General features: G+C 33.8%; 10 protein-coding genes across 14 annotated transcripts; 7 read left to right on the forward strand and 3 right to left on the reverse strand.

Annotated features, from left to right (window-relative positions):
- Positions 1-771: 771 nt before the first annotated feature.
- LOC117912933 (autophagy-related protein 13b) lies at positions 772-8,176 on the forward strand. 2 transcript variants are annotated; one of them, XM_034827746.1, is made up of 4 exons: positions 772-1,054; positions 1,862-3,310; positions 3,390-3,571; positions 3,801-5,049. In XM_034827746.1, the coding sequence occupies exons 2-4, from the start codon at positions 1,934-1,936 to the stop codon at positions 3,838-3,840; spliced, it is 1,599 nt and encodes a 532-aa protein (XP_034683637.1). In that variant the 5' UTR covers positions 772-1,054; positions 1,862-1,933; the 3' UTR covers positions 3,841-5,049. The 2 variants fall into 2 exon arrangements, with proteins under 2 accessions (XP_034683637.1, XP_034683636.1); XM_034827745.1 differs by lacking the exon at positions 3,801-5,049 and adding an exon at positions 7,483-8,176 and having other exon boundaries at positions 774-1,054.
- Positions 8,177-13,821: 5,645 nt separating this feature from the next.
- On the forward strand, positions 13,822-16,940 carry LOC117913339. The gene is made up of 7 exons (XM_034828278.1): positions 13,822-13,968; positions 14,064-14,150; positions 15,563-15,787; positions 15,915-16,082; positions 16,165-16,218; positions 16,321-16,470; positions 16,560-16,940. The coding sequence occupies exons 1-7, from the start codon at positions 13,822-13,824 to the stop codon at positions 16,938-16,940; spliced, it is 1,212 nt and encodes a 403-aa protein (XP_034684169.1).
- Positions 16,941-21,013: 4,073 nt separating this feature from the next.
- LOC117913340 lies at positions 21,014-28,756 on the forward strand. The gene is made up of 8 exons (XM_034828279.1): positions 21,014-21,164; positions 25,025-25,110; positions 25,213-25,299; positions 27,403-27,627; positions 27,728-27,895; positions 27,978-28,031; positions 28,134-28,283; positions 28,373-28,756. The coding sequence occupies exons 1-8, from the start codon at positions 21,014-21,016 to the stop codon at positions 28,754-28,756; spliced, it is 1,305 nt and encodes a 434-aa protein (XP_034684170.1).
- Positions 28,757-49,831: 21,075 nt separating this feature from the next.
- On the forward strand, positions 49,832-51,531 carry LOC117913477 (protein NODULATION SIGNALING PATHWAY 2-like). The gene has a single exon (XM_034828463.1). It carries the CDS (start codon positions 50,220-50,222, stop codon positions 51,339-51,341), a length of 1,122 nt encoding a protein of 373 aa, XP_034684354.1. The 5' UTR covers positions 49,832-50,219; the 3' UTR covers positions 51,342-51,531.
- A 965-nt stretch (positions 51,532-52,496) lies between these two features.
- LOC117913108 (serine/threonine-protein kinase ATG1t) lies at positions 52,497-65,827 on the forward strand. Of its 4 annotated transcripts, none has more exons than XM_034828031.1 (8): positions 52,497-52,888; positions 63,376-63,493; positions 63,593-63,651; positions 64,516-64,580; positions 64,686-64,779; positions 64,848-64,928; positions 65,012-65,123; positions 65,241-65,827. In XM_034828031.1, exons 1-8 carry the CDS (start codon positions 52,658-52,660, stop codon positions 65,306-65,308), a joined length of 828 nt encoding a protein of 275 aa, XP_034683922.1. In that variant the 5' UTR covers positions 52,497-52,657; the 3' UTR covers positions 65,309-65,827. The 4 variants fall into 4 exon arrangements, with proteins under 4 accessions (XP_034683922.1, XP_034683926.1, XP_034683924.1 ...); XM_034828035.1 differs by having other exon boundaries at positions 65,057-65,123; XM_034828033.1 differs by having other exon boundaries at positions 63,599-63,651.
- A 334-nt stretch (positions 65,828-66,161) lies between these two features.
- On the reverse strand, positions 66,162-68,723 carry LOC117913341 (G-type lectin S-receptor-like serine/threonine-protein kinase LECRK4). Its single transcript, XM_034828280.1, has one exon. The coding sequence runs from the start codon at positions 68,721-68,723 to the stop codon at positions 66,345-66,347; it is 2,379 nt and encodes a 792-aa protein (XP_034684171.1). The 3' UTR covers positions 66,162-66,344.
- Positions 68,724-103,122: 34,399 nt separating this feature from the next.
- On the forward strand, positions 103,123-105,544 carry LOC117913342 (G-type lectin S-receptor-like serine/threonine-protein kinase LECRK3). Its single transcript, XM_034828281.1, has one exon. It carries the CDS (start codon positions 103,123-103,125, stop codon positions 105,481-105,483), a length of 2,361 nt encoding a protein of 786 aa, XP_034684172.1. The 3' UTR covers positions 105,484-105,544.
- Positions 105,545-117,639: 12,095 nt separating this feature from the next.
- LOC117913343 (G-type lectin S-receptor-like serine/threonine-protein kinase LECRK4) lies at positions 117,640-120,000 on the reverse strand. The gene is made up of 2 exons (XM_034828282.1): positions 119,664-120,000; positions 117,640-119,528 (listed from the first exon to the last, which is right to left on the reverse strand). The coding sequence occupies exons 1-2, from the start codon at positions 119,998-120,000 to the stop codon at positions 117,712-117,714; spliced, it is 2,154 nt and encodes a 717-aa protein (XP_034684173.1). The 3' UTR covers positions 117,640-117,711.
- A 10,410-nt stretch (positions 120,001-130,410) lies between these two features.
- On the forward strand, positions 130,411-132,975 carry LOC117913344 (G-type lectin S-receptor-like serine/threonine-protein kinase LECRK1). The gene has a single exon (XM_034828284.1). The coding sequence runs from the start codon at positions 130,411-130,413 to the stop codon at positions 132,775-132,777; it is 2,367 nt and encodes a 788-aa protein (XP_034684175.1). The 3' UTR covers positions 132,778-132,975.
- Positions 132,976-143,298: 10,323 nt separating this feature from the next.
- On the reverse strand, positions 143,299-143,682 carry LOC117913345 (leucine-rich repeat extensin-like protein 3). Its single transcript, XM_034828285.1, has one exon. The coding sequence runs from the start codon at positions 143,680-143,682 to the stop codon at positions 143,299-143,301; it is 384 nt and encodes a 127-aa protein (XP_034684176.1).
- Positions 143,683-144,179: the final 497 nt, after the last annotated feature.

Genomic DNA, 144,179 nt, shown 5'->3' on the forward strand with positions numbered 1-144,179 from the left:
TTTGAGTGAAACGGACATTCCTGTAGATGGAAAAAACGTGTTTTCATACCCCATTTAAAAATAATCATAAAATAGTTTTTAAAATAATTCAAGTTTTATGTATTTAGTGATCAAATTTGATATTTAAGATGGTTAAAGATAGTAGAACTTGTATCATCAACAGATAAGAAGTATATCGGTACTCACCAACTAAGGATAATATTTAAAATGATTAAAAATAGTATGTATATCATCAAAATGTAGTAATTGAATGGTCAAAGACTCAAAGACAATATTTTTAATTAAAAATTATAAAAATACTAATTATTTTTAGATAATTGTTTGAAATTTATATTTTATAAATTCATATTTTTATATTTGTGGTATTTTTATTATGGGAAAACACACTTTTTCTAAAATTAAATATATTTAAATCTAATAAATATTATTGATAAAATCGTTAAAAGAATTTAATATAAATTGATAAATTAATTAAAGTATTAATTAATCTAACCAATGCTGGAAAAGCAAAAATTTGGGGAATCCGGAGGAGGCAACAGACTCAAAAGACAAGTGAGAGATCTAGTCACATCAGGATGGGCCCACAGCGTGAGATGACGTGGCGAGATCATGGCGCGGTACTTGGAACTCCATCAGTGGGCCCGAGGCCATCCCCCACTTGCCTAAGCTGACATGCATAACAGATAACCCCATCTTTTGAAAATGAAAAAATAAAAAAAATAAAAATGAAAAACGAGAAAGCCTTCTTTTATCGACTATCAAGTCTTCCTCTTCTCCACAGTAACTAACACCTCCGCTTTTTTCTCTCTCTTTCTATGCTCAGCAGAAGTTGGGATTTTCCGCTCTTCGATTTTCTCCCTCTCCCCCTTTTTTTTCTTTTCTTTTTTTCCTATCATCCAAACACGCCACTTATCCCCATGGTCTTTCAATTTTGAATATAGAGAAAAAAAAAAAAAACAATGGAAAAAATAAATTAAAAAAATAGACTTATAAGAACCCTTCAAAGCAAACGTGTTGCGTTCTGGGTTTCTTGCAGAGGAGGAACTGAAGAACTGTGAGTCCACGCTTATCCCTTCTCTTTTCTGTGTGTTTCCCTCTGTTTGGTTGCTGAGAAAACGAGAGACGAGAATAAAATTGATGATTTTTAGCCATCTTTGATTTTTGATTGTTTGGAATCCCACTTCACTGTGGTGGCTAAGTTGGGTGAAGTTGTTTAATACTCTCTTTTAAGCATGAAATTGATAAATTTATTTGCTTCTTTTTTCTTTTCTTCAGTTTTTGTCAGCATCCAAACTGTGCGGTTTTTCTTTTTTCTTTTTTCGATTTTTTTATTGGTCGTCGTGCTTTTCTTTACTAATTACTGCGAATGCAAGCCTCTAGTTTTATAGATTTGGAAAAATTATGCTTTATCTGCAATTCAAGTTCCTATTTTTTTTTTGCCTCCTAATTTAGTTTGATTTTCTCTTTTCTCTTTTCTTTTTATTTTCTGAGCAATCGACCAGTGGACAACTCTATTTCCTTTTGATCGTTATTTAAAATATAGCTGTGTTGATTAGTTTATAATAAAGCTCAAATTCTAGGGATTTCCTGCAATTCAAGTTCCCATTTTTTTTTTCCTTAATTTAGTTTTGATTTTCTCTTTCCTTTTTCCTTGGTTTTCACAGCAATCAAACAGCTGGTTGCTCTGTTTTGATTCGATTATTATGTCATTTTTCTGTGTAATTATTCTAAAATGATGCTCAAATTCTATGGATGTGCTCGCTATTCAAGTTGCTATATTTTCATTTTCTTCACTGCTTACTTAAGTTTCATATTCTCAGTGAAAAGCGTTTGAATTTTGTATTTCATATTTTTCTTGCAGTTAATTGCTCTGAACTGTAGAGCTAGAATTGGCCTTCTGAAGGGTTTTAACAGAAATCTAATAGTAAAGGGTATGGCATCTCTCGGAAACATGAACTCAGAACCACCAGAAATCGAACAAATAGTCACAGAATTCTTTGCGAAAAGTCTCCACATAATACTGGAGTCGAGGTCTCCTTATGTGTCCTCAAGGAATTACAGTGGAGACCCAACTATATCTCCTTCTTCTTCATCCTCCTCCTCCTCGAGTGTGAGGCCACGAGATAAGTGGTTTAGATTAGCATTGCGGGACTGCCCAGCGGCACTAGAGAATATTGATTTCTGGCGCCAAAGCAATCTTGAACCAATGGTGGTGGATGTGATTTTGGTTCAGCGACCACATGACTGGGACCCAATAAATTGTATTCCAAGGAGGGATCTTGTTAGGAATACTTCATTGAAGGAGCAGTCTCGAAATTCTTGGGGTTCTGAGCAGGAAGAGTTTGGGTGTGTGGCAAAGAGTGAAAAGATCATAGAGAGATGGGTAGTGCAATATGAGAGTCGAAAGAATAGTAGTTTGGGGAGTAAGAGATCGAGTAATTCAAATTCACACAATTTACTTAAGATACAGCACACATTATATAAGAAATCGATAATACTATTGAGGTCTTTGTATTTAACGGTTAGGCTTTTACCTGCATACAAACTATACCATGATCTCAATTCCTCTCAAATTCATGCATTTACTCTTGCTCATCGGGTGTCTTCTATTATCGAGCCTTTCACTGGTAGAGAAGAAGTAGAAATGCAGCGATTTTGCTTCACCCCTGTGGACACTTGTTGTGGTAGGCTCTGTCTTTCTGTATTGTATCGTGCCTCACTCTCGGATGTGAGTTCTGAACCATCGACCCCCATGTCCCCACAAGTTATAGCTGATTATGTTGGAAGTCCAATGGCGGATCCCCTTAAGAGATTTCCATCCCTTCCCACGACATGTTCTCCATCTTCGGCACCATTCTCAAGGCGGCATAGTTGGAGCTATGACCTTTATAGAGCTTCGCCTCCTTCAGTTTCTTTCTCACCTTCTCCTACACATTCAGAGTCTCGTGCTTCAGTTTCTAACCCTGCTTCCCGGCGTCTCCCGCCTATGAGCTTGCCTCCTCATCCGCCTGAAATGTCTGCAGCTCACCACAAGAATACAGGTTTTGACGAGTATTGGCCTTCCCCAACAATTTCTCCCCCCTCCTCTGCATCGCCACCAACAAATACTCTGGGTAGTCATCTGCCAAAATCACTTTTACGTTCTGAAAGTGCTCCTGTTAGCATACCTGCAACCAAGCCTGTTAATACTCCTGCTTTGCCCTACAAACATAATTTGCCTCCCTCTCCTCCTCTTAAAGGTACTGGTTGCAGTAATTCTAAGACTGATAGAAGGACATGTCAAATTCGAACTGGTACAACAGTTGATAAGGTATTGTGTACACTTCTTATGGTGAGCTTTTAGTTATCAAATTGTTTGTTTGATTTAGGACTCCTTTTTATCTCTGCAGAGCTCTATTGGGAAAGATGAAACTGGAAAAATTTCTGGGTTGAAGATATCATCTGGTAGCTCACAACCGGTTTCGGTTTCCCGAAGCTCCAGTAGGTTGTCTCTCCCAGATGATTTTGATGGTTCTGAATTTTCCTGCCCATTTATCACGGATGACGATGATGTGACAGACTCATACCGTAGGTAATTCGCTGCTTAGATTCTAGCTGTAATTTAGCTGGTCCACTATTTCCTGATTTTGCCAGTATTTTACATTTGTGATTCTATTTTCTTTTGTTTAAATATATATTATCTTACATACACATGTGGTTGGAAGTTACAAAGTATAATTTGAATTTGGGAAAATAATACCTGAGAGAATTAAACAGATTTCAAGCAAAACTTACTACATCATCTCTTGTTTGTCCAATAGATTTGTTGCCCTGCAAGAAATTAAGGGAACAGCAAATTGACATGCCCTGTTTCGAAGATACGTTACATAATGCTTGCAAGAAGTAACAGACCTCAATTTTGATGTAAGCCTTCAATATGATTTGAGAAATAGGCAGAGGGGAACCACTAAACTGATATATTTATTTATTTGTATTTTTACCCTTTTGAAATTCTGTTATCTTTTGAATAATTAGAATCTTTGGTATCAGTTAGATTATTACCTTTGGGTTGTGTACGGTGGTCTTGAATTTCTTAAGGTGGTAACTGTTACCATGCAATATATTTCCCAAGGTGATTCTGTGCCTCAATAGATTATAAATTTTGGTACTATTATATAATTCTTATTATTCAAGGATTACAACTTCATTTAGACAGTGTTAGCTTGCTATTTTAGCATTAGTGTGCTCTTTCTAATCTTTTCTAGCCTGTTGTTTTCTAATTGCTCAATGTGGTTTTGAAATCTCAGTAACCAGATGTGAGAATTCAGCATTGCTTGCCTGTCCTTTATGTCAAAGTGGGCACTTGAATTGCAATTGAAAATCATTCTATTCTTGGTTTAAACTTTAAATATAGAAAGTGAAAGTTTGAGTAGGAATTAAGGCTGAGGGAACTTTGGGAGTTTGGAATGTATTCATAGAAAATTTTGTTGTTGGCTTATTAATAATTTCTTACAGATTAATGGTACTGGCAAGCTAATGTTGTGCAGCCGAAAATAAAAAATTAAACAAATGTTTGGAGGTCAAAGTTCTGACTTATGCATCTATTTTTAATGAAATCAGCAGGACAATATGGTTGAAAATGAAAGTGAAAATTTTCTTTGGATACATGAGTTCAGCTGGTCCCTGAAAGTCATTTTAAGTATTGAATGGTTTACACATTTCCTTGTACAGAATTGGTGAACATCGCAAATATTTTTTTAACAATTCTTGTTTTGCAACTCTGCCTTTAAAAGGTTGCAGAATTTTGACACATGACTGTATTGTTTATTGAAATATCCTGGAGGCTCTATTTTATGGCATCCTTAGACATTGATGAATAAATTTTTTAATTGAAATCTTGTTGAAGCAGTGGAAGTGAATTGATGTTGGATGGAGAAGGATATTGAATCTGGAAAATCCATCTTCCCCCTGAATTATTATTATTTGGTTTTATTTTTTTTTCTTTCCTGCAGAAAACAATTTGGTTCTGATGTATTGGTTGAGTTCCTAATAAGCTGTTTTGGGGTATATTGTCTTTTATCTTTGTTGGGAATCTTTTGAGGGGGTGCATTTTTTTTATATCTTTGTTGGAATTTTGTTGAGATTTTATTTTATTACAAGAAGTTCAGTAATTGTATGAAGGCTTTAATTTCATGTTTTCAGAATTTAGCGTAACATTCAGTTCAGTTGAGATGTTTCAGCAGTCTTTTTGTCTTTGGAGTACAACCATTACTGATGGAAGGGACTCATGGGATTAAAGAGTAGGTGTGGTCCTTGGGTTAGTGGTTTGGATGCGAGTTTAGTCATTAGAAAGATCCATGGGAGTCTTAGAAGCCTCTTTCTTAGGGAAACTCAGATTTTCCCCTTATAATGTTTAAAATCAGTCCTTTAGGTGTAGAACGAACATGAGAGAACCATAATATAACCGTCAATTTTCACTTTTAGCAGATGATCCTGTAATGCCAGTAATATCTTTTCACATTTCAACATGTTTGTAGCCATGGGAGCTACGAGGACCATTTTGAATTCTCCACCTGCTACTCTCTGTTCAAATTTGAAATTCTATAGAGCCCTATCTACCTTTTCTCCATAAAAGAAAAGTAAATTTGGGGGGGATCAGATGAGTTCCATGTTAGTCCCGAGAAAGCTGTTTCTTTGGTGCACAGATTTTTCCTTTATAATAGCAATGTTATTGTGGCCGTCTCAACTGCTTAAATTTTTAATAGTGACTTCACTGTGTTTACAAGATACATTGTAAACATATAATTGTTGACATCCGCAATGGAATTAATGCCTTCACAAACCCCAACATGTAGCCATGAGATGAGGAGGATTTAGTAAATTTTTTATTTTTTTGATAGGTAAATTTTTGTCCCCATTGGGACTTGAGCCTAGAACCTTCCACACACCATTCCATCCCTTGACCACTTGAGCTAGGCCCAAGGGCAAGGATTTAGTAGAATTCTTCACCTGTCATACACATTGGAAATTCTATAAATCCCATCAAGAGCTAGCTTGGTTTTTATTTATTTATTTATTTTCCTTTTTTTTTTCCTGCAAAAGAAAATAAGAGTGGGCTGTTCTCATCATCATGGATATTTGGACCTTTTTTAGCTCTCTCAAGCCTTCAGAGACACCTTAAAGTTGGCATATTGACTTTAGCCATGTGTGGATTTGTAATTGGGAAGAGATGGTCCAATGGCCAATTCCTTGCATAATACTTGCCTCTATGGGAGCCTGCTATGCTATAATGTTATTTTTCACTATCATGACTTTTTTCAGTTTGCTTTCCTAGTGCTTAAAATTTTTCCAATGGGAGTGGTAGAAACATTATAATTAACTTATGTTGGCAAAACATATGGTTCATTGCATATTGTTTACTATGTTTTGAGATTTTAGTTTAAATATATGTCAAGCAAACCTTATTTTGCCCATACACCATATGTATCCTACTGAGAAAGTTGGCAACTAGTATCATCTTACTGCATTTTGCACATTCCTTTTTTCTATTTTTATTTCAAGTGTTGTTTTGGTAAATAACTTTTAATTTTTTCTGAAGGTTCCACTGAAAGGTTTTCTGGTTTTTGTAGTGCAAGTAAATCTTTCCCACAAGAGTGAAATGTTACTCCAGATTAAACTTCCAATCCTGCTGTCCTTTGTGTTGTCCATTTAGTGGTGCAATATTTCTGGTAAAGCATTTTAGGTACCTACTAAGTAGTGAAGACTGCCTTAAAAACTACAGCTTCTGCAGTAGCCAAGAGGATGCTGACTTCAGAAGCCACGATTTGAATGTTTGGTTGCTTCATTGGCTGGCTGCTGATATCTGAAGTCATGACTTGAAGTTGTGGTTGTTGCAATGGCTTCCTTGGTGTCAAACAGCCATTGTTATGGCTTAACGTCTCCCTTTATTTTTTAGTCTCCTAATCAAAATAGCTTTATCTACCTGCTATTAATGACATTCTTGGCCTGGATGTAGAGTAGGATCTAGTTCTCCATAGATCATTTCAAATTTCTATAGAAGTGTTATTCTGTGGAGAGAGACTTTTTTGTTGAAATTATCATCGCCATTATTATTAATCACAATAGACAAAACAAAAAAAAAAAAAGGAAAAAAAATAAAGACTGTTGAAATCTCCTACACTTCTCTGTTGATGTTCTAAAATCCCATCACCATACCCAGAGAAATATTTCTAAAGCTGGCCTCTTTAGAAAGCATGGACATTGTGATTTCTAATTCATATAGGAGTTTCTGTTTTCCATCTGAAAAAACAGTCACATTTGCCCTCAAGAAACATGTAGTTAAGTAGGGAAAAGATTTTGTTAAAGTAAAACTGTTTTGGAACTACAATTGATAACATTTTGGTTGCAATTTTATGTCTCAATTTTGAATGAATTTTCTACCTGTAGCATCTGACGATCTTCTTTAGCCCATGTTAAATATCCTGCTGTGTGTATATTTTTCAGACCTGAGTCTTATGATCATAAAAGATATAGACATGAGCCTGTTGAGCCAGGGGGAGTATTGCGAGTCCCAAAGTCCCAAGGTGCTGAAGTTGGTGCTCTCGTACTGATGTTGAAGACAGCTGCTCCTCTTTGCCAAGACTTGTCCAGTTCCACAAATTTTTCACAAGCCCCCAGGTCTGAAACATGGAACAACAGCGTCCAACCACCCGACCAGATATCTGAGGCACCAGCAGTTCAGGATGCTACTTCTTCAAGGGTAGCGTCTTCTGGGCTTGTTTTCTCAAAGACAACAGCTGATGCACTAGAGGAGCTCAAAGTTTACAAGGATATGAAAAATGGGTTGATCAAGCAAGGTCTTAGGTCCCAGACATCGACTAATTTGGCTTCAGCTGCAGAAGTTTCCAGCAGAGGTATGACCGGATGATGAGCTCAGATTGCCATTGATCCATTGCACAGATGTACAGCATTTTCACCTAAGGATCGGTGGGTTCATGCTATAAAACTGGGAGTGCATGTTCTTTTTCACCTATATCTTATATATCCTCTTGTATATATCGGTGAGCAAATTTATAACTTTACATAATCTAACAGAAAGGCTATTGGTTTACTTAAAAAATATTTCTATGTATAGAATACTCCTTTCTTATTGTTTATAATTGTATAAAAAATCCTGGGAAAGTTTGCGATTGGTTTATTGTTCCTACCATTTGTTCTACATGGGTGAAACTCTGCGGACTATTGATAGTCTCTGCATATCGGAAATGGTGATCTAATCCATCAACTGGTGTTGGTTTATATATTCAAACGAGTGAAAAATTGTTCATTGTTCCAACACTATTGCTTGGACTCTGTACCAGTATGTGCATATATGAGTTTTGCTAGTATTTGATTAGACATTGAAGAAAGCTTGCATATTGTAGTTTTCATTACCCTGTTTGGCCTCAAATTAGGGTTCTAAGCTTTTCCAAGCGTTCATGTTGGGAAAGGGTTTGGTGGTCTATAGTCAATACCCAGATGGAATTGAACCTTTTCTATCTTCTATTTTAGCTTGATTAGCATGAGCTGGTCCAGTATTTGAGAGTGTAAGTTATATTCACATTGTGATTATTGGGAGCTAGGCATTTTATGCCATCGTGCCAGTTCCAATGCTTCTTTAGAAAGTTGAGATGTCATACCATTAGTCAAGAGGTTTGAATGGGAAGGGAATATAAGTCTTTGTTAAGGCATTTCTGGATTGGCATGCTTATGGGTGATCAATAGCCAAAAACTGTCTGGTGAAACGAGGAAAAATTGTCAAGAGTACTGATTCATACAACTTGCAGCAACAAGACTCTAATACCATTATCCGTCTGAGGGCTTTTGCTTATTCCGAGTCTTATAGTGAAGTTTACACACCTTTGGGCCTTATACTCCGAAAGTCATTTCTTCGATCGTCATTTTCCTGAGGAATGACATTGTTGATTTTTTTTCTATGTAATGACTTAACCATTGGAGAAGGGCAGGTATCTTCATCATCTTTTTTGGCAAATGGAGGTAAATTTCATCTACGGGATCATGTGAAAGGTAGGCTCGAAGAGAGTATTTTTGGGCCTTACGCTTTGGACCATTTCACATGATCAAAGATGTTTTGGGAAGGAATGACATTTATAAACTAGTTAGTTTGGAAGATAATATTTAGCCACGAATTCTCATCTGGCTTACTAAAACAACAACTTAATTGTTTTATTTTATTTTTATTTTTATTTTTTTATAATCTAGCATTGATTTTACTTTTTCACTCTCATTAAGTTATGTACACATAGGAGAAAAATGAGATCGAAATAATATTGTTATTAACAATATTTTTGTTTTCCAAGTGACCTATGATATCATAAGAAATGATGAAGATCCCAAACCATGAAATATGGAAGGATGCCGATATAGAAATGATTGGCCAAAATGAAAAGAAGTTAGATAGGCAGAGTTAAACTTATTAACAAAACGAGAAGTTTTTGGACCTATAGTCCAAATACCTGAAGATGTAAAGCCTATTGGATACAAATGAGTATTTGTATGAAAGTGTAATGAAAATAATGAGATTATAAGATATAAAATGTGATTAGTAGCACAAGGTTTCTCGTAGAGACTTACTATTGACTATGACGAAACATACTCTCCCGTCATGGATGCAATCACATTTCATTTCTTAATTAGTTTGACAGTCTTAGAAGGACTGAATATGCGTCTCATGGATGTTATTACAACATATTTATATGGATCCATGGATAATGATATATACATGAAAATCCCTAAAGGATTTAAATTGTTTGAAGCAGATAGTATAAAGCCTCATAACACATACTCAATCAAGTTACAATGATCCTTGTATGAATTAAAGCAATCCGAATGCATGTGGTACAATTGCCTTAGCGAATATTTGCTAAAAAAAGGGTATGTGAATAACCCTATATGCCCATGCATCTTCATTAAGAAGCCAGAAGTTGGATTTGCAATTATTATAGTGTATGTTGATAACTTAAATCTTGTTGGAACTCCTGAAGAGCTCATAAGAATAACAAGTTACTTGAAAAAAGAATTTGAGATGAAAGATTTTGGAAAAACAAAATTTTGTCTCGCCTTGCATAACGAGCATGTTCCAAATGGAGTTTTAGTACATCAATCAACATACATTAAGAAAGTTTTGAAGCATTTTTATATGGATAAAGTGCATCTTTTAAATTCTCCAAGGGTTGTCTGATCACTTGATGTGAAAAAGGACTCATTTCGGCCTTGCGAAAAAGGTGAAGAACTACTTGGTCATGAAGTACCATATCTTAGTGCTATTGATACACTTATATATCTTGCCAATTGTACGTGTCCAAACATTGTTTTTTATGTTAATTTATTAATAAGATATAGTTCCGCTCTAACTCGAAGACATTGGAATGGTATCAAACATATTTTGCGCTATCTTTGCGGAACTACTGATATGAGTTTATTTTACTCAAGAGAATCAAAACAACAATTGCTTGGATATGCAGATGCAAGATACTTTTCAGATTCACATAAAGGTAGGTCACAAATAGGGTAAGTGTTTAATTGCAATGGTACTACTATTTCATGGAGATTTGTCAAACAAACAATGGTGGCTACATCATCAAATCATTCAGAAATACTTGTAATTCATGAAGCAATTTATGAATGTATATGACTAAGATCTATGATCCAACATATTTGGGAATCATGTGGACTTTCCTCTATCAAAGGTGACACGACAATATTATTTGAAGATAATACTGCATGCATTGCACATATAACAAGGGGTTATATTAAAGGAGATAGAACTAAACACATTTTATCAAAATTGTTTTATACACATGAACTTCAAAAGAGTAATGAAATTGATGTTCAACAAATACGCTTAAGTGATAATCTAGCAGATTTATTCACAAAGTCATTGCCAACCTCAACATTTAAGAAGTTAATACACAAGATTGGAATGTGTCAACTCAATGATATCGACATGAGGGGGAGTATGCTTGTAAAAAGGTGTTAGTATACTATGCTTTTTTTCATTTTGTCCATGTTTTGTCCCACTAGGTTTTACTGGCAAGGATTTAACGAGACAGTCTTAACATACCAAGAGCAACTTAAAGAATTATAAGAATATTGTACTCTTTTTCCTTTATTAAGTTTTTCACATAGAGTTTTTTTACTGACAAGATTTTAATGAGACATATTCTTCTAATGTGGTGGATATCCGATGGGAAGTGTTATAAATGAAGTAATGAATGCCACAACATTTATTATATTAAATTTTAATTAATATTATTGATGACTTCCATTAATATTATTTAATGAAAATATTAATGGAAGCCATTTGGAAAGTTTATAAAAAAAACTTCTCATCCCCCGTAATATATATCATGAGAAAAGAAGTTTTCTGTCATTTCTTTCTTTCTTAATATCTCTTTCTTTCATTCTCTCAATTCTCTCACTTCTTTTCCCTTATTTCTTCTTCCCCATTATATATTATTATCAAAATAATATATAATTATCTTTACTTTTATTTGAGTTGCATTTATCCTCATTTTACAACAATCTCAAACTATTTTTGGAAATTATTTTAAAATAGCATTTTTAGACGAGTGTTATATTCTCATTTTAAAATCAAAATTTTCAAAATTTTTTTATAGGGCTAATTTCACCACATCCTCTTAAGGTTTGATGTAAAAATACTTAATTATTATTAGTTTTAAATTTTGTCAGTACCCTTATATATTTATTCCATTTATTCAATTTATTTTTATAAAGAGATTTTAGATAATATGACTTTAGGTTAATTAAGTTACCAAAAACAATTTTATTTTTAAAAATAATAAAAAAACTACTTTTTGAAATTATTTTTGAGAATTGTTTTAAAACAACATTTTCAAATGGGTGTTAAATTCTCGTTTTAAAATTTTGGAAATCGAAAGTTTTTTTGGTAGGTTTATTTCACGCACTCTTTTGGTTTGGTATAAATATATTTAATTATTATTAATTTTAAATTTCATCTCAATTCTATAAATCCATTTGATTTATAAAATTTATTTTTTAGAGCGATTAAAATATTTAAGGTTAATTAAGGTCCCAAAATTATTTTATTTTTAAAAATAATAAAATCTATTTTTAAAAATGATTCTCTAAAATCAATTTTGAGAATTATTTTAAAACAATTGTCTTAAGCGGGTGTTAAATTGTCATTTTAAAATTAAATTGAAAATTTTGAAAATACAATTTTTTTTAGGGAGAATTATGTTTTAGGGGTAGATGGACCCCCAAATTAACAAAAGGTCCGTGTAACTCTTCAAATTGAGCCCAAGACTCAATGAAAGTATGAAAATTGAGTTGAAGGATATTATCCTTGAAAATTTCCAAAAATGCCCTTTGTTGATTTTGAGAAAAAAATTAATATTTTTGAAAAATACTTTTATTTAATTTAATATTTTTTAAAAATATTTTTGATTTAATTTAATATTTTTTAAAAAATACTTTTATGTAATTTAATATTTTTTAAAAATACTTTTATTTATTTTAATATTTTTTTAAAATAAATTTATTTAATTTAATATTTAAAATTTTTTTTAATTTAATATTTTTTAAAAATAGTTTTATTTAATTTAATATTTTTGAAAAAAAATTATTTAATTTAATATTTTTGAAAAAAATTTATTTAATTTAATATTTTTGAAAAAAAAAATTTTAATTTAATATTTTTGAAAACCACTTTTATTTAATTTAGTATTTTTGAAAAAAAAAATTATTGAAAAAAATTATTTAACTTAATTTTATAAAATATTTTATATGTGTTCTTAAAGGGTATATTTGTCCGTTACTATTTCATATCCTTCAACTCAATTTGAAGAGTTATATGGACCTTTTGTTAATTTGGGGCCCATCTACCCCTAAAACATAATTCTCCATTTTTTTTATAGGTTTAATTTCTCTCACATCTCCTTAAATTTTGTGTAAATATACTTAATTATCATTAATTTCATATTTCATTGATTTGCACACCTATAAATTTATTCCATTTATTCAGTTTATATTTTAAATAAATTTTAGATAAATTTTTTTTAAAATAATAAAAAAAATCATTTTTAAAAATGGTTCTTTGAAATTACTTTTGAGAATTATTTAAAATAACCTTTTTCAACTAGCCTTAAATTCTCATTTTAAAATTTTAGAAATCTAAATTTTTTTAATAGGATTAATTTCACCCACATCCTTGAGGTTTGATGTAAGTATACTTAATTATCATTAGTTTTTAATTTCTTCTATTAGAAATCCCTATAAATTTATTCCATTTATTTTTTAGAGAGATTTTAAACAAATTTTTTTGGTTAATTAAGTTTCCAAAAATAATTTTACTTTTAAAAATAGTACAAAAATTATTTTTAAGAAATGTTTTAAAGTAACCAATTCAATGGGATGTTAAATACCAAATCATGCATTTTTATTTTTATTTTTTTTTATAGATTATACTTAATATAAATTTTTTTTATAAAAAATATTAATTTTGTCTTTAAATTTTCTTTAAAAGGCATTAATTTATTATAAATATACCATCAGTTTTGCCTATTAAGTTTCATCAAGTGTACACTATTTATCTAGTTTTAAAGAAAATGTATTTATTTCCAAATTTCTAAAGAACGAATTCAACTTTCCATATAGGAGCACCCTTGTAATTAATAGCTTTAAATAAAGGGAGAGAGAGCTTTTCAATTTAGGATTCAATTTGGGAAAAAAGAAGGGGGGAGGAGGGGGAGAGAGAGAGAGGAGGGGGAGAGAGAGAGAGAGAGAGAGAGAGAGAGAGAGATGAGGGTCACAATCGTAGTTGGTCTTGTGACCATTTTTCTAGTTTTTTGTGGGTATGTAGTTGAAGGAAGAGATTTATGGGAAGAAGATTTGATATTGGAGACAGAATTGAAAACCATAAACAAGCCTGCTGTCAAGACCATCGAGGTACGTGACAGAAAAAAAGAATGGAATATTTTTCATATGTATGATTATAATATGTTGGAGTGACATACTTTTTTATTTCTTTAATGTTCTTACAGACTGAGTATGGAGAGATGTACGACTGCGTCGATGTTTACAAGCAACCAGCTCTTGATCATCCTTTGCTCAAGGATCATGTTGTTCAGGTTTATTACTTACTTTCAATTGCCTATGCATATCTATATTTTGATGAAATTGATGAAGAAAAAAAATCCAAATGATTTTTGTTTCTTTTTTTTTAAAAAAATAAGAAAAAAAAATATTAAGGTCAGTTTGATAATTGTTTTTAGAATGATTATGAAAAATAGATTTTAAAAACAGTTTTTGAAAATTATTTTCTAATTTTTATAACCTATTTTCAAGATTTTAAAAATATTTTTTATATTTAGTGTTTTATTTTTAATTATTCTACGTATTTATATAATTATTTTTTAAAACTTATTTTAGAGAACAAGTGAAAATAATATAAAATAATTAAAAATTATTTTTTGAAAACATCTTATTTTTTATTATTAAGAATAAAAAAAGAAAACAGAAAATTGTTTTTGATTATAAAATATTTTCTATGTTTTTTGTTTTAAAGAATAAAAAACTGATTTAAAAAATAATTCACAAAATAGTCCTTTAATTATATTTTTCAATAAAATTTTGTTTGGATGTCAAATACTGAAATTTCAAAGTTTCTAAAATATGTTTTATATTTTTAATTATTGCTTAAAATAATTCTAAAATAAATAATTGAAAATATTTTAAATTTATTTTAAAAACTGAGTATCAAATATTTTTTCAAAATTGTTAGTAAACTATTTTCTGGTTGGATGAGCTTCAAATCCGGCATAGATTTCTTGTTTATTCGTCATATTGAAATTTCTTCTATTTAAATTTGACTCTTGTTCTATGAAATCTTCAACTTTTATCAGTGCATTGACTAATATATTTTTCATTTGACATTTTCTTATATTTCTGAAAAACGCTATCAGTTTCACTTTCCATTATTTCTGATATTTTTTTTGTCAAAATAGATATTTTGAGAAAATTCCTTTTTTTTTTTTTTTTCAAAATACTTATTAAAATATAGAATAGTTTCAAAATTATTTATAAATGTAGTTATATTTTAAAAAGACTTCTCCCCAAGGTAAATTTTGAAATTACTTTTAAAATAGTCAATTTTTTTTTTTAAAAAGGACCGTTTGACCATATTTTATGAAACTTGTTTTTAAAAATTATTTTTAAGCTAAAGAATAAAAAGAAAAAACAGTTGTTAAAAAACAAGTTTAAAAAAATATGATCAATGCGTCTATGTTTTTATTTTGTTTTTAAAATCTGTTAAAACAACTCTTACTTGTTTTAAAAAAATTGTTTTTCACTTTACTTCATTTCTAAAAGTTATTTTTAGAGAACAAGGTTCAAACGATGTTAGAAAATTTTAAAAATATTATTTTCAGAATCCCATGGTTTACATGTATGTTTACATTGTTCACCTGCTCTATGAGAAACTTCATTCACATATTATATGAAATTGAGTTTCTGCGTTGTTTTCTGTGATTGCAATTGGCAGATGAGGCCCAGTGCAGCTCTACAGAAGACCCTAAAAGCTTCAAGGATGAGTTATCTCTCTTCAGTAGATTACAACACTATCAAAATTGGGTTGGAAGATGGGTGCCCACTTGGGACTGTCCCCATCAGAAGGACTACAAAGGGAGACCTCATAAGAGCCAAGTCCAGCTTCACGAAACACCATTTCAATGAGCTTGCAGTCGATGCAGGAGGTGGCAATTATGAAGTTAGTACCATTTCAATCACTTTTGTAGTAATATTCCAATATTCCTTAAAAATATGACTCTATTTTAATAAAAACATGGTCGTCTTGCTAGCTAATTGGAACTACTTTTTTTTCCTGGTCCTCATAGTATGCGGGAATTGTAACAAAAACCGGTTTAGGTAAGGCATATCATGGGGCTGGAGCACGCCTGGACATATACAACCCCAGGGCTGAAAATGAGCAACTAAGTGCGGCTATAATTATGGTCTTGGCCGGTCCCCTTGGTAAAAGGGGCGGCATCCGAACTGGATGGATGGTATGTTCTTCACACTGATCAATCCAGCATTTCCTCTCTTTTATGTTTCTATCCGAACATAAAATCACAATTTGTTTTGCAGGTCAATCCAGAATTGTATGGTGACAGTCGCACAAGATTCTTCACATCATGGACGGTATATTCCATTCCATCCTCCTTCCTTGGCACTTCTAGTTCTTATTTGTGGATATGGAAACCCCCAATACTAATTAAACCTTCTTTTCTTTTTCTTTACCAGCAAGAAAATAACGGCAGAACATCTGGCTGCTACGATTTGACTTGCCCAGGATTCATACAAACAAGTAGATTCATACCTCTAGGCGCGCCCTTCAGTAATGTCTCTCAAATCGGCGGTGTCCAGTATGATGCAAGCATGCTGATTAGTAAGGTAAAATTATGATTGTAATTTCCAGGAATGTGATTAATTCTTATATACATATAGCAGTTGTGAATGGATGGAAATGTCATGGCGTACAGGATCCAGTGAGTGGGGATTGGTGGCTGATGGTACTGGATGATGACAAGCCAATTGGGTACTGGCCGAAGACTTTGTTCGAGAGTTTAAGCCGGGATGCGGACGCAACACTGTGGGCGGGTTTAGTGTATAGCGGCTCATCCGACTCCCCTCCGATGGGCAGTGGGGTGTACCAAGGGGGCAGCTTTGATCACACTTGTTACATGGCACAAGTGGTTGTAGGAAAACCGGGAGAGGCTACCTTTCATCCTCCTGATGATGATGAGGTAGTAGTCCAACAATCTCGATGCTATCATGCTGGTGATAATTCTTATGTGGATGCAAACTGGCTCTACCGTTTCTTGTTTGGAGGACCTGGTGGTAGTCTGGAATCGTGCAAGTAATTGGTGAAGGAACCGGTCAATAAGATAGTTCAAAATTTTGTTCAGTATATAATTATCTTCCATCAGTTACTATAATTACATATTTTGTTTACTTTTATATTTGAAAAGTAAATATCTCATGCATAAATTTTTTAAATGTTTCAAAATTTTTTTTATCAAAATTAAAATATAAATCATTGTAAAATATAATATTATTTTTAATAGTGACTGTTAGAAAAGATATTGAAATTTTCATGCTTCAGCTCTTACACATCAACACTCAACCATGCCGCTTGTCACGGACTTAGTCGTTCACTAAGTTCGTGCGGCACTTAAGCAAGTCAAGACCCTTGATCTTATTAAGTCAGCCTTACTCCCAATGCTTAGCTTGCTAGGTTACGATGCTGACGACTTGAAAGTTTAAGAAGCTTAGTAGGCAACTCTTAAAGAATGGAAGTTCTTATTACTCAAGGAAGCCTTTACAAGTGCTTTGAAGACTCACTTGCTTGGTTAGGAAGTGATTTGGGTGGTGCCTTGGTTAAATGAGGGCCTCACCTACTTATAGGCACCAATGGAACTCTCTGGAACCTTGGAGGGTTCCTTACAAATAAAAAATATTCTAGAACTCCTTACACTAATCTATGTACAACCCTATGTACAAGAATATACAAGAGATCTCTAGAATTCTCTAGAAAGCCTTGGACTTCTCTCATGCCTTCCACCATAGTGTAGAGATGTATGGGCATCTCTAGGCATCTCTAGAACCTTCCACACTCTTCCCACCAATGTCTTAGTGTAGATGACTCCAGGAGTCTCCAGAAGCTTCCCTCTTCCTATATAAGCCCATGTGGAGGGTAATTTGAAGCATCTTGTGACACTCTCCCCCACCTATGCCATCGACGTCCTTGTCGTTGCCTCTTTCTGAAACATCTCGATGTGTTTCCAAAATCTTCTCAAGGAATCTACATGTTCCCAAATTACCTGCCTCTTAGGTAGTCCTTTCCATTGGACTAGATACTCTATCATAGGAGGGACCCCTTGTCTCCTAGTGACCTGTTCAGCCAGGATATTCTTCACCTCCTTCTCCTGTGAGGCTTCAGATGGATGCAGACCCATGCGCTTTTGATGCTTAGAGTGCTGCTTCCTCTTACCCATTGAGTTCACCTTTCCCTTGGTGACCTCTTCCATGTGTGTGCGGGCTACCTCAACTCGCTCCCCTTTTGCCTCATTTACTTGCACCGCTGATAGTAAGGAGGTCTTAGGCGTACTAGGCTTTGGGTTGAATTGGAGGGCACCTAGTAACTGCATCGAGCCCATATGTGCTTTGTCCTACTGTTCCCTCTCATTGACCATGGCATTGAGCGCCTTCCTCTTTGGACAATCCTGTGCCCAATGTGGACCGTCACATAGGAAGCATTTGATTTTAGGCGTGAACTCCTTCCTTTCCGTCTTACCTCTTCCTTCTCGGATGTTAGGCATCTTGCCTGATCCCTTTTAAGAGCATTGTGGTCCCTTGGAACCTCATCTCCTCCACCCATGGTGTGGCTATCCTCCAAAGACTCAATCTTGGAGGAGTATCCCCTCTTATAATCCGTTAAAGACTCTACTACTGCCATAGTAGTGGCTAAGTCTTGAACAGCTTGACGCCTTAATTCCTACTCGGCCCACCTTTGTAGGTTATCCATGAAGTTGAATAGCAACTCCTCCTCGGTCATGTTAGGAATCTCAAGCATGAGTGAAGAGAATTCATTGACATAGTTGCGTATCGAGCCTGTGTGCTTGAGACGCTTCATACTCTTCCTAGCTAGGTAAGCCACGTCCTCGGGGTAGAACTGCCTCTTAATCTCCATCTTGAAGTCCTCCCACGTTTTTATGGTGCAAATGCCTTTCTCCATATTGGCAAACCTCCGACGCCACCATAGAGTAGCTGTGTCAGTAAGGTAGAGGGTTACAGTTCTTACCTTAGTCGCCTCATCAATCAATGTGATAGCCTCGAAGTATCGCTCCATATGCCATAAGAAGTTATCCAGCTCCTTGGCATCCCGCTTGCCACTAAACCCATGTGGCTTCGTCACCTCCACCCTAGATGCCTCCTGTGTGGCCATGACCCGTGCCGACACAGTAGTCTTGTAAATGGCCAACTCCTGCCTAACTTCCTGGTCTTGGGACTCCATTCGAGTGGCCAAGGCCTCTATCCTTGACTCCATGCTAGCAAGCATGCTCAAGACCTTTCCTTGGAAGGACACAAACTCCTCGTACGACATTGGCTAAACTTGTGAGACTAGCATCCTCTCACGAAGGTCTTGGATCTACTTCCTTAGATTCTCTAAGCCCTTCTCCATGCCTTGCTCGATCAAGTCCAACCCCTCCCGAGTGTCCGCCATGGCTAGCTCCACATTGGCTAACCTTGCCTCCATGTTGGTAACGACATCACAAGATTTATCCTTCTTGCCCCTGCCCCATGCAGTAGGCTCAGTCTCCCTCCCACGGGTTTGCTCGCTACTCTCCTTCACGTTAGAGCCCGACATTCCTTTACTATGCCCGCTTCGTAGCCACGCTTTGATACCACTTGTCACAGACTTAGTCGTTTACTAAGCTTGTGCGACACTTAGGCAAGTCAAGATCCTTGATCTTGCTAAGTCAGCCTTACTCCCAATGCTTAGCTTACTAGGCTACGATGCTCACGACTCGAAAGCTTAAGAAGCTTAGTAGGCAATTCTTAGAGAATGGAAGCTCTTATTACTCAAGGAAGTTTTTACAAGTGCTTTGAAGACTCACTTGCTTGGTTAGGAAGTGATTTGGGTGGTGCCTTGGCCAAATGAGGGCCTCACCTACTTATAGGCACCAATGGAACTCTCTGGAACCTTGGAGGGTTCCTTACAAATCAAGAATATTCTAAAACTCCCTACACTAATCTATGTACAACCATATGTACAAGAATATACAAGAGATCTCTAGAATTCTCTAGAAAGCCTTGGACTCCTCTCATGTCTTCCACCATAGTGTAAAGATGTGTGGACATCTATAGGCATCTCTAAAACCTTCCACTCTCTTCCTACCAATGTCTTAGTGTAGATGACTCCAGAAGTCTCCAGAAGCTTCCCTTTTTCTATATAAGCCCATGAGGAGGGTCATTTGAAGCATCTTGTGACACACGTCCCTCCTACAATTAAGCCAAAAGTCTCTTACTATATAGTGTTGCTGTGGTGTAGAAACCCTTCCTTTGTGTATCTTCTTGGCCATATAAATTGTATGTTTTGGGGTGAGTCGTCGGTGTGCTGAACCACTTTCAAATACAGAATTCATTGCTATGTTTTTTCTCTTATTTTTAACTTGGTATCAGAGCAAGGTTCAAACAATATCAAATTAAATCATGGCTGATTCACCATCTTTGCCTACCTTTCCATTTGGGACAGCAGCAAATTCAATTCCATTAACTCTCAACATTGATCTCCCATAATCCTTCATTGCAGACAACAACTCTCTATTTGGGAATATCATGAGCTTTAGCTCTCCGTTAAAACTAGATTAGAATAACTTTCTTTTATGGAAATCAGTTATCGTTCTAGTTGTAAAAGGGCATGACCTAGGTGGTTATTTATTTGGAACACAACCCATTCCAGAGAAGATGATCTCTATAATGGAGAAGTATGGTGAAACCAAATTCATCCTCAACCCAACTTATGTGAAATGGGTTTGAACAAATCAAAGATTACTATGTTGGCTACTATCCTCCATTTCCGAGAGTGTGTTACCTAAGGTAGTGGGTCTCTCAACAACTCATGAGACGTGGAAGACACTAGAAATGGTGTATGCATCACAACCTCGTTCTAGAGTTTTACAATTAAAAACTCAGCTCCAAACAACTCGAAAAGGGTCATTGTCCATGGATGAATATCTTACCAAAATAAAGATGTCTGCTGATAATCTCAAAACCGTTGGATACTTAATAACAAACGATCATGCTCCATGTTTTATCCCGCCTCGGGTTAGAATATGACCTTGTAGTGGTTAACCTTAGCTTCAGAATTGTGCCTACTACTTAGCAAAAAGCTTAAGCTCTGCTACCGAACTAGGATAGTCGTATAGATTAAATGAATGTTGCAACAACCTTGGATCTCTCAAAGGCTTCTGCTAACCATGTCTCTAATCAAAAGGTTGGAGGTACCAATGGCCAAAACATAAGTGAAAGAGGCAGAGGTCCAAGATTGGACAAATTCAGAGGTTGGGGTGAACATGGACAAGGTGCTTGAGGAAATTCCAAGCCGACATGTCAAATTTGCAACAAAGTTGGGCACACTGCTCTTCATTACTACTATAGCTTTGACCATGCTTTCTAAGCTCCTCAAAACAGTCAAGCCTCTGTATTCATTGCCACACCTGAACTAGTCTCTGATCAGTCATGGTATGCTAATAGTGGAGCCACCAACAATGTCACTACTGAACTTGAGAACCTCTCGATGAAATCTGACTACCACAAATGAGTATTTGTATGAAAGCGTAATGAGAATAATGAGATCATAAGATATAAAACGTGATTAGTAACATAAGGTTTCTCATAGAGACCTACTATTGACTATGGCGAAACATACTCTCCCGTCATGGATGCAATCACATTTCATTTCTTAATTAGTTTGATAGAGTCTCAGAAGGACTGAATATGCGTCTCATGGATGTTATTACAACATATTTATATGGATCCATGGATAATGATATATACATGAAAATTCATGAAGGATTTAAATTGTTTGAAGCAGATAGTACAAAGCCTCATCACACATACTCAATCAAGTTACAATGATCCTTGTATGAATTAAAGCAATCCGAATGCATGTGGTACAATCGCCTTAGTGAATACTTGCTAAAAGAAGGGTATGTGAATAACCCCATATGCCCATGTATCTTCATTAGGAAGTCATAAATTGGATTTGCAATTATTATAATGTATGTTGATGACTTAAATCTTGTTGGAACTCCTCAAGAGCTCACAAGAATAACAATTTACTTGAAAAATGAAATTGAGATGATAGATTTTGGAAAACAAAATTTTGTCTTATCTTGCATATCGCACATGTTCCAAATGGAGATTTTAGTACATTAATCAACATCCATTAAGAAAGTTTTGAAGCGTTTTTATATGGATAAAGTGCATCCTTTAAGTTCTCCAATGGTTGTCTGGTTACTTGATGTGAAAAAGGACTTATGTTGGCCTTGCGAAAAAGGTGAAGAATTACTTGGTCCTGAAGTACCATATCTTAGTGCTATTGAAACACTTACATATCTTGCCAATTGTACGCGTCCAAACTTTGCTTTTTATGTTAATTTATTAGTAAGATATAGTTCCGCTCTAACTTGAAGACATTGGAATGGTATCAATCATATTTTGCGCTATCTTCGCGGAACTACTGATATGAGTTTATTTTACTCAAGAGAGTCAAAACAACAATTGCTTAGATATACAGATGCAGAATACCTTTTAGATTCACATAAAGGTAGGTCACAAACAGGGTATGTATTTAATTACAATGGTACTACTATTTCATGGAATATGTCAAACAAACAATGGTGGCCACATCATCAAACATTTATAAATACTTGCAATTCATGAAGCAATTTATGAATGTATATGACTAAGATCTATGATCTAGCATATTCGGGAATCATGTGGACTTTCTTCTATCAAAGGTGACACGACAATATTATTTGAAGATAATACTGCATACATTGCACATATAACAAGGGGTTATATTAAAGGAGATAGAACTAAACATATTTCACCAAAATTCTTTTATACACATGAACTCCAAAAGAGTAATGAAATTGATGTTTAACAAATACACTCAAGTGATAATCTAGCAGATTTATTCACAAAATCATTGTCAATCTCAACATTCAAGAAGTTAATATATGAGATTGGAATGTGTCAACTCAAGGATATCGACATGAGAGAGAGTATGCTTGTAAAAATGTGTTAGTATACTGTCCTCTTTTTCCCTTTGTCCATGTTTTGTCCCACTGAGTTTTATTGGCAAGGATTTTAACGAGACAGTCTTAACATATCAATAGCAACTTAAAGAATTATAAGAATATTGTACTATTTTTCCTTCATTAAGTTTTTCCCTTAAGGTTTTTTTACTGTCAAAGTTTTAATGAGACATATTCTTCTAATGTGGTGGACATCCAATGGGAAGTGTTATAAGTGAAGTAACGAACGCCACAACATTTATTATAAATGTTAATTAATATTATTTATGAATGTTAATTAATATTATTGATGACTTCCATTAATATTCTTTAATAAGAATATTAATGGAAACCATTTGAAAAACCTATAAAAAAGAATTTCCATCCCCCTTTAATATGTATCATAAGAAAAAAAGATTTCTCTCATTTCTTTCTTTCTCATTATCTCTTTCTTTCATTCTATCTCATTATCTCTTTCTTTCATTATCTCAACTCTCTCACTTCTCTTCCCTTATTCCTTCTTCTCTATTATATATTATTATCAAAATAATGTATAATTATTTTACTTTGATTTGAGTTGCATTTATCCTCATTTTACAACAATCTTAAACTATTTTTGGGAATTATTTTAAAATAGCATTTTTAGATGGGTGTTATATTCTCATTTTAAAATCAAAATTTTCAATTTTTTTTATAGGGCTAATTTCACCACATCCTCTAAGGTTTGGTGTAAAAATACTTAATTATTATTAGTTTTAAATTTTGTCGGTTAGTACCCTTATATATTTATTCCATTTATTTAATTTATTTTTATAAAGAAATTTTAAATAACAAGACTTTTGGTTAATTAAGTTACCAAAAACAATTTTATTTTTAAAAATAATAAAAAACTATTTTTTGAAATTATTTTTGAGAATTGTTTTAAAACGACATTTTCAAATGGGTGTTAAATTCTCATTTTAAAATTTTGGAAATCTAATTTTTTTTTTGTAGGTTCATTTCACGCACCCTATTGGTTTGGTATAAATATACTTAATTATTATTAATTTTAAATTTTGTCTTAACTCTATAAATCCATTCAATTTATAAAATTTATTTTTTAAAGCGATTTTAGATTAAAATATTTAAGGTTAATTAAGGTCCCAAAAATAATTTTATTTTAAAAAATAATAAAATCTATTTTTAAAAATGGTTGTCTAAAATTATTTTTGAGAATGATTTTAAAACAATAGTCTTAAAAGGGTGTTAAATTGTCATTTTAAAATTAACTTGAATTTTTTTTATAGGTTTAATTTCTCTCACACCTCCTTAAAATTTGTGTAAATACAATTAATTACCATTAATTTCATATTTCATTGATTTGCACACGTATAAATTTATTCCATTTATTTAGTTTATATTATAAATAAATTTTAGATAAAAAGATTTTAGGTTAATTAAGTTCCCAAAAGAATTTTATTTTTTAAAATAATAAAAAAACCATTTTTAAAAATGGTTCTTTGAAATTAATTTTGAGAATTATTTAAAATAACATTTTTCAACTAGTGTTAAATTCTCATTTTAAAATTTTAGAAATCTAATTTTTTTTGATAGAGTTAATTTCACCCACATCCCTTGAGGTTTGATGTAAATATAGTTAATTGTCATTAATTTTTAATTTCTTCTATTATAAATCCTTCTAAATTTATTCCATTTATTTTTTAGAGAGATTTAAATTTTTTTTTTTGGTTAATTAAGTTTCCAAAAATAATTTTATTTTTAAAAATAGTATAAAAATTATTTTTAAGAAATGTTTAAAAGTAACCAATTCAATGGGATGTTAAATACCAATTCATGCATTTTTTTTATAGATTATATTTAATATATTTTTTTTTATAGAAAATATTAATTTTGTCTTTAAATTTTCTCTAAAAGGCATTAATTTATTATAAATATTTCTTTCCAAATTTCTAAAGAACGAATTCAACTTTCCATATAGGAGCACCCTTGTAATAAATAGCTTTAAATAAAGGGAGAGAGAGCTTTTCAATTTAGGATTCAATTTGGGTGGGGGGGAGGAGGGAGAGAGAGAGAGAGAGATATGAGGGTCACAATCGTAGTTGGTCTTGTGACCATTTTTCTAGTTTTTTGTGGGTATGTAGTTGAAGGAAGAGATTTATGGGAAGAAGATTTGATATTGGAGACAGAATTGAAAACCATAAACAAGCCTGCTGTCAAGACCATCGAGGCACGTAACACAAAAGAAGAATGAAATATTTTTCATATGTATGATTATAATATGTTTGAGTGACAGACATCCTTTTTTATTTCTTTAATGTTCTTACTGCAGACTGAGTATGGAGAGATGTACGACTGTGTCGATGTTTACAAGCAACCTTCTCTTGATCATCCTTTGCTAAAGGATCATGTTGTTCAGGTTTATTACTTACTTTCAATTGTCTATGTATATCTATATTTTGATGAAATTGATGAAGAAAAAAAATTCAAATGATTTTTATTTCCTTTTTGAACTTAGTCTTATTGTGAAAGTCAAATTAACTCGTAAAAAGGTAAGTGTTATTATTTGAGCTTGATTTTTGGATATGATGGAGGATGTTTTGGACAAAAAAAATTGGGAAAAAAAAAGAGCTTAAGGTATGTTTGATAATTATTTTTAAAAATAATTTTGAAAAATGAATTTTAAAAACAATTTTTGAAAATTATTTTTTGATTTTTATAATCTATTTTTAATATATTTAAATATGTTTTTAAAATATTTTTTATATTTAATGTTTTATTTTTAATTATTTTACATATTTGTATAATTATTTTTTAAAACTTGTTTTAGAAAACAAGGGAAAATGATATAAAACAAAAAATATTTTTTGAACTTAGGTGAAAGTCAAATTAACTTGTAAAAAGGTAAGAGTTATTATTTGAGCTTGATTTTTTGATTTGGTGGAGGATGTTACAAAAAAAAAAAAATAAATAAGAAAAGAAAAAAAAAATCTTAGGTATGTTTGATAATTGTTTTTAAAAATAATTTTGAAAAATAGATTTTAAAAAAAAATTTTGAAATTTATTTTTTGATTTTTATAACTTATTTTTAATATTTTTAAATATGTTTTAAAAACATTTTTTATATTTAATGTTTTATTTTTAATTATTTTACATATTTGTATAATTATTTTTTAAAACTTGTTTTGGAAAACAAGTGAAAATGATATAAAACAAAAAATATTTTTTGAACTTAGTCTTATTGTGAAAGTCAAATTAACTTGTAAAAAGGTAAGTGTTATTTTTTGAGCTTGATTTTTGGATTTGGTGGAGGATGTTTTTGACAAAAAAAAAAAAAAAAAAAAAGGAAAGAAAAAGAAATCTTAGGGAATATTTGATAATTGTTTTTAAAAATATTTTTAAAAAATAGATTTAAAAAAAAATTTGAAAATTATTTTCCGATTTTTATAACTTATTTTTAATATTTTTAAATATGTTTTAAAAATATATTTTATATTTAGTGTTTTATTTTTAATTATTTTAAATATTTATATAATTATTTTTTAAAAAACAAGTGAAATTTTTTTTCTTCTGAAAATACCTTATTTTCTGTTTTTAAGAATAGAAAATAGAAAATAAAAAATAATTTTTAATTATCAAATATATTTTTTGTATTTTTTATTTTAGAGAATAGAATACTGTTCCCTTAATTATTTTTTTAAATAAATTTTTTTTGAAAATCAAATATGAAAAACAGTATTGAAGCATGCTATCCACTCACGTGGAATATCAAAGTTTCTAAACTATGTTTTATATTTTCAATTATTGCTTAAAATAATTCTAAAATAAATAATTGAAAATATTTTAAATTTATTTTAAAAACTGAGTATCAAATATTTTTTCAAAATTGTTGGTAAACTATTTTCTGGAATGATGAGCTTCAAACGGCATAGATTTCTTGTTTCTTCCTGGTATTGAAATTACTTCTATTTAAATTTGACTCTTGTTCTATGAAATCTTCAACTTTTATTAGTGCATTGTCTAATATATTTTAATCAAATTTATCTTTTCAAAAAGCAAAATTTTAATTAGATTTCTCCCCAAGGTAAATTTTGAAATTACTTTTAAAATTGTTAATTTTTTTTTTAAAAAGACCCGATTTGACCATATTTTTTAAAACTTGTTTTTAAAAATTATTCTTAAGCTAAAAAAAAAAACAATTATTAAAAACAAGTTTTTAGAAAATATGATAAAATATCTTTATATTTTTATTTTGTTTTTAAAATTGGTGAAACAACTCTTACTTATTTTCAAAAAATTATTTTTTATTTAATTTTATTTTTAAAAATTGTTTTTCGAGAACTAACGTTAAAACAATGTTAGAAAATTTTAAAAATATTATTTTCGAAATCCCATGGTTTACATGTATGTTTACATTGTTCACCTGCTCTATGAGAAACTTGATTCACATATTATATGAAATTGAGTTTCTGCATATTAACAAAATGAAAGCTGGGTTGTTTTTTGTGATTGCAATTGGCAGATGAGGCCCAGTGCAGCTCTACAGAAGACCCTAAAAGCTTCAAGGATGAGTTATCTCTTTTCAGTAGATCACAACCCTATCAAAATTGGGTTGGAAGATGGGTGCCCACTGGGGACCGTCCCCATCAGAAGGACTACAAAGGGAGACCTCATAAGAGCCAAGTCTAGCTTCACGAAACACCATTTTAATGACCTTGCAGTCGATGCAGGAGGTGACGGTTATGAAGTAATAGTCCAATATTCCTTGAAAATATGACTCTATTTTAATAAAAACATGGTCGTCTTGCTAGCTAATTGGAACTACTTTTTTTTCCTTGTCCTCATAGTATGCGGGAATTGTAACAAAAACCGGTTCAGGTAAGGTATATCATGGGGCTGCAGCACGCCTGGGCGTATACAACCCCAGGGCTGAAAATGAGCAACTGAGTGCGGCTGTAATTATGGTCCTGGCCGGTCCCCTTGGTAAAAGGGGCGGCATCCGAACTGGATGGATGGTATGTTCTTCACATTGATCAATCCAGCATTTCCTTTCTTTTATGTTTCTATCCGAACATAAAATCACAATTTGTTTTGCAGGTCAATCCATTATTGTATGGCGACAGTCGCACAAGATTCTTCACATCATGGACGGTATATTCCATTCCATCCTCCTTCCTTGGCACTTCTAGTTCTTATTTATGGACATGGAAACCCCCAATACTAATTAAACCTTCTTTTCTTTTTCTTTACCAGCAAGAAAATAACGGGAGTACATCCGGTTGCTACGATTTGACTTGCCCAGGATTCATACAAACAAGTAGGATCATACCTCTAGGCGCGCCCTTCAGTAATTTCTCTCGAATCGGCGGTGTCCAGTATGATGCAAGCATGCTGATTAGTAGGGTAAAATTATAATTATAATTTCCAGGAATGTGATTAATTCTTATATACATATAGCAGTTGTGAATGGATGGAAATGTCATGGCGTACAGGATCCAGGGAGCGGGGATTGGTGGCTGATGATAATGGATGAGTTCAAGCCAATTGGGTACTGGCCGAAGGCTTTGTTCGAGGGTTTAAGCCGGCATGCGGACGCAGCACTGTGGGCGGGTTTAGTGTATAGCGGCTCATCCGACTCCCCTCCGATGGGCAGTGGGGTGTACCAAGGGGGCAGCTTTGATCACACTTGTTACATGGCACAAGTGATTGTAGGAAAACCGGGACAGCCTGCCTTTAATCGTCCTGATGATGATGAGGTAGTAGTCCAACAATCTCGATGCTATCATGCTGGTGATAATTCCTATGTGGAGGATGCATACTGGCTCTACCGTTTCTTGTTTGGAGGACCTGGTGGTAGTCTGGAATCGTGCAAGTAACCATGAGATCAATTGGTGAACGAATCGGTTAATAAGATAATTGAAATTTTTGTTATCAGTAACTATAATTACATATTTGGTTTACTTTTATATTTAAAAGCATAAATCTTTTAAATGTTTCACAATTTTTTTTTTATTTTTTATTAAAATTATAATATAAATCATTGTAAAATATAATATTATTTTTAATAGTGATTGTTAGAAAAGATATTGAAATTTTCGTGCTTCAGCTCTTACACATCAACACTCAACCATGCCACGTCCTTCCTACAATTAAGCCAAAGGTTCCTTTGTGTTGCGTGTGACTTTCTCTCATATACAATACATAATGTATAGTGTTGTTGTGGTGTAGAAACCCTTCCTTTGTGTATCTTCTTAGCCATATAAATTGTATGTTTTGGGGTCAGCCGTCGGTGTGCTGAACCACTTTCAAATACAAAATTCATGGATTCTTGATAAATGTATTGCTATCAGGGAAAATAATTTTTAAAATGCCGTAGATTGGAAAATAATTCCAATTATACGAAACTTTTGAACATGTAGGATAACACGTAGGATGAGAAGTGGAAACCCATTTCCCCTCCACCCTGTTTTTCTTCTCTGCATCAAAACTCATTTTGTCCTCTGCCCGAAAACCCATATACCGCACGCTGATCATGGGGTGGAGATCCTTGCCTCAACACCAATAGGAAGGAAGTGAAGTGCAGATCTGAGAGACCATTTCCCTCGGTGTTTTCTGTAAGTTTTGTGGTTATATTTGGTGGTGTGGTTGTGTTTGGTCACCGAGAAAGTGTGGGAAAGTTGGAAAAAAAATAAAGTTTTCGTTTTTTTTACAATGAAACCGAGTAGACTAAAAATTATGGAGAGTTTTTTTTTTTTTTTTTTTTTTTGTGGTTCGGCTTGTTGTGATTCTGTTTGGTTGCCAAGAAAGAGTGGGAAAGTTGAAAAAAAATAAATTTCCCGATATTTCCTACTAGTCTAGCTCGTGCACATGATACAAAATCTGTCCAATTTTTTTTTTTTATATTTTATTTTATAAAAAAACATAAGATGCTATTTGGTAATCTGATCATGATTTGTGGGGAAATGTTGTGTTTTTTAGCTTGGCTAAAAAATCGTGGATTTAGGGTTCGTGAAATTTAAATCCAATGACACAAAAGCAAATAGACCCCTAGAACAGATCCAGAAAGCACATGGAGCAAAAAAAAAAGCATTTTGTTTTTGTTTTCATTGGGGGTTTTGCATGGATTTTTTCGGAAATCAAACGAGGATGAATATTCTCGGAAATCGAATGGGGGATGGATTTTCTTGGGAATCAAATGGGGGTTGCAAAAAAATAAAAAATAATAACATGATTAAATTAGTACCTGCGAGAATTGAAATTCAAATTTAAATTCAAATTCACAAGGACTTACGGTTAAAAATCAAGGACTTGCGGTTTGTTCTACTAACACATTGCTGAATGGGCTTTTCATTCAAGCAAAAACAAATGTGTTGGTTGTTTTGGATCAGCTACTGATTTTATAGTTTGAATTTGAATAACAGGTAGGTGGATACAAGACAAATAGAAGGGAAGAAGTATGTTAACTTTTTTATGCATACATCATTAAACATATGTAAATTTGATAGTTTATTTTGTTGACAATCTCTCTTGAACCCGTAACATCGAAGTCACTTTAGAGTCTTTGGGGAGTGTTTCATTGTTGATATTGTAGTTTGGAGCTGTATTATTACTATTCTACCAGAGTTTCATTGTTGATCTTACTGTTTCTAGGATATGCATATTCTTAGCAATTATTTTGTTTTGCAGGTTCAACACCAACAAGGACAACCTTCAAAAAAGCAAAGGCTGTAAAGATACAAGATCCAATTTTGTTTATTGCTAGTACAGACCCATGTAATCTTCATCAATGGCGTCCGATTTAGTCACCCAGATGGATTCCAGTGATTCGGGAAATTCCTCCAGCCAGGAACCTGCTACATGAGATGTTAGTTGTACATTAATCTGATCAAAACGTAGGGACTTGACATTGCATCAAGGATTTCTTTCAGTTAGGCTTTGGTAAGCTTGATCCTTGTGAATTGAGATGGATTGCTTGGCTTACCATAAGGTTATTGAACTCTCCAGCAGTGATATACTATCTTTTTATTTGTTAAAATTAAAAATAAATAAGAAATATTTTTATTTGTTTCATTGCTTTCAGCTGTTGCAAGAAGGTATGTTAGCAGGATTGTTTCATTCTGTGAGTGAATTATTTTCTATACGAATCCTTGGTTCTCTTGTTTAATAATTTATTCATTCTTGATCTTTAGTAGGCAATCCACATACATCAGTTGAAGGAATAAAGTAAATATGGTGTGGATATCTGTGATACGGTTTAGATTTGGATAAGATTGATTTTTTTTTCATTCAGCTAGATTGAATATAGTGAAAATTAGACTAAACTCCAAGGTAAACGGAATCAGAATGTAACCGTTACATGTTTGGAACCACATGCACCGATATTTTATTAGTTTTTCTTCCCAAAGAATAGAGGTTGTTTTTGATATGGTCAGTAGGACTTTTGCCTTCCCTAACTTTCTAAGAAATTTATCTTCCAACAAAGTAAGTGCAGAGAATAGGTCTTTAAAGGAAATTTTATACACCCTGAACATTTGCTTCATAGTTTATTTTGGAAAGTTCATAAATTGATATATATATATATATATATATATATATATATATATATATATAATATTGTACATGTTAATAAAAAAATATAAATTTGATAAGTGTACATTGATTATTAAATTATATAAAATATTATTTGATGATAATATTGTGATATGTGATTATAACATGTTTAAGTTTAAAATCTATTTAATATTAAAATTATGATATATTATAAAATAAATGATGATAAATGTATAAATTTTTAATATTTTAATAATATTAAAAACACTATGAATAAAATTATGATATATTTTTACTAATCAATTAAATGAAAAATTTTCATTCAATTATAAAATAGTTATAATTAATTTGTTATTTAAACCCATTTTTTTTTTTTTTTTTTTGTGGAAAGTGTCTCTTGAAGAGACACCTTTAGTATAATTCTATTTTTTGGGAATTGTAGAATGTCCCTTTTCATAATTTAAAATTTTCCACTGAAAAATTGTGGAAAGTGTCTCTTGAAGAGACACTTTCAGTATAAACCCATTTTTTTAAAAATTACGAAGGGCGTCCGAATATAATTCCATTTTTTTTGGTAATTATGGAATGTGTCACTTGAAGAGACACATTCAGCATAAATTCGAAAATTTCCACTGTTTGAATGGAAATTGTAGAAAGTGTCTTTGGAACAGACACGTTCAGTATAGACCCAATATTTTAAAAATTGTGGAAGGTGTCAAGAGACATTTTTTCACAATTCCCAAAAAATGGAATTATATTGAAAAGACACCTTCCATTATTTTAAAAATATTGGGTTTATACTGAAAGTGTCTCTTGAAGAGACACTTTCCACAATTTTCATACATTGAAGAGAGACATCTTTAGCTTTCATTTCCACAATTTTTAATACATATTGGATTTTGTGAAATTGTGGAAAATGTCTTTTCAAGAGACACCTTTAGTATAAATATAATTTTTTGGAATTCTAGAAGGTGCCTCTTGAAGAGACACCTTTGACATATTTTGTATAAATTAAAATTTTTAAGAATTGTAGAAGGTGTCTCTTCAAGATACATCTTTAGCTTTAAAATCAAATTCATGAGACATTCAAATTTGTCAAATTGTGGGAGGTGTCTCTTCAAGAGACACCTTTAATGCATATTGGATTTTTTGCCACGTGGAAAGTGTCTTTGCAAGAGACACCTTTTAATGCATATTGGATTTTTTGCCACATGGAAAGTGTCTTTTCAAGAGACACCTTTAATATAAATCCAATTTTCTGGAATTGTAGAAGGTGTCTCTTTAAGAGACACTTTTAGCTTAAATTCAATTCATTCATGTTGTGGAAGGTGTCTCTTCAAAAGACACCTTTCACGTGGCCAAAACTGCTATACATCTATCAATATTTTCACAACTACCATTTTTTAATAATTATTTTTCAAAATTGCCGCAAAAGTTAAAAAAGCCCCAAAATTCATTTCTATGTTTTTTCTCTTATTTTTTACTTGGTATCAAAGGAAGGTTCAAACAACATCAAATTAAATCATGGCTGATTCACCATCTTTGCCTCCCTCTCCATCTGTGATAGCTGCAGATTCAACTCCATTAGCTCTCAACATTGATCTCCCACAATCCTTCATTGCAGACAACGACTCTCTGTTTGGGAATGTCATGTGCTTTAGCTCTTCGTTAAAACTAGATCGGAATAACTTTGTTTTGTGGAAATCTGTTATCGTTCCGGCTGTGAAAGGGCATGACCTAGATGTTTATTTATTTGGAACACAACCCATTCTAGAGAAGATGATATCTACAATGGAGAAGTATGGTGAAACCAAATTCATTCTCAACCCAGTTTATGTGAAATGGGTTCGGACAGATCAGAGATTACTATGTTGGCTACTATCCTCCATTTCCGTGAGTGTGTTACCTAAGGTAGTGGGTCTCTCAACAACTCATGAGACGTGGAAGACACTAGAAATGGTGTATGCATTCCAAGCTCGTACTAGAGTTTTACAATTAAAAACTTAGCTCCAAACAACCTGGAAAAGGTCATTGTCCATAGATGAATATCTTACCAAAATGAAGATGTTTGTTGATAATCTCAGAACTATTGGATACTTAATAAAAAATGATGACCTCATGCTCCATGTTTTAGCTGGCTTCGGGTCAAAATATGGCCCTGTAGTGGTTAACCTTACCTCCATAGTTATGCTTGCTACTTGGTAAGAAGCTCAAGCTCTGCTATTAAACCAGGAGAGTCGTATAGATCAAATGAATGCTGTAGCAATCTTGGATTTCTCAAATGCTTCTGCTAACCATGTCTCTAATCAAAATGTTGGAGGTAACAATGGCCAAAACACAAGTGGAAGAGGCAGAGGTCTAGGATTGAACAAATTCAGAGGAGGCTGGGGTGGATGTGGACAAGGTGCTCGAGGAAATTCCAAGCTGACATGTCAAGTTTGCAACAAAGTTGGTCACATTGCTCTTCATTGCTACTATTGCATTGATCATGCTTTCTAGGCTCGTTAAAACAATCAGGCCTATGCATTCATTGCCACACCTGAACTAGTCTCTGACCAGTCATGGTATGTTATAGTGGAGCCACCAGCCATGTAACTACTAAACTTGAGAACCTCTCGATGAAATCTGACTACCATGGTAAGGACAAACTTGGAATTGACAATGGTAAGAAACTCTCTATTGCTCATGTTGGTCATACTGAAATACCTTCTCTATCTTCACAACTTCATTTGAGAAATATTTTATTGGTTCTCTAGATTAAAAAAAAATTTGTGAAGTATTTCTCGTTTAATAGCTGATAACAAAGTGTTTGTTGAATTTCATTCCAATGTTTGTTCGGTGAAGGATAAGGAAAACCATCAGGTGCTGTTGCAAGGGAAACTTGAAGATGGACTCTACAAAATGCATATTCCTAAGATTAAAAGCCATGCAAAGTCAGTTGTTAATTCCTTTGTGAATCCATCAGTCAATCCTATTGTTGGGCTAAATTTAGTTGAGTAAAAAAGAAGGGTTGATTCCCAATGTCATGTGTCTTCTATTTCAGTTAGTCCTGATGTCTTACATAGAAGGTTAGGTCATCCATCTAGTAGAGTCATGAGTCATGTCCAAAAATCTTGTAATTCAAATGCTTCAATCAATGGAAAACTCAACTTTTGTGATGCTTTCCAATTTGGAAAAATTCATGCTCTACCATACAACTCTTTTTTCTCTCAAGTTTTTTTCATCTCTTATGCTGATCCACACAGATATATGGGGCCCTGCTCCAATTGTTTCAAACTTAGGATACAAATATTACATATATTTCAGAGATGATTTTTCTAAGTACACTTGGGTCTACCCTCTTCGAAGTAGAGTTGAAGCTCTAAGCTCTTTTATCTTCTTCAAAAACCAAGTTGAGAAAACTTTGGACACTAAAATAAAGAAACTCTAATCAGATTGGGGTGGTGAGTATAAACCCTTTGAAAACTATCTTAAGGATAATGGATAGTTTTTCAACACCCTTGTCCACATGCTTATGAACAGAATGGAAAAGTCGAGAGAAAGCACATACACATTATAGAAATGGGTTTAACATTTTTTGCTCAAGCCTCTATGCCTTTGAGATTTTGGTGGAAAGCTTTCCAAACCTCTATTTACCCTATAAACCACTTGCCTACACCAGTTTTGTAGTTTTTATCCCCATTATCAAAGCTTTATAAAAAAAAACTAGATTACTCTTTTCTCAAAACATTCATATTTTCTTGCTTTCCTTACCTTAGGCCATTTCAATCCACCAAATTTCAATTTCACACAATCAAATATGTCTTCTTAGGCTATAGCAACTCTCACAAAGGGTATCTATGTCTTCATCCTAGTGGTAAATTTTATATCTCTCAACATGTTGTGTTTAATGAAAATGAATTTCCTTATTTTGGAGGTTTCCTAGAACTAAAAATTTGAGCCCCTTAGCACAATCATCTTTCTCTTTTCAATTTTTAGATAATTTAGAAGATGGCTCATAATTGGAACCTAAAGAAAAGTCAATTCAGGCTTAGGTATGCAATGAAGAGAGTACAAATGAGAGCCAACTTGCAGATGCAACTCCAATAAATGAGAACCAACCTTTAACCAGAGCTCCATTAACTGCATTCTCTTAAAATATGGAAGATGTGGCTTCTCCATTATTGTCCACACCAAATCAACCACTAGTTCTATCAAGCCCAACCATTTTTGAACAAATTGAAGCACCAAAATCTCAAAATTCATCAGTCCTGTAAAACCAACCTAGACATCCTATGCAAACACGGTAAAAAAGTGGTATATTTAAACCTAAAGTTTATGCAACCAGCCGCTTGAACTCTTCAAAACAACCACCGGATATTTTTCAAATTGCTAATGAACCAACTTGTGTGGAAAATGCTTTGGTATCCCTAATGTGGAAAAAAGCAATTGATGAATAATTTGGTGCCTTGATCCAAAATCATACTTGGGACCTTGTACCTTACTCACCATAGTACAATATAGTTGGAAACAAATGGGTGTTTAAGTTGAAAATCAATCCTAATAGAAGTGTGAAAAGATACAATGCTAGGTTGGTTGCTAAGGGGTTCCACTAATCACCTGGAATTGATTTCAAAGAGACTTTCAGCCTAGTGGTCAAAGCTACATCTGTTCGAGTAGTGTTAACAGTGGATGTGTCAAGAAATTGGGACATTGGACAATTGGATGTAAACAATGCCTTCTTGAATGACATTATTCAAAAGATAATTTACATGGCCCAACCTGATGGATATGTTGATCCTTTAAAACCAAACCATGTATGCAAACTTAATTGTGCTTTGTATGGATTGAAGCAAGCCCCTAGGCATGGTTTGATAAATTGAAAGCTGCTTTAATATAGTGGAGTTTTCATAACTCAAGGTTTGACATATTTCTCTTCATTTTCGACTCAAATGGAAATTTCATTTATTTGTTGGTCTATGTTGATGATATCTTGCTAACAGGGAATGATGAGTTATTGTTGAACAAACTCACAAGCGAACTTAATAGAGAGTTCGCACGGAAAAACTTGGGATAGATCCACTATTTTTTAGGCATTGAAGCACATCGCGATGCAATGGGATTATACTTCACTTAGTTGAAATATGTGACTAATCTTCTTAAGAAACACAATATGGAAAATGTGAAACCTTGTCTAACCTCGATGACAGTTGGAAATATACCATCAAGTCGAAATCAAGAGAAAGAAAAGGAGTAGATGAAAAATCCTACTCTCTATTGAAGTGTGAATGGTGCTCTGCAATACCTAACCTTGACTAGGCTGGACATCTCCTATAGTATGGACAAACTTAGCCAATTTATGAAAAATCCAACTCTAGTGGATTGGCAAGCAGTGAAGAGAGTCTTGCGGTATCTTAAAGGAAGTGGGGACTATGGCATTCACTTAAAACTAAGTAAAATACTTGGTTTAACCGCCTTTTCGGATGTTGATTGGGGCTCTTGTCCACATGACCAAAAGTCAGTTAGTGGTTATTGTGTCTACTTTGGTGATTCAATGATCTTTTGGTTATCCAAAAAACATGTGGTGTCCTGATCTAGCACATAATCTGAGTATAGAGCTTTTGCTCTTGCAGCAGTTGAATTAACTTGGCTACTGTCCCTTCTGAAAGAGTTAAGAATTGCTCTTTCTACTTGTCCACTGATTTGGCGTGACAACATGAGTGTTGGCTCTTTGGTTGCTAATCCAATTGGTCATGCAAGAACTAAGCACCTAGAAATTGATCTTCATTTTGTAAGGGACAAAGTAGTTCAATAAGACTTAGAAGTAAGATATGTGCCGTCTTGTAATCAACTTGTAGATTGTTTTACCAAAGCCTTGGTTGTCACTTGACATCAGTATCTTAGGTCCAAACATGGTGTAACAAAGTCCCAATTTCGTTCGAGGGGAGTTGTTATAAAAGATACTGAAATTCATGCTTCAGCTCTTACACATCAACACTCAACCATGCAACGTCTCTCCTATAATTGAGCCAAAAGTTCCCTTGTGTTGTGTGACTTTCTCTCATATACAATACCTATTGTATATTGTTGATGTGGTGTAGAAACCCTTCATTTTTGTATCTTCTTGGTCATATAAATTGTATGTTTTGGAGTTAGTTGTCGGTGTGCTGAACCACTTTCAAATATAGAATTCATTGCTATGTTTGTTTTCTTATTCTCTGACTGTGACAATATTTTAACATCTCTTCTAATTCTATTTTAAAAATATAGCAATATGACGATAAATATCATTAATAAGTTACTTCATTGCTTTCAAAATGTTTATAATTTAATGTTTTTTAATATTTGACTAAATGATAATCATGAATAGAATCTAATTGATATTACTTTATTTTGAATTTATAAGATAAAAAATTTTCAATAAATGACTATTTTAAATTCCTTTTATATTTTATAACTTATTTTTAATTTTTTTTTGTTAATGCAAATGAGATAGACTCTATAGATAAATGTTTTTTTTTTTTTCCTCTGTTGTTTCTTTATTATTTGGTGATCTTAGTTATAATTGTTGCTTTCTTCTTTCCTACAAAAAAATTTAGGTTATTTGGTTGAAGTTATTCAACAAATTTGTTTAATTTAAATAGCATTATTAATGTGAAAATTATTTTTTTAGTGACCAAATAATTATTTATATTGTGCTTTTCGATGACAAGGCAAGGTTTTGAGATAAATTCAGATTAATAAAAACCATCAAATTATTATATAATGCATATTGTAAATTTGGCAAATTATTGTATAGTGCATATTGTAAATTTGGTGCAATAGTTCATGTGCAAATTAATTGAATTTGGCTAATTGATTTTTGTTGATCTTAAGTAATTTCATACCATTGATTTGGAAGATTAAGAAAATATTTCTATTTTCTAATTAAGCCAATTGGAAAACATCCTTATGACATACTAGTTTACCAACTCAAATGCTAAACAAAAGCCATACAAGCACATAGAACTATTACCGAAGTAATGAATGCCGCCACATAATTAATTATAATAAATGCTAATTAAATATTATTTATGACTTCCATTAATACTCATTAATGGAAACCATTAATGTTATTTATGACTTCTATTAATATTCATTAATGGGAATATTAATGGAAGCCATTTGGAAAGCCAATAAAAAGGCTTCTCATTCCCTGTAATATGTATCTTTGAGAAAGAAAGAAATTTCTTCATTTTTCTCATTTTCTCTATCTTTCATTCTCTCAACTCTCTTATCTGATTCATTTCCCCCAATATGTATATTGTTAAAGTAATATATATTTTATCTTTACTTTGATTTGCGTTGCATTGATCCTTGTTTTACAACACGTTATCAACATGAATTGTTATGAAGGTAGTTCTTGTATCTTAAACTTGAAGTTATTTATATAGAATAAGATTTTACATATTTATATTGTTATTGTTAAATTAATTTAATTTGTGTTATATATTGTTAAAATTTATAAGCAAATTATTTGATTTTGATCAAAAGTTATACCGATGCTATCAATTTATAACTGATTCTGATAATATTGTTTTGTCATATATCTGAAGTTATTTGACAATGTCGAATCTCACAAAATCGAATTTGTGGCACTTGACATTTCGAGAAAGAACTTTCCATCTTGGATCCTTGATGCTGAAATACATCTTAATGCAATGAATCTTGAAGTTACGATAAAAAAAGGAAATCAAGCATCCTTGTAGGATCGGGCAAAAACGCTGATTTTCCTTCTTCACCATCTCTATGAAGGTTTAAAAAAATGAGTATCTTACAGTAAATGACCCTTTTACTCTATGGAGTAATTTGAAGGAAATATATGACTACCAGAAAACTATGAGTCTCCCAAAAGCTCGATATGATTGGATGCACTTGAGGTTACAGGATTTTAAAACTTTTAGTGAATATAACTCTGCATTTTTCAAAATCAACTTTGAATTAAAGTTGTGTGGAAAAAAATCACAGAAGAAAACATGTTAAAAAAACCTTATACTACGTTTCATGCCTCGAATGTGCTTCTGCAGCAACAAAATTGAGAGCTTAGATTTACAAAATACTCTGAATTAATATCATGTCTTCTTGTTGCTGAACATAATAATGAGCTTTTGATGAGAAATTACCAGTCTCGTCCAGCAGGATTTGATCCATTCTTTGAAGTGAATGCAATATCGTCCTAAACTCATGGATATGGTCATTGTCGTTGAAAGGAATCCTCGATACCATGGTTATTATGGTAATGATCCCTCAAATTCTCTAAAAAATAAAGCCTCATTACACCACAAAAAATGGAATAATATTGAGGCAAAATAAGAAAAATTGAAGTGTTTACAAGATAGACCCCCTAAGAACCATGAGAATAATTGTTATAGATGTGGTATGAATGGGCATTGGTTGCGTACCTGTCGTACACCCAAACATTTGGTCGACCTTTACTAAGCATTAATAAAAGCAAAAAGAAAATGGATAGAGATGAACTTTATCGATGGTGATGGATTGGACCTAACCTACTATGACATTGATTTTTTTGGAGGTCATAGTGAAAAAGTTAACCATTTAATAAATGATGAGAATGCTGACATTGATTGATGTTACTTTATATATCAAATAATATATTATTATGTTTTATATTTATATCTGATTATTACATTTTGTTTTATATTGTTATTTACATTATGCCTTGTTTTTTTTAATATTAGTTGTATTTAAAATCCATGTGGTATTTGGTCTCAAGATGAATGGGGATGACGTACGTCTTGTAGACTGTGCAACCACACACACAATTCTTTGAGATAAAATATACTTTCTCGAATTGATATTAATAAAAGCTAATGTAAGTACCATATCTGGTACTATAAACTTAGTTGAAGGCTCTGGAAGAGCAAACATAATGTTACCAAATGGAACTAGATTTCATATAAATGACGCTTTATATTCTAGCAAATTTAGAAGAAATTTGCTCAATTTTAAAGATATTTTTAGAAATGGATATCATATTGAAACTATGAATGAAGATAATGTAGAATATCTTTACATTACTTCCATTATATCTAGTTAGAAGCTTATAATGCAAAAATTCCTGGCTTTCTCCTCTGGGTTGTATCATACAACTATAAAGCCTATTGAATTATATTTTTTTGTGAACTAGAAGTTCAACAACCTAAAAGTTTTTATCCTTTGGCATGATAGACTAGGTCACATGGGCATCCACTAAAGAACCAGAAGATTTTTTTGCCCAATGAATACTCATGTACTGCTTGCTCATAAGGTAAATTGATAGTTAGACCATCTTTTACTAAAGTCATATTTGAGTCACCAGTCTTTTTAGAGAATACATGGGGACATATGTGGGCCTATTCATCCACCATGTGGACCATTTCGTTATTTTATGATCTTAATAGATGCCTCTACTAGGTGGTCACATGTTTGTTTCATTTCTATATGTAACGTTGCCTTTGCTAGACTCCTTGCACAAATGATCAGATCACGAGTACAATTTTCAGATTATCCAATTAAAACAGTATGTCTTGATAATGTTGGCGAATTTACTTTTCAAACATTTATTGACTATTGCATGTCAGTAGGGATATATATTAAGCATTCTATTGCTCATACTTATACCCAAAATGGTTTAAAAAAATCCTTCATCAAATGTCTCCAATTAATAGATCGACCATTACTAACGAAAACCAAATTACCTACATCCTCCTGGGGACATGCTATTATGCATGTTACAACTTTAGTCTGTATTTGACCTACGACTTACCATGAATACTCATCTTCACATCTTGTGTTTGGAAAACAACCAAATATCTCCCACTTATGAATCTTTGGTTGTGCAGTATATGTACCAATTGCACCTACACAACACATTAAAATGGGTTTCCAATGACGACTTGTGATTTATGTAAGTTTTGATTCTCCATCTATCATAAGATATCTTGAACCTTTGATAGATGGTGTTTTTACAGTCTGGTTTGCAGATTATCATTTTAATAAGAGTGTTTTCCTGTCATTGGGAAGGGGGAAGCCGATTCTTGAAGAACGATGAGAAATTACTTGGAAGACATCTATTATGACCCATCTTGATCCTCATACAAATCAATATGAACTAGAAGTTCAAAGGATCATTCATTTTCAAAATCTTGCAAATCAATTACTAGATGCATTCATTGATACAAAGAAAGTGACAAAGTCACATATCTCGACTACAAATACTCTAGCATGAATTGATGTCCTTGTAGAACAGTTAATAAGTGAATCTAAGATACGCTTGAAACGTGGGATACCTGTCGGCTCAAAGAATGTAACTTACCAGAAGGAGAGAACGTAATAAAAACTTGGTACTTTAGAAGAGGCCATCAAAATGACTGATCATTCTAAAACTAAAAAATCTATAGCTCTAGAAAAGACACAAATAATGTAGAAAGCCCCTCAAAAGGTACATATTGAACAAGAAGCCCCTGAAGAGGTGTAAGTATTTGCAAATTATGAGATCTAAGTAAGTTATGGACACACAGGAGAAAAATGGGACTAAAATAATATTGTTATTAACAATATTTTCGCTTTCTAAGGGGCCTATAATATCATAAGAAATGATGAAGATCCTGAACCACAAAATCTAGAAGAATGTCGACATAGAAATGATTGGGCAAAATGGAAAGAAGCTATGCAGGCAAAGTTAAACTCATTAACAAAACGAGAAGTTTTTGGACTTTTAGTCCAAACACCTGTAGTCCAAACACCTGAAGATGTAAAACCTATTGGGTACAAATGGGTATTTGTACAAAAATGCAAAGAGAATAATGAGATCATAAGATATAAAGAGTGATTAGTAGCATAAGGTTTCTTATAGAGACCTAGTATTGACTACGAGGAAGCATACTCTCTCATCATGAACACAATCACATTTTGTTTCTTAATTAGTTTGGAAACCTCAAAAGGATTGGATTTGCGTCTCATGGATGTTATTACAACATATTTATATGGATCCATGGATAATGATATATACATGAAAATCCCTAAATGATTTAAATTTCCTGAAGCAAATAGTACAAAGCCTCGTAGCATGTACTCAATCAAGTTACAATGATCCTTATATGTATTAAAGCAATCCATACACATGTGGCACAATCACCTTAGTGAGTACTTGCTAAAAGAAGGGTATGTGAATAACCCTATATGCCCATGCATCTTTATTAAGAAATTAGAAACCGGATTTTCAATTATTGTAGTGTGTGTTGATGACTTAAATCTTGTTGGAACTTCTGAAAAGCTTACAAGAATAACAAATTATTTGAAAAAAGAATTTGAGATGAAAAATCTTGGAAACAAAATTTTGTCTCGGCCTGCAGATCGAGCATTTTCCAAATGGAATTTTAATATATCAATCAACATACATTAAGAAAGTTTTGAAGCATTTCTATATGGATAAAGCACATTATTTAAGTTCTCAAATGGTTGTCCGATCACTTGATGTGAAAAAGGACCCATTTGTCCTTACGAAAAAGGTGAAAAATTACTTGGTCCTGAAGTACCATATCTTAGTGTTATTGGTGCACTAATTTATCTTTCCAATTGTATACACCCAGACATTGCTTTTTCTATCAATTTATTAGCAAAATACAATTCCGCTCCAACTCGAAGACATTGGAATGATATTAAACATATATTGCGCTATCTTCATGGAACTACTGATATGAGTTTATTTTACTCAAGGAAATCAAAGTAAGAATTGCTTGGATATACAGATGCAAGATACCTTTCAAATCCACATAAAGGTAGGTCACAAACAGGGTATGTGTTTAATTGCAATGGTATTGCTATTTCATGGATATATATTAAACAAGCAATGGTGGCCATATCATCAAATCATTTAGAACTACTTGCAATTCATGAAGCAAATCGTGAATGTATATGACTAAGATCTATGATCCTACATATTCGGGAATCATGTGGACTTTCTTCTATCAAAGGTGACTTGACAATATTATTTGAAGATAATGTTGCATGCATTGCACATATAACAAGGAGTTATATTAAAGGAGATATAACTAAACATATTTCACCAAAATTCTTTTATACACATGAACTCCAGAAGAATGATGAAATTGATGTTCAACAAATACATTCAAGTGATAATTGAGTAGATTTATTCACAAAGTCATTGCCAACCTAACATTAAAGAAGTTAATACACAAGATTGGAATGCATCAACTCAAGGATATCGACATGAGAGGGAGTATGCTTGTAAAAGGGTGTTAGTGTACTGTACTTTTTTCTCTTCGTCCAGATTTTGTCTCACCGGGTTTTATTGGTAAGGTTTTTAATGAGGGAGTCCTAACATACCAAGAGCAACTTAAAGAATTATAAGAATATTGTACTCTTTTTACTTTGCTAGGTTTATCCCATAAGGTTTTTTACTAGTAAGGTTTTAATGAGATATATTCTTTTAATGTGGTGGACATTCAAGGGGGAGTGTTACAACTGAAGTAATGAATGTCACGACATTATTAATTATAATAAATATTAATTAAATATTATTTATGATTTCCATTAATACTCATTAATAGAAACCATTAATGTTATTTATGACTTACATTAATATTCATTAATGAGAATATTAATGGAAGTGTAGACCCCAAAATTTGTCTAATTTTTATTTTTACGTTAATTTCGAGTCCAATTTTGTGCTTAGATTTCAAATCCCAATTACGTGTGATGTTTTTGACCCACTCACTATTTAATTATTAGTTTTTATTATTTTGCATTTTATTATTATTATTATTATTATTATTTTATTATTATTATATTATGTTTTATGTTTATTTATTTTTCATTTTCTCTTTCCTATTTTCTCCCCACTTACCTACCCCACCCACTTTCTCTCTCTTCCCATACCTCTCCCATACCCCCACGTCACCACATGCTTCCCTCACTTTTTTTCTATCTGTTTTATTTTATTTTATTTTATTTCTCTTCTTCCTACCCATTTTTCCTCTCATTTTTTCCCATTTTTGCCCTTCCACTTTCTCCCTATTTCTTTTTTAGATTTTTCTCCCATTTCCCAAGGTGGGCCGGCGACCCTATTTCATTTCCTCTCCATTCTTCCCGCTTCTCTCTCTTTCCATGGCCCTTTCCTTTTTCCCTCCCCCCAAACACACTCCAGCTTCCCCAACTCCAAGCACCCACATGGCTGCCCCCATCTCCCCTTCATTTTCTCTCATCTTCCCCTCATACTCCCCATAGCTGGGAGCCCGCGCAAATGTTTTCTTCTTCCTCATTTTCTTGCTCCATTTTTTCTCATTTCTCTCTCATTATTCACTCCCACACGACCGGAATCCCCCATTTTTTTCTTCTTCCCCATTTTTGATTTTTGTTCTCTACCCAAACACCCACTTGTAGAGACACGGGCCGCCCCATTTCTTCTCTGCCATTTCTTTTTATTTTTATTTTTCATTCTCTTCCTTTTTTTGTTTTTGTTTTTCAAAAAAACCATCAGCCCTCATTGCCACTGACGAGCTCCTACCAGTCGCCGCCGGCGAGCCATTGCCGGCTGGCGACCCTCTCTAATTTTCTCTCATTCCCTCACTTTCCCATCCCACTCATTTTCTATTATTATTATTATTATTATTATTATTGTTATTGTTATTGTTATTGTTATTGTTATTGTTATTATTTTTCTTGATTTGATTTTAATAATAATTGTTGTTTATGAAATTTGGATTGATGAATTAATATGAAATTTGAGCTTTGTTAATTAGTATGAAATTTAGGTTAATTTGTTATTGGAGAATTAATATGAAAATTGGGTTAATTTATTGTTGGTGGATTAATTTGAAATTTGTTAATTTTGGTTTGTGGTTATATTGCATTTGGTGATTAATTTGGGATATTTGGATTATATCAATTACATATTGTTTATTTGGACTTGAACCTATTGTTAATTGGTTATTTGTTTGAGCTTATTGGATTGAGCTTAAAATATTATTTCCTTTAGCCATGTATATTATTGATGTGGGCTTGTTAACTAATATGAATTTTGGATCCATAATGTGAGTGAGATTTGTTGGATGACTTGAATATTTGATATGAGCTTGGCCAATTTGAACTATTTAATTTGGGCATGGGAAAATTGTGGTGTATATTAAATTAGGCTTGGATTATGAAATATTAAATTTAGGCCTAATGAGATTTATCTTAATTTATTATGTTTTGGGTTTGATTAATTGAGCATATATTTTGACTATTAATTTGAAAATTTTAGATTAGGGTTTATGACATGTGAGATATTTTTGTTGGGTTATATTTGTTAACTTGGACCCATTTTTAATTGGCGAAATTTGTTGGATTAATTTGAAGTTTGGATTTGGGCTCGAATATTGGCTTTGGACTTTGTACATTTCTGGATATTTACACATTTGTGCTATTTTTGTTTTTGCATGGACCTATTTTGCAATTCTGTTGGCTGAATACGAATTTATGACACGTGGAGCATGAAATTTCGTGGAAGAAAGTGATTGAAAAAGCTGTAAGAAAATACTAGGTTTGTTGTAAGTTTATTTGGGTACATATTTTATTTCTCACTTTTATTTGGTTTTATTTTTATTAGTTCTTGTAAATATTCGCTTATATATATATATATTTATTGAGTGTGTATAGAATTGAACATCGAACAAACTAGAAATTTTGTTTAAATGAGAGAAAGAATTCAGTAAATATGTTTTAATAAAATAATAATTTAAATTTTTTTTTTTAATAAAAGAAAGTTTTTTTTATTTATAAAAATTCAGAAAAATGCATTTAGAAAAATCCAAAAGAATTGTTTTTTTTATAGAATTCGAAAAATCCTTTTTAATAAAATTGTCCAAAAAAATGTATTTTTATATGAATTATTTTTCCTTAATTAAAATGAGATTAAAAGTATATTTTTTAGAAGTAGATTATTTAAATCTTTTTTTATAATTAAAATTCCTTTTGCAAATAAAGTTATGTCTTTTTAGATAATTTGTATAAATCACCTTTTTTTTTAAATGGAAATGAATCAAAATACTTTTGTAAATAAAATTGTAAAACTTCATTATTTTCTAGTAAAAGCAAGTAAAAATAATTTTTGTATCCAAATTGAAATTTTGTAATAAATTCTTTTGATATAATAAGTAAAAATAACTTTTTTTGAAAATTGAATACAAATGAAAATAAATAAATTGAAATCATTAATTCAAAATCATTTTTTTTAAAATTATTTGAAATTTCTTGAAAACCATTTTTTTAATATCTTTTTTTTAGTTCAATAAATCATTTTTGCATAATCCTCTTGTATCTTGTAATTAGATTTCATCATTATTTGTGTGTATTGATTTTCACCATGACTTGTATATACTCATTTGCATGATTATTTTCCTTAGTATCCATAATTAATCAATTAATTGCCACAATTCCCTCAATTTGATTAGTAGAGACTGTATCTATACAGACTTAGAGGGGTGCTACGACTCACTACCGTATCTTCCCAATAAGTAACCTGACCCCTGGACTTAGACTCGATTTTTCATAGACCACCTTTTTCAAATAAGGAGTCACACTTAGGGTTTTCTTTCTTATTTTGTTTACCCTTTAAAAAATAAAACAAAAATAAGTGGCGATTCCAAATATTTTTCTAAAAATCATATTTTCATCAAATCAATAAAAAAATGAGTTTCACCATCGAGTGAAATGTGGGGTCCATAGGAAGTCATTTGGAAAATCTATAAAAAGACTTCTTTCTTCCTTTCTCTCATTCTCTCTGTCTTTCATTTTCTCAACTCTCTTCTCTAATTCCTCCCCTCATTGTATTTTGTTAAAGTAATATATATTTTATCTCTACTTTGATTTGCATTGCATTTATCCTCGTTTTACAATAAAAACAATGATTTACTTAAATATGATCAAATATACATGGTTTGCTTAGCATTCAAGCACCCATGATCAAATACTTGCAATTATTTATAAATATTTTATAAAAATAAGGATTCTATTTGAAAAATGTAGTTGAGTATTGATGCTTTAAATGACAGTCACTAATTAATATGACTGTATCGATACAAAGCCATACGTGCACATAAAGAATGGTCTTGGTTATAACTAGCAAATTCTGCTTACAAGACCCTATACAAAACTCACATGACTATATATGATCACTACTGTCAGCCAGTCACCATTACACATGACTCATCATCAGTTTGGTTTACAAATGGTTCTTAGGAAGAACATATCCCTACTATGGGGGAGAATAAAAGTAGCGGGTCCAAGCTAGAGACCATCAAGGCATGCGCCAGTAGCAGTTGGTTACTGATCAATATATAAAGATGTGAGCAGGTAGGTAAGTTGGAACCTTATATACACACACCGTAAGTCCCCCTAGCTAGCATATGATAGGGAATCTTTCAGGCCATTAAGTCAACAGTTCACACTAGGATCTAGGTTTTTTTTTTTTCCTTGTCATGACTTTCTTTTTTCTTATGCTCCTTGGGTTATGAGACCAAGCCCCCCCAGAAACTGATGCCACGTATATTGCAGTCTGTTGAAGCTTATCTCCGATTCAAATTATCTGTTCCCATCAGATTAGGTTGGCTGTGTTATCACAAATAGTTCCTCTTTTGGTTCTCACTGCTAAACCCTTTTTCGGCGCACTTGGACATTTCATGAAAATGAAATCATCCCATGGAGTTTACGCTGAAGGGGAATTTGTCCTTGTCATATTTGTTGCATTTGAATTCTTCTTGTCTTTTTTCAGGGATAAGAGGCAAGTAACCATTGTCATAAATGGTGAAAAGAACCTTGTCTTGTTTTAGTTGTTGTTGTTGTAGGTGGTGATGGCTCCATTTTGAATACAAAAACCGATCTCCATCCTAATGATTCATGGGACGTTGCAACAGCAACGATGTTGAATTTTGTTAGGGGCTTGTTTGAACTCTAGCTTCGTCCTAATTTTGAAACCCGTGACTTGCAAAAGGCCTACAGAGTTGATATCTGATCAGAGAGGGTGACTGGAAATTTACAATGACATTAAAATGTGTGGAATTTTTCATATACACCCATAAATTTTCAAAATGGAACAAGTACAGAGATTGAACCCATGCCATATTTAGTAATTAAAGAATCTTACATTTTGACTATTGAATCAAACAAATAGGAGTGCTAGAAAAATTCAATAGAAAAATAATCAATTCCTTAAGCTTTGAAAAGCATTTTGTAAGCTTAAATTTGCAGTGCTGTAGATCATGAACCACACAGGGAGGATTTTAGAAGAAAGAATCATACATGCCCCATACGTAATACTTCTTCCTCATGCATTCAGAACCTGTATATAGAGATATATAAACTCAAAATCTTCACCGAAGTAGCTACTACCTTCAGTGATTTGCAGGCAAGGTTGTGCATGTTATTCTTTCAACTAGGCAAACAAAATAAGGGACATTATGACCTCATTCATGACCAGTCCCTTGCTCATGAAGTCTTGAGGACAAGAATATTCTGAACATCTTCAATGTTCTTAATTTAATTCAGACAATAACAACTATATAATCAAAGATTGGACCTCCTCATGTGCTCTTGTATGTTTCTGCCCTGTTGATACCGTCATCAACTTTGTGCCTTTCTCCTTTGAAACTTAATTAAATATCAGCTAAGTACAGAACTCTAATTGGGTTTATTCTGATGAAAGATTGTTAGCCACACGTCATATAGTCAGCATATTCTCATGTAAATCTCAAAAAACTAAACCCCATGTGCTGGCCAGATCATTTTCATATTATATTTGTTTCTGTTAATTCCATCTACGCGTGCAGAGTCCAATCCTGTATTTGAGCTGTGCTCTTTCAACTTCATTTTTGACTTTCAGAACCCAGATAAGTTTAAATTTGCATACGTGGTCTTCAGTAGCAACTTTATAACTGATTTATCAGCTGCATTTTAATAAAAGAACCCCCATGCACTAACATAAATTAATGACTAATAAGTTCCAACCACCCTACGTGGCATAGAACATAGAGAATGACTTAATGAAGAATTGATTTTTTAACAAGGCAATGGGAATATGAAATTATTCAGGAAGTCCATGAGGGCATCTTTACTTTTCCTCTTGGTTTACAACCTAAATTATCACTATTATCATCTCTTTAATATGACAAGGGATGCCACCAAATCTGTTTTAAGTAGAGAACTTCTTCCAGTAAAACTCATCAGTTTATAAGAATTTCTGTTGGACACGGAGAAGCGTGTGGAATAAGGCCTTCCGAAGTAAGGGTGGATGTTTCCTCCATGAGCAGCAAGAGATCTTAATGGCTAATAGGTGGTCCATCCTACTTTGTTTCTCTAGCTTGGTATATAAGCATGGGGCCTTAGCTTAAACATTCATAGGTTCTCTCTGAGCCTTTCAGTTTTCCATCTTCCATTAATTATGGCCTATGAACAGATCCCTTACCCGTTGGAGCCAAGCTACAATGAAAAACCTCTTGACTGTAGCTTGGAAACTGTATTTTCTTTCCAAACAGAAGATCCCATCTGCCCAAAAACCATCCAGGATGGTATTTTCCATGACCAGGACATGGAAAGACTGTTCCAAGTAGAGGATGGACTCCTGGACTTCAATTCCATCCATGGAGATCACATAATGGGTCTTGAAAGAGCAGAAGAAACTAAAATGGGGTATGATGCCAGCCAAGAAGCACCAGAACAAGTGGATTTTTGGCAGATGAGAGTTCCCATTTGAATGGAATTCAAGAAGAGTTGATGGAAGACTGCGGCTTAGCTGATCTCTTACTAGCAGGAGCAGAAGCTGTTGAAGCACAAAACTGGCCACTTGCTTCAAGCATAATTCTGAAGCTTAACGATCTCCTTTTACATCAAGCAAAAGGGGACAACCAATTTAACAGATTGGCTTTGTTTTTCACTCAAGGCCTGTATTACAGAAGTATCAGCGCTCCTGAAATGCCGCTGCAGAAGCCTGTTTCTAGGCAGGCAAATACCATGTCTGCCTTTCAGATGCTCCAAGAGCTCTCCCCATATGTGAAATTTGCACATTTCACAGCCAATCAAGCAATCCTCGAGGCAGCAGAAGGCGGCCAAGAGGTTCATGTCATTGACTTCGACATCATGGAGGGGATACAGTGGCCTCCATTGATGGTTGATCTTGCAGTGAAGAAAGATGTTTCTCTTAGAATAACATCAATCCTCTCAGACCAGGAAAATGTGGACATCATTCAACAGACAGGAAGAAGACTCAAAGAGTTTGCAGAATCCATCAGTCTCTCGTTCACGTTTGATCAAATGGTGATTCTGAGAGAAGAAGATTTTGACAGAATTGAAGTGGGTGACACACTAATAGCCAACTGTATGATCCACCAGCTCTACATGCCCAACAGAAGTTTATCAGTTATCAAAACTTTCTTGGGAGGTGTGAGTAAACTATCCCCCAAGATTGTTGTTTTAGTAGAAGAAGACTTGTTTAATTTCTCTAAAATCCCAACCATGTCCTTTGTAGAGTTCTTCTGTGAGGCCCTTCACCACTACGCTGCTTTCTCTGATTCACTCATGAGCAGTTTCTCTGGTATATACAAAGTGGGACTAAGATTGATAGAGGAGGAGTTCTTAAGAAATGGGATTTGGAATAGTCTGAGGCAGTTCCCTTGTGAGAAGAAAGAGAAGAGCTTGTGGGAAGATGGGTTTGCTTCATTGAAGAGGTTTAAGCCAATTCCACTAAGTTCATGCAATGTTGCTCAAGCCAAGTTCTTAGTTGGTCTCTTCAGTGGGGAATACTGGGTGAAACATGAGAACTGCAGGTTGGCCTTGTGTTGGAAATCAAGGCCTTTGACAACGGCTTCCATATGGATGCATGCCCATTTCAAAAAATGATCAAATCTGAACCTATCTTCCTAGTTGTTTCTTCATAGTCATAGATCTGAAAAGGCTTCAGTCATGAATGAATCATGGCTGGCTTGGGCCAAATGGGGGTTTATTATTATGTAGTGTAAATACTAAATACTGAGAGTGTTTCCAGATTTGGACATGGAGTATTAGATAAGAAAGAATTTGTGTGTTTTCAGTTGCCTGTACCTAGAAACACCCTCCCCTACATCCACATCTAAACAGAATACATTGAGGTGGTCAGTGCGTAGTCCACTGCTTTAAAGCCCAGATGCTTCTCTAATATTCAAGTTTCACTTTATACGTACCCACACTAGTGGCTGGCTCCAATGATGATCAAGGAATGTTATCATGGGATTTGAAAAAAATACAATAATTTTAAAAATATGATAATTTAAAATTTAAATTTATGATACTTTAATTTAATCAAAAGTTGTCTTTCTAAAGAAAAAATTTCATTTAGATTCAAAAGTTGTTTTTTTTATAAGATAACCTTAAAATTGAATTAATTTTGAAAAAATTTTAATTGATTTTATAAAAAGTGTTGTAGATTTAGAAATTTTAAAAAAATTTTAAATATTTTTTGGCATGATTTTTAAATTTTTAATATTTATTTTTTTAAAATAAAACTGAGCTTACCTTATTAGTTGAAAAATAATTTTTTTTTTAATCAGGTATAGTTTAGATATATTTCTATTTTCTATTTTTAAAAATTTAAAAATAAAAAAATTTGAAACCAAGTTAATAAAAATATATAACTTCTAATTTTTAAAAATTTGAAATTTATTTGTATTCTAAAAAAAATAATGAGAATTTGTGTTCTATATTTTACATGAAAAAAATTAAGGAGAATTAGTAATGAAATTCATCCATGTGTCCTAAAAACAATAATAGCGGTTAAAAAAGGGCCCTAACCCATGCAAACCTTTAATACAGAGTGCACCTGCTTATCAACTGGGCTCAGGCCGAGTTTATTCGGGCCGCCTTGGCACTGATCCCCTAGTTTGGGCCTAATGTCCCGGCCCACGCCTTATTTGGGTTTTGAGGTGAGCCGAAAGTTTCAATTTGACCTTCTTTAGGTATATTAATTATGTATTACAGGATTAATTAGGGTATGTTTAATTATTACTTGTAACTTCCAAGGGGGTTGACACTTGAGAATAGGGATGGAGACAGGAGCGTCTGGATCTTTCCCTTCTCTTCCTTCTTATCGTTTTACGCCCACTCTTTTTCCAGAATTCCATATGGTATAGTTTGCAGAGCTTCCTATTTACATTGAGAAGAGTGATGTGGAGTTGAAGACGATGGATCCACCATTCACCATAGGAGAGTATACGGTGAGGTCCAAAGTGGGACAAGGGCCCCAATCAACAGTTTGGAAGGCTGAGCAGAAATGTAGCGGTGAAGTAGTGGCTTTGAAGCAGGTCTATCTCTCCAAACTCAACCGTAACCTCAAGACCTCCCTGGACTGTGAGATCAACTTCTTGTCTTCTGTTAGCCACCCCAACATCATTCGCCTTCTTCATGTCTTCCAGGTTGGTTTTTACCATAGATTCCTCCCTTCAATTGCCCACCCAGTTCATTAATTTTGATTTTCAGGGATTTTTTTTGCAACTATCTTTTGTAGCTTCAATTTGAGTTGAAATTGTTGGTCCAGTACTGCAATGATTCGTTAATTTTGGGTTTTTTTTTTTCACATACCCTGTTTGTATTTTTGATTCTTGGTGGTATTTTACTTTCTTATGTATCCTTTGCAAATTGTTGTTCCAAACAAAATCTTTTTTTTTGCCTTGGGATGCCTGAAGGTGCCAAATGAACTTCTAAGGAGAAGGGCTTTTTTGAGAGGAGTTTTGAACATAGAATATGATAGATGATCTTATACTAACATGTTTAGCTCTTGCAATCTGTTTTCTGATCCTGAGAGAAAGGGAAATGGGAAAATCCTAGATCCTGCATGGGACATAGAACTGGAACCCTGCATTTACTGGGATACTCAGCAATCAATTTACTACTTGAATTTTCTTTACAGCATGTGAGCATTTTGGAACTGTAGGAATGGGGTATTGAAAACAACGAGACGTGCTCATAGCGTCTTTGTATTACCACATGCTTTTCATTTTGAATTATCATAAAAGGGACCACATGCTTTCTTAAGACAACTTTAAGGTCATCCTCATCATGAAGGGCACAGAAAACGTTTTCACTTTCTGAAGGGATAGACTAAGAATCCCTGCTTCACTAGGGAGTTCAGAATCAAAGCACTGACAGATCACACAATATCATATGGGAACTTTCCAACCTGTATTATTTCATGTAAAAGTACGAGAGAATGGTCTAGGAGTTCCATGCCTCTTTAATTGCTATTTATAGGTGAGGAAAGGATTCTCCAGCTCCTTCGCATTATGTGCCAACCCCTGTCACAATCTGTGTGACTGTGATCCTTGCTAGTTTCCCATGTCAGATGTTACATGCTCTTGGAGTAGATGCAATTTATAACTTTGCAGGTTCATTTAAGGGTGGCCCCTGCCACATTTTAGCTTGGCTTGCCTCCTTTCAACCTGTCCATTCTCTAAGCGAGAGATACTTAAAATTCCAAGAGTCATTCCATCCATCACTGACCGGCAAGGCTACTAGGCTTTTCACCTGCTTGCTGTTTCCACAGCAATTGTCACTCATTGCAATGTCCTCCAACACAAAGATAGCCCCATTGTGCAAACATCTTGATCCTGGACTACTTATGCTCACAACTGCTTGTTTAGATGTTCTTTGGACCTTCTCTTACTTGGAGCTTGTTGACCATGCCCAAACCCATTGTTGTTCACCATGCATGCTATTCACTGCCAAATTACAAGCCTTCCTCATAGCCACAAGCATTTCCTGAATTTTAAATGTGAACTGCAATGTATAGTTTGAAACTAGGAGAAAAATTTAGAGTGGAGACAAATTTCTGAGAATATTTGTGAGGCTTTGATTGGAACCAAAGTATGTGCTCCAGTGACACATATATGATATGTTTTATACAATATAAAAATCTTAAATCATCCAACTTAGGTCAAATTGATGCTAAGACCTTAGTTACGGATCAGACTTCTATTTTGAGCCTCATTTTAGGTTTAAAGGTGAAAAGAGTGTTAAGTGCGAAAGTCATTCTCAACTAAGGAAGTAGAAATGGTTAAATATGCATAAATGAGAGACTTTGAACTAGTGAATCATGAAGAGTCCAAGCAAGGTTGAAATGAGTAATTCATGGTTATGAAATACGAGCAATGAATGTTATGAAGTAAGATAGAGGGCAAGTGACCTTGAGGAAGGGGGTTGGAAGCAAATGTAAGAAAACTTAAAATGGAACTTGGAAATCAAACCTAATAACAACACATGCCCCGACTTTGATGTAATTTTTGAAGTACTTCTCGGATCTTTTTTAGGAAAACTATATATTGTTTCGAAGCTCGAGAAGTCAGGACTCCAATACTTCAAACGGTGCACAAATTGGAGTTGAAACGAAAAAATTATGACTATTTGAAGACAATTGTGTAGAGCTTCAGGACCAATTGAAATGATTTTGAAATGACCCCAATTTCAAAATCACACACGACCACTTTGATGTTTTGCCCCCACATAGGGAATTGCATCTTAGGCACTCTATTTGCCTTAAGTGGGCCCCACACAACTGAAAATCATGATTTTATTATCTTTTTAGTCATTTTTAGGTAATTATTTGTAAAATAAGTGGCCAATAGGAACATGCCGCATGTTAGGTTTTGGGGAAACTATAAAAGCTCAATTTTTAGGTTTTCTAGCTAGTGCTTGATTTGGAAAAGAACAAAGAGAGGGAGATTGATTACTCTTCTTGAAATTCTTTAATAAAGTTTTAGGTTTTATATTATTTTCTTATCTTTTTTTTTAATCTTTCTATTTTAATTTCTTGGCAACCAAACATGGGTTGTGAGGAGAAATCCTCCACCATGTTTGGCTAACTTGATTGATTCAGAGATGCTAACATAAAGGTGAAAAATCCATAGAAGAGTAGCAAGAAATGGTAATGTATCGAATGGTTTGATTTTATTTTCAAGTCTTAATTGGTAGGAATAAATCCTTTATGTTAGATCACTCTAGATAAATTACAAAAGGATTCTTATCAAGATACTAGTGATTCTTGGGAAGACCTTGATAACTAGTTACTATAATTTGATCCTACTATTAACAAATCTAAGGGTCAAATCTACAAAGATGGATATGGGCTTTTAATTGAATAAAATTGAAAATCAAAATTAATCATCATATCTAATTGGTTAAAAATTTATAACAATGGGATAAATGATTGGTTTTGGGGTAAAATTTATGAATCTTTAATATTATCCTTGTGAGTTGTATTAAGGAATTATTTGGTAGATTATTATCCGATACTAGTGATTCTTGGTAACTCTTGATCATTAGTTTTTGTGGTCTTCCTTATTGTTATCTGCCTCAAAAGAAAACTACAAAGAGTAGGAAATGTTAAAAAGTTGAACCTTGAACTGGTAATTAATCTCATTCACTTGATGGTTTTAGAAATCTATTTTTAGAAAAATGAAAAATCTAAGTTCCAAATGCAATATTGGTCTTGAAAGTCAACCACAAAAAAATGACTATTCTAACTGAAGAGAGAATGAGAGAGAGAGAGGGCGTGAGAGAGAGAGAGGGCGAGAGCGAGGGGGAAGGCGACGATGATGAGGTAAGGTCGAATCGGAAAAGGCAGAAGTTCGGGGTGGAATCGAAAATCTTTGAAGTAGAGGTGGAGAAGAGAAGGGGCAAAACCCTACTCTTTATTGTGGAAAGCAAAAACGGTGTTTCCTCTTGGGTCAGGTTGGGTCCGGCAAGTGTCGGGACGTTTCTGGAAGGACTGGAACTGTGTATCAAGGACTGGAAATTCGATAAATGGGAAAAGGGATGGAAGGAAAAGGGGAGAAGGTACTCCATGGTGCGTGAAGAGAACAGGGTGGGAAGCTTCATTAGGTTAGGAGTCGTAGACGCGGAGGAGAAACGATTCAGCATCTGTATCCCGAAAGGAAGAGGGGCAAGAGAGGGATGGACAGTCATGGCGAATGTGGTGCGGAACTTATTCTCTAGGATTGATCGAAGGGAGATAAACAAGGATGAGCCAACCCCTGAAAGAGTGTCTCCTAAAAAGGGAGATTGTTGGGGGAGAAGGAACAACATCGGGATAAGGATGGAGATAAAGGGAGAGGATATCTGTAGAAATGTGGGTCGGTTGGGTCAATGTCTGATTGGAAAATGGAATCCTAAAGCAGCAGGAGGAGGGGATTTGGAGAGAATGGGGTGGCTGATGGCGGGTGCTTGGGGGCTAAAAGGGAGGTTAGGGTTGGCCTGGATGGATGAGGGGCGGGCCCTACTGGAGTTTGAAACGGCGGCAGAAGCTAGAAAAACTTTCAATGGTGGAGACAGGTTGGTGGGGAGGATTTTCATTGATTTGAAGTTATGGAGCCCATGCTATGGGTGTCTGGAAGAAGGGGAGTTAGAAGAGGAAGTATGGGTGAGGATAAAAGGACTGCCGCTGTCGTTATGGACTCCGAGTATATTGCGAAGAATAGGAGATGAATGCGGGGGTTTTGTCGTCATGGTTGATCCGACGGAGAAAATGGAGGATCTCCGTTGGGCGAGGGTTTTGGTGAAGACGAAAGGGGATGAACTGCCAAACTCGATAAGCATTGGGGTTGAAGAGAACTGCTATCACCTCCCGCTGTGGTGGGAGACAACGCCGATGATTAGAAAGAAGGTGGAGAACAGTCGGAGTGCAAAAGGCCGTGAGGAAGGGGACGACGGAGATGCACGCGCTGGCCGGCGAGTGGAGGATTGTGGCAGCGCAGGCTTCGAGGCACTGCTACGGTCAAATGATGTGACGGATGGACAGCAGGATGGGAAGGTGAGGGTCATGTCGGTGGGCCGGATCCACTTCGGGTTGATGCTCCGAGTGTCAGAGGGTGGGGCGGATGATGGGTTGATCCAAAATGGGCCTAATGTCAATGTGGGCCTTAGGAGGGATGGGGAGCCTAGCCCTTTTCCATTATCTGGACCAGGGCTGACTAAAGTAATTAGTAGTGGTGGGCTTGGGTTATCGGGCAGACCTAAAGGCCCAAAAGGCAAAGAGAAAGTTGTGGAGGAAAGACATGGGCCACGATCTGGGTCACCTATGGATCGAAGAGAGGGCAGTGGGCCGTCTTCGAGCGGGTTACAAGAGATTGAGGCACAGCGGGGTGGGCCGTCTCAGAGATCAGGCCTGAAGGTGAGCAAGCATATTGTGGAGGCCTGGGCTCAGTCTGGGATGATTGATAATGAAAATTCTGAGATAGAATTCCTAAGAGTAAGGGAGATGGAAACTGCGAGCGCCCAGAAGGCCAATCCTCTCGAGGAAATGGTAGACAGTGCCCTCCAGAATGAAGCCATGAGGTATGAGGCCTTCTCTTCTTTAGGGGGATCATGGCTTTAGGGAATTCTTCTCCTTCTTCTTTGCTTGCTCTTGGTCGGACTTCAGAGGGGGAGTTCTTTGACCATTCTGGGGTTATTGGGAAGAATTGCCGAAATGGTAGAAATTCTCAAGGGCAAGATGTAGAGGGTACCAGGGCGACTGGTAGTGCTTGTTGGGAGATGGTTGAATTCAAAGGGCCCCTAGCAACGGCAAGGGAGCAGGAAGGGGGATCTTCGCAGAATGAGAATCAAGATGAAAGGGGGGAGGAGGACCTGGATTGGCAAGAAAGTAGCCTCGCAAGATTTAGTCAATTCCTGGGCTTTCCGACTGATGGGTTGGAGAAGGAGATTTTAAATTTTCTGTCTAAAATCAGGAAAAGAAGGGAAAAGATTCATAGTAAAGGATTATTAGAAAAATCGAGGTTTGAGAGGGAACTAAAGAGGTTGGAATGCTCAGTAAATTATGAGGGGGATGGCAAAATGAAGGGCCCGATTAAGGGCAAAGGGGAGCAGATGGTGATTGTTTAATGAATCTCAAATTGGTAAGTTGGAATGTAAGGGGGGTGAACGAAAGTACGAAAAGGAAGGTTATTAAATCGGTCTTAAGGAAGCAGAAGGTGGATCTCTTTTGCATCCAGGAGACAAAAATCCAGATTATGACTGATAGGGTGGTGAGAAGTCTAGGGACTGGTAGATTTTTGGATTGGAAGGTCCTGAATGCGTGTGGCTCGGCTGGGGGTATTCTGATCTGCTGGGATAAAAGAGCTCTGGAGTTGCTGGAGTGGGAGGTGGGGCAGTTATCTTTATCCTGTAGATTCAGGACAATGGAGAATGGGGTGATTTGGGCTTTTACGGGGGTTTATGGCCCATTCACTAGACTTGAAAGGGAGTGGCTTTGGGAAGAAGTAGGGGCAATCAGAGGAATTTGGGAGGGGCCTTGGTGTCTAGGTGGTGACTTCAACATTACCCTGGCTCAAGGTGAGAGAAGCAGGCAAGGGAGAATGACTTCAGCTATGAGGAGGTTTGCGGAAGTGGTAGATGACCTTGGCCTTGTGGACCTTCATCTGCAAGGGGGTGCATTCACGTGGTCTGGGGGCCTGAATAACATGTCTAGGGCCCGTCTAGATAGATTTCTGGTCTCTCCTTGTTGGCTGGATCAGTTCAGTAGGGTGAGTCAGCGGAGGCTTCCCAGGCCGATTTCGGACCACTATCCAGTATTACTAGAGGGGGGTAGTTGGAGGAGAGGGCCTGCACCCTTCAGATTCGAAAATATGTGGTTTAAAGTAGAGGGGTTTAAGGAATTAATATGGAGTTGGTGGCAGGGAATAGAGGTCAGGGGTAGTGCCAGTTTTAGATTATCGGCGAAAATGAAGGATCTGAAGCAGAAGCTTAAAGTTTGGAATAGGGAGGAGTTTGGTAAACTGGAAAGTAACAAGGAGGCTGCGATTCAACAAGTGGAGTATTGGGACAGAGTAGAGGAGGAAAGGAGCTTGTCAATGGAGGAATTAGCTTGTAAGAAGAAAGCCAAGGAGGATTATGCTAAGTGGGTTGATCTGGAAGAAACTCACTGGAGGCAGGTGTCTAGGGAACTTTGGCTGAAGGCAGGTGATAGGAATACGAGATATTTCCACCGTATGGCGTCTGCTCATAGGAGAGTTAATCACATGGACCGAGTTAAAATTAATGGGATTAGATTGACAGAGGAGAGGGAAATCAGAGAGGGGGTAGCTAATGCTTTTAAGCAGCAATTCTCTGAAAGTCCGGGGTGGATGGCGGACATTGGAAATCTCCCTTTTAATCAAATTTGTGTGCAAGAGGTAGAGATGCTGGAGGCTTCCTTCTCTGAGGGTGAAGTCCTGTCGGCCCTGATGGATATGAATGGGGATAAAGCCCCAGGTCCTGACGGGTTCTTTGTTTTCTTTTGGCAATGCTGTTGGGATTTCGTCAAGGAGGATATTCTGATGATGTTTAAGGAGTTCCATGAACGGAATACGTTCCTCAAGAGTATTAACAACACCTTTCTGGTGTTGATTCCCAAGAAAGGAGGGGCTGAGGATTTGGGAGATTTCAGGCCAATCAGCCTGTTGGGGGGCCTCTATAAGCTGTTGGCAAAGGTGTTGGCCAACAGGCTTAAAAAAGTTATAAATAAAGTAGTTTCACAAGATCAGAACGCGTTTGTTAAGGGTAGACAGATTCTTGACGCGTCTCTAATAGCAAATGAGGTGATCGACAACTGGAAAAAAAAGGGAGACAAGGGGGTTATCTGCAAGTTAGACATAGAGAAGGCCTATGATAGCATTAATTGGCAATTCCTCTTGAAAGTGATGGAAAAAATGGGATTTGGAGCTAAGTGGCTGAGGTGGATGTGGTGGTGTATCTCCACAGCCAAATTTTCAGTGTTGGTGAATGGTACGCCAGCTGGATTCTTTCCGAGTTCTAAAAGGCTGCATCAAGGGGATCCCCTATCCCCCTACCTATTCGTAATGGGGATGGAGGTGCTGAGCGTCCTAATCAGAAGGGCTATGGAGGGGGGCTTCATTTCAGGATGCAAAATTCAGTGTAATAGAGGTCGGGCTGTCCACATTGCTCATTTGCTATTCGTCGATGATACTATTGTCTTTTGTGAGGCAAAGAAGGAGAACTTAACAAATTTAAGTTGGATCTTGTTCTGGTTTGAAGCCGCGTCCGGGTTAAGAATTAATTTGGCTAAAAGCGAGGTTATTCTAGTAGGAGAGGTGCAAAGGATAGAGGAGCTGGCTGTGGAGTTAGGGTGTAAGGTGGGGCAGCTTCCGAATGTGTATTTGGGGTTGCCGTTGGGGGTGCCTAATAAGGCTGCTTATGGCTGGGATGGGATTGAAGAAAAAATGAGAAGGAGGCTTGCTCTTTGGAAGAGCCAATATATCTCAAAGGGTGGGAGAATCACTCTAATTAAAAGTACTATGGGAAGCATGCCAGTGTACCAGATGTCGTTATTCCGTATGCCCATTTCTGTGGCAAGAAGATTAGAAAAATTGCAAAGAGACTTTTTGTGGGGGGGGGGGGGGGGGTCTTATGGAGAGGAAAACTCATCTGGTTAAGTGGGATGTGGTGTGTGGAGATAAGGAGAATGGGGGATTGGGTTTAAGGAAGTTTACTACAATGAATAAAGCGCTTCTTGGTAAGTGGACGTGGAGATTTGCTTCGGACAAGGAGGCCCTTTGGAAGTATGTGAGGCAAAGTACGGTCAGGAGGATTATGGTTGGAGGACCAAAAAGGCTGTGGGTGCATGTGGTGTGGGGGTGTGGAAGGAAATTTTAAAGGAAGCTGGTTGGTGCTGGGACAAAATGGGGTTCAAGGTTGGGAAAGGTAACAAAATCAGCTTCTGGACTGATGTGTGGTGCAGAGATGCAGCGCTGTCCCAAAGGTTCTCGCATCTCTACAGTTTGGCAGCCAATAGAAATGCAAAGGTTGAAGACATGTGGGACCAGAATGTTGGGGAAGGAGGTTGGAATTTGTGTTTTAGTAGGGATTTTAATGATTGGGAGGTGGAGTTGATAGGTGAGTTGCTTCAAACATTGAAAGGAGCTAGGATTACTTGGGAGGAGGACTCAGTTGTTTGGAAGGGAGGGGGAAGTGGGCAGTTTAGAGTGAAGGATGCGTACAGCTGGTTGGATAGGGCTAGGGCTGTCAACTTTCCGAAGAATAAGATTTGGGTGGGAAGAGTTCCAACTAAAATCATGTTTTTCGCGTGGGAAGCTACTTGGGGAAAGATCTTGACTCTTGATAGGATTCAAAAAAGAGGGTGGCAGCTCCCGAATAGGTGTTTTTTGTGTGCTTGCGAAGAGGAAAGTGTGGATCATTTACTTATTCATTGTACAGTGGCTAGAGTTCTTTGGGATTTAGTGTTGGGCTTAGTTGGGGTCAAGTGGGTGTTCCCTTATACTGTAAATGAGGTTTTATATAGTTGGGGGGGTTCTTTTGTGGGGAAAAAAAAGAAAAAATTCTGGAATTCCATTCCGTTATTCATTTTTTGGATGGTTTGGAAGGAAAGGAATAGATTAGCCTTTAGGGGGGGGGGGGGGGGGGGTCTTAGTTATTCAGAGGTTCAAATATTCTTTTGTTTGTAATATCTGGGGTTGGGCTAAATTGTATATGGAAGAGGAGCCGCATTCCCTTTTAGATTTCCTGGAGTGGGTTGCCTCCAGCTGAGGGTTGGTTTGTTTTTTGGTCTTTTTGCTTGTTTTGGCTGTTGCTGCCTTGTATACGTCCTGTATACGTTGAGGTTTTTTGCCTCTTTAATGAATTGTGATTACTTATCAAAAAAAAAAAAAAAAATGCAATATTGGTCTTAAGATTCAATTTGGTCGTGGATTGACTTGATCCTAAACCCTGGATTTTATAACGCTCTCTCTATAGGGATTTGACACTAGATTGTGAAACTCTCCGATATATTATTTCTTTTATTTGATTTATTTCATTAAATATTTTAAGAACTCTTTATTTATATTTTATCCTTATTTATTTAATTTAGGGTTTCATTAAATTTAGCAAATAATTAATCCTTGTAACCTAAAAACAATTAAACACATTAAAGCTGATATAAAAGGATGACAACCTGAAATACTACAAAGCCATGGTAACTCTATCTTTGGTTTTTCTTGATTTAAGTTATTACGTATTTAGGCTTTAGTATTTTAATTACAATAAAGATTTGCGGTCAGACTTTTTACTTGGTTAGGTGGAGTCTCACCAATTGAGATGCTAGTTTTATGTCGTTCAAACCTTTTACCTGACCCCCAGCCCTAGGAATATAAACCTTACTCTAGCTGATTTTTCATTTTCTTACCTAGGCTTATTGCATAATGACATGTACTATATCCAAAGATTAGGTAGTGTAAATTGGGGCAGTAATTTGCTCATACTGAGATATAGTTCCTGAGTAGTAGCTTCTCTTCTGAAAGTGTTTGTGAAATCCCTAATTTCCCTTACCCTTTCTTACCTTCTTGTTCAACAAACTAAGCATGGATGTTTTGATACTTTCACTTGATATTTCACCGTATGATTCATGAAACTACATTGATATCAACAGTTTTTTCATCAATGAAATGCAATTTTTTTGTAATTCAGCTTGTATTTTGATGATATTGACATGAGTAATTTGGTTACTCTACCTGAGCATCTGCATATGCATTTTTTGTTGCTTGCTCTCTTCTTTATTGCTCCTCAGTTGGACTATACAAGAAACTTCCTTGAGTTTGTTGAAGAAAATTCATTTCCCTGCATACAATCACTGTATCACAGAGCCCAGGACTTGGTGTGGAACAAGCCAATTATAAAGCTCATTGAAATATTTTGAGCAAAATGCAAATAGAAGTTAAATGCTGCTCTTTCCCTTTTTATTTTTTTTTCCTGTATTTTAAGTTGGATTTGGATATATATATATATACGTACATGATACTTTATCGAAGCTGGCTCATAATAGCCATTCATAGATGGAAATCAAAGCAATCTAAGTTCCTTTACAGTTTATCTCTCTCAACTGATCCCCTTGAATTAGAAGCTGATATTTCCCCCTCAGGCTGAAGGTTGCATATTCCTGGTCCTGGAATTCTGCTCTGGGGGAGATCTAGAGTCTTACATTCGGCACCATGGGAGAGTTCAAGAATGGGTTGCCAGAAGATTCATGCAGCAGCTTGGTAGTTCCTTATTCGTGTCACAATTGACAATGGTTCTACTACTATTCCCTCACTGTTCTGAAAACGTGTCTAAAGAATGTGTTGATATCTGTCTTGTAGGAGCGGGTTTAGAAGTGCTACACTCCCACCACATCATTCACCGAGACTTGAAACCTGGGGTATTAAAGTTTATGAATACATCTGCGCATACACACACACATGTGCGCGCAATATTGCATGGTTGGACTATTCTGCATTCATGACTTACATGAGTTGCGTTCTATTGGGATAGGGTCACCACTGTACGAATGATAGATTGTACCACCATACAGAGTGCAGCTTTTTTCTGGCTAGTGCCTGTCCATTTGGTCTGACAACCAACCAACATATATCACTCTCAAGGGTTCAATGTGCCATTTTGTGGAAATTGAAGGTTTCTTTGGGAATGGAAATGGGAAATGCTTTCTGTTTTTGAAACAACAAGGGAAAAGATAACATAGGAAACATGTTTGGCAACATTTTCTGAAAGCGAGTCATTTCTGGAAAATATTATAATATTGTTTTCCGAGCTTTCAAAAATGCAAGCACTTTATAATTGAATAATTCTAAAAATAAACATGCTCATTGTTTTCATTTTCAAAATGGAAAATTCAACAAGCCCAAAGGTATTTTAGTCATTTGATGAACCACCTCTGCCACCAACCACCTTGCATTTGCAGATTCACTCATGGGTTCACTAAATTAATCCAAATATTTTTCTGCCTAAGCAAAATTTTAAAATTAAATGCAATGGTCTAGTTATGGTTGAAGTGCACAAATTCAGTAGCTTCTAACGTTAGGGACTTCTGAAAGTTGCTTTTTATCATTTGAGTTGTCTAAATTTGAGGTAAAATTTGTATTTTTAACTATATCAGCTTGTAATGGATGGACGTGAAAGCTATGTTTTTGCCATTAGCTTTTCTAAACTTGGTTCTCTGAATTGAAAGAGGCATCGAGATCTTTATTTCTTCATATGCCTTACCTTGATGCTTCTATTGGAGCAGAACATTTTACTGTCGGGTCCTGAGAGTGATGTGCTGCTAAAGATAGCTGATTTTGGTCTCTCTCGGTAAATATTAGAAGGATCTAGTGTGGATTCAACTTGTTAAACACTATGAAAATTTCTTGCAAGATAAGCTTACAAATAATTTATTTATTTATATTTTGAGTACAGAACTGTACATCCAGGTGAACATGCAGAGACAGTTTGTGGGACTCCATTATACATGGCTCCAGAAGTTCTGCGATTTAAAAAATATGATGAAAAGGTAAGGAATTTGACGAAGGCCATCCTTGTTTGTACTAGCAGAAGCTAAAATCCGGGGCTTACTTTCAGGTTGATATGTGGAGTCTTGGGGCAATTCTTTTTGAACTTCTTAATGGCTACCCGCCTTTTTGTGGGAGGACTAATGTTCAGGTTGTACCTCTGCCTTAACCCAGCCAACATTCAATCAATTCCATTGCTTATATCTTTTTGTTTATAAATTATTTTGATTACAGCTGCTGCAGAACATTGAATCATGTAAAATGCTTCCATTTTCTCAGCTCATCTCTCCAGGACTGCATCCAGATTGTGTTGATCTGTGTACAAAACTATTGTCTACAAATCCAGGTTTTGCATATAAGCTTTATGAACTTCATATGTTGCTAATATCCTGACTCAAAGATTATTTGTGTTCTCTTTTGTATGATCTTGATCATAACTAATAGGGTTTCTCCATTGTTTCAGTGCACCGCCTGTCCTTTGACGAGTTTTGTCGGCATAGGTTCTTGAGAGGAAAAGGGCAGGGGTGGTAAAAGCAACTCATGGGTACTCGAATGTTGCACAACTTCCCTCAAGGTAGAGTTCCTCATGAATAAGCTGGACATTATCAAAATCATCAAAGGCATAGTCAATAAACTTGTCATAATCAGTGCTTCAGCTGCTATTTCTGCTCCACTTTTCTCTGCAAAGCTTGTAGGCTTAGATCACATCTGAAAGACGTTATACCTCACCCCCTGCTGCTTTCAAACATATTTTTGACCTCATTCAAGCTGCACTCCTCGATTTTCTTTCTTGATTTTGAATGCAGAAGGTGATTCTTTATGTGCATGTGGTAGGTTATTGCTTGCATGACCCATGAATCGATTTCCATAATCATCATGGGCATGCTTCAATTAGAGAGTGAACTAGTTTGGTACTGGGACTTGTGGGTTTTGTTAGCCTTGGTAAATGCCTGTTCTTGTAAAGTGGGTTTATGTGTATGAACTTGTATCATTTCACTGCACAGAAATGTTTTCCTATTAATAGCATGTTTACGAAGTAGATTTCTGGGAGTGCTTGTTTATAAAAGGCATACATGGATCATCTACCAATGTGTGTTTATACTCCAATTGTTTCCTTCACTTTTATTTTTCAAAATTGTTTTCAAAGAACAACTTCGGAATTTTGAAAAACAAAAAAAATTATTTATTAAATCACATGCTCTTAGTTGAAACTTATGGGTGGGTTAAAATAACCATGAATCTTGATTTATATTTTTAACAGAGTCTCAGGCTGAACTAATTTCTTTCTCCCATTTTTTTTCCCAATATTTAATTTAATTTAATTTCCCATTTAAATCGAAGATCAAAACCTCAACCTCAAAATGAACCAATCAGAACAGGGCTATAAATATGATGGGCTTCTGGATTGTAATAGTTTTATTTATTTGCAAAAGAAGTTCTCTAGGTAAATACTATTTCGATGATTCCACAGTATTTTCAAATAAATAGATGGACATAAAATTTTTATTGTAAGTGGATGCACTATTTCTTCTAAAGAAGATGACCTGTGTGTGTGGGCGCATATACATTAGGAAAATAGAGGAGTTGGAGATGGAGGTACAGGCACATTCATGGTCCCTTCCAACATCAGGATCACATTCTTCATTGTAGGGCGCAGACTTGGATCATCTTGAATGCACAATAATCCAACCTTCACCATCCTTTCCAGGGTTTTCATGTTCACTTCTTCACCTTCCACAAGCTTCTCCAACTCTCTTGCCACAAAGCAACTGTACACCCAACTGCAAAGAAGTATCTCGTCTCCTGTTGAAACATTGATATCCAAATTACTTCTGCAACACACAATCTCCAATAGCACTACTCCGAAACTGTAGACATCTGCTTCCACTGATATCAACATCCTCTTCTGCCACTCGGGTGATGAATAGCCTCTACTACTCCCTCCGAGACGAGAAATGGTTCCAGTTTGATTAGGCCTCAGAAGCCTTGCTAGCCTGAAATCTGAAAGCTTGGCAGTCCAAGAATCATCCAATAGTATGTTCTTAGGCTTTATGTTGCCATGGATGATGTGGACCTCACACTCTTCATGGAGGTAGAAGATCCCTCTTGCTACATCTAGGGCAATTCTGACTCTTTCTCTCCAAATCGGGCGCTTTTCACCATTGAAGAGAAGATCTGCAAGTGAGCCATTGCTCATGTATTCATAAACAAGAAGCTTCTTAGAGCCCTGCATACAAAAACCCAGCAACCGGACCAAGTTCCTGTGATGGGTTCGCCCAATTATGGCCATTTCTGCTTGGAACTCCCTTTCTCCTTCTTCCACAGCTTTTTCTAGTCTCTTCACAGCAATAGTCTGGTTGCCTTGAGCTATAGTCCCTTTATACACTGCTCCAAAAGGACCCCTACCCAACTCTTCCCTGAACCCATCTGTAGCTTTCTCCAGATCATTATAAGAAAACGATCGCAGAGTAAACTCTTCCATTGCAGTTTCTGACAGCTTTCTATACCGATGAACTTGGCTTCTGTATATAAAGAAGCTAGACACTGCAACTAGAGCACATAAGAAAGCAATGGAACCCAAACTTGAAGCAAGGATTAAAATAAGTTCTTTCTTATTGCTTTCAATCACCTTTGTTTGATTCCTTGGAGCAGGAATATTGTCTCCAACATAGGCAGTTCCCAAACTCATCTTGAGGAAGGTGATGCCTGATTCATTTTGATTCGCAATCCCATATACCAGAGGAAGCTTATATCTTCTGCAAGTGCCATTGAAATAATAAGCTGCCCAACAATTGCAATCTTGTAGACAAGACCTGCTGCAATCCTTCTCATTTAGTGATTTTATGCCAGAATAAGGATTGGCGTCTTTCCAACTCACATTTCTTAAGGTAGTAATGTTGTAGATCGATTCTGGCTCTTGTCCTCTGCATCCTTCATTATTGAAGCTCCTGTAGCACCCCGAATACTTCTCCCGGTTAATGGATACGAACCCTGGAACGCAAGAACAGTTGGCATTGGTGCCATTGCTTGAACATAAGGCATTAACACCGCAGAGACCTTTCACATCACATGGGTTTTTGATTGCCGACCACATAATGGAGACAGTGGAGATATTACTGTTCCCAAAGCTATGGGAATACAACCTGAAAACCCCATCAGCATCTAAAGTTGCTCTGTAAATGATGGTCTCGTTTTTGGCGTCATCTGATGAGATATTGTTGCTGGCTAGAGTAAGTGTAATTGAGGCAGCATCATATGAGCTTAAAAGCCCCATGTGGTTGAGCTTTCGTGCATCGACAGTCCAATAAGGGTCCTCCGAAACAGCCAGATTGTAGGGATAGGAAACAATCTGTCCATCTGACATACTAAGATAAAAATCTCCTATAGCAGGAGATTCCGTTTTCCTGGAAGACAATATATCGCCAGTGGAAAAATTCTGGCCTCCCAGAAGGGTATCAGTTGGGTATTGGAAGCTTTGCCAGATGATAGAAGAAGAATTATCACCGAAGAGAACAAAATTACCAGAATCGAGCATAGAAGCTGAGGCTGCGGATTCTGCCACATCTGCAATGGTTATTTGTTCACCCGGCCCAGTTCGAAGAAGCAGCTTACCATTTGTGGTGAATTCAAGAGTCGTGTTGAAGGACACCGGCGGCTCATCTCGGTTTGCAGTCCAGACAACGGTGTTTCCAGATTGACTGACCAGCCATACGCCTACTGCAAATCCAGTGCCTTGTGGGTAGAAACCAAATGCAAAATGGCCGGAGGGTGAGACCCATGAACTGGATCCATTGTGTGGAAAAAGTGAAGAACCCAACTTTATCAGCTTGGGTTCCGCTGTTTCAGCTCTAACACCCATAGAATTCAGAAAGAATAAAAGGAACATAATTGATGTGGGAGCCATGAGAAACACAGTGATATCCGTTTGAGACAATCCGACGTACATATATAGGGAAGTTGGTCTTTTTTTATTTAAATCCAAATTTGACAGAAAATTCTCAAAATAGGGTGAATAAAAATCCAACTTATATTTTAAGTTGAATCAAGTGCTGAAATTTCAAAGAGGAAATGGGATTGAGATGATTGGTATAACTTCAATAAAGTTTAATCCTTCTAAGGTCAATTTAAAAGTGATCTTGATAAAAATGTTCTCAAGTTCTAAGAAAATTTGTTAATTTTTTAATAAAAAATAAAAAATATTTTTGATAATATATTATATAATAAAAAAGTTAATTTTAGGATAAGCGCTTGTAACCCTCTTTATATTCCTAAATATGAATTTTAAAATTTTATTAAATAATTTTCTTTTATGAAGAAAGCAATGTAAATATTAAAAAGCACTTTTAATCGTTTCATTCTTAGAATCCGTTTGAATAGGGCTTTTCTATAAAGCACTTTTATAATAAACACATTTATAAAGAATTAATAAGTCTCTTCTAATCTTTTAAAAGTCACTGATAAACGATTCTTATTTCTTAATTAATTAGAAATAATGACAATAATTTGATAGTTTACCGGGGTTCAGTTTTTCCACAAGGCTTATGATGAGTCAAGAAGATGGAAAGCAGCGAGGAAATGCAATCCGGTCAATGTGGTCCACATGGGCCTCCGACCTGTACTTCTAACATGAAAAGCATTTTTGGAGAAAAATCATTTATAATATTTTTAAAGAAGTTAAAAATTTATTTATACTATTTTTTTAAAAAAATATTTGATAAATAATTCTCTTAATAACCTTTTTTTTTTTAATATTTTAATTAAAAATATTTTCAAAATCACTTTAACATAAATTAGATTAAATATTTTCAAGAAATCAGATTTATAATTTTTGAAATATTGACATTCAAAAGTCCTTATCAATAAAAATAATTTCTATCTCATAAATATGATGAAATGATGACAAGGTATATATTAGACTTTTTTATTCATATCTATTGGAATAAAAGGAGGTTTCCAAGCTAACAAGCAAACTTTTGGAATACAAATATTATAAAATTATTTTCGAAAGACCAATTGTATGGATAGGAATTCTCATTTAGGCGCACCAAAATCATGGAGGCTTGTTGAAAAATTGTTGTAGTAATTGTCAAATATAGATCTTTGTTTAGATGAGATTTAATTTGAATTGGTTTTTTTCTATATAATTAACTTGATTTATTTTCTTATTTATTTTTTGTAATTAGGGACTACTGTCGTAGTTGGTTTTTAGAGTATTTTAGGCTTTGAATGGAATAACTTTCTTTTTTCTTTATCTCAATGTAAATAGGCTTTGACTATGCAAAAAATATGTTTCACTTCTTTGTTGTGTAAGTTTACTAAAATCTAAGTACATAGTGATATTGGTAAAAAAAAATAAACTAGAGAAAAGATCACTATGACTTATAGTATTTTGGGTTATCATCCTTAGGGTAACATAAAACTTAACTAATTTTGTCTAGATTAAATCAACTAATGGCCTTTAAATGGAAAATTAATTGGATTGAGAAAGTGAATTTTTAATTGATAAAACAGAGACAATTAAATCTAGAGATTTTTACAAATTCGGTTTTAGACCTAGAATCGAAGGATAACAAGTACTAATTAAAGCATATTGATCTTTCCAAGAATGAATCATTGATATAGATTATTTAATTCTGAAACTATGTTTAAAACTCAAAATTTATTCTTTAAGAGTCATCCAAAAATAATTTTGATAAAAAGTTTAATCTTTAAGATATTTAAAACTCGATATCCAATTGGTAGATTCTCCTCCATTATCAATCACACACAATCACACCAAGTTAGCCATTGATCACAATTCTTTATGCATCAATGGACCCCCAGCATGCATTCTACGTATCTTTAATAGGGATGAACTAACAAAGAATTTAACTTACATACAAAATTTAAATATTCAAAACTTATTATATAATAGAAAGATATCCTCTTTTCTTAATCTCCCTCCTCTCAAATCATCCGCCTTTATTGTTATATCTTTAATGAGAGGAATTAACTATTGATGCTTAGATTAACTTCATGCATTAAATTAAATTAAATCATGAATAATATATTGTAAACCAAATGATTACAAAATTGTCTCTTTATTATCTTTTTTCTGTTCTATGGTATTTATACAATTATAGAAATCAAACCTCAAAACATAATAACAATTCCTAAAATGTCTAAAAATATACAAAAGAATTGAATGGAAAAAGTCTTAGAGTGAAATTTTGGAAATTCCAACTTGTATAAAAATTTTTTTTGATACCTCACAGTGATATTAAAATGAGTTTCAACAAATGACCAAAACTTTTGGACCTCTTATGTGCTTCTAATGCAGTGTTGAAATAGTATCACCTTGTATTGGATTATATCTCCATGTATCGAAATGTATTGAATTACATTTTGATATGCTGGGTTGAGAACTTCCACTTTACAGTTGTATTGAAATTGTATCGAATTTCATTTCAATAACCCTCTAAATTTTCTATATATTTGAAATGCTTCTACTCAATAATTTTGATAGCTCAACTGGATCAAATTGGTATGGAATGCATCTCTTTTCTTGAAATGATATCAAAATCCATTTACCTAAACCCATTGGATCTTTAAGTAATTTTAGTGGGTGATTTTGATATATCTATAGTGGTATCGAAATGCATTTCGATACGAGAATTGAGGAGTTACACTTTATAAAGGTATTAGATTGGTGTCGCTTGGTATTGAAATGATTTTGATAAAAGCCCAAACTCTCTATATCTACTAAAATTGGTGATTTCAATGCCTTGAGGAGTTGAATTGGATTTCATAGAAAAGCTAAGAAGCTCCACTTTATAATGGTATTAGAATGAGCTCCTGGTATCGAATTAATGTATCAAAAATTCCCAACTTGTATCATAATGGTATCAGAATCCACTATTTTGTATCGAAATTCATATTTTCCTTGATCTCTCTACATCTTTGGGTTGTCGTGCACTCACATTTATGCACATTTTATCATCTTTTTGTTGCATTCTTCACTATGTAAACATTAGTTTTCAATCAGGGCTTAGCATATATTTAAGTTAAAAGATAATGATTTGCACTCAAATCTATTTAAAAACCTATTTTTATACGTGGAAAAACACCAGTTTTAAGTGCTAATCGCATCCCTCAACCTAAACATTGCTAGTCCTTAGCAATAAATGAGATAAAAAAAAAAAAAAAAAAAAAAAAGTGGCATGCATTCCTCACAAGCTTTCCATCCCCATATGTGACCACCTTTTATTCAAAGTGTATCTTCATAAAGTTTGGCCTTCCTTGAGTCTAAACAATCATTGTTGATGTGAATAAATTTTTACCAAGTTATAGAAAGCATGCAACATATTTTTAATGATTCTTTAATCTTCCTAATGTTCCTACTACTCATTCTATATATACCACACTTAGTGTAAATTTTCTCATCTCTTAGCTATGATTTTTAGGATAATAACTCCTCCCAATCTATGTAAGGCAATACTCTTCCCCAATTGATTTTGGAATACACCATTTTATATTTTACAACTTATACACAATTTTTTTTTTTTTCAAACTGCATACATAACTTTCTCTTTTGATTTTCGTTTAGGTGTAAGGCATGCATTCATTTCTTTTTTTTTCTTTTACTAGCATGGAAATCACTTCTATGTAGCTATTGAGGATTAATTGGTAGCTCCTAAGTTTACACCTTAGGTACCAAGTTTTGAGGACCATTTAAGGTTGCTAATTCCTCGTGTATCACCTCAAGTTCTTTAGAACAAGTTCAAATTTCCAACTATTAAGCGTTTATTTATTTATTTATTTATTTTTTTGGTGTTCCAAATAAATATATCACTCTACAAACATCTATTCCCTAGTTTACGGAAGATGTTCTCTTAAAAACATAACTAAGGTAAGGTGTGCTCATGTGTGTAAGTCATGTAGATAATCAAGTAATAGAATGCCCTTGGATTTCTTAAGGAAAAACACCTAACTATCCTTATATTTTTCCTATAACAATTTAAATTGAATTATATTAGTAGGGAAATCCGGATGGCTTTGCTTTTGGGCCTTAGATCTAATTAGGTGCATGCAAAAACTTCCTAGGCTTATCTAGATCTTATATATGCACAATGAAACATAACATTAAAACAACTTAATTGATCTAGATTATATGTTAGAGAGCTTACCAAGGATTTGGATGTTCCCAAATCGTTTCCTTGTGGTAAATAATAATGTGATAGTCCTTAGAGATCTCATAAACCCACGATCTTTTGCCTGATCACTCTCTTTTAATGCCTTGGCACTTAGATGATGGAAGTTTGGACGGTGGAGGCTAAGACTCTCTCTTTGGAATGTAGAAGAATGGTGGAAAAAGACTTAAACCCTAACACTATAAGGGGTATGTATAGGGTTCTTATTTGGTGTAAGTGACTTAAGCTCATCTTAGGCTTATGTCACTTAATTTAGCCTATAAAAGGTCTTAATTGATTAATTAACCTAGAAGGACTTTAATTAATCAATTATTCCAATTTAGAGATATCATCCACTGCCCCTATGCAACCTTGTGTGATTACCAAAATGCCCTTATGCACATCATTAAACTAAGAACCTATCTAACCTTCATAAATCGAGCCATCAAGGTATATGAGTTTGAGCGAGGACCATTAGGCCCATGGGAAAGTATTGGCTCCCTCAGAATTCAATTATGAAGTTAACTTAACATCCTATTATAGAGAATGTCAACTACAATTCAATATCCTATGTAAATAATAACTAGACACTAAGTGCTCATGTCTATGACCCACTCTCCATTATATACATTATTCTATGATTTAGTGTTCGTAATCTAATAATGTGAAAGCTATCAGTCTCTTAAGATTACCTATACCATCCTTGAGTTATAAATCTTTCTATTGTGTGATCAACTAACATGTCGAAGTTTACAAAGAGCTTATGTTAATTTCCACTTAAGGAACTACTATGACTATAGTTTACATGCACACACATCCTTAAGATCACCTAAGAGGACACACTGTCTCAATTCTATAAGATCTCATAGTGCCTCTATTGAAACCTATTACTATTGGCTTCCATTAATAGTGACCTAATCCATAAGGTACTAACTTTGACACAAACTCAGTATTCTCTCAAGGTTGAGAGATGAAACAACATAGCAGATTGGTGAAGTCATGACTACCCGGTAGCTTGCCTCATGTCATGACTCATGGTAGGTCCTATCCGATGTGTAACCTTACACACTAGTGCACTTACTATGGGAACCCTATCTTGATAGGCAAGACTAACCATCATTCCAATTAGGAGGTAGTGCACTAAAATCTCAAATGGATTACCTAAGTCCATGAATTGAATATAAACAAATCATCTACTTGCAAGAAACCTATGCCTGAAGGGTATGAGACCTTAGAATCTTGTATCACATACTTGACCAAAAGCTTGTCAATGTAGGTGGCTTGAGATAACACCGGTTTCCTATTCTTGTGGTCTTACAGGACCTTAATCCCAAGAATACACTACACTTCTCCCAGATCCTTTATTTGGAAATAAGTTGACAACCAGATCTCAACTAATGAAAATAACCATCATTACCAATGAGTAAAATGCCATTAACACATGAAATCATAAAGAACACTATGCTTCCCTATACTTTCTTGTACACACATAGTTCATCTTGATTTTAATCAAAGTTAAAAGTCTTGACTGCCTTGTTAAAACATCTGTTCCATGAGCAGGATGTTTGCTTTAATCCATAAATGGATTTATGCAACTTCCATACCATATGCTCATAGCCCTTTACCATGAATTCATTTAGTTGCATCATATTGATGCTCTTGTCAAGATTTCCATTCAAGAATGCAATCTTGACATTTATTTGCGATATCTCATAATCGAAATGTATTGCAATGAATGAGAGTATCTTAATGGACTTGAGCATGGCTACTGATTCATGCCTAATTGGTGTCTCAGCTGATGTATGTCCAGCTGGTGCTCCTTGATGGCAGGTGTAATCAACAAAATTTTTAACCTATAACACCATGAACTAGGGTAGCAAATACAAAGCTACTATAGCATAGTGGCTCTAGGATCGTTCCATTGGGAAGGATACTCAAGTTGAAAATGATACCAATTCAAAGTGAATTGGTGTTGTTTCATTTCAAGATTAGCTTAAGAAATAAAACACAAACTTTGGTTGAAAAAGGTATGGACTTAGATTAACAACACAACAAGTGATGAAAATAACTTAAGAAGAAAAGCATTCCTTGGAGATTCAGGTATACAGGGGAGGTCCCTCATGCAAAAGCATAGCTCCGGTCACTTGGTTCAATTCCTCATATTAGAGAATTAACATAAAGTCAATTCTCTAACAGGTGCAGCATAAATGCATCCCTCAATTGGATTTCAGCTTTAATTCTCTCACTGATGCAACTTGCAATGGTTTGAGTCTCTCACTAGCCTTTACCATTCAAGGTGATCTTTAACCTTGGATTACCCATCAAAAGCTCGCAAGAGGTAACTAATGGATGTCTCCTAAGAGTCCAAAAGCTTACCAAGTGTTGGCTATTCTAGAAAATCCTACCTTCAAGTCACCTACCAGAGGCTCACAAGGAGTAAACTAGTGAATCTCCATGGTTAGAGATCATTTGCCTTACCAAGTGTTGGCCCAGGTGACTCCAAGGTGTTTTAAGTTAACTAAAAACATTAGAAACCATTCACGGGACACACTTACTCTTCATTCATAGCTGAAACCACAAAGCTTCTGATTCTTGCACTTGGAACCTTTCCCGGCAACCTTAACTCCAAGGAACTAAAAAGTTTAGCTACTCATTCTCTGGGGAAAGCTCCTCAGAGAGTGCATAACTTAGTAAAATAAGTAAAAACACAATCAAAGAGAGAAGGTAAGGTAGAAAAGAGCTAAAACTCTGTGTATTTCTTTCTTTGAAACTTTACAAAAGGTTCATCACCCTCACACACCCAGAACAGGCTCCTCGGGCTCCCTTTATACCAAAATCACATAATCAACTATTACATTGATATTTTAGCCAAATTCCTAACTTAAAAACAAAGGAATCCTATCATTGGTGACTTACAAGGAGAATTTGGGCATTTAGGCAACAAAAATCTAATGAAAAATATCTCCAAGTGTCGGTTACAAATATCGGGAAGCACTCAGGACCACTTCGCAGGTGAAAAGTGAGGTCTGCGAAATTTCGCAGGTGCACAAGAAGAGCTGCGAAATTTCTTCATAGCATCCTGCTGATTCAACACCTTTGCAAAGTAGACTTCCATCTTGTGGTGTTTGGCTTCCATCGCGGCGTGAAGCTTCAGGGGAGTTCCATAGCACTGTGCAAAAGTGTTGCGAAATATCTTGCAACAAAGGGCTGATTTCGTAGCACTTTTCTGAAGTCTTCCTTCAGCTTGGAGCAGTTGTCTTCCAAAGGCTGTAACTTCCTCATTTCAAATCCAAATTGCATACAGTTTAAGGCATTGGATTGTTGACTTCCTAAGCTTTCAAATGACATATTGTATGCATGAATTGGACATCAGGAAGTGCTCCAAAAGTAGCTGCAGTGACTGTCATCAAGAATGCTCCATGGCTGATTTCTCTTTGCTTCCGCTTTGCATTCCAGACTTTGCTTATGGCAAAAGTGATTCAAGGCTTCGATTATTCATTCCTCTAAGCTTCCCATTGCTTGCCAAGGATTCCATATAACTCTCCTCAATCTCCTAATGCTTTGGTGATCAAAATTCTAATAAAAACACCAAAACTTACACATTTTGATTAGAATTGATTGAAAGGGGCCTTAACATGCTAATTGGGTTAAAAGGCACTAACTACTACTCAAAAGTGTTTAAAAGGATTAATTAGAGGCTATCAAATAGCACTTTTTGAGTAGTAATCAGCTACTAGTAAGAAGGTTTACTCATAGGCAAAATTAGGTTTCTAACTACAACCCTTCGCTACAAGCCTAACCTTATAAGTCTCAACCTTTCTATCTACTCCTTTCTTCTTCTTGTAGACCCACTTGTACCCTATGGGTTTTATCATTTCAAGTGCTTCTAAAAACTCTCAAACTTGGTTAGAATAAACAAATTCTAACTCTACCTCCATAAATCTTTGTCTAAGATATGGATCCATATTATTCATTATTTCATCATAATATATGGGATCCATCTCATGTTCCTCTTGAATGGCCTTGAAAGACTCTCCCAAATACTTGAACCTATCTAGTTGTATAACAACCTTCCAACTCTGAAGAGACATTTATTTACTAGAAACGAGAATGGTTGGTACTGGATTTGTTGTTTTTCATGCTAATGTAGAAGTCTTTTTTGGTGATCTCAAAACAACTTTACTCCTAAACTTATTTCTTATTACATAGTCATCTTCTGTAAATTTGGCATTTGTGTTAACAAACACCTTTTGGTTAACCTAACTGTAGAAGTAATAATTCTTTGTTTCTCTTGGATAATCTACAAACTAACAAACTTTTGACCTTGATTCCAACTTATTTATCATTGGCTTCAACATGTGTGTTGGATACCCCCAATAAATGAACATGGTGGAAACCATGTTTATGACTTGTCCACATCCCTGTAGGAGTCAAAAAGTACTCATTTAGATGGAACAAAATTAAAAAGGTATCCTACAAGTTCCAAGGCATATCCCCAAAAGGATATAAAGAGTCTTTGAAAAGTCATCGTAGATCTTACCATGTCCATAAGAGTTTGATTTATTTTTTCCACCACTCCATTTTGTTATGGAGTTCTAGAGGCACTTAACTAAGATATAATCCTATGTTCCTTCAAGAAAGAACCAAACTTGCTTGATATGTACTATTCAACTCGATCAAATTGAAGTACCTTGAGGCATTTACCTAAATGGTTATTCAATTATGCCTTAAATTCCTTGAATTTATCTAAGACATTGAATTTCCTATGTGAAAGGTAAACATAACTATACTTAGAGAAATAATTAGTAAAGGTAATGAAATACTCATACCTATGGTTTGAAATATCGGTAAATATTGATGTATTAGTACTTAGATTTTATAGATATATCGAAAATATTGGCAAAATATCAATGGATATTTTAACAAAAATATCGGTGGAACGAAGTTTATTAAAAATTCATGAAAATGTTTAGAAAAATATCAAAAATGATAAAAAAAAAAAAAAGAAAAGAAAAAGAAAAAAGAAGCAAGAATACACATATTAAATTTATTTTGTAAGTGTAATTAACATAATTATGATCAAAGATAACGTTTATCAAAATTTTTAAGAAAAAATTAACTTAAATTCCTTTAATATATTTATATTTATTTATTTTAAAAATTAAAAACTACTTTTATTAAAATATGTTTTATTACATTTTAAATAAAAAATTTAAATTGATTTACATAAAATATTTTTTTAAAGATTTAATTTCTAAAAAAATTTTATTATAGATTTGTGATGGCAATTTTTTTCTATTAACATTAATTTATTTAAATAATTAAAATTATATTAATAATTTATCTTATCAAATTAATTTTAATTTATAAAATATTAGAAATTCATTAATTTTTTTTATTTTTTATTTTTGAATAAATTTATATTCTAAAATAAAAAAAATTTAAAATTAAATAAACTTAGAAGGATAAATACAAAAAAATTAAAGTGAAGTGAGAGTAATTGTTTAAAATAGAATTAATGAGATAAATATGAAAAATAATTAAAAATAAAAGAATAATATAAAATGAATGGGTGATATGAATTTAAAATATAAGATAATTTGGAAAAATAATTAAAAAGATGGATAGATATTTAAAAAAAATAGGACTTTTAGAGAAAAAAAAAAGGCTAAAAAATCATTGAAAAATCGATGATATATTGTTGATTTATTGGAAATATATCACTGATTTATCGACGATTTTTTTGGCATGCCTTCTCCCTTTCTCTCTCTCTCTCTCTCTACCCCTCCCACACACACACAGGCATCCTCTCACACGCGATATTTTCATTGAAATATCAGCATTTTACCAATATATCGCTGAAATTTCGTTGATATCACTTATTTTTTGTTCGATTGATAATCGGTGCTCGTTGATTGTATGATACTTATCTGCTTGGTATGACTGCTTGTTGCATGACAACCTTTTCTCTTGCATGATTGTATGATTGCTTGTCTTTGTTTACTATCTCACTTTAGATTTTAGGTTTTTCGGATGCATCCACATATTTCACCATGCACTTTAGATTATCCCTTAGTGTTGAGAGATGGGAGAGCCTTCACCATTAGGAAACCCCCTAGGAACACGAGGAAGTGCATGTGTGGAGGTGATTACCACCTTGCATGGAAGCACCTCGTCTCCTTAGAGGCGTGCAAAGGGTTGCGTACCGTCGGAGGGTACAATCGCTTTTGCTAGGGATCCTTTAACCCACCCATTTCATCCTATAGAGTTGTCCTAACCTTGTAGGTTAGCCTAGACCCAATTAAGATTTCATTCCTACACGCAGGTGCATCTGTGGACCTTCAGAGTTGCCTTGGTCACAATTGGGTTCAATTATCATTTTCACGGTCTCCTTTTGGTGTGCTTAGAGATTGGTACATGTTTGAGTTTTAGTTGGGCCACCTTTCCACATTGTGATTAGTGTATTTCCACATCTTTTAAGCTTCCCTCATGTCATTTCTCTTTTCATGCCTTTGTACTTTATAGGAGTGTTATTCGCTTCAGTTTGGATTCACTTCTTAGATCTGATTTGGAGATAGATTGATTAGGGTTTCAAAGCAATCGGGTATGGATCCTCAGCATGATACAGTTGATTGACGTACAGTAACCATGACTCTACTCAGAAGGCATTAGCAAGTTTGAGCTAGATGATTGATGGACAGTGAGATAGATAACATCCAATTCAGGATGAGATGTCGTGTGATTCATTACCTCCCACCCCCACCATCCAATTAGCCAGTGACATTGTACATATGATGAGTTTAGTGGATTCTGGGTCAAAGTTTATCATATGAGAGTTCTTATAGAGGGTGTTAGTCTTTTCTCTAAGATGAGAGGTTTGATTGACATGGTTTTCTTCGTGATGAGTTTGAGATGGACATGTTGGATGATAGTTGGATGGTTAACACAGATTAGCCAAAGATAGTTCACTCTTTTGATATGCTTGAGATCTCACTACAAGGAAAAAGGTATATGGTGACATTTATAACGAGTCACCATAAACATAGGGTGTCACTACAACATAGCGTCACCTTCTCCACTGACACCATAGAGGGTACCAGTTGGTGACATATTTGGAAGTGACACCAAAGTAGATAAATGGTGACCCATTCGGAAGTGACACCATATATTTCTAGTTATGATAGGGTGTCACATTAAATACATTATCTTTGAGTTATGATGTCACATTAAATGCATCACCTTTAAGTTATGGTATCACATCATTGTAAATTATTGTGGAAGATATGATTGGTTTTAGTTGTTGATTTTTGTAATGCTTATGAATTAATAAGATTAACCTATTTATATTTTGTCCATAAATATAATAATCATATTATATTTAACTCATTTTTCTGTAATGTTTCTGGAATAACTCATAATATATTGATCATCTAATAATATTTGTATATCAAATGTTCACAAAAGGATAGTACGTCCAACATATCAAACCCATCAAAACTAAAAAAGAAAAGTGAATACATACCAAAACATGATTTAGAAATGTTAAAGATCCCAAGATTCATGTATACCTCCATTTCCTAAGCATAAAATCGGCTAACCATAAAATGACATAAAAGTCCCATCTAAAAATCTAAATTTCTCAGTTGCAATTAAAGTAACGTTTATGTCCTACAACGTATAACATAAGAGTTGCATTTAAAAACCCAAAATCTTGTTGCCTTCTTCTTTCTTTTTATTCTCCATTTCACCATCCCAAGAGTGTATACATGCATTTCAAAATTTAATGAGTTTTAGAGATTTTTATTGAAGAAAATAAACATGGATCGATGTTATCATAAATGAACAAATCTAAGAACTATTTTTTTTTTCAAATAGAAACATTATTCAAAGAATAAGCATTACTATACAATACCTATGGAAAAATTCATGTAGTAGCTAAGGGACTCACCATGCATGGTGATCATGATGCATTAACATGATTCATGATTAGTTGTAGCACAAAAGTAGCCCATTCTCCTCTAATTTCATCGAAGGGCGCTTCTTCTAATGAATAAATGGAAATATAATTCTACTTGAGAATATGTTTTTTTTATCACAAAGCTGAAATCAAATAAGAAAATAACATTAAAATGCATAACATTTGGAAGCCTAAAACTATATACAATTCATTAAATAAGTAATACCTTTGAAGCAATAATTGTAGGATAAAAAATTATCTCTTTAATGAATCTCATAACAAAGTAGCCACATTCGAACCCTCCTTCTTGTCTTGGACACTAATCGATCAATTATAAAATAACATTAGTACTCACATATATAAATGGTGCAAATGCATAAGCTAACGTGTAAAGAAAAATTTTTGGATGTCACTTGCACTAGTTGCTAAGATGACTCCCTCTTAGATGTTTTCTTTGCAGATATTCGAAGAGTCCTATGTAAATAAGTTCAATGGGTACATTTTAAAAATAGGTAAATGTTATATGTTTTAATATATATAAATAATAAAAAAATGTGTTTGAGGTGAATGTATTTTTTTTATTTAAAAATAATACTATGAAAAATAATAGGAAGAACTTACATGTTTACGATATCCTTTAAGTCCTCACATGGTTTGTGATGCATAGGGTCAAGATAGTGGACTATCATTTTCCTTGGCTCAAGCACTACCTAAATATAAACCCTTTAAGTCCTCATATCTATTTTTATTAACAAAATATAAAAACTTTCCAAAACTCAACTACTTAAATATAAAAACAAAATCAAATAAAATATCTAGCTAATTGGATTTTAGAAACTAAATAAACTATAAATAAACTAAATATAAAAACTAAATAAAATATCTATGCCCATGAATTAATTGAAGGGGATAGAAAGACACAGAGAGAACATGGCTATGGTTATGATTTCCATCTTATCATCTCCCGTCAATACCACACATGCCCATTTTAAGGTTGGACACTACTTTTGTTGATGGACTTGGAAAGGGAACTTCAAAATTGAAAACATGAATAAACCCTTATGTAAAAAAAAAAAAAACATTAAAATATAATTGAGCATTAAAATATTTACTCTCTTTCATCACTTTCATTTGAATATTAATAATCTCTTATTGAGATAGATACTTACAATTTAACAAAATAGAGATTCCTAATAATAAAAAATATAAAAATTTCTATTTCTATTAACAAAATATAAAAACTTTCCAAAACTCAACTACTTAAATATAAAAATAAAATCAAATAAAATATCTAGCTAATTGGATTTTAGAAACTAAATAAACTATAAATAAACTAAATATAAAAACTAAATAAAATATCTATGCCCATGAATTAATTGAAGAGGATAGAAAGACATAGAGAGATCGAACATGGCTATGGTTATGATTTCCATCTTATCATCTCCCGTCAATACCACACATGCCTTCCCGAATTGGTCATTTTGGGGTTGGATACTCTCAACGAAAGTCTATATCTCATTCCCACTTAGATACAAACAGAAAAATCATTTTTTTTTCCTCTCTCGTTTTTTAGAAAGAATGAAGATTATGTGATAGTATATCTCAAAAAAATTCTGTACCTGTCATTCTCACACAAATAGATATTAAAAATCATTCATTTTTTTTTTCCTGTTTTTCACTTTTTTTAAGGATTTGATCATGTGTTTGGTTTAGATTAAAAAATCAATTAATCTACAGTTTTTTCTTCTATGCTAGAAGATTAAACCTAAATTTTTCTTCCCTACAACTCAATAATACACAATTCACAAAAACCATAATACAAAGATGTTGAAACAATTAATATAATGACATTAATAAAAGAAAAAAAAATGATAGATCCAAGAGATTTTGGGTTACCTGGGAGTCCACAAAGTGAAGAATGTGGGTTGTGAGCGTGTTGACTATGGGTGAGAGAAAAGGTTGAAGAAGATCACGATTTTATATATAGGATTTATATATTGAGATTTTTTGGATTGTGGGTGAGATATGGAAACAATGGGATTTTTATATAGTATCCATCATTATTAATTCTAAAAATGGGTTATAATACTTAAAAAAAATTATTTTATATGATGTCACTTCCCAAAAAATGACACTATAAATATAAAATTAATATCATCTAACTACCTCAATTGAAGATTTCTTATATGATGTGTCACCTTTATTAATTATAAATCCTATGGTGTCATTATTTTAAAAGTGACACCGTAAATAGTGACACCATAAACTATTTTTGTAGTAGTGTCTTCATTGTTGAGAGTTTAGAAGAGATTCAGTTTATTTATGTTGAGGCATTCTACTTATGTTGATGATGTGTTTGAGGACGATGTTAGCCCAGTTATAGTCATGGAGATTCATATATTCCAGGAAACCCTAGGGACTTACTTGGAGTACACCACCTGTCATTAGAAAGTTGACCCTAGAGAGGAAATATGATTGACATATCTAGATAGAGACTAGTTCTCAGACACTACCAATGTGGATCAGCTGAAGAAGTATTATATTTGAGACCATGGTCGTAGGATGGGTGGCCATCATTTCGGTTAGCCTCACATCTTATCACCTTTATTGATATATTAGACCATTGCTAGCCCATTGAGCCTCATATGGTATGCTATAGCCTTTTCTTTTCTATAACCTTGATTACCATTTCTACACATGGGTTGGGGGCCTTTGATGTATATGCATGCTTTGCTAGGAAAGTCTCATTAGTTTTAGATTTATAGGCCTATCTTCTCATTCTTGTTACTGTCTCTTTATCACCCCGTTTGTTCTATTTTACTATCATCACATTTTCATTCTCTTTTTATTGCGTTTATCATTATTTGCTTCATCTTATCTCTTCTCTTCCTTGGGTTGATGATTCTTCACATCTTGGTGCAAAAAAGGGCAGTCATATCACTCCATCCATTGCATCATTTGGCATTGATTCGGAGATTTTAGTTTGAGAGGTTGTCTCATGAGTTGGGGTTCATGTATTCATCAGTGATTTTAGAGAGTTTGTTCACTCCTTGTATCTTTCCCATTTGAGTTCGATTTATTGATGATCAGAGCATGCGCACTTAAAAAAAAAAAAACACAATGATATGTTTGTGTATGGTTATCTTGCTCTATTGGGCACTTACGTCACCTTTTGAGGTCTATTTATTGGGTATATTTGTCATTGTGGGTTCTTGTGAGATTTTTATATGAGTTTTCACTCCTTGAGCCACTCTTGTTATGCATTTGGAGTGTCGAGGGTTCATGTGAGAGTTATATGAGATCCTCTGCTTCTTTGATCATGGTTGATATGTATTAGGTATGAGAGATGAGTAACATATGAGGGATGAGTGACCTTTTACTAGGGTCTCCGAATCATTGCCTTATCCCCTACTCCATCATTGGTGATATGACTTTCCCTTATTGTACTAATATGGGTTGATCATCATTCATTCCACTTTCTCATTGTCTTATTTTGTATCCCATCACCTCTTTCCAAATCTTCATCCCACCTTTTATCCATTCCTTACATATTGATACACGTTATTGATTCGATATCTTTTTCACATCATTCACATGTTTCATTGATGGTTTGACCACTTATCATTTCTTTTGTTTTGCCATCGACATTTTCTTCATCTGCCTTTAGGTCCATGGCTCATGAGATTTTTCTATGCATTACATCTTGTACACGAGGGTATGGGTTTGATCATTGGGTATTTGAGCATAGATTCTTTTCATTTCTTTCACCCTATCACCCTGGCCTACGTTACGTCCTGTGTCTTAAGACCACTCTGAGGCCATGAGATCAAATACTTTCTTTGACAGCCTCTACTTAGGTTGGTGTTTGGGATTTGGTTGATATATAGATGTCGTCTTGTTTCTTTTTATGGGAAATGCTTCTTTAATGCTTAGAGGTGATTTAGTGATGGATGTGGACAATTGCTTCATTTTATAAATGATATTTGATGTTGTCTGGCTTCCCATTATACTGTACATTAGCTATCATGCTGGGGCATATTCCCTTTTCATTTGGTTGAGATGAGCCCCTAGTGGAGCACTTTCTTTGAGCCTGAGCATTTTCACCGATCAGAGATCCCTAGTGGAGTATATTGAGAGGATATTAGTTCTAGTGGAGTATCGTTGAGCTCATTGATGGTTTTCATGATTATAGGTTCCATTTACAAAGTATGTCTGAGATAGACCAGTGGATTATTGTTGAGTTGGAGACTGTTTTCAGTGCAGTGTATAGATTTGGCATATTGGGGCATATTTCCCCATTTTGAGGTTACCATATTCCTATCAGATTTAGTTAGGGATCCATCAGAGACATGCTTCTACTCTTGAGATTATCACATCTCTCATCATTTTGGCTATTAATTCAAGATTAGATTTAGAGTGTCTCCCTTAAGGCATTGGTCGATACTTTATTTTGACTTCTTAGCGGATTATTGTTGAGCTGAGGATAGTTGATTGATGATGTTGGATTCATCCTTTGGTTGTGCATTAGATATTCACACTAGGGCATATCTCCCATTTTCTCTGAGATTCCTAGTCGTTTTTGGGTCATGTGGCTATCCTATTCATGGTTATAGAGAGACTTGATGGATTTTGACAGATTCTTTATTGTGCATCAGATATCCATACTGGGGCATATTCTCATCTCCTTTACGAGATTTGTTTGGGCAGTGGTATGAGGATAGATGATTAGTGTCAGTTGTTTACCTCATGACTTTGATATCAGATCTTATACTGGGGCATATTTCCCCATTTTCTTTGAGTATGCTTAAGATTGAGACAGTGGCCAACTTGGTTTTAGATTGAGTACTAGTCTGGAGCTTTTGACGATCAACTGTATTAGGACCTCCCTACATGGATTTGTTGAGATAGAGATGGATCACATCAGGTTTCACCCGAGGAGCATGGGTGGATCATTTAGCCAGATGTTCATGAGATAGATTTGTTTTCGTCTTTGTTAGATTGCAAATTGGGTTATCCAGATGAGCAGCATTTTGTGCACTTTGAGATTTACTTTTAGATGAGCCACGATATACACTCTTTGCGATTTACCTTTTGAGATTCGTTGACAGAGCAGCTTTTCAAACACAGAGAGTTATTTTAGCCTAGACTTTTTAGAGGTTTGTCATGATGTATTAGTTCCTGACCCATTGATTTCAACGGATGATTGATTTACTAGTTGTTTCAGCAGTGCAAGCATCCTGGATACTGGGGCATATTTCCCTTCTTGGGTTTAATAGTCTGACCCTTGGCATTTTGAGTATTCGGCTTTGCACCCATTTACTTCCTATCCACTTTCGGGTTGGTCTTCTTTATCTATTCCTTCTAGACCTTGAGTCTTATAGCCCCGAGCTATCCATTCCTTCTAGACCCTAAGTCTTATAACCTTGAGCTATCCACTCCTTCTAGACCCTGAGTCTTATAGCCTTGAGCTATCCATTCTTTCTAGGCCTTAAGCCTCGTAGCCTTGAGTTATTTTTTCTTCCCTTGGGCCTTGAGCCTAGTAGCCCTGAGCTATCCATTCCTTCTAGACCCTGAGTCTTATAGTCCTAAGCTATTTTTCTTCTCTTAGGCCCTGAGCCTGGTAGCCCTGAGCTATCATTTCCTATAAACCTGGAGTTTTTCCAGCCTTGAGCTGAGCCTTCATCATTTGGTCACCCATAAGTGGTTTGACCTAGAGTTTGCGTATCACACTCTCCTTCTAGCTGATCAGTCATAGAGCCTAGAGCTCACAGCCCTAAGCTGTTCACATAGCCCTGAGCTATTCATCCTAACCCTGAGTTACTCATTACATCATGACCCAGAGTCATTCATTCCATCTATAGCCTTGAACTATTCATTGTAACCCTGAGTTACTCATTGCATCATGACCCAGAGTCATTCATGTCATCCATAGCCCTGATTTATTCATCGTAACCCTGAGTTACTTATTGTATCATGACCTAGAGTCATTCATGCCATCCATAGCCTTGAGCTATTCATCGTAACCCTGAGTTACCCATTGCATCATGACCTAGAGTCATTCATAGCATCCTGAGCCCTGAGCTCACGACCCAGAGTCGTTTGCATCATTCACATCCCTGAGATGTTTCATTTTCATCATTGTAGCCACTTGTGAGTGGCCTCGACCCTGCACCATGAGCTAAAAAGTATCCTAATCGACTATCAATTTAGAGCCCAGAGCTCTCGACTTAGAGTCGTTTTCCATTTATGACCTAGAGTAATTTCTTTTCCATTTAGAGCTTAAAGCTCTCGACCCAGAGTCGTTTTCCATTTATGACCCAAAGTCATTTCTTTCCCATTTTGAGCCCAAAGCTCTCGACACAGAGTCGTTTTCCATTTATGACCCAAAGTCATTCCTTTTTCATTTAGAGCCCAGAGCTCTCGACCGAGAGTCAATTTTCACTTATGACCTAGAGTCATTTCTTTTTCCATTTATGAGCTAGAGTCATTTCTTTCCCATTTTGAGCCTATAGCTCTCAACCCATAGTTGTTTTCCATTTATGACCCAGAGTCATTCCTTTTCCATTTAGAGCCTAGAGCTCTCGACCCATAGTTATTTTTTTTCTATCTAGAGGCCTAAGCTCTCGACCCAGAGTCGTTTTCCATTTATGACCCAGAGTCATTTCTTTCCCATTTAGAGCCTAGAGCTCTCGACCCAGAGTCAATTTTCATTTATGACCCAGAGTAATTCTTTTTCCATTTAGAGCCCAGAGCTCTCGACCTAGAGTCAATTTTCATTTATGACCTAGAGTCATTTCTTTTCCACTTAGAGCCTAGAGATTTTGACCCAGATTGGCTCATCTAGTCCATGACCTAGGGTCATTCATCTCATCCATGGCTTTGAGTCCTTCTTTTCACCCATTTCTATCTTTATGCCACTCATCACTCACTTTTCTCTTGCGTTGTCATCCCTCCACATAGAGTCGTCCCATCTATGTCATTGTGACCCCATTTTTTGACCTTACCTCTTCATGTGTTAGGATAAAATCTCTGGTCATTCTCTAGTTCTTCGGTATAGTTCACTTCGTTCCACTCATTGTTCGTTTTTTTACTCACATTCCCTACACTTGTGATCTATACCGAAAATGGGCATATTTGTAAACCTTCCATTTTGTTTATTTAACGCATGTCTTTAAATTCGTTTTTAGTGCTCCACAATGTTTCTTTGATGGCCCATTACTACTTGTGTAGCTTACATTTTCTTGAGCCACTTTGGAGACTTTGGTTGAGGGATTATCTGACCCCTTATTGTGACCCTTGGCAACCCTAATTTAGACTTAGGCTTTTCATTCATTTTTAGGATAGCTTTTAGATACACTTGGCCCATTAGGCACCACCCTAGGCCCACTTAGATTCACATTGACTCGCTTAGATCCACCTGGAAACATTCTAACTTTCACACATTCACCTTAGTCAACCTAGGTATCCTTAGTTAATCAATTAATTGTCACATCTCCCTCAACTTAGTCAGTAGAGACCTTTGTAGGGCTTAGAGGGGTGCTACCTCATAGAGGTACCTTCCCAATAACCTGATCCCCGAACCTAGACTCGGGTTTTTCAAAGACACGTTTTTCCAAAAACTATGGGGTCACTTCTTTAGGGTTTTCGTTGTTGTTTTATTTTCCCTTTAAAATAAAATAAAATAAGTGGCGACTCCGACTTTTCCAAAAATTATTTTTTCACAAATAAAAAACGAGTCTCGCCAATCGAGTGAGGGCACACGTGAAAAATACGGGTTCATAAATTCTCGTGTGTTATCTCTGTCCCAAAGAAAAAAAAATCCTCTACCTATCCTCTTCTCTCTTATTTATATGGCAGCCTCATCCTTATGGGAAATTTTTATTTCCTTTTTTAATGCGCGTGGATGGTATCTTCAGTATGGAAAGTATGACTATGAATATGGAATGCACCGCCAGCTGTGTACGAGGTTTCTGATTTTGTCCTCCCAAATGATCTCTCATTTAGCCACGATATTTCCTTATACACTGCATCTTTCCGGATTTGAAAATTCTTTAATTTCAAGCGGAAGATTCTTACGGAGGAGGCGTTCTGTGGAGCGTATCTGGTTCTTGAGAGGCACTAATTTGGGTTTCTTATCCACAACTAATCCCTTTGATGGTCGACCCTCGGGTTTGCGTTCGGCGACCTTGCGCTTCCCGTAGCCACTGTGCGCCATTTTTCTGATCCGAGTATGCAAGAAATTGGAGCTTCCTTTGCATTGTAGGCACGTGCGTGGTCCCAACTTCTCCTTTCGGTATGGCAGCGTGCTTGGTTGTTTGGTGCGCTGTTCAGACATTCTGGAGATTCAGCCTGTGTTTTTTGTTTCATATGGCTCCTCAATTATATAGTGCTGAAAGATGACTAGTTTATTGGCTGCCCCATTCTCTTCGATGTGACGGTTGCTTAATTAAAAAAAAAAGAAAAAAAAAAGAAGCCATAGGCCATGTTGTGGAGCCCTCCATTCCCCCAAACCGATCATGCGTGTTGTACGCTAATAGTGGACTATATGTCCACTTCTCCTTATACGTGGACTGTGTGTCATCCTTGGCGGCCCCCATTTTTTTTGTTCCTTTCATGTTGTGATCCTCTCTCCTTCCTCGCTCCCAATGTCATGCAAAATTAAAAAAATAAAGTTAAAAGAAAAATCTTGTAATTGGGAATAAAATAAAATCAAATAGAAAATCAAATCACATAGCTATAGAATCCAAGATGTCAATCCATGGAATTAAAAAAATGAATAAATGATTGAGTAAATAAACAAATAAATTGATAAGGGTATAAAAATAAATATTAGACATATGCAATTAGAAAAAATCAAGAAATTAAATTAATGCAATGAATCATGATAATTTAAATGTCAAACTCAAACTCTCAAAAATAAAAATAAAAAATTCAGTTCATGCAATAAAAAGGCAAGCCAATAGTCATCTTATCTAAAAAAAAATAAGTAATCAAAAGCAAGAACGTGCTTAATTGAATTATGCCAAAAGAAGTGTCCAAGTGACTTATTCTAAAAAAAGTGCCTAAGTGACCTCGGGTGAATGTGTGCAAGCTGGAAAGTGTCTAGGTGAACCTAGATAAGTCTAACCTAAAGCGCACCTAAGAGCTATCTTAAAAATGAAGAGAAAGCCTAAGTCTAAGCTTGAAAGGGCAGCCAAGGTCACAATAAGGGGTTAGATAATCCATCAACCATAGTCTCCAAAGTGGCTTAGAAAAGGTAAGCTACACGAATAGTAATGGGTCATCAAAGAAACATTGTAGAACACTAGAAGTGAACTTAAAAACATATACTAAAGGGATAAAATAGAGGGTCTACAGTTCTTATTGGCTTTAAGTGATTGGAGCCTATCTTAGGCTTGTGTCATTTAATCTAGCCAATAAAGGGTCCTAATTGATTAATAACCCAAGAGGGTTCTAATTAATAAATTATCTTAGTCTAGAGATACTATTCACTAACCCTTGGGCAACCTTGCATAATTATAAGAATACCCTTATGCACATACCAAAAACTTTTCTAACCTTCATAAACCATGCTAGTAAGGTATTTGAGCTTAATGACAAGACTATTAGGACCCATAGGATAGTATCGACTCCTTTAAAATATAATTTTGAAGTTGAATCAACATCCTACTATAGGGAGTCAAATGCACTTTAATACCTTGTGTAAATAATAATGAGACACTACTTAGGTTTGAAACCTGTTATCCACTATATACAGTCTCCTCATGAACTGATGTTCGTAATCTAACAAGATAAAAACTATCAACCTCTCAAGATTACCTCTACCATAATTGAGTTCCAGATCTTCCTATTATGTGATCAATTAACATGTCTAAGTTCACAAAGAGCTTATGTCAAGTTCCACTTAAGGAACTACTTTAGCAATAGTTTACCTGAACACATGTCTTTAGGATTCTTAAGAGGACACAATGTCTCAATCCCATAAAATATCATGGTGCCTCTATTGAGAACAGTTATTCCTATTGACTTTCATTAACAATGACCCAGTCCATAGGGAATATATGATCACTTAAAGATCTAACCCATATGTCAAAATCACTACTAACTTCAGCACAAACTTAGTATTCTCTCAAGGTTGAGAGACAATACAAAATAGTAGCTTAGTAAAGTCCTGACTACTTAATAGCCTCACGTTATACCTTATTATAGGTACTGTCTAATGTGTAACCATACAAGTTAAGTGCACTTACCATGGGAACCCTATTATGATGTCTAAGACTAACAATCCCTTTAATTAGGAGATAGTGCTCAACAACCTCAAATGAATTGCTTAAGTCCATGAACTAGTTGTAAACAAATCATCTATTTGCAAGAAATATTTTATTTGGATCTTCCATTCAACTCCTAATGCACCTAATCCATGTACAATGTAAGAAATGTAAGTTGGAAGCTCATAAAAATATAACACATAGAGTAACGATAGATAAAAGTGAATCTATAATATCTTTAAATATTAAATCCACATTTGTCACATCATGTCATTTTTAGAGGCTCTATTATAATAATATCAATGTCAAATTATCTGAACTCAAAGAATTCGAAAAAGAGTTTCAACACTTTCAACATGAAAAGAATAACCCCCTTCTCCCAACTTACTTGTCATAATGTCCTTATTATGTGCAAATATTAAAAAAAAGGATAAAGATACTTACAATGCTATTGTACTTCTCATTTTAGTTTGATGGTCATGGCTATAGTTACATTTTAATCACTTATATTATTAAGACAACTCCATTCATAGTTAGTCTCCTTCATTGAAAATAAAAATAGAACCTTTAAGAAAGTAAAATAAAAATTGACTGGACTTATACTGCTTTGTTAAGAAGGTGGATCTCTACAAGAAATCTCATTTTCTTCCATGTTAAAGCTATCCTCATAGTGTTTCAGCCTTTGTTTATTTACTTGAATTCATTACTAGTCTTGGGATTCTGAATTTCTATGGCTCTTAATGGTGAAAGTTCTTTAAGAATGTAGGGACCCGTCCATATTGATTGTAGTTTACCTTGAAATAGGTGAAGTTTACGGTTATACAACAACATCTTTTGTCTTAGCTAAAACTTTTTCCTTAATAACATTTGATTAAGATAGAACTTAGTCTTTACTTTTGCTCTTCGTGCACATTCATAAGATTCATTCTTTAGGGCTTCCAATTCATTCAATGACTGTTCAATGATAAATGAGGTAGGGATGTAGAGACAGCCAAGAGATTTGCCCAAATCATACTTTTTTTTTTTATCTTGGCCTAATTGTAATCAAAGTTTGTCTTTTTTATTGCCCAAAAGGCTTTGTTTCAACTCCATAGGTAGGTGGCAAGCTTTTCCATAAACTAGCCTACATTGGGACACGCCTAAACTTGTTTTATTGGTTTTCCTATATGCCCATAATGTATTAGTAAGCTTCAAAGACTAGTTCCTTCATATAAAATTACTATCTTCATCAATATACCTTTAATATCATAGTTGGCTAATTTTGCTTACCCATTGGCTTGGGGATGATAGGATGTAGAGACTTTGTGTTTGCCCCCATACTTGTGTAATAAATTCACAAAGGGTTTGTTGTATAAATGAGTCCTTTATTACTAATTACAGCTCTAGGAATCCCAAACCTTAAGAAAATATTCTCCTTTATGAACTTGAGCACCATTTTATGGTCATTATTTTGCATACCAGGGTCTCCACCCATTTTGAAACATATTACACCCTTACTAGAATGTAGAGGTATAAAAAAAAAAAAAAAAAGGAGAAAGACCACATAAAGTCCATTACTCAACAATTGAAGACTTCAACCACTTGAATGGGACTCATGGGCAACCCATGTCTTCTACCAAATTTTCCTAATTGTTGGCATTTCATATAACCCATGAAATAGACATTGGAGTCTTTGAATAGAGTAGGCTAATATAATCCACATTGCAATTTTTTTTTTTTTTTTTTAAGTTTTCCTTACTAAAAAATGACCTTCACAAGACTTTTCATGACATATTTTTTTAGGTTGTTTATCTGCTTATCTTTGGAAATGCATCCCAATGATATGATCTATGCAATGTTTGTAGGGGTAAGGATCATCCTAAATGAAGTGTTTAGTTTGAGATAGAAAATATTTCTTTCTTGCACTTGACCATTCTTCTTACATTTGTCTAATAGTAGGGAAATTGACAATATTAGCATACCATGATAGTTTTTCCATATCTAGTAAATAAAGTGTCATTAGGGAATGCATAATCAATTACAATGTTATCAATTTATCATAGGATGAGTCAACTTAAACCCTTGAGAGATGACCAACTACTATATTTTCTATACCTTTCTTGTTCTTAACTTGAAAATTAAACTCTTATAGCAACAATATCCACCGAATGGGTCTTGCCTTGACATCCTTTTTATTGAGAAGATACTTCAAAGTATAGTGGTATGTGAATACCAATATAGGTGTACCAAAAAAATAGTTTCTAAATTTGTCTAAGGTGAATATTATAGCAAGAAATTCCTTCTTGGTAGTGGTGTAGTTCATTTGAGCCTCATTGAATGTCTTTGTGGCATAGTAACCACATATAGCTTTCCTTATTCTCTTTAGCCTAAAATAACTCTCATGCAAAATCACTTGCATCACATATTAACTCTAATGGAAGTGCCTAATTTGGAGATCTCACTATAGGTGTTGATATAAGAAACTCATTTAGCTTGTTGAAAGTTTCTTGACATGTCTCATTTCACTAGAATTTAACCTCCTTCAAAAGTAGAACGCATCATGATTGAGATATTTTCAAGAAATTTTTTATGAAATACTAGTAGAACCTTCCATGACCAAAAAATTGTCTGATTTTTTTTATTGTGACAAGTGGTAGAAGTTTTTCAATAAGCTCTACCTTAGCCAAATTTACTTTAATATCATCTCTAGAGATTATATGACCAAAGAGCACTATAGAATATGCCATGAATTGTTATTTTTCCTAGTGCAACATGAGGTTCTTTTTTATGCATCTTCTAAGCACTATCCTTAGATTAGTCAAACATTCATCAAAACTGCTCCCATGGACTATCAAGTCATCCATAAAAACCTTCATGATTCTTTTCACCATATTGTTAAAAAAATAATAAGCATGCACCATTGGGAAGTGGTTGGAGCATTGTACAATCCAAAGGGCATTCTTTTATAGGCAAAGATTCCAACTGGACAAGTGAAAGTAGTCTTCTTTTGACCTTTTAAGGTTATGGCAATATGAAAATAACTTGAGTAGTCATCCAAAAAAATAATATAAATCATGTTTAACCACTCGCTTAAGTTCTTGATCTAAGAAAGGAAGTGAAAACTAATATTTTTTCATTGCTAAGTTAAACTTCTATAGTCTATGCGAACTCATCATACAAATGCTTGATTGTTGTCACAAACTTTTCCTTGCCTTTTCTTCATATTTTTTCAAGGAAAATCCATCATTTGATGCTTGGAAGGCTCCTACATCCTTTGAATATCAATCTTTGCTTTGATTGGAATCTAAAAACAAGATTTGATCTCATATTACAACCATAAAAAAAAAAAAGATTTACAAAAAAAATCCTATGCTCGTATGCTCCTAACCATGAAGCTTACAACCATTTTGTGGAAAATGAAAAATCAATTATTACATGAAATCAAAGTTCTTATGCTCTTACAACAAAGCTCACACCCAATATGAAATAACAAAATATTCAAAATATAAATCCCTCATTCATCTTTTAGGCCATGTGATAAATTTTAGAATCATGCAATGCAAATGTGAGCACACCTTAGAAAGGATTTAACTTGTTTTTCCCTAACCTAAGGCTTTGATATCAATTATTGAAATACCTATATTACTCTTTTTCAAGCCCTAGATTGTAGGGGTGTGTGAAAAATTATCTTAGGGTTTTTTTAGATCCAATTGTGGAAGCAAACCTACAAAGCAAAATAAGATCTAGAGAACAAAGGTATCATACATAAGTTTTAGATGTTCTTAGATCAAATTCTATCAACGAAAAGAAGTATTGAAGGCGTAATAATTATTATAGATATCACAAACCCAACAATCTTTTGTCACGATGTCTCTTCCTTAAATCCTAGCATTGGATGGGTGAAATCATTTCTAGGGTTGGTGGCTAGAGCTCTTTATAGGAAGACAAAACTAAAATCCTAATCCCTAAAAAGGTTTATATAAGCTCCCCATAGGCTTAAGTAATTTGAGATCATCTTAGGCTTGAGTTATTTAATCTAACCCACTTGGATCCTAATTGATTAATTAGCCTTATTGAGCCCCAATTAATCAATTAGCCCAGTCTAGAGAGACCATTCACAAGCTCTTATGCAGCTTCGTGTTTTTATCAGAATGTCATTATGTACATATCTGAATAGAGAACTCAACCAACCTTAAAAAAACCATGCTATCAAGGGATACAAGCTTGAGTAGGGACTACTAGAACCCATAGGAAAATATTGACTCCTTCAAAATCTAATTTTGAAGTTAGTTCAACATTCCACTATAAAAAGACAATTTTACTCCAATATTCTAGTTAAAGTACAACAGAATACAAGAAATCAAGTTTGTGACCTACTATTTGCTGCATGCAGACTTCTCATGAAGTGGTATTCGTAATCTAACAAGGTATATACTATCAACGTCTCAAGATCACCTCTTCAATCCTTAAGTTGCAAATCCTTCTATTATGTGATTAACTAACATGTTCCATCTCACAAAGAGCATATGCCAAATTTTGCTAAAGGAATTACAATGGTGATAAATTTTATGATCATATGTCCTTAGGATCACCCTTAACGACATGTTGTCTCAAACCCATGAGATATCATGGTGCCTCTATTGAGAATAATTATTGTCATTAGCTTCCATCAATAATAACCTAATCCATAGGAAATATATGACCACCTTACGGTCTTACCCATAAGTGAAAGTCATTAGTGACTTTAGCACAATTTTAGTATCTTCTCAATGTTGAGAGTGCATATAGTATTGTAGTTTGGTGAGACCATGACTACCCGATAGCTAATATCATTACTCACTATATGTCCTATATAATGTGTAACCATACATGCTAATTCACTCACCATAGGAAGCCTATCCTAATGAGCAAGATCAATCATTCTTTTAGTTAAGAGGTAGTGAACTATAACCTTAAATAAATTGCCTAAGTCCATTAACAAGTTATGAACAATTGTACTTGCAAGGAAGCCATGACTTGAATTTTCTGTGTAAATCCTAATGCACCCGAGTCATGTACAATGCAAGAGATGTTAAGCCTGAATGCTTAATATATATATATATATATATAATGCATAAATAGGATAAAGAAAGAAAAACCAAAACAATCCACTTATTGTTACATCATGCCAACTTTTTAAGGGCTCTATCTTAATATTTCTAATATATTAGATTACAAATCTCAACCACATGCATTCCTAACCTACTCCATGAATTGCAAGTATTTTTGAATGACTTGAAAAAGTAGCTACCATTGTCTTTTGATTGTCACGATATTAAAGTATTACCACAAGTAAACACACATCCTACTTGAGACCTAACATTGTAAGAATCTAAAAGGTAACCAACATTTGCATATCCAAGAAGTTGTGATTGTACTCCTTTTACATAAAATAAACATAGATTGGTGGTTCCATGAAGAAAATGCAATATATGCTTCATTCCATTCTAATGTCTTCAAGTTGGTATAAAACTATATTTAGGTAGTAAATTCATGGAAAATGATATATTTAGTCTTATACAATTTTCCAGATATGTCAATGCACAATGATACTAAGAAATGGTACATTTAGACCAACCAATTCTTCATTATCTTTTTATATGTTGACCAATGAACTAACATTCTATTTGGAAAGTGCTTGATTTGTAATTTGAGAAAAAAGATTTTTTTTTTCCCATATAGTAATTTTAAAATAGCCTTTTAAAATAGTCACTTATTATTGTTAGCTATTTAGAAGTTCCAACAAGATTCAGGTCATCCACATATACTACAACAACTTAAAATCTAGTTGTTGATTTCTTATTAAATATGCATGGGCAAATAGGATTATATATATGTATTTCAATAAATATTCATTGAGATAGTTGTACCACATGCGTTTAGTTGAGTACATGCTACAAGATTCTAGATTATTTGTTTAAAGCATTTGAAATCCTACAACTATTTATATATATATATATAAAGATCCATATAAATATGTAGTAATGACTTTCATGAGACGCATATCCAATTCTTCTAAAATTGCTAAACCAATTAATTATCTATATGTGATTTCTTCCATCATATGAGAGTACGTTCCCTCATAGCCAACATTTGGTCTTTGTGAGAAACCTTGAGTTATGAGTCACAAACACTATGTATATATGTATGCATGTATGTATGTATGTATGTATGTATTGATATCTAATAGGCTTTTGACAACTTTAGGGATCTGGACTATTGGTCTAAATACTTCTTGTTTTTCTAATGAATTTAATTATGCTTGGATAGTTTCTTTTCATTTTTTCCAATCTTTTCTATTGGTAGCATTCTTCTACACTTTGTGCTTTAGGGTCATTATCAACTCTTATGATACCAATGGCCACTTGGAAAACGAATATGTTATCAATAATAAAGGTATTTCAATTCCATTTTTCTCTTGAATGTAAACATCTAATTAAGATCTCATCATTGTTGGGTACTTGTACCTTTTCAAGAGCCAATTGTATAATTTGTGCTATTTTTGGGACTACTTGTTTAATATGAATCTTTTTAAGGGTTACCTAAGATTGATAAGTTACTTTTAATAATTTATTTTAGATGCAACTTCTTTAAGAGTGTCATTTTTTTTTCATTCGTCTTTTCTTATGTTTTCCACTTTTATGGAATTGAATCTTTTAAGCCTGTAGGTTTATCATGCTATAGTTGTGCCTAAGATTAATTGTCCTTCAAGGATATCAGTCTAGATAGGAATATTCACAATTGGTATATATGAATTTTTCACTTTCTTCACATTAGTGAATGCATTTGGTAATTGATTTTCAAGTATTTACAAATGAATAATCTTTTGAATATTCAATACACATTGATTAGTATGAGGATCAAGATGAGTCAAAGTTGATGCATTCCAAATAATTTCATATTGTTATTCTAAAATTGACTTTCCTCCCTCCAACAATAGGAATATTGTTTCATCAAAATGATAATTGCCAAAATGTGTTGTAAAAACGTCATTTATCTGGGGTTTCATATATCTAATGATATAGGGAGAATAAAAACCAACATAAATTCTAAAACACCTTTGAAGACCCATTTTAGTCCTTTGACAAGGGGTAATGGGGACATAAACAACATAACCAAAATTTTATAAGTGAAAATTATTTTGTTATTGGTTAATTACAAGTTTTAAAGATGAGAGTTCATGGTAAGTAGAAGGTTGGAGACGGATAAAGGGTACAAAATAAAGAATAACATATCTCGAAGTAGAAAAAGGTAGTTGTGTTCCAAGAGTAATGTCGATCAATTAATTAAATTCATTTGATAAGTGATTTAGCTAAACCATTTTGGGTATGAACACGAGTAACAAGATGCTCAATATCAATTATGATTGACATGCAATAGTCAACAAACATTTGGGATGTAAATTCATCTACATTATCAAAGCGAATTGTCTTGATAAGATAATTTGGAAAGCGTGTTCTTAGGCAAATTATTTGAGCAAGTAGCCTTGCAAAGGCAACATTGTGAAAAGAAAGAAAACAAACATGTGAGCACTTTATGGAGACATATATTAAGACCATAAAATACCAAAATAGTCTACAATAAGAGTGAATGGGGCCACATATATCGTCATGTCTTTCTAAAAACTCTAGGGATTCCTATATAACCTTAGTAAGGGATGGTTTAATAATTAACTTGCTTTCCGAGAAAAACAATGATAATCATTGGGCATAAGAACCTTTTAATCCTTTAAAAAATGCCCGTGAGAGTTATTGATTGTTTGATGCTTCATAGATGACCCTAGGTGACCAAGTCATTCATGCCAAAGCATAAATGTATTTGGGTTATAGAACTTCTAGTTCATTACAACATATGATTCAATGGGTTTAATGATTATGTAATGCAACCTACATGAGAACACTAAGAGTGTATCTAATATATGTTTGTTTTTTAGAAATAACATCAGTAATGTAAAAAATATTTTATATTATCCTTAGTCATTGTTTTAATATAATATCCATTTTGATGAATATCTTTAAAATTGAGCAGTATTCTTCTGGATCCACATATCTTCATGTAGAACTAAAATAATAATACAAAATAGATAGAAAAATAAATACAACACTTAATCACAACAAACATTGGTATATTTCTAATTAAATGATCATTTTTTCCACTTGGATCTTCAAAGAAATCTAAAACATCGAAGCGGGTTCTGTTTACTATTTTATCCTTATTAATGGAGTTTGTTTCAACTTTTTTTCCTTTCGACTTGATGGAGGCTTTGTAAGATCAACTAAATGTTTCGGCATACAACAATTACACGACCACTGCCCTTTAATCCCACATCTCTAACACTCATTCTTAAAAAAAAGTCTTTTTGGTTTGTACATCTTTACCTTTTTCTAATGCTCTTGTTGCATTGTTCCATTTTTTGTGGTAAGGTTATTTTTTCTGATTCTAAGAATGATTATGACCTCCATGGTACAATGAGTTATTCCTTCCTCACCTACAATCGTGATTTCTCCAATGTCCATGAAAAGTGGTGGCATTTGCTTCAGGGAGTGACACTGATCAGTTGGATGGAATCAATGGCGTCTTAGCAAAAAATCATAATTATGTTAAGCTACTAGAAGATATGATATTAATTTGAATGCTTAGTAAATCGACAATCTTGATATTGCCACTGTAAGCGCACATTCAAAGTATAAAAAGTAGTGAATGTTTTTTCTAATGTCTTTTTTAGTAACTATTTCTCCACAAAGCTTCAACTATGAGCTAATTTTAAATACAACGAAGTTATGTTTGTTAACAAAATTGAAATCTTATAGCCTTAAGTACATCTAATCATAATGAGCTTTGGGGGGTATAATGGTTTTTTGGTTGTCATGTTATTTTAATTTTTTCCAAAGGATGAAATTGTTGTGAGGGATTCACTTTTCAAACCCTCATCAATATGATGGCAAAAGAATATTAATTCTTTTGCATGATTTTGCAGGATGCGTCATTTCCCTCCTTAATACTTATCCCAATGTTCATTGTATCTAAATGAATTTCAACATCAAGGATCCAACACAAGTAGTTTTTGCTCAAAATATCAAGGTAAATAAACTCAAGTTTGATCATATTTGACATTATCTAATAATTATATATTGAACAATTTAATTAGAATCATATATAAATAAACTAAAATAAAATATTGCACAATAACATATATTTATTTTATTTTAAATCTTGTAAATGAATGAAACAAAAATTTGATCTAGTAATATAAATATGACAAATAAATAAAATATAAAAATTTCAACATTCTAAAAAATGTAACCAATAGTTAAATAGTACTAATTATTATTTCATAGAGCTTTTAGCTATAGTAAAATTTACGGTAATAGCTTCTAGTTACAAACAATTGACACATAATAATGTAGCTTTTGGTTGTATAAGATTTTAGAAATTATAGTGTCCGGCTAAAAAATTAGCCAATGATTAGAAACTTTTAGTTGATATGAAAGGTCCTTGTATAGCTTCTCACTACATAAATTTGTTAATTTGATATTACATGTTATATAACTGTTGATTATGAGTAAATACAATATACTTCAAATGTTATATACAAGATAAGAAAATATAATTGTGCAAATTATAAAATAATACTTGTAATGTACCTTTGAGTGGTGTGTTTAGAAATAAAGAAATTTCTTTGAATTGTAGAAATCGTCTCATTCTCAACCTAAAAACCGTGTTGATAATGTGTGATAAAATAAGTATAAAGGTCAAGAGAAAACAAATACGAGAAGAGAATGAGTTAATCCTTTGGCATCCTTATCAACTCAAATACCCTTATTTATAGGATAGGGGTCATACCAATATGGTAATAATAGAAACATAGTAATGGTATTGTGAGCCACAAACTACCATAAATAACAAAAATGTAATCTCTCTCAATTTATGAACTTTGAAATTGGGCATTTGATTCAACTTGAACAACAATTAAGTTCTATTTTTAGCTACTCAAATCTTTGGTGAAATTCAGATTTTATTTATTTATTTTTATTTTTAAACCAACTTTCTTATATGTTTGTCATATATCATTAACCATTGTGTTGTCTCAAATAAAGATCTCTCTTTTCTCATGGCATCAGTTTCAATTATATATCCATCCTCCTCTGGCTTAGTACAAGTGTTAGAGCTAAACCAAAGAACATCTAAGCTAATAAAGTTGGGCTTAGAACAAGCTCCAATTCTTGGGTCTCACCCTCCGAAGTTTTGCTTTTGGTTTCTACCAACAAGGCAATGGATTTACACTAGGCATATGGCTGGTCTGTCAATCTGAATACAAACACCATTATTTGGACTGCAAGCTAACATGATCCGTCATGCATAGGAAGTCCTAGACACACAGAAATTTGGTTGCTGACAAATATACGACTCTTTCAATTCAGACGACCAAGGCGAGGTGTACTTGTCTGTTATGATAGTGGAAGCTTTGATGCAAACATCATTAATCAAGAACACAAAAATAAAATAATCAACACAAACAGTACTTGAGGTTTTAATATGGTTCGGCCAACCATGTCTACGTCCATAAATGAGAAAAAATCATTCCACTATACAATAGAGAATATTATAGAGGATAGAACCAAAACATTACAGAGGATATAACTAGATACAACTATTGGGTTCTCGAAACATTCCATGTTTCCCCACTCTTCGTATTCCTACCATACCATGAGCCCTCTCGCTCCACTGTGTACCTCTTGTTCTTTCTTACATCTCTGTTAACCTCGTATAGTTTTTACAGACCCATCTCCATTTCATAACTTATTCCACTCATGACCTAGAATATTTATAGAGATATTTTCAATAACATTCCTTATTCTATAAGGAAGTGTAATATTACAATAATATATCAACTTAAAAATATTCTATATAATATTCTTTACAAAAAAGGAATCTATACTAATTAGGAATTTGGAACACTTCCTAACAATCTCTACCTTGAACCAAATTCCATGAAGTTAATCTGCAACCCTTGCATGACATATTTTATTTATTTATTTATTTATTTTTTATATCATATCACCACGAGCGAGCAATTGACTCTACCTTCACTGAAAATTCCTTTTGTTTTCATCTTGTGTGCTTTGTGATATTTTACTTTTCCATAAATCTTCAACTCAAGCTTTGATACCAGTTTGTTACAACGATGGAAGCTTTGATGCAAATATCGTTAATTAAGAGCACAAAGATAAAATAATCAACACAAAATGGTACACGAGGTTTTAATATGGTTAAGCCAACCATGCCTACATCCACGGATGAGAGAGAATCATTCCATTATACAATAAAGAATATTACAGAGGATATAACCAAATACAACTACTGGGTTCTCGAAACATCCCATGTTTCCCCATTCTTCATATCCATACCCTACTATAAGCCCTCTCGCTCTATCAAGTACCTCCCGTTCTTCCTCACATCTCTATTCACCTCGTTATAGTCTTTACAGGTCTATCTCCATCTCATAACTTTTTCCTCTCATGACCTAGAATATTTATAGAGATATTTCCAATAACCTTCCTTATTCTATAAGAAAGTCTAATATTACAATAATATATCAATCTAAAATTATTCTATGTAATATTTTTACATGAATGCATACTAATTAGGAATTTTGGATGGTTCCTAACATTGTCCACATTGGTGGGCTATACGTGACTACTACTATCCAAAGACGACTTTCATTTTGATTAATTTCTGTGGCTCTAATGAAAGTCATCCAAGTTTTGAGAAGCATGTGGTCCATTTAATGCAACCGACTCTTCTTTTCTTTTCTTTTCATTTACTTCAACAATGCGACCTATAGATAGATACTCTTTGCGTATTCTTTTACAAAACAAAAGCTTAAACACAGATTTGCTAGCAAATTTCTATCATCTCATCTCATCTCATCTCATGGCTTGTATCTATGTTGTTTTCTTACTCTTCTTTGTATCCTTTGAAGCTGTAGGAGCTCAACCCCCAGCTGACTTCATAACTTTGGAATCAGCTACACTCTCTCCCACAATTCAACCCACCTCATGGCTGTCACCTTCTGGCCTATTTGCGTTTGGTTTCCACCCTCAAGGAAGTGATTTTTTATTGGGAATTTGGTTAATGGATGAAGAAAAAACTCTTGTATGGACTGCGCATCGAGATGACCCACCGGTGCCCTTGGATGCTAAACTCTTGACCATTAACGGCAAGCTCCTTCTGATAACAGGGCAAGGTGAGGAAAAAGTCATTGTGGAGTCGGCTTCATTTGCATTCATGAAAGACTCGGGAAATTTTGTGGTCTGCAACAAAAGTTTCCATGTCATCTGGGAAAGTTTTAAATTTCCTACTGATACCATATTGGGAGGCCAGAATCTGACGACTGGGGTTCCATTGTTTTCTAGTGTATCTGAAACCAATCATTCCACTGGACGGTATCGTCTCGATATGCAGGGAGATGGGAATCTTGTTTTATACTTTGCAGATTCTATGCACTTGTCGGTGGATGCTTATTGGGCTTCTGGTACCTGGGAAGGCGGCAACTCCGTGGATCATCAGCTGTATCTTAATGATACTACTGGCGGCCTAGTTGTCAGAAACAGCACCAATTTGGAAACAGAAGGAATCGTATACCAGGGTTCGTCTTCTGCTAAAAAGACGATCTACAGTGCAAGGCTTAGCTATGATGGGATGTTCCAAGTGTATTCTCACAGTTTCGACAGTAACGGTAATGGCAATAAGACGCTTGCCTGGACAGCAGTGGCCACGGCCAACCAGTGTCAGGTGAAAGGTTTCTGTGGTTTGAACAGCTATTGTACCCAGAATGACATTGAACCCTACTGCGATTGTCTTCCTGGTACTGACTTTGTTGATTCCAAACAGAGGCTACTTGGCTGCCTGAAGAATTTTACTGAAAACAGCTGTAACAATATCACTTATTCTGCCTCTTATCAGATGGTTCGCGAGGATAATCTGGTATGGGATGACCTTCCTTATTTTAAACGAACAATGACAATAGACGAATGCAGAAACAGCTGTTTAGAGGACTGCAATTGCGAGGTGGCACTGTATGACGAGGATGGCTATTGCTCAAAACAAGCACTTCCACTGAAATATGCCAAAAGATATCGAGATGTGAAATCTTCAGCTTTCTTCAAGGTGGGCGTAAAAGGTATGGAAATGAAGAATGATACCATCTTCATTCCAGCCGTTACAACAGAGGTCAGGACCACAGACTTGGTGCTAATTCTTGTTATCACTATTGGCTTCATTACATGTTCGTTTGTTTCCCTTGCAATATCTGGTTTTTTCATTTTCAAGTTTCGAGTTGTGAAGTACAGAAGGCTTCTGGAAGATGGAAAAATGGGCCTTACGGAGGAGCTCAAAATGCAATCTTTTTCTTACAAGGAGCTACAGAAGGCAAGCAGAAACTTCAAAGAAGAACTGGGTAAGGGCGCTTTTGGGACTGTTTATTTGGGAGTTCTGCAGCAAGGTAAGAAACTTGTTGCAATAAAGAGACTAGAGAAGATGGTGGAAGAAGGGGAAAGGGAGTTTCGAGCAGAGATGAGGGCAATTGGGAGAACTCATCACAAGAACTTGGTTCGCTTGCTTGGCTACTGCACTGAGGGCTCAAAGAGGCTTCTTGTTTATGAATATATGAGTAACCGTTCTCTTGCAGATATTCTCTTCAAGAGCAAAACACGCCCACCTTGGGATGAAAGGGTTAGGATTGCACTGGATGTTGCGAGAGGGATCTTGTATCTACATGAGGAATGCGAGGCACCTATTATTCATTGTGATATAAAGCCTCAAAACATTTTGATGGATGATTTCTGGACTGCTAAGATCTCTGACTTCGGGCTGGCAAAGTTGCTAATGCCAGATCAAACGAGGACCTTTACAGGGGTTAGAGGCACTAGAGGGTACTTGGCACCAGAATGGCAGCAGAATATCCCAATATCAGTGAAGGCCGATGTTTATAGTTATGGTATAGTGCTCTTGGAACTTGTGTGTTGCAGAAGGAACTTGGAGGTGAATGCGTCAAAGCCAGAAGAGATTGTTCTTTCTAATTGGGCCTACAAGTGCTTTGTGGCTAGAGATCTGTACAAACTTTTGGGTGGTGAAGAAGTAGAGACGAAGAGCTTCGAGAAAATGGTTAAGTTGGGACTTTGGTGCATTCAAGATGAGCCAGCTCTTCGTCCTTCTATCAAGAGTATTGTGCTGATGTTGGAAGGAATTACTGAAATTGCTGTTCCTCCATGCCCAACCACTACCTCCACCTAAAATCTTTAAGAAAAGTTGTAGCTGTTTCTTTCATGTTATTCTCCTGTTCATGTATCTTATTTTACCCTATAATGGAAAGCCATTATGAATTAGACCTTTCCAAACAAAAAAACAATTCTCACTTTCAAAGCATCGAAAGCATCGGTGAATGTTAGTAGGATTTCCTGAAAATATTGAAAGTTGAGAGAGAAAAAAAAAAAAAAAAGTTTGCATCGCATGAAAATGAATTAAAACTACTAAATATTTTTGAAAAAAAAATTAACACCAAAAAAAAATATTTAAGAAATTATAAAATAAATCATAATATTGATATTAAAGTCTTTCTAAAATTAATATATTCATCTATGTGTGTGTTTGATAAAATTTGTGATATTGGAAAATCATATGATATGGATTGAGAAGAAATATAAATCGTAGAGATGTATGCTTATTTCTTAGAGTTTAAAAAATTTTAAACTAGCTAATTTTATAACCAAATAACATATTTACTATAAAATTAGTGATATTGCATGCCTAGTCCTATTAATTACACTTTGGACCGCATAATGCACTGAGAAGAGGAAACAAATTAGGTATGGAGAAATAAAAGATCTCTTATTTGATTTACTATATTAAAATAAAGAAGAATAAACTACAATTATGTTTAGATAGAGCCTTGATCATTTTCGAATTCTTTGTTTACATATGAGGAAAAAAAAAATGAAAAATGTGAAAAAAAAAAAGTTATCTCACCACATTTTTCTTTCTTCCATTTTTCCATTTTATATCCAAAATGTGAACTTGGATTGAGAAAAATTGATTGAAGCTTCCATTCATTATGCTAGATGCTGCATAAAAAGGTCTTACACATACGTGGTCAAATCATCAAAATAAAAAAGTCTTAAATTCGGACTTCTTCAAAGTCTGTATTTAAAAAGTAATGAAGGTGGACCCTTTTGAAATGTCCATATTCACATCACATATAAGGAGCTGGCTCCTTTATCGTAACTTAGGTTATGTTTGGTTCCAGAAAATATTAAAGAAAAAAAAAATGCAAATAAAAGTGATTTTTTTTTCATATTTGATTGTCCTATGAAAAATATAAAAGAAAATAAAATATAATTAAAACCAATTAAAAACTTATGTATTTTTAAAGTATTATAATCTTCATATTGATGAATTAAAATAAATAAAATGAGTTTGAAGTAACAACAAAAATAATTTATTGACTTTTAATATATTTTTTATTTTCTTTCATTTTTTATTTCCTTTCATTTTTTCTTTGTATTTTCTTTTCTTTGCATTTTCCCTTAAACGTGGACTGGACTTTGTATCATTCATGGAGGTTTAATCACTACAATTGGTGTGTACATGGGAATGTTAGCACCTTGACTACCACAAAACTCGTAATTCTTGTGGAAAACTGAATGCCGGTCAAATTTGGTTGTTTCCTCCACCCTGGCTTCAATAATTCTAAAGACCAGACGTAGAAAGTAGTTGATCAAAGGGAAGTTGATTTAGGTTTCTTGGTTTTAATTTGTTGTCAGTAAGGAAATTTCTTGATTTCTTTTTATTTAAAGGTTTTGTAATTTATAAGAAACTCAATCAAGGGGTTGAGCTTAGGGTCCATTTGGTTATGTTTTTTTTATACTTATTTTTAAAAATTGTTTTTAACTTAAAAATAAATAAAAAAGTTTTTTAGAATTTTATAAAAATAATGGTATTTGACAAATTGCTTTTAAAATAAAAAATACAAAAACTTGTTTGAATAAATTGTTTTTAAAAAATAATTTTTATTTTGATTTTATAAAAACATTGTAAATCTAATTTATCTAATATTGATTAAATTTAATTCAAGTGTTATTAAAAATGAAATTAGTTTTATAATTACAAATAATTAGAAAAATAAGTAGTTTTTAGTAAAACGTGAATGGTAATATTATAATAAAATCATACATTATTTTTTTAATAGAGAATACTATTTTAGTATAACTATGTAAAAGCATAATTGTTTTTTTTATTTATTAAAAATGAATAATAATAATAATAATAATACTATAAAAATAATAATTGTTAATAATATCTTATTTAAAATGAATAATGGATAAGGTTAAGTTTAACCTTTTTTACATGTAATTAAGAATGTTTACTTCTTTCAAGGGCTAGTCATCAATATAGACCATTCAAATTTGAAACTTTGATTAAATCTTTAATTTCCTAATCTTAATAGTGCCAAAAGAATATATGGTTACTTTTTTTTTTAACATTTAATATCCCATTGTATGTCTAATAAATTCTCCTTTGTTATCAATTACATGGGATAATACTAGGTTGGCCATTGATCATATCCTTTTGTGCATACCCCTAGCTTTTGTTATGCCAGCGAAAACTTTCATGTAAATAATATTAATTCAAGAATATAAAGATAAAACCATCAACACAAAGGTATATAAGGTTTCAACTTGGTTTGTTCATTGATGAGAGAGAATTATTTCACTATACAATAGAGAATATTACAAAGGATGAAACCAGATACAACTATTGGGTTTTCGAAACATCTCATATTTTCCCACTCTTTGTATCCATACCCTACCACGACTCCTCTCACTCTACCAAGTATCTCCCATTATTCCTCACATCTCTATCTATCTTGTATAGTTTTTACAAATTCGTCTCTATCTTATAACTTTTTCGCCCCATAACTTAAAATATTTATAAAGACATTCATAACAACTTTCTTTATTCTATAAAGAAATCTAATATTACAATGATATATTAATTTAGGAAATATTCTATACAATATTCTATACAAAAAAAAAAAAAAAATCTTTACTAATTTGGGACACTTCCCAATAATATCCACTTTGGACCAAATTCCATCAAGTCTATCTTCCATCTCTTCATGATACACTCTTTTTGTATCATATCCCGATGAGAGAGCAATCAACTCTACCTTTAACTAAAATTCCTTTTGTCTTCGTTTTGTGTGTTTTATAGTTTTTTGCTCTTTTAGAAATCTTCAACGTGGGGTTCTGATACCAGTTTATTATGCTAATGGAAGCTTTCATGCAAACAATATTAATTCAAGAACACAAAGATAAAATAATCAACACAAAGTTGAACAAGGTTTTAACGTGCTTCAGCCAATCATGCCTACGTCCATGGATAAGAGAAAATATTTCCACTATATCATACAGAATATTGAAAAGGACAGAACTAGATACAACTATTGGATTCCTGAAACATCCCATATTTCCCCACTCATTTTATTCATACCCTACCACGAGCTCCCTCACTCTACTAGGCATCTCCTTTCTTCCTCACATCTCTATCCACCTTGTATAACCTCTACAACCTCATCTCTATCTCATGACTTTTTCCACTAATGACCTAGAATATTTATAAAGATATTTCTTACAACCTTCCTTATTCTATTAGGAAGTATAATATTACAATAATATATCAATATAAGAAATATTCTATACAATATTCTTTACAAAAAGGAATATACTTTAATTAGGAATTTGGGACACTTCCCAATAATCTCCACATTGGACCAAATTCCATTAAGTCGATCTTCTATCTCTCTATGACATAGGCTTTTTGTTTCATATCTCCATAAGAGGGCAATCGATTCCACCTTCAACTGAAATTTCTTTTCTCTTTGTCTTGTATGCTTTATAATCTTTTGCTCCTCCATAAATCTTCAATCTAAGCTCTGATGTGAATGTAAAAGCTTTGATACCAATTTGTTACGCCAGTGGAAGCTTTCATGTAAATAATATTAATTTAAGAACATAAAGATAAAACAATCAACACAAAGGTACACGAGATATTAACATTGTTCAACTAACCATGCCTACGTACATGGATGAGAGAATTATTCCACTATACATTAGAGAACATTACAAATGATACAACTAGATACAGCTATTGGGTTCTTGAAACATCCCATGTTTCCCCACTCCTTGTATCCATACCCTACCACAAGCTCTCTCACTGCACCGTATCTCCCATTCTTCCTCACATCTTTATCTATCTTGTATGCTCTTTACAAGCCCATCTCCATCTCATAACTTTTTACCTTCATAACCTAGAATATTTATGGAGATATTCCTAACAACTTTTCTTATTCTTTAAGGAAATCTAATATTAAAATAATATATCAACTTAGGAAATATTCTATACAATATACTTTATAAAATAAAAAATAAAATAAAAAAGAATTTTTACTAATTAGGAATTTGGGGACATTTCCCAATAGCTTTAACTAGAATATACTAATAGAGAACTTGGTTTTACACAAAATAGTAAAGGTTGAAACTAATTATCATTGAAAGATATCTCCTTTTATTACTTTTTTCTCCTTGATCCTCTACCTTCATTACTTCAACTCAAGTAAAAAAAGATTTAGTCACTCATGTCTATAAGGGGATAGTTAAGTATAACTTTGTTACATCATATCGTGCTTTTAAATGGCTCAATCCCAATAGAAATGGAGTACTTATAATAAGGAATTTTAAGAGGTTGTGTGAGCATTAAGTATTGAGAGCATTATTTGCTAAAGAAGGAATTTATATTGTATTTTGACCAAAGCTTTGACATTTATTAATAGCTAAAAGCATCTAAATAAATTGCAAGTTAGTTGGTAAACTTTTTTGTAAAAATTTTCTTTTGTGATATGATATAAATTTGGAGCGCTAAATTGATTTTTGATGGTCTTAGTCATTGGGTTGCATTACTTGTGACAAAAAGGAATGAAGTTGTAGGCTTCCAATGTTTTTAAGAGCTATAAGCGGAGGATGATAATTTCAAAGAAATTTGGGACAAGTGCATTATAAGGTAGCCTACTAGTGAGTTTTATATTCATGATGGGTATTTTTTGATGGAAATTGTTTATGTATTTCTTCAGTGTCTTTACATGAAAAAGTTATTTGAGAATTGCATGAAGGATGGTTAAGTAGATATTTGGGAAGAGATAAAACTATCACTAGTCTTGAGGAATACTATTATAGGTTGCAATTGAAGAAGGATGCTAGTAATTTTGTTTGAAAATGCTACACATGTCAACTAGCAAAGGGTAAAGCTTAGAATAATAGACTTTATATGTGTTTACTAGTTCTAAATGGTATTTAGCAGGACTTGTTAATGAATTTTGTACGTCTTGGGATCACTTCCCCATATTCAAAGAGGAGTTTACTCTATTTTGTGGTTGTTGACAAGTTTTAAAAAAATGGCTCATTTTATTCCTAAACAAAAAGTTTTTGATGCCTTAAATATAACAAGATTGTTCTTTTGTGAAATTGTTAGATTGCATAAGGTTCCTCAATCTATCACCTCTGACTAAGATACTAAATTTCTAGTCATTTCTGGATCACTATTTGGAAAATAATTGATACCTCACTGAATTATAGTAGTATTGCACACACATAGATAGATGATCAAATTGAGGCATAAATAGGACTTTGGGAAATCTGATTCATAGTATTTGTGGAAACAAGCCTAAATGGTAGGATTTTGTACTTTCTCAAGCAAAGTTTGTAAACAACAATGTTATTCATAGCACAACAACAAAGTCTCCTTTTGCATTGGTATATATGAAGCCACCAAAGCATGCCTTAGATTTGGTACAATTAAGAAAAACTCTTGGCCCATATACTACAATAGAACATATGGTTGAAAAGGTACAAGTTATGCAAGCAAAAACAAAGAGGAGGCTAGAAAAGGCAAATGCTAAATATTAAGTAGCAATTGTTAAGCATCATCGACTCGAAGTGTTTCATGTATAGGTGCTATGGTGATGGTATTCTTAAGCAAGGAAAGGTTTCCTACTAAAACTTATAAGAAGTTGAAGTTGAAGAAATATGGACCATTTCAAGTGTTAAGGAAACTTAATGATAATGCTTATGGAATTGATCTACCTAAATATATGAGGATTTCTAAGACCTTCAATTTTCTTATTTGTGTGAGTAACATTCATTTGACAAGCCTCTCTATCTACACTATGACTCAAGGTTTAGTTTTGTTCGAGTGGAGGGGAGTAACACACAATAACTAGTCCCAAGAAAGTAGTTAAGTCAAGTAGTATCAACATAATATTTAAATTACCTGGAAAACTTGAGACTTATGGTACATAGTTACTTGTGGTAGTTATTTATGCGAATTTTCATTTTCTAAATGTTGGAAGTTGTGAGTACATTAAAGGTTTATTAGGATAAATAGGACAAGAAAATGATAGAAATATCTTTTGCCCTTTTTTTCAAAATTTTTAGTCAATGAAAATATCTTATTGAGAGTTTCTATAATGGATTCTAGACTTTCTTGGGTTAGACATGTTAATTATATCCTTTTACTCTTTCTAGCTTTTTGTTGCATTACTATGCCAACCAATGATTAACATATAATAAATTATAGAAATATCGAAAAATATCAAGTAAAAATTCAAACAAAATATATCGATTAATAAAAATTGATCAAAATCCAATAAAATGTTGGGAAAATTAAATAATAATAAAGTAAGCAATATATATATAGACACTTTCTATAATAATTTTTAAAACTTGAAAATATATTTAATACTAAATTAATTATCCATCTGGTTTGGATGCATCCAAGGACATTAAAAAATGATAATATATATAATTATTTTTTATTTAAAAATATTTAAAATTTCATTTACAACTTTATGTTTATTATATTTAATTACTATACAAAAGATAAAAGACTTATTAAAAATTATCATGATTATTTTATTATTTTAGCAATTACTTAAATTAAATTTGAAAATAAGATAATTAAAACTTATATATTTATTTATACTTCATTTTAATATTTAATTTTGAGCATAGATATATCATAGTGTTACTTAAACATAGCGCATGCAAGTATAAATAATAAAGGCAAATACCTTAGGTGGCAAGAGATTTAGCTTTCACTCACTCTGGCCTTGGGTTCGGACGTTGCTGAAAATTTGATGGTTAATAAAAAATGTTAAATTGTTTTGAAATTTTGGTGGAAATTTCTACCCATCTCAAAACACATAAATTTGATAGAAATATCAAGGAAAAAGTCTTAGGTTATGTTTGGTTTCAAGAAAATACTAAGGAAAGAAAAAAAATATATAAAGAAAAATGAGTTTTTTCAAAGAAAATAAAATATAATTAAAACCAATTAAAAACTTATATATTTTTAAATTATTTAATTTTTATATTGATGAGTTAAAATAAATAAAATGAGTTTGAAGTAAAAAAATAATAATTTATTAACTTTTAATATATTTTTTATTTTCTTTCATTTTTTCTTTCCTTTAACTTTTCATTTGTAATTTCTTTCCCTTGTATTTTTTTTTTTCAAATTTTATAGGAACCAAACATAGCCTTAAAAATTTCAACAATTTCGTTGAAATATGAGAGAAAAAAAAAAAACTTAATTAGTACTGGTGACATCATATAAAGATTTTTTTTTCTCTTTATTTTAAAAAAAATATGAAATGAGTTGCTTTTTATTTTATTTTATTATTAGGAATAATAACATTAAGAAATAAGAACTGTTATAGTTATTGTATAGTGCAGAGAACCTCAATGTATTAGCAAGCCATCTATAACCATTTCACAAGATAAAGATATTTTTGTCGCATGTATAAAGTATAGGCAAATGTAGGCCAAATACAAGGCATGTCCGAAGCCATGCATGAGGCAATGCTATTTAGCGTACATGCTCTTACTATAATAATAGTATCTATAGTGATAATATGGGAGCTGTATAATTTTCAGCATCGCTTTTATGGATCCTTTAGGTGACTTGTAAAGGTTCCATAGGAATTTTAAAGGAATCATGCAATCTTAAAGATATTCTCCAAAAAGGTTGTCTGCCATGAAAGTGACCAACTTTCGAATCATTTGGCAAAAGCTAAAATATTTGTCTTCCTACGAAAAGAAGCGTTGAGGTTACGTCTACAGATAATTACGTCCACGACAAGAGAAAAACACAACCTAACCCAACTTTCTTTATGCGTGTAGTACGAGTCACCTCAAATTTCTCTTATTCGGAGCCGGAGACTTGGCCTTGTGGAAAGACTAAGACGAATCGGTTTCCCCATTAAATGCTGGTAAAGACTAAGACGAGTTGCTTTCCCCACTATGCAACACCATTTCCTACTTTGCCGTGTGGAAAGACTAAGGTGCGTGGCTGCTTGGTCTACCATGTCCTTATCATCACCAATTGCTCCACCATTTCCTACTTTTCTAGTTCCAAATTTCCAGGATGGAGACTTCAGCTAATAAAGCAAAATTATTTGACGTGACATTTAAGGTAGACGAGAGACTTCAGAAGTGTTTGTTTCTTCTTCGAAGTCTTCTATTCTATAAATGAGCCAACATCAACCAACAAACAAAGCGCCTTCGTTGACGGTGCTGATCCCAGATTTTTCCTCCAATGAAATGTCAAATAACGATGTGTAGAGTGTCTAACTCGCAAGACTGATGGAAGATGGTAGTTAATTTTCCAGTAAAAAAAACACTTAACTTTGATTGAATATGTTTTTTAAAAATAATTTATAAAAACTATTATTTAATATTTTATAAAATAAAAGTATATTTAAGAATTTAAAGTATTTTAACTTATTTTTCATATCTTTAAATATATTTTGAAAATAAGTTATACAATATATATTGTTTTATTTTTAATTATTTTTTGTTGATATAATTATTTTTTAAAAAGCCCCTTAGAAATTAAGTGAAAATAATTAAAAATATTTAAAAGATATTGTTTGCGAACATTGTTGTATGCTTTTAAGAACCAAAAAATATTTTTTATTTTTTATTTCATTTTAGAGAATAAGAAAATAATTAAAAGATATTTTTTTTTTGTAAATACTGTTTTATATTTTTAGGAACAGAAAATTGTTTTATATATATATATTATTTTAGTGAACAAAAAATTATTTTAAAAAATAATTATCAAACAAGTGTGTAATTGGATATATTTTCTATATTTTGTTTTTAAAATAAGAAACTTTATATGGGAGTTAAGAATTTACCTTATTTCATTGAAAATCACCTTCAAACATTTTAGTTCAAGTTTGATTTCAAAAACAATTTTTAGTTTTATTCTCTATTTTCACAATTTTCTTTTCTTGAAAATACGATTGCTTAAGAAAATAAAATAAAAATTATAAAATCTTGTTTTGTTTTAAATTTTCACTAATATAAAAAATGGTGAAAAAATATAATTAAAATATTATATAATACATGTATGAGATATATTATTATAAGGGAAAATATTATCTGACCCATTTTATTTATTTTTAAAATGATTTAATAAATTATTGTAATACATTTATAATTAATCAACTAAATTACTTGAATATAAAAATGTATGTAATAATCTATAGTCTATCGAAACTTTGTTTTTGTTTCTTTTTTCCTATGGAACCAATAACCATTTTCTCTTCCAAAAGAAACAATGGACGCAACAATCTTGTTCTTCTGCAGAAGAAACAGCTCAGGGCCGTAATACACTTGGGCCGTCTCTCAGTGGGCTTCGAATGGAAATAATTAATCTCACAACCAATAAAAGAGTCACCTTAATGGAACTTTTCTTTTTTCTTATGCACCCAATCATCTGCTACTCTTTTGGAAAAGAAACGGATTTAGGGCTTTAATGGTTTTTAGCCACCTTTCATGAGCTCATAACAGAGATGAATATAAGTGTGATGGTACCTAATCTTTTTCGTATTAAGACCGACTTCTTAAGCCCAAGCGTAGCCCTTGGGTTGGGTTGAGCCTGGTTGGAGATTGAAGCCCAATTAATCTTTTTCGTATTCAGTTATTAATAAGGATGGATTTGAAGGCTTGAAACTGTTCAAAAGGTGTGAAATGCATCATGATTGGTACCTAATCATTAAACCCAATATTTATCAAAGTATTGGGCTGGAGGCTCTGATCTTGGCTGGGCTAAAAGTCAAAATTCCTAGCCCAGCCTGAAGACCCATATGGGCTTGGCTTGGATCGGGATAGACCAGGTCCTGCCTAAACCATTTGATTAGCATTTTTTTTTTATTAGTTTCCTCGCATATGTATAAAGAGTAATCTATATAATTTCTAAGAAGTCCTTAATTTTTTTGTGAAAACCTTGTCTGGTCTGTGAAGAGGATGAGAAGAGATGTAGTTTACATGCTAGAAAGATTATTAATTGGAGATACATTGTTTGTTACCCACAAATTTATGTAAAAGTAGAAAATGCCCTACCTTTGAGTGTAGACTAGACTTTATATTGCACAAAACTAAATTAATTTATCATTTTAGATCACCTAATGCAGACGAGATTTTGACACGAGTAATCACCTAATGCAGTTATAGGGTAATTTTGTTATTAACCTATGACAACACTAATTTTTGAAATATTTAGTTAAAAAAAATAAAATAATCCCTAAATCATAAATCTAACTCATCTTATATATATATTTAAAAATAAGTAACTCATTTTTAACATAAATGTCCTATTCCATTTCAAGTACTTATATATTAGTTTTAAAAGAAATTGTTATTTTTATAATAATATAATGAGGACATTTTTGTCCAAATGATACCAAAAAATGGTGGAAGGTTAAATTTCAAAAATTAGGTTTTGAGAAGTACTTTTAATCAAATAACCCCTAATTTTTCCTCTTGACCTAACATATATGCTTTAGGAGCAATCTACTTCCGCTGGTAGATATAGGCATATTAGGGCTAACCCACTCTAGTGGTTCTCATAACACCTAGCAACATGCCAACAACACATCTCATTCAAGACGTCTTCTTCACCAAGTATTATCAAAGCAAATTTCTCTTAGATTTCAAGAAATACTTGAAAATTAATGTAGAGAACAAGCAAAGTGAGAGCAAGTGCAAGGTCAAAGAGATAAATTGGAGAAAGGACATTTCATAACTGGTATGGGAATAAGGAAACATTTCGATATATACCATAATGGGCACATTGTGATATCAGAGGAATGGTTCGATATGGGGAGGCAATATTGATTTCAATTCGACGTAATCTTGTGGTAGTGAAAAGTTTCAGAAGTGTGTGGTTGTGGAGCTTCGCACATTTCCATACATTGAGAGGTGTTGAAATGGAAATCGATATTAAATCGACACACATGAGAATCGACACTGTTGATATGTATCAATTGTGCTGCAGTACCTAAGCGCTACACTGAGGCTTTATCCCCTTATATCGAATTTTGGCCATCTTGGTGTCAAAATCTCAACATTGGAGACTTGTCTAGAGATTTTTACCATTTTACAATTGTTATGTTTTGGGGATTGTACATAATTGAATTTGGTTAATTTTGTTTTGGTTAAGTTGTAGATGATGTAGCTCTTGGCATGTAAAATGCTATAAATAGGTTAGTTGTTAGTCGGGAATGTAACATAATAACTTCAAATTTTCCATTAATTAGACTCAAAATATTCTCGAGACCATAAAATCAAATCCTTGAGAAGACAAGTATACAATATTGTACTGCATGCAATTGTTTATGTCTTGAAAAATAGCTTTTAGCTAGTTTGAGAAGTGACATTTGACAAATTAATTGCCGAAGCTATCGTTCCATTGAAGATCAAAAAGATAAAAGTAAGATTTTATACGTAAATTCAACGCACACATATGACAACATTGATTAAGAATGTTTAGTTCTTCCAAGGGCCAATCATCAATATAGACCATTCAAATTTGAAACTTCGATGAAATCTTTAATTTCCAAAACTTAATAGTGCCTAAAGAATACATGGTTACTTATTTTCTTTATTTATTTTTTTTGTTTTTAACATTAATATCCCATTGTACATCTGATAAGTTCTCCTTAGTTATCAATTACATGAGATGATGCTATGTGGGCCATTGATCATATCCTCATGTGCATGGATGGAGGGATGTTTACACAAAAAATAAGATAAAATAAAATAAAAATAAAAAAAAAAAATATGTTAAAGCTTGAAAACGTTGTCATTCTCCTAGGTCCGAGCATTCAGCCCCACTTCTTAAGCCCAAGCATAGCCCTCGGGTTGGATTGCACCAGGCCTAGAGATTGAAGCCCAAGTCTTTTTTGTATTCGGTTATTAAATCGAAGATCAAAACCTCAACCTCAAAATGAACCAATCAGAACAGGGCTATAAATATGATAGGTTTCTGGATTGTAATAGTTTTATTTATTTGCAAAAAAAGTCCTCTAGGTAAATACTATTTCTGTGTGTGGGTGCATATACATCAGGAACCTAGAGGAGTTGGAGATGGAGGTACAGGCACATCCACGGTCCCTTCCAACATCAGGATCACATTCTTCATTGTAGGGCGCAGACTTGGATCATCTTGAATGCACAATAATCCAACCTTCACCATCCTTTCCAGGGTTTTCATGTTCACTTCTTCACCTTCCACAAGCTTCTCCAACTCTCTTGCCACAAAGCAACTGTACACCCAACTGCAAAGAAGTATCTCGTCTCCTGTCGAAACATTGATATCCAAATTACTTCTGCAACACACAATCTCCAATAGCACTACTCCGAAACTGTACACATCTGCTTCCACTGATATCAACATCCTCTTCTGCCGCTCGGGTGCCGAATAGCCTCTACTACTCCCTCCGAAACGAGAAATGGTTCCAGTTTGATTAGGCCTCAGAAGCCTCGCTAGCCTGAAATCTGAAAGCTTGGCAGTCCAAGAATCATCCAATAGTATGTTCTTAGGCTTTATGTCGCCATGGATGATGTGGACCTCACACTCTTCATGGAGGTAGAAGATCCCTCTTGCTACATCTAGGGCAATTCTGACTCTTTCTCTCCAAATCGGGCGCTTTTCACCATTGAAGAGAAGATCTGCAAGTGAGCCATTGCTCATGTATTCATAAACAAGAAGCTTCTTAGAGCCCTGCATACAAAAACCCAGCAACCGGACCAAGTTCCTGTGATGGGTTCGCCCAATTATGGTCATTTCTGCTTGGAACTCCCTTTCTCCTTCTTCCACAACTTTTTCTAGTCTCTTCACAGCAATAGTCTGGTTGCCTTGAGCTATAGTCCCTTTATACACTGCTCCAAAAGGACCCCTACCCAACTCTTCCCTGAACCCATCTGTAGCTTTCTCCAGATCATTATAAGAAAACGATCGCAGAGTAAACTCTTCCATTGCATTTTCTGACAGCGTTCTGTACCGATGAACTTGGCTTCTGTATATAAAGAAGCTAGACACTGCAACTAGAGCACATAAGAAAGCAATGGAACCCAAACTTGAAGCAAGGATTAAAATAAGTTCTTTCTTATTGCTTTCAATCACCTTTGTTTGATTCCTTGGAGCAGGAATATTGCCTCCAACATAGGCAGTTCCCAAACTCATCTTGAGGAAGGTGATGCCTGATTCATTTTGATTCGCAATCCCATGTACCAGAGGAAGCTTATATCTTCTGCAAGTGCCATTGAAATAATAAGCCGCCCAACAATTGCAATCTTGTAGACAAGACCTGCTGCAACCCTGCTCATTTAGTGATGTTAGGGCAGAATAAGGATTGGCGCCTTCCCAACTCACATTTCTTAAGGTAGTAATGTTGTAGAGCGATTCTGGCTCTTGTCCCCTGCATCCTTCTTCATTATTGAAGCTCCTGTAGCACCCCGAATACTTCTCCCGGTTAATGGATACGAACCCTGGAACGCAAGAACAGTTGGCATTGGTGCCATTGCTTGAACATAAGCCATTAACACCGCAGAGACCTTTCACATCACATGGATTTTTGAATGCCGACCACATAATGGAGACACTGGAGATATTACTGTTCCCAAAGCTATGGGAATACAACCTGAAAACCCCATCAACATCTAAGGTTGCTCTGTAAATGATGGTCTCATTTTTGGCATTATCTGATGAGATATTGCTGGCTAGAGTAAGTACATTTGAGGTAGCATCATATGAGCTTAAAAGCCCCTTGTCGTTGAGATCTCGTGCATCGACAGTCCAATAAGGGTCCTCCGAAACTCCCATATTGTAGGGGTAGGAAACAATCCGTCCACCTGACTGCAAACTAAGAAAAAAACCTCCTATAGCAGGAGATTCCGTTTTACTGGAAGACAGTATATTGGAAAAATTCTGGCCTCCCAGAAGGGTATCAGTTGGGTGTTGGAAGCTTTGCCAGATGATAAAAGAAGAATTATCACCGAAGATAACAAAATTACCAGAATCGAGCATAGAAGCTGAGGCTGCGGATTCTGCCACATCTGCAATGGATACTTCTTCACCCGGCCCAGTTCGAAGAAGCAGCTTACCATTTCTGGTGAATTCAAGAGCAGTGTTGGAGGACACCGGCGGATCATCTCGGTTAGCAGTCCAGACAACGGTCTTTCCAGATTGACCGACCAGCCATACGCCTACTGCGAATCCAGTATCTTGTGGGTAGAAACCAAATGCAAAATGACCGGAGGGTGAGACCCATGAACTGGATCCATTCGTTGGAGAAAGTGAAGAACCCAACTCTATGAGCTTGGGTTTCGCTGTTTGAGCTCTAACACCCATAGAATTGAGAAAGAATAAAAGGAACATAATTGATATGGGAGCCATGAGAAACACAGTGAAATCAATCTGACGTACATATATAGGGAAGGTGGTCCTTTCTTTTTTTAAATCCAAATTTGACAGAAAATAGGGTGAATAAAAATCCAACTTATATTTTAAGTTGAATCAAGTGCTGAAATTTCAAAGAAGAAATGGGATTGAGATAACTGGTATAACTTCAATAAAGTTTAATCCTTCTCAGGTCAATTTAAAAGTGATCTTCATAAAAATGCTCTTTAAGTTCTAAGAAAATTTGTTAACTTTTTAATAAAAAATAAAAAAAATATTTTTGATAGTTTACTGGCGTTCAGTTTTGCCACAAGGCTTATGATGAGTTTTGAATACACAAGAAGATGGAAAGCAGAGTGGAAATGCAATACGGTCAATGTGAGGCGTAGTCTTGGCAATGTGGTCCACACGGGCCTCCGAGCGTGCTCGTCAAACAACGACCATCATTTACTCGTCCGTCTACACCTACCACAATACAATGAATGATTTAGGAGTATGTTTGACACTTCTATTAAAGTTTAGAAAACATTTTTAAGAAGTTAAAATTCATTTATAATATTTTCTAGAAAAATATTTGATAAATAATTCTTTTCAAAAGGTTTTTAAAAAATATATATTTTAATTAAAAACATTTCTAAACACACTTTAACATAAATTTGATTAAATATTTTCAAGAAAACGTACTTATAATTTTTGAAATATAGACATTCAAAAGTCCTAGAACCTAATGTGTATCAATAACAATAATTTCTATCTCATAAATGTGATGAAATGATGATTAGGTATATGTAAGACTTTTTCATTCATATCAAATGAACGGAGGTTTCCAAGCTTACAAGCAAACTTTTGGAATATAGAGATTATAAAGTGATTTTCGTAAGACCAATTGTATGAATGGAATTCTCATATAGACTAACAAAAAGTATGAAGACTTGTTGAAAATTGTTGTAGTAATTGTCAAATATTTATACTTGTTTAGATGAGATTTAATTTGAATTGGTTTTTTTTTTCTATGTGGTTAACTTGATTTATTTTTTATTTTTTTTATTTTGGTAATTAGGGACTAATCTAGGAGTTGGTTTTTAGAGTATTTTAGGCTTAGAATGGAATAATTTTCCTTTTTCTTTTTCTCAATGTAAACATTATAAATAGGCTTTGACTATGCAAAAAATATGTTTGTAACATTAAACTTAACTAATCTTGTCTAGATTAAATCAAATATGACCGATAAATGGAAACTTAATTGGATTGAAAAAGTGAATTTTTAATTGAGAAAACAGTGACAATTAGATCTAGAGATTTTTACAAATCTAGTTTTAGACCTAGAATAGAAGGATAACAAGTACCAATTAAAGAATATTGGTCTTTCCAAGAATGAATTATTGATATAGATTATTTAAATCTAAAACCATGTTTAAAACTCAAAATTTATTCTTTAAGAGTCATCCAAAAATAATTTTCATAAAAAGTTTTAATCTTTAAGATATTTAAAACTCGATATCCATTTGGTAGATTCTCTTCCATTATCAATCACATAGAATCACACCAAGTTAGCCATTGATCACAATTCTTTATGCATCAATGGACCCCTAGCATGCATTCTATGTATCTTTAATGGGAACAAACTAACAAAGAATTTAACTTACATACAAAATTTAAATGTCTAAAACTTATTATATTATGGAAAGATATCATCTTTTCTTAATCTCCCTCTCTGTTGGATCGTCTGCCTTCATTGTTATATCTCTAGCGAGAGGAATTAGCTACTAGTGCTTAGATTAACTTCATGCATTGAATTAAATTAAATCATGAATGATATATTGTAAGCCAATGATTACAAAAATAGTCTCTTTATTCTCTTTTTTGTGTTCTATAGTATTTATACAATTATAGAAAACAAACCTAAAAACATAATTCCTAAAATGTTAAAAAATATACAATAGAGTCGAATGGGAAAAGTCCTAGAGTGAAATTTTGGAAATTCCAACTTGTATAGAAAATTTTGATACCTCATAGTGATATTAAAATAAATTTCAACAAAGGTCCAAACCTTTTGGACCTCTTATGTGCTTATAGTGCGGTGTTGAAATGGTATCACCTTGTATTGGATTTATATTGCTATGTTTCAAAGTGTATTTAGTTACATTTTGATATACTAGGTTGAGAACTTCCACTTTATAGTTGTATTGAAATTGTATCGAAATTCATTTCGACAACCCTCTAAACTTTCTATATATTTGAAATGTTTCTACTCAATAATTTTGATGGTTCAACTGGATTGAATTGGTATTGAAATGCAGCTCGTCTTGAAATGATATCAAAATCCATTTAAATAATCCCCTAAACCCATTGGATCTTTAAGTAATCTCAATGGGTGATTTCGACATATCTACAATGGTATCAAAATGCATTTCAATATGGGAATTGAGTAGCTACACTTTATAGTGGTATTGGATTGGTGTCGCTTGGTATCAAAATGATTTTCATAAAAGCCCAAACTCTCTATATCAACTAAAATTGGTGATTTCAATACCTTGAGGAGTTGAATTGGATTTCATAGAAAAACTAAGAAGCTCCACTTTACAATGGTATTAGAATGAGCCCTTGGTATCGGATTGATGTATAAAAAATTCCCAACTTGTATCAAAATGGTATTAGAATCCACTATCTTGTATCAAAATTCCTATTTTCCTTGATCTCTTCATCTTTGGGTTGCCATGCACTCACATTTATGCACATGTTATCATCTTTTTGTTGCATTCTTCACCATGTAAACATTAGTCCTCAATTGGGGCTTAGCATATATTTGAGTTCAAAGATAACGATTTGCAATCAAATCTATTTAAAAACCTATTTTCATATGTGGAAAAACACCAATTTTAAGTATTAATCGCATCCCTCAACCTAAACATTGCTAGTCCTTAGCAATTAAAAAAAAAAAAAAAAAAGGTAGCATGCATTCCTCACAAGCTTTTCATCCCCATATGTGACCACCTTTTATTCAAAGTGCATTTTCATAAAGATTGGCCTTTCTTGTGTCTAATCAATCATTATTGATGTGAATAAATTTTTACCAAGTTATAGAAAGCATTCAACATATGTTTAATGATTCTTTAGTCTTCCTAAGGTTCCTATATATTACTCATTCCATTTATACCAGACTTAATGTAAATTTTCTCATCCCATAGCTATGACTTTTAGGAGAATAACTCCTCTCAATCTACATAATGCAATACTCTTTCCCAATTGATTTTGGAATACACCATTTTATATTTTACAACTTATATATATATATATATATATATATATATATATATATATATATATATATATATATATATATTTAAACTACATACACAACTTTCCCTTTTGATTTTTGTTTAGGTGTAAGGCATGTATACATTTTTTTTCTTTTACTAGCATGGAAATAACTTCTATGTGGTTACTAAGGATTAACCGGTAGCTCTTAAGTTTACACCTAAGGTACCAGGTTTCGAAAACCACTCAAGGTTACTAACCCCTCATGTATCACCTCAAGCTCTTTAAAACCAAGGAGGAAAATGTCGCATTTTTCGGGATAAATCTCGAGAAATCGGCTATTGATCGCGATATATCGCGATCCCCGCTACAGTGCACCTCCCCAAACAAATTGCTTCCGAGGGGATTTGAACCCCAAACCTTTTGGTTTGGGGTTCAGTCTTCTTGCCATCTGGGCTAACTCGCCCTTATGATACAAAGTGCATTAAACATATATATACTTAAAGTCATTATATAAAAAAAATGTTAAAAGAATATTTTAAAGAGCAAATTAATGATAATTATTTTATAATTAAAAGCAAAATTTTCTTTTAATTAATTACCAAAAATATAAAAATTATATAATTTTCTTCATAATGTTTTTAATATCATTAATAATTAATTAAATATTAAAAAATTATATATATATATATATATATATATATATATATATATATATTATAATTTATTTTATATTGTTTAATACAATTGAATTAAATGGATCATATTTTAATATTAATATATATATTTTAAAATTAGACATATTATAATCAAATATCATAATATTATATGTAATTTAATAATAAATGTACACTTATAAAATTCATATTTTTATCGATGCATACGATATTATTATCAAATATGATAAATCATGTTATACATATATCAAAATTTTCAATAAAATAACTTTAAAATGTCTATTATACTTCTGATTATATTATTATGAGGTTTTCTTTACATTTTCATGAGTTTTTAACAATTTTAAGCACTAATATTTTTTTTCCAAAATATCTGCCGATATATCTCCGATATATCCGATATATCCGTAAAATCGAAGTACCGATATATCCGTGATTACCGATATTTTCATCCTTGTTTAAAACAAGTTCAAATTTCCAACTGTTAAGTTTTTTTTTCCTGGTGTTCCAAATAAATATATCACTCTACACACACCTATTCCCTAGTTTACATAAGATGTTCTCTTAAAAACATAACTAAGGTAAGATGCGATTGTGTAAGTCATGTAGAGAATCAAACAATAGAATGCCTTTGGATTTCTTAAGGAAAAACGCCTAACTATTCCCATATTTTTCCTATAAAAATATAAATTGAATTGTATTTGTAGGGAAATCCAGATGGCTTTGCTCTTGGGCCTTAGATCTAATTAGGTGCATGTAAAAACTTCGTAGGTTTAAACATAGCATTAAAACAATTTTATGGATCTAGATTATATGTTAGAGAGCTTACCAAGGATCTGGATGTTCTCAAATCATTTCCTTATGGTGAAGAATAATGTGATAGTCTTTGGAGATCTTGTAAACTCATGATCTTTTGCTTGACCACTCTCTTTTAATGCCTTGACACTTAGATGATGGAAGTTTGGAAGGTAGGGGTTAAGATTCTCGCTTTGGAACCTAGGAGAATGGTGGAAGAAGACTAAAACCCTAACCCCACAAGGGGCATTTATAGGGTTCCTATTTGGCGTAAGTGACTTAAGTTCATCTTGGGTTTAGGTAACTTAATTTAGCCCATAAAGGGTCTTAATTGATTAATTAATCTAGAAGGGCTTTAATTAATCCATTAGTCTAATCTAGAGATATCATCCACTAACCCCTATGCTACCTTGTGTAATTGCCAAAACACCCTTATGCACATCAGTAAACTAAGAACCTATCCAACCTTCATGAATTGAGCCATCAAAGTATATGAGTTCAAGCGGGGACCATTGGCCCATGGAAAAGTGTTAGCTCCATCAGAATTCAATTATGAAGTTGACTTAACATTCTATTATAGAGAGTCAACTACAATCCAATATCCTATGGAAATAATAACGAGACACTTAGTGCTCATGTTTGTGATTTACTCTCCACTTATACATTCTCCCATGATTTAGTGTTTGTAATCTAATAAATTGAAAGCTATCAGTCTTTTAAGATTACCTATACCATTCTTGAGTTCCAGATCCTTCTATTATGTGATCAACTGACATGTCAAAGTTCATAAAGAGTTTATGTTAATTTCCACTTAAAGAACTACTATGACTATAGTTTACATTAACACACATCCTTAATTAAGATCACCCAAGGGGACACACTGTCTAAATTCCGTGAGATGTCATAATGCTTCTAATAAGAATACTTATTATTATCGACTTCCATTAATAGTGACCTAATCCATAAGGTACTAACTTTGATACAAGCTTAGTATTCTCTGAAGGTTGAGAGATAAAACAACATAGCAGATTGATGAGGTCATGATTACCTGGTAGCTAGCCTCATTTCATGACTCATGGTAGGTTTTATCCGATGTGCAACCTTACACACTAGTGCACTTACTATGGGAGCCTTATCTTGATGGACACATCCCTCCAATTAGAAGGTAGTACATTACAATCTCAAATGAATTACCTAAATCCATGAATTGACTGTAAACAAATCATCTACTTGCAAGGAACTTATACCTAAAGGGTGGGAGTCCTTGGACTCTCATATCACATACTTGACTAAAAACTTGTCAATGTAGGTGGCTTGAGATAACACTAGTTTCCTATTCTCGCAGTCTTATAGGACTTTAATCCCAAGAATATACTGCACTTCTCCTAGATCCTTCATTTAGAAATAAGTTGATAACTAGATCTTAACTAATGACAATGGCCCTACATCATTACCAATGGGTAGAATGTCATCAACATATGAGATCATAAAGATCACTATGTTTCCCTACACCTTTTTGTACACCCAAAGTTCATCATTCTTTTAATCAAAGTCAAAAGTCTTGACTGCCTTATTACAACGTATGTTCAATAAGTAGGATGTTTGCTTTAATCCATAAATGGATTTATGCAACTTGCACACCATATGCTCATAGCTCTTTGCCATGAATTCATTTAGTTGCATCATATAAATGCTCTTGTCAAGATTTCCATTCAAGAATGCAATCTTGACATTTGTCTGTGATATCTCATAATTGAGATGTATTGCAATGAATGAGAGTATCCTAATGGACTTGAACATGGCTACTAGTAAGAAGGTTTACTTATAGGCAAAACCAAGTTTCTAACTACAACCCTTCACTACAAGCCTAACCTTATAAGTCTCAACCTTTTTATTTACTCATTTCTTCTCCTTATAGACCCACTTGCACCTTATGGGTTTTATCTTTTCAAGTGTTTCTACAAGCTCTCAAACTTGGTTAGAATAGACAAATTATAACTCTGCCTTCATAGACCTTTGTCTAAGATTTGGATCCATATCATTCATTGTTTCATCATAATCTATGGGATCTATCTCATGTTCCTCTTGAATGGCCTCGAAAAACTCTCCCAAATACATGAACATATCTAGTTGTATAACAACCTTCCAACTATAAAGAGACATCTATTTGCTAGAAATGAGAATGGTTAGTACTGGATTTGTGGTTTTTCGTGCTAATGTAGAAGTCTCTTTTGGTGATCTCAAATCGACCTTGCTTCTAAACTTATTTCTTATTATATAGTCATCTTCCATATATTTGGTATTTGTGTTAACAAACATTTTTTGGTCGACCTACCTATAAAAGTAATAATTCCTTGTTCCTTTTGGATAACCTACAAACCGATAAACTTCTAACCTTGATTCCAACTTATTTACTTTTAGCTTCAACATGTGTGTTGGACATCCCCATACACTAACATGGTGAAAACCAGGTTTACAACTTGTTCACATCCTCGTAGGAGTCAAAAGGTACTGATTTAGATGAAACTAAATTAAGAAGGTATCCTACAACTTCCAAGGCATATCCCTAAAAGGATGTAGGGAGTGTTGAAAAATCATCATAGATCTCACCATGTATGTAAGAGTTTGATTTCTTTTTTCCTACATATATATCCTCATGTCTTTCTAAAAACACTAGGGATTCCTAGATAACCTTAGTAAAGGATAGTTTAATAATTAACTTACCTTTTGAGCAAAACAATGATATTCATTGGGTATAAGAACCTTTAGGTCTTTAAAGAAGGCCTATGAGAGTTATTGATTATTTGATACTTCATAGATGGCCTCGAGTGACCAAGTCATTCATGCGAAAGCATAAATGTATTTGGGTTATAAAACTTCTAGTTCATTACAACATATGATTCAATGAGTTTAATGATTATGTAATACAACCTACATGAGAATACTGATAGTTTGTCTAATATACGTTTTTTTTTTGTTTAGAGATAACATAAGCAATGTAAAAATATTTTATATTATCCTTCGTCATAGTTTTAATATAATATCTATTTTGATGAATATCTTTAAAATTGAGCAGTTTTCTTTTGGATCCACATATCTTCATGTAGAACTAAAATAATAATATAAAATAGATGTTGGAAAAATGAATACAACACTTAATCAAAACAAACATTGGTATATTTTTAATTAAGTGATCTTTTTTTCCACTTGGATCTTCAAAGAAATCTAAAACATCTATATGGGTTATGTTTACTATCTTATTGCCATTAATGAAGTTTATTTCAACTTTTTTTTCCTTTTGCCCTGATAGAGGCTTGGTAAGATCAACTAAATGTTTTGGCATACAACAGTTACACAATCGATGCCCTTTAATCCCACATCTCCAACATTCATTCTTAAAAGTCTTTTTGGTTTGTATATCTTTACCTTTTTCTTATGCTCTTGTTGCATTGTTCCATTTTTAGTGGTAAGGTTAATTTTTGTCTTAGATTGATTGTGACCTCCATGGTACCATGAGTTATTCCTTCCACACCTACGATCATGATCTCACCCATGTCCATGAAAAGTGGTGGCGTTTGCTTCAAGGAATGATACTAATAAGTTGAATGGAATCAATGATGTTTTAGTAAAAAATTATTATTATTTTTTAGCTACTAGAAGACATGATATTAATTCTGAATGTTTAGTAAATTGACACTCTCGATATTGTAGGTGTATATTCAAAGCATGAAAAATAGTGAATGTTTTTTCTAAATGTCTTTTTTAGTAACTATTTCTCTACAAAGCTTCAACTAAGAGCTAATTTTAAATAAAACGGAGTTATGTTATTTTTACTAATTTGAAATCTTACAGTCTTAAGTACATCTAATCATAACAAGTTTTGGACAATATAATGGTCTTTTGGTGGTCATATTGTTCTTTTAATTTTTTTCCAAAAGATGAAATTGTTGTGAGGTAATCACTTTTCAAACCCTCATCAATATGATGACGAAGGAATATTAATTCTTTTACATGGTTTTTTAGGATGCATCATTTCCTTCCCTAATGCTTATCCCAAGGTTCATTAAATCTAAATGAATTTCAACATTAAGGATCCAACAAAAATAATTTTTGCTTGAATTGTCAAAGGAAACAAACTCAAGTTTGGTAATATTTGACATTACTTGATAATTATATATTGAACAATTTAATTAAAATCATATATAAATAAACTAAAATAAAATATTGCACAATAGCATATAGTTATTTTATTCTAAATCTTGTCAATGAATGAAATAAAAATTATGGCAACATAAACATAACAAATAAATAAAATATAAAAATTTCAATATTCTAAAAAATGTAACCAGTAGTTAAAATAGTACCGATTATGATTTTATAGAGCTTCTAGTTATAACAAAATTTAGAGTAATAGCTTTTGGTTACAGACAATTGTCACACAATAATATAGCTTTTGGCTATATAAGAATTTAGAAATTATAGTGTTCAGCTAAAAAATTAGCCTTCTTTACAAGCGTCCAGTTTGAAGATTCATATCTTCTGGCTAGGATTTATTTATTTATTTAGTTATGTTTGCTTTTGCTACAAGGTCCTCGTACAGCTTCTGCCTATATAAATTTATTAATTTGATATTCTATTTTATATAGCTATTGATTATGAGTAAATACAATATACTTCAAATGTTGTATATGAGATGAGGAAAAATAATCGTGTGAATTATAAAATAATATAAACTTTGTAATGTAACTTTGAATGACATGTTTAGAAATAAAGAAATTTCTTTGAATTGTAGAAGTCTTCTTCTGTGCCTGAAAGTCTGTTGATACCGTGTGATAAAATAAGTATAAAGGTTAAGAAAAAACAAATAAAATTAGAGAATGAGTTAATCCTACGGTATCTTTATCAACTCAAACACCCTTATGTATAGGATAAGGGTAATACCAATATGGTAATAATAGAAATATAGTAATATTATTGTGGGCTATAAATTAATTATTATAAATAAAAAAAATTATAATCTCTAAAAAAATTTAAAATTATAGTCATTAATTATGGTTTTAAATTTAGATTTAAAATTATGATTAGTGACTATAATTTTTAATTGTTTAAAAAAAATATAATCATAGTTACCCACTATAATTTTGTTAGGCATTATTTTGAAATAAATTTTATTTTTTGGATTTTTTTTTTCAATGTAATATTTTGGGTCAAAACTCCGATTCATGAACTTTGAAATTGGGCATTTGATTCATCTTGAATACAAACACCGTTACGTGGACTGCAAGCTGATATCATCTGCCGTCCAGAGGAAGCCATGGACGTACAGAAATTTGGTTGCTGACAAGTGTACGGGTCTTTCAATTCAGGCGACCAAGGCGAGGTGTCCTTGTCCACATCGATAGGCTGGACGTGACTGCTACCATCCAAAGAAGACTTTCATTAGCTTAATTTCTGAAGCTATGATGAAAGTCATCCAGGTGGTTTGAAATGAATGTGGTCCATTTAATGCAACTGACTATTCATTTCTTTTCGTTTTATTTACTTCAACAATGCCACCTATTCTTTCACAAAACAAAAGCTTAAACACGGAGATTTGCTAGCAAATTTCTATCATCTCATCTCATCTTTTCTCATGGCTTGTGTCTATGTTGTTTTCTTACTCTTCTTTGTATCCTTTGAAGCTGTAGGAGCACAAGAAGAACCCCCAGCTGGCTTCATAACCTTGGAATCAGCTACACTCTCCCCCACAATTCAACCCACTTCATGGACGTCACCTTCTGGCATATTTGCATTTGGGTTCTACCCTCAAGGAAGTGATTTTTTATTGGGAATTTGGTTAATGGATGAAGAAAAAACTCTTGTATGGACTGCACATCGAGATGACCCGCCGGTGCCCTTGGATGCTAAACTCTTGACCATTAACGGCAAGCTCCTTCTGAGAACAGGGCAAAGTGAGGAAAAAGTCATTGTGGAGTCGGCTTCATTTGCTTTCATGAGAGACTCAGGAAATTTTATGGTCTACAACCAAAGTTTCCATGTCATCTGGGAAAGTTTTCAATTTCCTACTGATACCATATTGGGAGGCCAGAATCTGACGACGGGGGCTCAATTGTTTTCTAATTTATCTGAAACCAATCATTCCACTGGACGGTTTCGTCTCGGGATGCAGCCTGATGGGAATCTTGTTTTATACCCTGTAGATGCTTTACCCATGGTACTGGATGCTTATTGGGCTTCTGGTACCTGGGAAGGCGGCACCGTCTCCGTGATTCAGATGTATCTTAATGATACTACTGGCGAACTAGTTCTCAGAAACAGCACCAATTTGGGTACACGAAAAGTCTTATACACCAGTTCGCGTTCTGCCAAGAACACAATCTACAGCGCAAGGCTTAGCTATGATGGGATGTTCCGAGTGTATTCTCACGGTTTTGACCGTAACAGTAATGGCGATAAGAGCGTTCTCTGGTCAGCAGTGGCCGAGTGTCAAGTAAAAGGTTTCTGTGGTTTGAACAGCTATTGCACCCGGAATGACAGTGAACCCTACTGTGTTTGTCTTCCTGGTACTGACTTTGTTGATTCCAACCAGAAGCTACTTGGCTGCCTGAAGAATTTTACTGAATACAGCTGTAACAATATCTCTTATTCTGCCTCTTATCACATTGTTCGTGCAGAGCAGAATCTGCAATGGGATGACCTTCCTTATTTTAAAGGAACGATGACTATGGAAGAATGCATGAACGGCTGTTTAGAGGACTGTAATTGCGAGGTGGCGCTGTATAAGGATGGCTATTGCTCAAAACGAGCACTTCCACTGAAATATGCCAGAAGTGATGAAAATGTGCTGTCCGCAGCTTTCTTCAAGATGGGCAAAAAAAGTATTGAAATCAAGAATAATACAAGCTTCATTCCAGACCATACAACAGTGGTCACGACCACAAGCACTAAAGACTTGGTGCTAATTCTTGTTATCACTGTTGGCTTCATTACATGTTCATTTGTTTCCCTTGCAATATCTGGTTTTTTCATTTTCAAGTTTCGAGTTGCGAAGTACAGAAGGCTTCTGGAAGATGGAAAACGGGGCCTTATGGAGGAGCTCAAAATGCAATCTTTTTCTTACAAGGAGCTACAGAAAGCAAGCAGAAACTTCAAAGAAGAACTAGGTAAGGGCGCTTTTGGGACTGTTTACTTGGGAGTTCTGCACAAAGGTAAGAAACTTGTTGCAATAAAGAGACTGGAGAAGATGGTGGAAGAAGGGGAAAGGGAGTTTCGGGCAGAGATGAGAGCAATTGGGAGAACTCATCACAAGAACTTGGTTCGCTTGCTCGGCTACTGCACTGAGGGCTCAAAGAGGCTTCTTGTTTATGAATATATGAGTAACCGTTCTCTTGCAGATATTCTCTTCAAGAGCAAAACACGCCCACCTTGGGATGAAAGGGTTAGGATTGCACTGGATGTTGCGAGAGGGATCTTGTATCTACATGAGGAATGCGAGGCACCTATTATTCATTGTGATATAAAGCCTCAAAACATTTTGATGGATGATTTCTGGACTGCTAAGATCTCTGACTTCGGGCTGGCAAAGTTGCTAATGCCAGACCAAACGAGGACGTTTACAGGGGTTAGAGGCACTAGAGGGTACATGGCACCAGAATGGCAGCAGAATATCCCAATATCAGTGAAGGCCGATGTTTATAGTTATGGTATAGTGCTCTTGGAACTTGTGTGTTGCAGAAGGAACTTGGAGGCGAATGTGTCAGAGCCAGAAGAGATTGTTCTTTCTAATTGGGCCTACAAGTGCTTTGTGGCTGGAGAGCTGCACAAACTTTTGGGTGGTGAAGAAGTAGAGAGGAAGAGCTTGGAGCAAATGGTTAAGTTGGGACTTTGGTGCATTCAAGATGAGCCAGCTCTTCGTCCTTCTATCAAGAGTATTGTGCTGATGTTGGAAGGAATTACTGAAATTGCTGTTCCTCCATGCCCAACCACTACCTCCATGTAAAATCTTTAAGAAAAATTGTGGCTGTTTCTTTCATGTAATTTTCCTGTTCATGTATTTTATTTTACCCTGTAATGGAAAGCCATTATGAATTAGGCCTTTCCAAACAAAAAAAAAAAAAAAAAAACAATTCTCACTTTCAAAGCATTGAAAGCATCAGTGAATGTTAATAGGATTTCCTGAAAAGAGGAAACAAATTAGGTATGGAGAAATAAAAGATCCCTTATTTGATTTACTATATTAAAATAAAGAAGAATAAACTACAATTATGTTTAGATAGAGCCTTGCTCATTTTCAAATTCTTCGTTATTTATTGTTTATATATGAGGAAACAAAAGATGAAAAAAAAAAAAATTATCTCACCACATTTTTCTTTCTCCCATTTTTCCATTTTATATCCAAAATGTGAACTTGGACCGAGAAAAATTGATTGAAGCTTCCATTCATTATGCTAGATGCTGAATAAAAAGGTCTTACACATGCGTGGTCATATCATCAAAATAAAAAAGTCTTAAATTCGGACTTCTTCAAAGTCTGTATTTAAAAAGTAATGAAGGTGGACCCTTTTGAAATGGTCCACATTCACATCACATGTAAGGAGCTGGCTCCTTTGGTCGTAACTTTATGATTTTTCTACGTGGACTGGACTCTGTATCATTCATGGAGGTTTAACCACTCCAATTGGTGTGTACATGGGAATGTTAGCACCTTCACTGCCACAAAACTCGTAATTCTTGTGGAAAAACTGAATGCCAGTAAAATTTGGTTGTTTCCTCCACCTGGCTTCAATAATTCTCCTCTTGTCCTAAAGACCAGACGTGGAAAGTAGTTGATCAAAGGGAAGTTGATTTAGGTTTCTTGGTTTTAATTTGTTGTCAGTGCGGAAATTTCTTGATTTCTTTTTATTTAAAGGTTTTGTAATTTATAAGAAACTCAATCAAGGGGTTGAGCTTAGGTCCATTTGGTTATGTTTTTTTATACTTATTTTTAAAAATTATTTTAAACTTAAAAATAAAAAACAGTTTTTTAGAATTTTATAAAAATAATGGTATTTGACAAATTACTTTTAAAATAATGGTATGGTGCTCTTGGAACTTGTGTGTTGCCGAAGGAACTTGGAGGTAAATGTGTCAGAGCCAGAAAAGATTGTTCTTTCCAATTGGGCCTACAAGTGCTCTGTGGCTGGAGAGCTGTACAAACTTTTGGGTGGTGAAGAATTAGAGAGGAAGAGCTTGGAGCAAATGGTTAAGTTGGGACTTTGGTGCATTCAAGATGAGCCAGCTCTTCGTCCTTCTATCAAGAGTATTGTGCTGATGTTGGAAGGAATTACTGAAATTGCTGTTCCTCCATGCCCAACCACTACCTCCACCTAAAATCTTTAAGAAAAGTTGTAGCTGTTTCTTTCATGTTATTCTCCTGTTCATGTATCTTATTTTACCCTATAATGGAAAGCCATTATGAATTAGGCCTTTCCAAACAAAAAAACAATTCTCACTTTCAAAGCATTGAAAGCATCAGTGAATGTTAGTAGGATTTCCTGAAAATATTGAAAATATTGAAAGTTGAGAGAGAGAAAAAAAAAAGTTTGGATCGCATGGAAATGAATTAAAACTACTAAATATTTTTGAAAAAAAAAATTAACACCAAAAAAAAAATTTAAGAAATTATAAAATAAATCATAATATTGATATTGAAGTCTTTTAAAACTTAACATATCCATCTATGTGTGTGTTTGATAAAACTTGTGATATTGGAAAATCATATGATATGGATTGAGAAGAAATATAAATCGTAGAGATGTATGGTTAGTACTTGGAGTTTAAAATTTTTTAAACTACCTAATTTTATAACCAAATAACATATTTACTATAAAATTAGTGATATTGCAATCCTAGTCCTATTAATTACACTTTGGACCACATAATGCACTGAGAAGAGGAAACAAATTAGGTATGGAGAAATAAAAGATCTCTTATTTGATTTACTATATAAAAATAAAGAAGAATAAACTACAATTATGTTTAGATAGAGCCCTGCTCATTTTCAAATTCTTCATTAGTTATTGTCTATATATGAGGAAAAAAATAGGAGAAAAATGTGAAAAAAAAAAATTATCTCACCACTTTTTTCTTACTCCCATTTTTCCATTTTATATTCCAAAAGTTGTGCATGTGAACTTGGATTGAGAAAAATTGATTGCAGCCTGCATTCATTATGCTAGATGTTGAATAATTAAAAAGGTCTTACACACATGGTCATATCGTCAAAATAAAAAAGTCTTCAATTCGGACTTCTTTAAAGTCTGTATTTAAAAAGCAATGAAGGTGGACCCTTTTGAAATGGTCCACATTCACACCACATCTAAGTGGACTGGACTTTGTATCATTCGTGGAGGTTTAATCACTCCAATTGGTGTGTACATGGGAATGTTAGCACCTTCACTGCCACAAAACTCATAATTCTTGTGGAAAATCTTAATGCCAGTAAAATTTGGTTGCTTCCTCCACCTTGGAAAGTAGTTGATCAAAGGGAAGTTGATTTAGGTTTCTTGGTTTTAATTTGTTGTCAGTGCGGAAATTTCTTGATTTCTTTTTATTTCAATGTTTTATAATTTATAAGAAACTCAGTCAAGGGGTTGAGCTTGGCGTACATTTGGTTATGTTTTTTTAATACTTATTTTTAAAAATTGTTTTTAACTTAAAAATAAAAAATAGTTTTAGAATTTTATATTATTAAATTACTCAAATTATTTATGATTATTATAATATATTAAATTTTGACATTATTTAAAAAGCTTTTAGCATGCCAATTTATTCTTATTAAGCTTGGATGATATATTTTTTATTTAGATTTTTGAGTGAGTTTTTTAAGTACAAAACTATGATGTTAGTGCTCAAAGAGACCATGGAGAATTTAAAAAAGCACTAAGGTTGATTGAAAATAGCTTAGGAAGGAGAAAGACTTGTCAAGCTGTATATAAGTTGTATCAATTACTGCATTGAGATATTTTGAAGGATATAAAATAAATTATGATACATGAATTATTATTTTCTTATTTAAAAATATTTATAATATTATTTTAGGTTTATATATGCTTATCTTTGTATATAATCTTTAAAAAAAAAAAAAATAGACTCATTAAGAAATTATCATCATGGTTCTATATTGTCAATAAGAATTAAAAAATGGGAGAATTAAAATCAATTTATCTATATAAGAAAATAAAGAATACATATGATATTTGTACATTTTATATCAAGGGCAAACTTGCCCCTAGTGGCCACCAGCCACCTTTGTATACCCTAAGTCTCGTGTTTGAGCTAAGGACTCAACCTTATCAATTCTTATTTTCAGAGATTTTTTTTTCACTGATTTTTTCTATATTAAAAAATGGGTTCAAATTTCCATTGATACTTGAGATAACAGACTGCAAATTAAATAGGGTTGACACATGCTTTCAGGAAGTATATATTGGTGAACCAATTGAATAAAGTGACTATAATACCTTAGCCCACTTGATGCAGCAGAAGAGAGAACGAGAAGCACTCTATAAACCCTTCATCTTGTCGTTGAAAAATATTTGTAGAAGCAAAAAAGGATTTCTGAAAAATTCTGTATACACTTTGTTAACAGTTGGTGTGGATGGATCTCAAAATAAATTTGAATAATCTCTACAAAATTGATCAAGAAACTAATTATAGACAACAAATATTTTTAATCTCACACTTAAACTGAAACATAGTTCAATATAATCTTACAATACACTTTCTTCCATTCCAAACAGATGCAAAATAAGACATGATGGAGCATATTCTTTCCTCAATCTTTGGTATTCTTCATTCATTTATTCTATATATACGCATTATATATCTTGATCAAAGTGATCAAGAGTTGATCTTATTTCCATGTTACAAGATCATTAGTATTCAAATCATCAATAAAATAATTGAGCGGCCTAAAGTGTAATAATCAAAAGAAATGATTTGCTTATTGTACTTAAACTGGAAATCAACTAAATGTCATAAAAATAGATCAACACTTTTGAATTGTCCAATATTCTTGACTTCAAAATATCAAATAATTTTATGTCATCCTTTATCTGAGAGTTCTTATTGTTAGATTGTGAAGCATGAATCGGTTTTGTTGCGCTTCGTTTGGAATGTTGGAGGTCAAGTTACTCGATCAAATAATTTTATGTTTAAGGTTTTGTTTTTGAGAGGGTACAATTGTAATTGAGAAGTTTTTTTTCGAGAGTTTCACCATTATAGCTCTTTTTATTATTTTTTATTAATTAGTAAATTGTTGAGTATTGGTGCACTCTATGGATGTAGTCATAGAGGTGTCCAATGGATCGGACTGCCCATTTTGGCGTATGGCCCGATATGCCAAAAGACCAAGTCGGGCTAGCACGACCCAATACTGTAGCTGCTTGGGCTAACATGGCCTAAAGGTGCGGGTCATGTTGGACCTAAGGAAATAGCCCACCGACCCGCTGTGCCTAGCCCACCAACACGATTTTTAAATGGGCTATGCTAGCTTGACATGTTGGCCCATTATGGCTCAGTAAACATCGGCTGTGCCAGACACCTCTAGATGTAGGAATTAAATTGATCATCAAACCATATTAAAAATCTTAGGTGAAAAATAATATATGTTGGTTTGATTTAAAAAAAAAATGATAAAAGTGATCTAGTATAGTTGAATGTTTTTTTTCTTATTAGCATGTGCTACACGAGGTAGGCACTTGGAATGACCCCGTGTGCTCCTAGATAATGGATAGTGGAAAAGGTGGAATAGTGCGTTAATGCTTACATGGTAAGCCTTCTTAGCATAGACTAGGTATTTTGAAAAGTTGACTTAAACATATACATCATGTGGATCATTAATTAATACTATTACATTCATGCTCAACCAATGGAGGAAAAAGGCTTCACTCCTGCAAGCTATTGACCACCATCAACAAGCATTTGTGGAAGAGAATGATAGAATGTAGAAGCAAGTGTCTCAACTGGTATATGAGAATGATTACGTATGACAAGATGACTGGAAAGTGAGCATTTGTTACTACGCTTGCTCACCTTCAACTATTGTCTATTACCAATGACAAAATATCATCTTCAATTATAGGTGTTTGATTTATAGTTGTTTAGTTTTCTAAATATTTTGTGTGCAATGTCTAAATTGCATGTGGACCATCAAGTTATGCTCTTGTTGGTATTGCCTTCCATCTATCATGTGCTTTCATTCCGAGCCTCCTTCTCAACAAACAAATGCTTTCTTTTAAATTGTGTATCTTACCAATATCATTTTTGATGAAAAAGTGTTGAGATATTAGAAATGCTTTCCTTATATCATTTAGTGTTGAGATATTAGGAATGTTTAGATATTAGGAAAGTTGAGATATTATGAATATTGAGATATTAAGAATATTGAGATATTAAGAATATTGAGATATTAGGAAAGTTGAGATATTAGGATATTAATTGTTATTTCCTTATATCATTCTTTCCTTGTATCATTTTTTCTCATTCTTAGAATGACGATTACCCTCTATATATACTCTGTACATGAACGAATGAAAATATGAATGAAAAAACTATCATTTATCAATTTGAACATGGTATCAGAGCCATGAAACTGAAATCCTGGATATTTTGTAGCTATGGTAGTCCGACAGCGATCAACCATCCTAAGACAAGCCCTAATATTGATAAGTCAACCTTCAAATGCACTCACTGCAATAAGACTGATCCCACCAGTCTGGATATCCCACAATTTCAAAGCAACGACTCTTGGTATGACCAGGAAAAAAATGAGGAACCGAGGGTTTGAACCATGGACCTTTAGATCATGTTTAGGTTATCAACACTTTGTTATTAATGATAATAATCATGATCAACGGAAGAAGGATTCCAAGAAAACCTCTACTGCAACTGTTGCCGAAATAAAAATAGAGGCTAATGTTGCTGAGAAAGCCTCTGCATTGGTAGCCGCTACAGATCATGGTGGTAAGTTTTTAAATACTTTTACACCTGTTATTAATAGTGCATGGATAATTGATTCTGGTGCTACAGATCATATGACTTTTGATTCTAGACAGGTTTCACCCCTTAGACCTTCTTCACAAAAAATTGTTTCCACAGCCAATGGTAACACAACCCCAGTCATTGGGGAAGGATCCTTAACTCTTACTGATACTTTGAAATTGGATTCTGTTTTAGTTGTTCCATCTTTAGATTACAATCTTTTGTCAGTTTCTCAAATCACTGCAGCCTTATCTTGTATTGTCATTTTTTGGCCTGAATTTTGTGTGATTAAGGACATCCAAACAAGACAGACAATTGGTTGTGGTATTAAGCGGGGAAAACTCTATTACTTAGACTTGCAGTCAAAGGATGCAAATAAGTTGCAACAGGCTTTGATGGCAGATGAATCTGAGGGGGAGAAGAAAAAATCTGAAATTTGGTTGTGGCATCGACGTTTGGGACATGCTTCATTTGGTTATTTAAAAAAATTGTTTCCTAGTTTGTTTGCAAAGAGTGATATTTCTGGTTTCCGTTGTGATATTTATGAATTGGCTAAAAGCCATCGTGCTTCGTTTCCGTTAATTTTAAATAAAAGTCCGTTTCTTTTATGGTTATACATTCTGATGTTTGGGGCCCATCCAAGGTCCCAACTTTGAGTGGCTCACGTTGGTTTGTTACTTTTATTGATGATTGTACCAGAATGACATGGTTATTCTTGATGAAGACCAAAGATGAAGTGAACTTGTTGTTTAAAAATTTTCATAAAGTGATTGAAACTCAATATAATGCAAAGGTTTGGGTTCTGCGTAGTGATAATGGTGGAGAATATCAAAGTTCTGATCTTCAAAAGTATTTGGAAGGACATGGCATCATTCATCAAACTACTTGTTCCAATACACCCTAGCAAAATGGAGTCGTTGAACGAAAAAATCGGCACTTGTTAGAGGTTGTTCGTGCTTCCTTGATAGCAGCAAAAACACCGATATCTTATTGGGGAGAAGCAATCACATCTGCCGCATACTTGATCAATCGGGTACCTTCTAGCTCAATTAACTTTCAAACACCACTCCAAGCTCTTACTAATGCCGTAGTTGCCCCAACCGTCCCAAATCTACCTCCTCGTGTTTTTGGTTGCGTGGCATTTGTGCATCTACACAAGCACCAATGCACCAAGTTAACTTCTCATGCATTACAATGTGTGTTTGTTGGATATGCATTGCACAAAAAGGGATATCGATGTTACCATCCTCCAACTCGACAAATGTATATTACAATGGATGTGGTGTTTCATGAAGATTCGATGTATTTTTCATCTCATGGGGAGTACCATAAGGAAATTCAGACTCTCGATTATGATTATTATATCTCTGAGGAAGATGAATCTGGACAATTTGAACTAGTGAACCAGGAAGTGGGTGAGTTGGATGATTATCATATCTCTGAGGAAGATGAATCTGGACAATCTGAACTAGTAAACCAGGAAGTGGGTGAGTTGAATATGAGTGGTCAACAATTTGGGTCCGAAGATGTCTTCACTGAAATACCAAACCAATCGTCGTCTGTTGAGGGTGTTCTTAATTTGGAACCTGATCATTCATGAAACGGTTACCACACCGTCATAATAGAGGTATTCCTAAACCCACATATGAACCTGAATTGTCTACCAAAGTCAAATATCCCATGAGCAACTATGTGTCTAACCATCGTTTGTCTGAATCAAATAAGTCATTTGTAAATTTATTATCTACTGTAACTATTCCTAATAGTGTGCAGGAAGCCTTAACTGATTCAAGGTGGAAAACAATCATGAATGAAGAGATGAAATCATTGCAGAAGAATGAAACATGAGAACTCGTAGAATGTCCACTAGGAAAGAAGCCAGTTGGGTGTCGTTGGATCTATACTGTGAAGTACAAGGCAGATGGTAGTATTGAACGATTTAAAGCAAGATTGGTAGCAAAAGGGTACACTCAAACTTATGGAATTGACTACACAGAGACATTTACACCTGTAGCTAAGATTAACACAGTTCGAGTATTACCGTCTTTAGCTGCAAACCTAGATTGGCCATTACAACAATTTGATGTGAAAAATGCCTTTCTGCATGGCGAGTTATCTGAAGAAGTATATATGGATCTTCCACCAGGATGCATGGTGTCAGAAAAGCAATGTCAGAAGGTGTGCAAATTGAAGAAGTCATTGTATGGGTTGAAGCAATCCCCGAGAGCATGGTTTGGAAGGTTCACAAAGTCAATGAGAGATTTTGGCTATCGTCAAAGTAATTCAGATCACACTTTGTTCCTGAAAAAGCAACATGGTAAGATTACGACACTCATCGTATATGTGGATGACATGGTAGTTACAGGAAATGATCCTGAAGAAAGAAAAGCTCTGCAAAATTATCTATCTAGAGAATTCGAAATGAAAGATCTAGGTCCTCTAAAATATTTTCTTGGGATTGAAGTTTCTCGATCAAGTGAAGGAATTTTTCTGTCTCAAAGAAAGTATGCCTTAGATCTTTTATAGGAGACTGGAATGTCGGGATATCAACCTGTTAATACACCAATAGAAGAAGGTCTGAAATTGTGTGTTGAGCCTAATCAAGTATCAACCGATAAGGGAAGATACCAGAGACTTGTGGGGAGATTAATGTACTTAGCTCATACAAGACCAGATCTTGCTTATGCATTGAGTGTAGTGAGTCAATACATGCATAATCTTGGAGAGCAACATATGAATGCAGTCATGTGTATTTTGAGGTATTTGAAGAATGCTCCTGGGAAGGGAATTTTGTTCGCTAAAAATGTTGATCATCAAAGTATAGAAGTATATACTGATGCTGATTGGGCCGGTGCAGTGGATGATAGGCGATCTACATCTGGTTACTTTACCTTTGTAGGTGGTAATCTTGTGACATGGAAAAGTAAGAAGCAGAATGTCGTTGCTCATTCAAGTGTAGACGTGGAATTTAGAGGTATGGCTCTAGGACTTTGTGAGGCATTATGGCTAAGACTCCTCTTACAGGACTTAGGTTACCTATCTAGGCAACCAATCCGATTGTTTTGTGACAATAAAGCCGCGTGTGACATTGCTCATAATCCAGTACAACATGATCGTACAAAGCATGTCAAGGTGGATAGATTCTTCATTAAGGAAAAGTTGGATGATAAGATTATGGAATTGCCTAAGATTCGATCAGAAGATCAATTGGCCGATATCCTTACCAAAGCTGTCTCAAGTCAAGTGTTCTCAAAATTTTTAGACAAGTTGGGCATGTGTGACATCTATGCACCAACTTAAGGGGGAGTGTTGAGATATTAGGAATGTTTTCCTTATATCATTATTTCCTTATATCATTTAGTGTTGAGATATTAGGAAAGTTGAGATATTAGGATATTAATTGTTATTTCCTTATATCATTCTTTCCTTGTATCATTCTTTCCCATTCTTAGAATGACGATTACCCTCTATATATACTCTGTATATGAACGAATGAAAAAACTATCATTTATCAATTTGAACAAGAAGAGGAAGATGGTGTTTGTTTATTTTTACTTAATTTTAATTGAACCTAAGGCTAAATAATGCATAATAATGTTAAACATTAAGGTTTTTTTTTAAATATTTTATTTTTATTAAGTATTAAGAAGTAAATAATAATAATAATAATAATAATAAATTCACTTTAATTATATTAATTAACTTAATTTTAGTATTTTAAAAAATATTTTAATTTTATCTATCCAATAAAAAAAATTTAAAAATAAATAATAAATCAATAATAAGTAAAAAAAAAAAACAAATTATTTAAAAGCTAAAAGCTAGTTGCTTTTAGCAAAAAAGTAAAACTAAACAACATCGATAATAGTTATTTTTAGGATGGTTAATATGGTCGGGTTTCAACAGTTACGTATCATATGGGTGTTGTTCTCAATCAAGAAGAGGAAGCTCATGCATGCTTTTTAAGTTAGTTAAGGAGAAATTAATTTCAACACCAAAAGAGAAAAAAAAAAAAGAAAAAAAGAAAAAAGATTTCTTACAAGTTCTGTATACACTTTTTAAACAATTGGTATGGAGATGGAGTTCAAAAGAAATTTAAGTTATCTCTACAAAATTTATCAAGAAACTAATAGACAACAAATATTTTCAATCTCACACTTAAATTGAAACGTAATTCAGTATAATCTTACAATACATTTTCTTCCATTCCAAACAGATGCAAAATAAGACATGATCGAGGATATTCTTTCCTCGATCTTTGGTATTCTTCATTCATTTATTCTCTTTATAAACATTGTACAACTTGATAAAAGTGACCAGGAGCTCACCTTATTCTCCATATTATAAGATCATTAGTAGTCGGATAAAGACTTCAACACCTGCGAAATGAAAAGAAACAACCAAAATTGAATTCTTAAGAGTTGTAGTTGTTTCTCTATCAATTTATGTATAAACATATATAACTTGTTGAAGTTCCCTCTCAACCTTGTTTTTTATGTCAATATGGTGGATAGTCATAGTCAGGAGGCCATCTCCGGCATGAGTTGTCGGGTGGACATGGACGTCCATAGTCATCTCTCCGGCATGAGGGGTCGTGTGGACATGGACGTTCATAGTCATGAGGAACGCATCTGCTGCTGCAGTGATGAGGAGGGGGCGGTGTAGGAACTTTCTTGTATGGTGGCGATGGCGTAGTCGGGCTGGGTGGGGAAGGAGGAGGGGGTGGCGGTGCCAGTGGAGGTGCCCCTGTTGAGCTGCACTTGGAAGGGGGAGGAGGTAAAGGATGGTCCGGAGGAGGAGGAACTAAAGGATTGTGCGGAGGAGGAGGCAGAGATGGTGGTGGTGATCTGTAGCGGGGTGGATTGGGTCGACAACCATACATAGGTCGGCAAGGTATTTCACGTGCTAAGGTGCTTGGGAGAAAGCTCAGAGAAACAACTACTACTAAGAGAGTAATACTAGTACTAGTACAAGTAAACATTAACACCGTGGCGCTTCCTTCCATTTCTTCCTTCGCATCTTCACTACAAGAGAACTCCTGCTTATGCTCCTACCTTCCTTCCCAAACCCATTTTTAATATTAAATTTGTTGTGGAAAAAACGGTACCTGTCCCCATCACTCTTTACTTTTAAAAGCACCATGTATCTTGCTTGTTAAGCTTTTGTGACAGAATATGGCGAATTCAAATCAGTCAATAAAATAATTGAGTGTTCTAAAGTATAAGTCATCAAATAAAGAAATGACTTGCTTATTGTACTTAAAATTATCAAATAAAGAATAGATTAACACTTTTGAATTGTCTAATATTTTTTACTTCAAATTATCAAATAATTCTATGTAATCCCTGAGAGTTCTTATTTTGCTAAAATTATAATTCA

This window comes from Vitis riparia, chromosome 4 (genome assembly GCF_004353265.1).
Source record: "Vitis riparia cultivar Riparia Gloire de Montpellier isolate 1030 chromosome 4, EGFV_Vit.rip_1.0, whole genome shotgun sequence".
Taxonomy (NCBI): Eukaryota; Viridiplantae; Streptophyta; class Magnoliopsida; order Vitales; family Vitaceae; genus Vitis; species Vitis riparia.

Coding starts and splice junctions, on each gene's coding strand:
- LOC117913345 (XM_034828285.1), bottom strand. CDS start 143,682: ATGTATGGTTGTCGACCCAATCCACCCCGCTACAGATCACCACCACCA.
- LOC117913344 (XM_034828284.1), top strand. CDS start 130,411: ATGGCTTGTGTCTATGTTGTTTTCTTACTCTTCTTTGTATCCTTTGAA.
- LOC117913343 (XM_034828282.1), bottom strand. CDS start 120,000: ATGGGTGTTAGAGCTCAAACAGCGAAACCCAAGCTCATAGAGTTGGGT. Junction 119,529..119,663: donor AGCTTCTATGCTCGATTCTG/GTAATTTTGTTA, acceptor CTCCTGCTATAG/GAGGTTTTTTTCTTAGTTTG.
- LOC117913341 (XM_034828280.1), bottom strand. CDS start 68,723: ATGTACGTCGGATTGTCTCAAACGGATATCACTGTGTTTCTCATGGCT.
- LOC117913477 (XM_034828463.1), top strand. CDS start 50,220: ATGGAAGACTGCGGCTTAGCTGATCTCTTACTAGCAGGAGCAGAAGCT.
- LOC117913340 (XM_034828279.1), top strand. CDS start 21,014: ATGAATGTTGCAACAACCTTGGATCTCTCAAAGGCTTCTGCTAACCAT. Junction 27,628..27,727: donor CAGGAGGTGACGGTTATGAA/GTAATAGTCCAA, acceptor TTGTCCTCATAG/TATGCGGGAATTGTAACAAA. Junction 28,284..28,372: donor CAAGCATGCTGATTAGTAGG/GTAAAATTATAA, acceptor CATGGCGTACAG/GATCCAGGGAGCGGGGATTG.
- LOC117912933 (XM_034827745.1), top strand. CDS start 1,934: ATGGCATCTCTCGGAAACATGAACTCAGAACCACCAGAAATCGAACAA. Junction 3,311..3,389: donor CTGGTACAACAGTTGATAAG/GTATTGTGTACA, acceptor TTATCTCTGCAG/AGCTCTATTGGGAAAGATGA. Junction 3,572..7,482: donor GTGACAGACTCATACCGTAG/GTAATTCGCTGC, acceptor TATATTTTTCAG/ACCTGAGTCTTATGATCATA.
- LOC117913342 (XM_034828281.1), top strand. CDS start 103,123: ATGGCTTGTATCTATGTTGTTTTCTTACTCTTCTTTGTATCCTTTGAA.
- LOC117913339 (XM_034828278.1), top strand. CDS start 13,822: ATGAGGGTCACAATCGTAGTTGGTCTTGTGACCATTTTTCTAGTTTTT. Junction 16,083..16,164: donor GCATCCGAACTGGATGGATG/GTATGTTCTTCA, acceptor TTTGTTTTGCAG/GTCAATCCAGAATTGTATGG. Junction 16,471..16,559: donor CAAGCATGCTGATTAGTAAG/GTAAAATTATGA, acceptor CATGGCGTACAG/GATCCAGTGAGTGGGGATTG.
- LOC117913108 (XM_034828031.1), top strand. CDS start 52,658: ATGGATCCACCATTCACCATAGGAGAGTATACGGTGAGGTCCAAAGTG. Junction 63,652..64,515: donor ACCGAGACTTGAAACCTGGG/GTATTAAAGTTT, acceptor CTATTGGAGCAG/AACATTTTACTGTCGGGTCC. Junction 64,929..65,011: donor GTGGGAGGACTAATGTTCAG/GTTGTACCTCTG, acceptor TTTTGATTACAG/CTGCTGCAGAACATTGAATC.